Source organism: Gouania willdenowi, chromosome 13 (assembly GCF_900634775.1).
Source record: "Gouania willdenowi chromosome 13, fGouWil2.1, whole genome shotgun sequence".
NCBI lineage: Eukaryota > Metazoa > Chordata > Actinopteri > Blenniiformes > Gobiesocidae > Gouania > Gouania willdenowi.
In genome coordinates this window covers 39,874,206-39,983,671 of record NC_041056.1, presented here as the reverse complement: position 1 = coordinate 39,983,671, position 109,466 = coordinate 39,874,206, and the positions used below count along the sequence as shown (strand labels likewise).

At 39.0% G+C, this 109,466-nt stretch overlaps 4 protein-coding genes across 4 annotated transcripts; all 4 read left to right on the top strand.

The window, feature by feature from the left end:
* Positions 1 to 285: 285 nt before the first annotated feature.
* On the top strand, positions 286 to 78,705 carry LOC114474021 (long-chain-fatty-acid--CoA ligase 3-like). Its single transcript, XM_028463868.1, has 15 exons — positions 286 to 538; positions 21,921 to 22,305; positions 30,970 to 31,147; positions 37,831 to 37,940; positions 40,046 to 40,184; positions 49,134 to 49,284; positions 55,014 to 55,137; positions 56,378 to 56,449; positions 57,986 to 58,125; positions 58,206 to 58,378; positions 59,678 to 59,752; positions 60,969 to 61,160; positions 67,876 to 67,990; positions 68,172 to 68,329; positions 75,837 to 78,705. The coding sequence occupies exons 2-15, from the start codon at positions 21,931 to 21,933 to the stop codon at positions 75,992 to 75,994; spliced, it is 2,160 nt and encodes a 719-aa protein (XP_028319669.1). The 5' UTR covers positions 286 to 538; positions 21,921 to 21,930; the 3' UTR covers positions 75,995 to 78,705.
* LOC114474025 (zinc finger BED domain-containing protein 4-like) lies at positions 42,914 to 46,512 on the top strand. Its single transcript, XM_028463882.1, has 2 exons — positions 42,914 to 45,017; positions 45,232 to 46,512. The coding sequence occupies exons 1-2, from the start codon at positions 44,545 to 44,547 to the stop codon at positions 46,334 to 46,336; spliced, it is 1,578 nt and encodes a 525-aa protein (XP_028319683.1). The 5' UTR covers positions 42,914 to 44,544; the 3' UTR covers positions 46,337 to 46,512.
* A 7,493-nt stretch (positions 78,706 to 86,198) lies between the features above and the next one.
* kcne4 (potassium voltage-gated channel, Isk-related family, member 4) lies at positions 86,199 to 87,897 on the top strand. Its single transcript, XM_028463910.1, has 2 exons — positions 86,199 to 86,233; positions 87,274 to 87,897. Exon 2 carries the CDS (start codon positions 87,310 to 87,312, stop codon positions 87,796 to 87,798), a length of 489 nt encoding a protein of 162 aa, XP_028319711.1. The 5' UTR covers positions 86,199 to 86,233; positions 87,274 to 87,309; the 3' UTR covers positions 87,799 to 87,897.
* A 4,823-nt stretch (positions 87,898 to 92,720) lies between these two features.
* Positions 92,721 to 109,140, top strand: LOC114473990 (zinc finger MYM-type protein 1-like). Its single transcript, XM_028463817.1, has 2 exons — positions 92,721 to 93,312; positions 107,654 to 109,140. Exons 1-2 carry the CDS (start codon positions 92,721 to 92,723, stop codon positions 109,138 to 109,140), a joined length of 2,079 nt encoding a protein of 692 aa, XP_028319618.1.
* The last annotated feature ends 326 nt before the right edge of the window (positions 109,141 to 109,466 follow it).

Genomic DNA, 109,466 nt, shown 5'->3' with positions numbered 1-109,466 from the left:
TGTGACATTTCCAACACAATGCATTGTTTATAAGACCTGCCCTACGTAATCTCTGGAGTCCAATGATACCTTTGCAATATCTTACATTGTGTGAGTTTACTTTTACATTTTTCCATTGACTGATAGAATCCTTAGCCATTCATTATCCAGAAATGTAACCCCAAAGGTGCTGCGATTCTCAGAAGCACAAAGATTAAATGTCCACCGGGGGGCAGTTGCTCATGTCTGCTCTACATGTTTTGGTCATTTTAAAAGTTTTAAAGCAGCCGCTGAGAAAGTGAGAAAGTTTCCCTCGTGACTATAAGAAGAACCCCGTCCGTGTGGGGCCAGCCCCCTGCACGCGCCACCTCCGCGGGTCCAATCACAACGCTCACAGCACCGCGGACTGCGCGGCATTATGGGAGCGCGTGCGTGCTGCATAAAGTCCCTCACTCACTGTCTCACTGTGGGCTTAAAGCACCGGGAACCGAACCTCTTTAGGGAGGACTTTCCCTGGATTTAACGCGTCTTTCCCCGGTCACTGGTCCAGCAGCAGCCGGTAAGTTTTCCTCCTGTTTGTAGTGAATAGGTGACGGTAACACACACACACACACACACACACACGTGATTGTGTCTGAACACATTATCAATATTGATGTCAGCATTTAGAATAATGACCAACCTGAGCATTAACACAGGAAACGACAAAAGGTTTTGTGTGTATATATATATATATATATACAGTATTTTGTCCTTTGTGTATTTTTCCTCGTTATCTTTGTGCACACTTGTTGTTATTTTGTGTGTTTTTGGAATAATTTTTTATACAGCTTGTTGTTTTTTTTTGTGTATTTTTGTCGTTTCTTGTGTATCATTCTGTAATTATACTGTTTTTTTTTTTTTATTTTTGGTGTATTTTTTGTGTTTTTATGTTATTCTGAGTATATTGTATTTTTGTCATTTGTGTGTATGTTTGTTGTGGTTTTGTAGATATTGTTTTTTTTTTGTGTGTATTTTTCTGTCCTTTTTATGTCATTTTGTTGTTCTGCATGGTTTTGTTGTCATTTCTGTTTTCCTTATTGTGTATTCTTGCTGCTTTTATGCATTTTTGTTGTTCTTTGTATATTTTCCAGTCATTTTTGTGTGTATTTGTTGTCATTGTGTGTGTATTTGGAGTATTTATTTTTTTTTTGTATTTTTGCTGTTTTTGATATCTTTGTTTTATTTTTCTAATTTATTATCTCTGTGTATACTAACTGTCATTTTTCTGTACTTTTGTTGGTTTTGGTGTCTTTTTGTTTGTGTTTTTTATGTTCTGGGTATCTGTGTTATGCGTAGCTTTGTTGTTTTAAATAGTTTGTGTATATTTGTTGTTTCTTGTGTATTTTTCTGTCCTTTTTGTGTCATTTCGTAGTTTTGCATGGTTTTGGAGTCATGCTGCTTTTATGTATTTTTGTCATTCTTTGTATATTTTCAAGTTATTTTTGTGTGTTTGTGGAGTCTTTTTTTTTTAAGCAACCATCAGTAGAAGTCGGACGACTTCTTACATTTGCCTTTAGTGAAATTGAAAGTGTGCATAGGCAAAATAGTTGTGTGTGCATTGTTCACTGGAGTTTGACTGTAAACAGGTCTGGGACAAATACATTTTTGTTCTGGTTTTTAATTCATTAACGTTGTGACCAGTCAGTTCTCTTATAAAACGACCTGCCCAAGAATAGGAGGATCATTCTGTGATTTTTTTTAACCGATTTCCTTTGGTCATTTTGCTACTTCCTTTGTCCTATTTTTGTAGCATCCTTTTGCTAATAAATATCCCTTTTTTCAGATATTTTGTACATTTTGCAAGTTTTTTTTGACACTTTAATCCAGTTTTTGTCCTTTCTTTAAGTTCTTTAAGCTAACTTTTGCCATTACATTCCACCTGTTTCCTCTTTATTTGTCCATTTCTTGGCCACTCTTGACTTCTTTTGGCCCATTTTAGTCACTTTTTTATTCTTTTCTTGCCATGTTTTTGCCACTTTTGGACCATTTTTGGCCACCTTTTACCATGTCTGCCTCCACTATCTCACCGGGACGATGCCCAGTATGGCAGAGGGCCAGTCCACACCTGGCTGACAGGAGAGAGAATATTTAGGCATCGACGTAATCCTTTCATTTAGCCGATGACATCCTATAGGAAAAGTATAGACTGACCTACATTAGTCAGCTGATAAATCCTGTGTGCGTTGGGCGCTTTGTGCCCCATAAATTCCCATACATTCATTCATTCATTCATGTATTCTGTGGTGACTTGTGTAAGCTGAATTTGATAACGTATCGTAACGTAACACATTCTAATTGCTCATTTCTTGCCACACATAAAGAATGCGTATTTAACCAGCACAGGGTGCAGACCCCTGCTCTGGGAGAACCGCAGCTGAACATCTGGCCTGGTATCATAGTCCATCACTTCTAGTCCCTCCATGCTGATTCTGATGAGCGTGTACGCTCTATCGCTGAGCTCAGCACCTTCTTCCTTTACTACTGCCCTCAATGTGAGCGTGCACTGAACGGCTCCTTATGGCTGCATTTTCTGTATGGATTGTTTTCTACATGGGCCGTCAGCAGCCAATCAGTAAACCCAGTCAATTCAAAATGTTTAAAATAGGAATCAAGAGTGCAGAAGGGGGCTTATATTAAATTAAAATGTAATAATATGATTATTATTATTGTTGTATTTTTTGATGATTTATATAACACTGTTACAGAATAGGTGTTCTTACACAACACAATACAAAAGTCTTCTAAGTCTCATTAAATACTGTCCAAAAGCAACACATTGTAAAACTATGCATAATTTTTTTTTAAAGTCATGTACATGGTGAGTTTAAAGCCAAATTATTGCAATGTAGCATATTTGATTATTAGTTCTATTAGATAGTTATTAAAGTATTGTAGTTTGGTTTAAAAAGTGAGTGAAAATGACAGTATGGAACAAATAGTCAAATCAAAGTTTAACTTAGAACACAATCTAATCTCCTCATCGCTACGATTGGGTTGGCGACTCACACCAGTCACACCAGTCACACCAGTCCCACCAGTCACACCAGTCCCACAGGTGTTGTACTTCCCAACACAAACTGACTTTTGTAGGCATTAGGTTATTCAATGAGTTGGGTGGCTGCTCCTTAACCCTCTGGAGCCTAAGGCGGTTTTGCTGTTTTTTCCACTACGTTTGATTTTACCTTTTTATTTCATATAAGGAAATCCATAAACCTTGTCTTGTTTGGTATCATTTTTTTCAGACGAACCTCACAAATGTGACTCTGAAGTATTTTCTTTAATATGACATACTGTATTAACGCAGTGGAGCTAAAACCACTGTAAAAACTCAAATTTGAGTGGGATAAAGTTAGATTTTTTTACTATAAAAGTCACAAACATTTTTAACAAATCATTTTTATTGCTTGTATTGCAAATCTAAACTGTATATTTCAAAAACTTATATACATATGAATCAAACAACACAGTTATACATTTACAGTGAAATGGAAGCAATGTCTCAGGCGATTTTGTACAACTATTTGCAAAAAAAAATGAATCACAAATACAGGGAATGACAAATTATCCGTGCCTCATTGTGTTGATATAAAACCATAAATGAATATACGAGACACCACACTACACTCTAATCTCATTCACTACACCAGTGATGTTGATAGGTTTTAAATGTAGTGAGTCCCCGGAACCCACAGGTGGTGATTTGAGTGGGTCCATGGGAAATTCAATGGGTCTCTAATAAAATTTTTTTATTTCTTTCTATTTCTTATATTTTTCTATTTATTAAATTGTAGTGTTAAACTCTTTTAATGGTTGTCTGATATGGCTATAACTAGCAGATATATTCATGTATGTTCAAAATGTATCGCTCCCCTCCATCCACCTTTTTTAATAGCACTTCATACATTCACTAAACACACACATTCACTCAGGGGATAGCACCATAACAGGGTGGTGGGTAGCTTCACACATTTGGGCCTGTTGGGTGGGGGACCGGCCCCTCTGTTGATGGCTGGGCCACTGTGTAGAGATCGGGAGGGTGCGGTCAGGGGTGGCGGGGCGGTGGGTTTCTGGGGGGCGTGGAGGGATATTGCTGGGGGCTCTCTTTGCGGGGTCTCTCTGGGCGGTGCTGGCCTGGTGGGGCGTGGGGGTGCACCTTCCCTACGGTTGGGGCTTGGCGCTTGTCTTGTCTCCTGGTTGCCTTGGGGGCGCACCTCGCGGCGTGTGGGTCCGGGGCGGCCTGCGATCTGCGGACTGGGTGGGTGGGTTCTGCGCCTTTGGCTGGGGGATGCTGCTCCGCATCGGTTGTGTGCCATTGGGGTGCCTCTGTCCCACAGTGGCGGCCGCCGGTCGCTCTTGCGCCGGGGGGGGCATTGCCCCATGACTTGCGCTGTCCGGTGGGGGGCGGGGCCTTGGCTGCTGTTCTTGCGCCGTCTGGGGCTGTGCCGTCCTGCTGGGTTGTGGCCGGTTCGTGGGCTGGGGTGGGTGGTCGCCCCCCACGGGGGTTTGGCCCGGGTGCTTGCCCTTGGGGGTTCCCTGTCCTGCGGTGGTGCCCTTGGGGTCCGGTGGGCCTGGCCGTCTGGTCTTCTGGGGCGGGTGGTGCGGGCCGTGCCCTACCATGCCTGCGGATGTGGCTGGGCCATTTGGTGGGTGGGCTGTCTAGGACTCATTGCGCGGGCGGCATCAAGGAAAGGAGATCTGGCGCAAACCTGGGGTGCTCCCCTTGGTGCCCTCGGCGACTATGGGCCTGGTCGTCGTCCCTGGGGGCGCTGCTCTCGGTGCTGCTTCCGTTCCGCATCCTTCTGGTTTGGGGTCCAGTCCCTGCTGGCTCTGGGCCCGCCGGCTGCCCATTCGGCGCGGCTCTGGCCATCTGCTGGGCGTGGGCCTTGGCTCCTCTGCTAGGGTCTCGGGCGGGGGGCTGTCTGGGCCCTCCCCTCGGGGGGTCGGTTGCTTGGGTGTGGGTGGGTGGGTGGGGGGTGGGGGCGGGCAGCTGGCCCCCTTGGCCCCTGCTCTTTCTGCTGGCCTGGCTGCATCTTATATGTCATATAAAGATGTATGAGAACAGCATTAATGTCACCCAATTTCCTCTCAGGGATCAATGATTTACTGAATCTGATCAGGTTTAATGATTAGGTTTTGATCAACTTAGTTTAAATGAACCTAATTTAAATGATCCTATCTTCTGTAGCTCTGATGAGATGTTGTTCGAATGTAACATTCTAATAACGTTGTTCCAACAGACTTTTATTTTGTAAACTGGAAGTTCCCATTGAAACGTTTGTACTTGAGGTAGCTAGCTGACTCTGAATGTGTAGCTATAGACACGGACAAAAGGCTGAAATAAAAAGAACTAAAACACGGACTGAGTTATTCTTAGTTAACCAGACACAACAGTTCAAACACTGAGCAGGTGAAGATGATTAAAGTTGATCACGTTTTCACAGAGCATTGCTGCGCTACACGAAAAACGGACCGAGCTTTCAGGGGGGAGGGCGGTTCACTTCATAATGGCTAGTTGGCTAAACTAGCATGTACTCATTGGGATCATGTCTGCGCTAAGTTAATGCGTAAAGGGGTTCGCTGACGGCTACGTTTCTTTTGCTAGTTACTGTGATTTTAAACATAAGTTGTTGTTCACAATGTATCGTTTTTCATGGGAAAAATGAGGTGCGTCCCTGGGACGCATGGATAGTGGATTTACTGCGTCCTTTTAGATTGTTATGCGTCAGGGACGCAGGACGCGTACCTAGCAACATCACTGTCACCAGACTGGCTTAAGTGATTAATCCCCACCACACAATGAGGACAATACATTGTATTTCTTAAATACAGTTTGCACAACTTGGCCTTTTCTTATTCTTCAGAGGCTTTTTCACTCTTTATGTTGAGTTAATAATTGAAGTTTTTTTTAATTTTAATTTAGTAGAGTTCTGCTTCTTTGTTTTGAATCATAGTTTGTGTATTGTAAGAATTAAAACAGTATATATCCTCCTGCATTCATCAATGTTCTCATTTCATATAGCAACAGATATATTGGCTGATATCAGTTTTGTAAAAACCCTAATATTGGTATCGACATCGGCCCAAGTTCCCATATCAGTCGTGCTCTATAAATAAGCAATTTATATTTTGAAGCACATTTATACGTTATTGATTGATGTTATAACAATAGAAATTAAATTCAGTCTAAAAATCTTTATTTTATTTCAGGCAGCTTTGTCATAAATATGTAATCTTTTTGTTTAAGTCTTTACAAATCAGGTGAGTATTTCATGAATTGAACTTTTAAGTAGTTTGTTACTGGTGTGGTAATAACACGTTTCACAATGAGCACACCAAAGCCAATAAACCACAATCTGATTTGTGTAATCCACCCAAATGTACTTTCACCTACACAGTGGGCCTGGATATGTTGAGTTTTCTATTTTAGGTGATATAGAAAGTTACAATATCGCCTATATTTCTATATTTTTATTTTATAGCTTATTTCGTATCAAATACTTATTTTAGGAGTCACTGTTTTTGCTACTTCTCATGGACGACACAGTTAGATGGATTTCTGAGTTTGTCCTGACCTAGACCTTTCCCTAGACAAGCGACACTACAGAACTCACTCACACGTGCTGTCCCTAAGAGGAGAATAAGCCAAAAGTGTCCCATTGAGTATTTTTTTGTCCTATGTATTTTTCTTGTTTTTTGTGTATTTTATGGTAATTTTGGATGTTTTTCTGAGTTGTTTTGTGTCATTTTTGTTACGTATGTTTTTTTTTTTTTTTTAGTTTTTCTTTTCTTATTGTGTATTTTTTCTCCTTTTGTGTCTTTTTCATTATTTGTGTTCTTTCATGTATTTCTGTTGTCCCATTAGGGATGTAACGATTCACTCAACTCCCGATACGATTCGATTCACGATACTGGGTTCACGATACGATTCTCTCACGATTTATTTTACAAAATGGGACTGTAGACAAATTTTTTTTTTTTGGGAAAAAAACTAGAAAATACTGTAGTATTTTCCTTTTATTTTTCATTGTCAAAAGAATTCCTTGATAAACAATTCAAGACAATGCAATTTAACTAAAAATAAATCTTGAATGAAATAAATAAAGGAATAATACAAATGAAAATGAAGCCTATTAATTTAAATTCTGGTTCTATAATAAACAATGCAAAACTGCATAATAGTTCTTTTTCTTTTAAAAGTGCAACTGAAAATGTATTTTGTGCCTTAACAATTGGACTTAAAAAAAAAAAACCGTGATTACACTGATTTACATCATATTTGTTTGGACCAGCAGAGGGCGCTGTTAACACAGTGGTCGGTTGGCATGCAGATGTCTTGCAGTGAAGAAGAAAAGCTATGCTAGCAGACAGAGCTAATAGAAAAACGTGACTTTTACAGAGATTCAAGTAATATTACAGATATTATTTAGGTGCTAAAGGGGTAATGAATCATTTATTAACATATTTAAGAGTAGAAGGCAGCCAGAAAGAAAGTATTAGCAGAGTCCGCCCGCCGCCTACACTTGTGGATAGCGCCCTCTGCTGGTTAAAAAAAGTACTGCGATTCAATTTTCAGAAAATCGATATCAACCGTGATACCTATGAATCGATTTTTAACTGCCTTACGATTAATCGTTACATCTCTATGTCCCATTGTGTATTTTTCACTCTTTTTGTGTCCTTTTCTGTATTTTTGTTGTTCTTTTGTGTATTTCTCTGTTTGTGTGTACATTTTTTTGTGTATTTTTGTTGTCACAATGTGCATTTTTTCTCCTTTTGTGTATTTTGTTTTCCGATTAAGTGTATGTTCTTCTTTTTTGTATTTTTTTGTTAATTTGTGTTTTTGTGGTCATTTCCTGTATTTTTTTCTGTTGTTTTGTGCATTTACTTTTGGGGCCGTGTGTTGTCAACCCCCCCAGATCAGATAGCCCATGAATTACTGTCAACTGGAAAATGCAATGAATTTGCTGTTAATTTCAATTTAAAAATACAATCAATAAGGTCAAACATCAGAACAAACCAGCTTCAACCACTGAGGGATGAGTCAACTACAATGTTAGAGTTTATTACAGTGAACCCAAAAACAATAGAGGAGACTATTCAGCAGCTGAATCCATCAACGTGCTGCCTTGACACAATATCCTCAAACTTCTTTAAAACTGTTGTAAAGTCAATTGTCACTGATTTGTGTCAGATAATTAACTGCTCATTCCAATCAGGCACCGTACCAAAATCCCTGAAAGTAGCTGCTGTGAAACCGCTGTTAAAAAAGAGAACACTGGATGCCTCTATACTGGCTAACTATAGACCAATCAGAACCTTCCATTCATGGCCAAGATCATTGAGAAGGTGGTCTTCAACCAACTGAGTCAATTCTTAACATTCAACAAAATATTTGATACATTTCAGTCAGGTTTTGGTTCTCATCACAGCACAGAAACTGATCTGATCAAAGTGATCAATGACATAAGGTTGAACACTGATTCAGGAAAAGTATCTGTTCTCATTCTATTGGATCTAAGTGCTGCATTTCATACTGTAGATCATACAATTTTGTTACATAGATTGTAAACATGGGTTGGACTAAATGTTAAATTAATGGTTTAAGTCATACTTGGAGGAGCAAAGTTATTTTGTAAGCATTGGAAACTTTGAATCTGACAGATTACCATTGTCCTGTGGGGTTCCTCAGGGATCTGTTCTTGGACCTCTTCTGTTTAACCTTTATATGCTTCCTTTAGGACAAATTTTACAGAACTGTAAGGTTGATTACCAGAGCTACGCAGATGACTCACAACTATATCTATCACTGAACCCAGATGACTATGGTCCCATTGAGGTGTTGTGTGACTGTTTAGAAAAAGTAAACTGCTGGATGAGTGAAAACTTCCTTCATCTAAACCATGACAAGACGGAGGTGATTGTCTTTGGTAACAAGGAAAAGAGGACTGCTGTCAGCAATTATCTTGAGTCTCGATCTTTAGAAGATAAAGACCAAGTCAAAAACCTTGGTGTTCTGATTGACTCAGAACTTACATTCAGCATCAGATCAAATCTATCACAAAAACATCTTCTACCACCTAAAGAACATCTCCAGAGTGAAAGGTTTAATGACTCAGAAAGATCAGGAGAAACTGGTCTATGCTTTTATCTCCAGCAGACTGGACTATTGTAATGGTCTTCATCAAACATCTACAGCTGGTTCAGAACGCTGCAGCTCAGGTCTGAACCAGAACAAAGAGGTCAGAGCACATTACTCCAGTTTTAAAGTCTTTACACTGGCTCCCAGTCAGCCTCAGAATAGACTTTAAAGTTCTGCTGCTGGTTATAAATGTGTGAATGGGTTTGGTCCAGAATACATCAGTGACATGTTAGTCAGGTATGAACCCAGCAGGTCTCTCAGATCTATGGACACAGATCAGATAGTGGAGCCCAGAGCTCACAGTAAACATGGTGATGCTGTGTTTAGTTGTTATGCTGCAAAGAAGTGGAACAAACTGCAGCAGAGCTGAAGTCAGCATCACATGTGAACATTTTTAAATCAAAGTTAAAGGCACTTTTTTTCTCTACTGCGTATGATTGAGAGAGAGATTTTTTGGTCATGTTGTTGATGTCATGTTGATGATTTTAATTGATTTTTACTGATGATGTTAAATGTTCTTATTGATTTTAAACTATTGAATGTTTTATCATGGAAAGCACATTGAGTTGCCTTGTGTATGAAATGCGCTATACAAATTCATTTGCCTTGCCTTATGATACACGCACAAGTTTTTTTTTTTTTTATACCAAACTTTAAGCACTGTGATGTTATTTTATCCTGTGTGGTATTTTTCATCAGGATATTTAATCCAGAATTGTCTTTCTGGTAAGACTGTAGTTGAAATAAAATGATCGAGATTTATCGTATATCACCATTCTGAGAAAAAATATCGAGACATGAATTTTGGTGCCAGCCCTACTATACAATCACATAGCCACACTCAGTAATAATGCATGGTTTCATGGTTTCAGCAGACGCACACACATGCCAACCCCTGGTGTTATGGTGTGACTGCTCAGCTGAGTGAGTGTAAGCACAGTGACGTCAGCACACAAAAGACCCCATTCACACCGTCTCAGGAGGAAGAACGCTCCAGCTCACCCCACCAACATGGAACCATATTACCCAATTAATCCAGTGAATAAAAGCTGCCTGCAAAGCTGCTTTAAATCCACTCAGCAAGGATTTGATTGCACATTGCCACTGCTCTTGTTATTTGGTTGTTGAAATATTGTGTTGCTGTGATGCAATACATAATGAGTTTTCGTTCATTTGGACTTTGGTGGTAAGCGGCTAAAAAACAACTTTCATATGCAAATAGTTGAACTAAAAGTAATGTATTTTCATTTTGCGGTCTGCTTTAAAACTTACAGTATAGTGTCAAGTACTGTGGCAATCCACGCCTGGCCAATGCACGTTAGACACCTAAAGTTCAGAATATTTGGCTAGTGTGGGTCAATTGTAATGTAACATATGCAACGTGTGAGAAATGATGATTATGTAGACACAGTGAGAGAACCCCTCCACAATAAATGTTGATAGTTGTGAGTGCTGAATAATCTTAAAGAGATCCTCCACTGTTTTTACAAGTTTGGCTTAAAATCTTTGAAATGTAATTAATAGTAGATCTATGCCTAACAAAACACATTATTTTTGCACAATATTCATTTATTTGCCTTTTAAAAAGTGGGACTACTTTACAGTTTCAGAGCCTGTGTGCCTCCATCTTGAAATCACCTGACTGATGATGTCACATGGCCCCACTGCCTGTAAACATCCCATTGTTTTCTACTGGAGTGAAACATTCAGCCGGATTTTTACATTATTTAGCTGCTTTTTAGGTAATTTAGCAGCTTTTTAAGTTGAAATGACAACTTGTGCTGCTTTTGTTTGCTCTAAATAATCAGGAAAATGACACCAAAACCAGAGAATAATTTAAATAATACTAACGCCACACAAAAATGACAACAAAAACACAGAAAATAAGAGAGAAATATACTGAATAATAAAAACAACAGACAAACAACAAAATTCACAAAATGATCTTGATTAGAACATGAACTGAAAATGCAAGGAAATGATAAAAATCTATACAGGAGGGACTAAACAATGTTTCTTTCCACCTATTTACAAAGTTTGATTCTTTAAAATGTCTGTTATTTTTCATTCATTCCAATATTATGCTCTATAGTTGTTATAGTATTCTGAGCAAACTGTTGATGCTGGAAAAAGGGGTACTTGGATTCAGAAATAAGAGAAAGGGGGTACGTGAGCAGAACAAGTTTGAGAACCACTGTTATGAATTAAACAGTTTAAAAATGTCCAGAGGGGGAGGCCACCGGACCCTCGCACCAAGCGACCAGATCTCTGTATCTACTAGGAGTGTGACAATATCTTGCTACGGCGATATATCACGATATTTTTTGGACAATCAATTATAGATATGCTCGCGCTAAGTATCGATTAAAAAATAATATAACATTTTTTTTGTTTTTTTGATTTAAGATTTATTTTATTATTTTCAAAACCTTTTCTGTTTTTTCACTAAAATGTGCAGGTACGTCTTCACAAAAATGTTATCACTGTTTGTTGAAGGAACCAATAATAATATTGCACTTATCACTTATTTACAGAAATGTTCCATTAAAATAGTGTCACTGTTCATAGGACACTTCTTTTCACTTAATCTTTTTTTTTTCTTGTTATGTCAGATTATCGTAGATTGATTTCTGACCAATATATCGATAATCGCAGTATTGTCATAATAATAATAATCGTTATCGTGAGCGTTGTATCGCGTATTGCATCGTATCGTGAGGTACCCAGAGGTTCCCACCCCTAGTATCTACATACTACGGGGAGAGAACAGAAAAAAAAAAGGAATAAATGATTTATCATCAAAAACATTCTCACCGGTAAGAATATCATCTCACAATATAAAAAATAAATTCCCATGTCTGGAATTAGCGAGGGCCACAGGCCATTTGTCCCTCAATTTAGCCAAGAATGTCCCTAAAAAACCTGTTCCACGGGCCAAAACTGCCCCTGTTTTTTTATCAACAACTCATTATTCTCTGGAGCAGAACGTTGTTTACGGAAGCTCTGCCGCGAAGCCTCCACGGATTGCATTCCCACGCCCCCCTCACGCATCGCCGTCTGTGTGTGAGGTGCTTGTCACAGCGACCAGAAGCTGCCGTGCTGTGATACATCATGAACCACTACTTGGTTAAAACCAGACAATCATCCAACAAGATGACAGAGATGAACCTGTAGCAACGGTTATGAACTGGAAACTCAACTAAAGCTAACTATGCTACGCTAACACACCAACACACTGGGCTAAGAGCTAACGCTAACCACTCCATATAAGGAATATTAGACCAAGTAAAACGATTAAAAGAACACGTCTTACTGTCATAAAACCACAGAGAACCACTGATTTGTTTATGATCAGATTTAACACGTATGGAAGAATAAAAACTAAACATGTCACACGTTGTGTGAAATAAATGTTAGCATAAATACTAATGTCACTAATCATCCTTCCCAACTTGTGAAACACCATCCATCCATCCATCTTCTCCCGCTTAGCCGTTTCCGGGTCGCGGGGGCAGCATCCTCAGTAGGGAGGCCCAGACTTCCCTCTCCCCGGCCACTTCCTCCAGCTCTTCCGGGGGGACCCCGAGACGTTCCCAGGCCATTGTGAAACACAATTTTTTTAATTATATTTCACGTGTTCACAGACAAAGCTGGTCCCATTAGACTAATGTAACTATTGAGATTATTACACATAAATATACTGAATGATTAAATCATCAACTTGATCTGGTTTAATTATAGGAAATCAGAGAAATTTATCAACCATAACTTGTAATAATCTGATATAGTAATCATTAACAGATATAAAATAAACAAAATTCATCAGCAGTAAAAACACTATTGGAGTTATTTGTGCTTTTCATATGCTTTTTTTTTTAGAAAATAATTTCATTTCAAGTGTTGAAAGAAATTAATTACATACAATATAGTCCATAAAATATCAGCCCATGAGCTCTTTCAGTCAGCAGCTATTGTTGCCTTTTTTAATGTGTCTAGTGATGATGTATTCAGATTTATTTGTGTTTGTAAGGAACCTGTTGTGAAGTTGTGAATTTTTTACATTTTTATAGATTTTATTTATCGTGATTTTTATTGTTATCGTGATAATACCAGAAATTAATTAATTAATTTTTTAGTCAATATTGCCCATCCCTACTAGTTTAAAGCAGTAACAAAGTATTTGACGTACAGTAGCTGGTGTGTTGAAGTTCATTGGTCAGGTGGTCAGATCAACATCTTTTTAAATTTCTCCTTTTGCAGTTAATTTCCAGTCATGAGTTCCTACAAGCAGAAAGTGATCCTGCTCTCTCTGTCTTTACTGCTTTTTAGAATCACTTATTGCCTCAAAACTGTCACAAACTAAAGGGTGGAGTATAGGCTTTAGGGAGTTCCACACTTTAGCTGCTCGTCTGCTGTCATTTGACACTCAACCAAATAAGTAAACCCTGTTTAAAACGTGCCCACGGGCGTTTTAGGTCTGAAATGAAGTGATGGTAATAATGTCTTGAAGCAAAAAACAAATGAACAAGTAGAGCAAGGTACGTACTACATAGTCAATGGTGTCGTGCTTTCTAACTATTTCCTACAGCTCATCAGTCACACAATGCCATAACTGTCAAGTTTTGGATTTGAAAACAAGAGAAATTTTCTGACGCCCACTATGAGCCGTCCCACCCCCCCACCAAGCTCCAGTATCTCTTATATTTTAATATAGGTGTATAAGAAATGTAAAATACCCACTTGTCAACCACTTACTAAATACATAATGTGATTAGAATCTGGTAGCTCGACCTTTATTAACATTGAAATGCTGTGAAATTTCCTACTAGGGCTGGGCAATATGGACAAAAACTCATATCTGAATATATTTTCTCAAAATGATGATATATGATATAAATCTAGATAATTTTATCAAATAAAGTCTGACCAGAAAAACAATTCTGGGTTAAATATGCTGATGCTAAATGCTACACAGGGACATTTATTAACAAACAGCTGATCAATATGTGACACTCATTAATCATCTAACTGAGCTTTACATGTTGTTCTGAGGAGTAAAAGCAGCGACTCCTAAAACTAGTATCGTATATACATAATAAGCTATAATAAGTATATACTGTATATATATATTGCTATATGAATTATTATAGTTTTCTATATCGCCAAAATAGAAAACTCGATACATCTTGAATCTCGATATATCACCCAGCCCTAATTCCTAAATTATAAAACAGCCTAAATAAAAACATAAATGTGTATATGAAGCACATGTGTTTATTTAATATACTTACAGTTATATACAAGTCAACACATATTTACTGTTAATTTCACATTGTTCGTCTTTACGTTAGACATTATCATTTTATTTTTATTAGATATTTTTTTATAATTTCTCATGCTCACTCATATAGTTCTCTGATATTCACTAATGACTTAATAGACAGACTTTACATCATTTAACACAGTTTATATTTGTGGAGCTTGTGATTGGCTGATTTTTAATGGTGACTTACGTGGTGGTAGACGTTATAATATCAGTTATTAATCTAATAGAACGTGTAACTGTGTCACATCCTGATGGTCTTTAGGAAGATAAACTTTGTCTCATTTTACAACGTATTTACACCAGTTCTTTGGTTTTTCACTAGAACGTCTTCATTCATCATCTCTGTTCTGAGTTGTTTCCAGGTTTGTTGCCGCTGTCAGCACTAATCTCACGAGAACTGCCACTCAGGCCATTTCAGGTGGAAGTTCTCGCGAGGCTAGTGACGGCGTTCAGTTTAGTAAGGCATCTTTTAATTATTAATACATTAAAATACGGGATATTTACAGCAAAATACTAATGCGGGGAGATGGCGGGAAAAGGGGTTATATACGGGAGTTTCCCGGCCAAAACGGGATACTTGACAGGTTTGCACAATGCTAACAAAGAGAATACTCTCCATCTTCTAACAACATTATATTGTGGGTTGTTTGAAGTAAATGTATTACATGACCAGGATTCTTGGGCTCGAAAAGGAAATCCCACACATATAGTTTCATACACTTCAACCTACTGATTCATGGAGTGTTGTAAACGTGTATGGGTCATTCCATGTCATTTCAACAAACTTTCAGGACATCTTCAGGAATTTAAAAAAAATTAAGAACTTTTTACCAATTGTTCCTTAATAATTCTATAGGCACACTGTGAATTTTTAGCTTGAGCAGATGAACACTTTTTGAGTGAGTTCTGTAGTGTGACCCAGTGTAGGACTTGTACCAGTGACGTGTAGTCAGGGTAGGCAAGGTAGGCAGTGCCTACCCGAGGGTGAATTGATATTTAGATTATTTGTTTTAATTATAATATATTGCAGGGCGTTATCTTCTAAAAATAACCCGCAATAGGCAAAATCCATGAAGTAGTCAGCTTTATTTTTTACAATTATACATTTTAAGGCTGTAAAACCCATCACCACACACAACACAAGTTCAAACTTTTATAGATTTTAAAACATAAAACCTGTTTTCAAACATACAGCACTTCAGAGTCACTGCTAGCGATCAGTAAGAGTCTTTGTTGACGATGACATCACATCAACATGGACACTTGTCTGTTCACCCATTCAGCCATGGAGTAGAAGCTGTGTGTGACCACCTGGAGCTGTATGACACGCCCTTTATAACCAGGACTGGACTAGGAAGGATTAGTCGTGGAGGAGAATCAGCGAGGAGGTGGTAGTAGCAGGTAAAAGTTCTCTCTGTAGCACTGAGCTAGGATAGCATTAGCTGCTAATCATACCGGCTTTTTTCACTGGTGGTTTATGTTGATGAGAGGAGAAAAAGGAGCACAGCAACTCACTTCAGCAGGCAGTGAAACTCACCCAGTTGGATGTGTCGCTAGTGGGTGAACGCAGCATTAGCCAATCAGGACGCAGAATACAATGTGCGTTCATACGCTGTAAAAATGATTTGCTAAACACAGAGGCCACGAAAGGTGAACCGCGTTATAGTGAGGGACTACTGTATATCGATATAGGCGATATTGTAATTTTTTACTGTCTAATCTACAATTCTAAGTAATTTGTAGAGGTTGCACTCAGACAAAATACATTTATTGAAATATTTTATTTGACTGTTTTTCATGCTTAATGCAAATCTTAACCAATTTACACCATTCAAAGATCAAATAGTTCTGCTCCTTAGTGACAATGAAAACATCTAATTTGTAAATGCTAACTTTCTTACTTGTAATGTAATTTAAGGTTTTATGCAAATTTGGATGCTTATGCAATCCTGAGAGTTGGGATGCACCAAATATTCGGTAACCGAATATATTTGGCCGAATATTGCAAAAAAAAGCCACATTCGGCCTTTGGTGGAGTAAGTTAAAAGCAAGGCCGAATAGTAGTGTGTGACGCAATGACGCACTCAAACAACATGCAGTGGTTTTGAGTTAGAAAAGTGCGCGTTGCTGTCGAACCAGAGCAGGAGCAGCAGCAGCTCCTCCTTTTCACACATAAACACAGCCAGACTTTCTCCTTTCCGCTCTCCATCGTCCGCCATTGTTAGCGCTGTGAGCCACAAATCCGTAAACATCCCCATCGTTTCCTCCTCAGTTCACAAGCGATGTCGGGTCTCGCTGCATAGGCTGGTGTAGCGTTAGCACGGAGTGTTAACAGCTGATGTGTGTAAACAATGGGTCCATGGCTCCAAGCAGTGATTCCCAACACAATCAGCAGCAGAAAAAGTAGTGTAGTTTGGGCATCCAGTAGTGCAGTTTGCATTTACATATAAGGCAATAAAGTATAATATATATTCTATATTAAACAGCAGTGATTGTTTTAGCTGTTAGATAGTTGGAGAGGGATTCTAGGAGTTCTAGGAGGCATGTTTGGTGACGTCACCTGCCAACGTGGGCAAAATCCAACTTTGGAGCTGACTTTGTTTTTACAAAATGTGGAATAACAAGTGAGGAAGGAAACAAAACTTTTTCAACTCTGTCCCTCTGAATGAGGCTAAAGGGATGTGAATCACTGTAGCAAAACCATTATAAAGTGATTGTTGTCATCATTTTTTTTGGGAATGCATGTTTTGTTTTATTTGAAGGGCTAATATAAATGAAAAACTTTGTTGTGCTTTTTTTGAAAAGCAAAGGCTACTGGAATATTTAAAAGATGTCATAATATTCAATAAACATTTACTTTCTTTAAAAAAACATGTCTAAAAATGTTTTCTAGGCTATTTATGCACTATTAAAAAAAATGAAAAACTCACTAAACGCATTAGATATTCAGTATTCGGCCTCGTGTTTTTCTTTTATTTGGCCTCAGTCACAAATTTTCATTTTGGTGCATCCCTACCTGAGAGTGCTTGATTAGACCTACTAGACAGCTGTTGCTCATGAACTTTGAGGAAAGCTCTTATTAAAGCTTTAATTCTGCAGCTAGAGCCACAATTTATAGCTTAAAATGTTGCTACAATCTTCCTCTTTCTTATAATTATACTTGTAGTGGGAATGCTTAGCATTTACTTTTTACTTTGCTTCCACAAGTAGTACTTTTACCCTCAGACGTCTATGTGCAGCTGTAGCTCTAAATAATAATCTCTATAACTCTAAATAACTGTTAAATTCTCAATGACTGAACTGTTAGTCCTCTGTGAGTACTGCCTACAATTGTCTTAGCTTTTGGTAGTGTGTGCGAACTTTGAACTCTGTATGTGTTTATTGACAATAAACACATACAGTCAAAGGAGTGGCAATTCTTTTTCGCGTTCCCTCTTGCATTGTCGCGGCAATGCCAATTTGTCTAGTATTAGTTTTAAGGTTTCATTAACATGCTTTTATTCTTTGGAAAAGCACATGGCAGATATTTTAACTTCTACTGAACTAGTCAAATAGAGTGATTTGCCGGAGGTTGCAGTAAACAGTTTGTCAGTCTGCATATGAATACATTGTAAAGTCATTATTTAACTTTCCCCGAGGTGAGGAAAGAATGTGTCAGTGTTCTACGGTTGATCGCGTGTTTACATTCTTCTCTTCTTTTCAGCTCCTCATTGAAAATGCACCTCATTGTTAACAGCAGATGGTGATGTACCTCATGGACACCACTCCTTTGACAAACTTCTCTCAACCGTTGTAGACAGTTCACCCCCACTGATGTGTTGCTGCAATAACTGATAATTTAAGAAAAGAAAGTGTTTATTCATACGGTTACTGTACTGACAACTAGGAGTGGAAACCTCTGGGTTCCTCACGATACGTGATACAAAGCTCACGATAACGATTATCTCACGATATGACGATACTGCAATTATCGATATATTGGTCAGAAATCAATCTAAAATAATCTGACATAACAAGAAAAAAAAGATTAAGTGAAAAAATACAATTTTCAATCAATTTTACAATCTATTGAAAAATAAATTGAAAAAGTGTCCTATGACGAATAAGTCAAGTTCAAGTTCAATTTATTTGCCATTTGCAGTGAAAAGAAACCACATTGGAATATTTGTGCAAAAATACACCAGTATGGACCAGAGACAGCGACAACAAACACCAACATAAATTAACAAAGTAAAAGTTCAAATACAACAATAAAGCGATACACCGAAAAAAGTGCAAGAACAGCCTTCATAGTGCTTGGTTTAGCCTGATAACAGCTTGTGGGAAGAAGCTGTTTACGTGGCAAGATGACGATATCTTCTCCTGGAGGGAAGGAGCTGGAACATGGCTTTACCAGGGTGGCCAGGACCAGAAGAGTTGTTGATGATTTTCAGAGCTCTGCAATCATAGAGAGCCTCCAGAACAGGCAGCTCACAGCTCACACCTGTTCAGAGTTCTCCTTTCTTTGACTGTGATGTTACTGAACCACACAGTCATAGAGTAACAAGCAGACTTTCTATGGTGCAGCGATAAAAGTTAAGCAGAATCTTAGAGTTATTTATAAATTCTTTAACTTCGTTTCCTCCTCAGTTCACAAGTGATGTCGGGTCTCGCTGGTGTTTGACCTCAAATGGGCCGCAGAAGTTGGGAATCAAACAATTTGTGCTACTTTGCATTTCCATGTATAAATTAAATAAAATTGATTTTCAAAAGCTAGCATGATTTTGAATGTAGCCTCCCCGATAGCTCCTCCCTGTGCTCCATCTCACTCACATGCATGCTCACAGCTGCTGCAGAAGAGGAGCTTTGCTCATCGCTTTTAATGTTTGTTGTCTCATGTTTCATTCAAAATAAGTAAACAATAAACTTTATCATTATATATGTTAAAAAATGTGACCAAAAACTCTGTTTTAACTTTGTCAGCGGTGACTCGCTTTCAGTGTGAGCTCGTACATGCGAGGGATCGAGAACGAGCAGAAAGACAGGGAGACGTGATTGGTTTAAAAAAAAATAAAACGGTTCATTTTTTTCCATTGGCCAAAGTTATTACAGGTTTACAGCTGCTACAGATGATGGATTTTCTTTGTTCCTTTTTCAGAGAACATCAAATCTTAATTTTTGTCAGAACATTAAGACAATTTCAAACAAGAACTTAAAAAGTATATCTGGAGAAAATCGCCTACCCTAGCTTTAACCACTAATGTAATGATAACATATCATAAATAATGCAAGTACACCCTTTCAAATGCAATCAACTTGTATTTCTCATTAGTATTTTTTACCATTGTAATTGGAATATCAAGAACTTTTAAATATTTTAAACAAATAAAACAAACAATTAAAATAAAATGGACTCTTAGTCTCTGTAGGCAAAATAATTCCGTTTTTAATCCCAGATGGATTGCTTAAAGTCTAAGATTGCCTGGCGGTGGTATACTTTTTTAGAGTAATTACACTGCAGGTTCACTTAGAAATTATTGCTTCTAATTTCTGGTTTATTTCAATAACTAATTCCCATGAAAAGTTTCTGTTTTGAATATTTCCAAAGCTTATATTCCAGTGGAAATTTGCCAGATATTTTACGTATCTTTGCAACCCTATTGATATATCTACAACTAAATTATCAATTTTGACACACATGATTTAATACATGCCTGGCACAGATATGATAAAGATGTCATATACAGTATGTCATTTCTTATTGCATGAAAACTGCATGTTTTTCCACAATCTACATTTGCATTTAAATTTGGCCTTCTTTCGATGTTAAATGTTCAACCTCTTATTTTTCGTTTAAAACTTTCTTAAATTCCTTTTCAGGATTTACCAATTTCCACATCACTTTACACTTCTCTGTTTCATATTAATTTAATCTAGATGACTTTACTGCTGTTAAACTAATCACAAATGCTTGAGATGACAGGACGGTCACGTTGAAATCACATACGATTACGTGGCATTATTTTACCATGTCCATTAGCCACACTGCTAACGCTAAACCCTCAGCCACTCATTTAACAGGGAAAAAATCCCATGGAATTGTTTGATATGATCCTGAAACATTATCTGTGAAACCCTTAATTAGCGCCAGCAAATGAATCAACCCCATATTTTGCACAAAACCTCCCAGCCATGTGATTGGATGTGCTTCTGCAGTGAGGTGTCACCAGGTAAACTGATCACCACTTCAGCTAATACACCTCTCTTTGAGCCTTTTTGCATCTGAATGCAGTCATAATCAGAAGTACTGAACTGTACAACTGTAATTCAGTTGCTTTTATGGCTACTTGTACTTTTTTGAGTGTATTTCAAAATCAGGAATTTGACTTCTACTTAAGTATGTTTTAAAAGAAGTAATTTGTTACATTTCTACACCCAACTGTTACCGAATATTTTTGGTTTTTGTTTTAAAATGATCAACGAAACTACAAAAAATGAAATGACCAGATATCAATGAAATGCATCACATCACAGATTAAAAGCAATGCACTGCACTAAAAAAGCAATGAATGCTGGTTGTTTTTTCAGTTTGAGTTCATAAATGTAACTATACTTAGAGCCTGAGAATATTTTTATTTTGAATTTAATTTGATGCCTTTAAAAAAAGAAATTACGTTCCAATTGTGGTAGATTTGGTCTCTTCCTTTTTAAGTTTATACATGAGATGTTTACTGTATGTAAGGGAACCGTGGCAAGATTTATTACAAAAAATAAATGCATGGTGAAAATAACTAGTAAGTTTTACTTTGAGTACTATTTAATTCAGCTACTTTTTTCTTGCACTTGAGTATTTTATGTATTACTTTTACTTGAGTATTTTACCTTGTATTTGTACAATAACAGTACTTCTACTTGAGTAGAATTTATCAGTGCTCATTACACCTCTGTTAAAAACGCACTTTAGACGAAGCTCTGCGTTCATTTTCAGTAACAGGATAACATGATCACTAGACTAACCTCAACATGTTGCAAGAGATTTTGAACGGGAATAATGGTGTATTTGTTAGTTTGTCAAACTATTTGTTTTCCGGTGGAAAAATAGCATGTAAAATGTGTGATCTTGTCCCAAACCATGAAACGGAGATATTTCAGCGTCATGTTGGAGCCTGATTTATAAAAAGAGATGTAGGACAAAAAAACTTTTCAGAACGTGAATTCCGTTTATCCATCATTTGGAGACCTTTTAAATGTTCAGCTCAAACACTGATGTCTTTAAACAGTCATTTTGTAATGCACTACAAATGGGTTTGGTATTTTTTTTCTTCCCTGTTTTCTCTCTTTGGTATTTGTTTCCTGTTATTTTCACTGGATGCATAACTGGAGTCATAACCTGCAGGGACATGCCACATTCTTAACATCTCTTCCTGTTGCTTTGTTGCTATGAATGTTTTTCAGGTTCCTAACAATGAAGAAGAAGGAGGACCTGAACCCCGTGCTGCTTCTCCTCTTCCACCTTATGGTCTGGCTGTACACCCTCATCAGCTTCCTGCCTTCTTACCTCCTCAGCGGGGTGTCCCCACCTGATGGGGATTCCTACGGCACGGAGCAGATGCGAGCCAAGAGAGCAAAGGCTCGTTCTATCTCTGGAATGCCTGAGGGACCGTATCGTGCAGTGAGTGCTGCTCAGAGACTGAAGGCATCCCTGCACCCAGGGGTGGACACGCTGGATAAGATGTTCCAGACGGCCGTGGCGAGGTTCCGTCACAAAGACTGCCTCGGAACCAGGGAAGTGATCAGTGTGGACGACGAACGACAAAATAATGGAAAGGTGTTCAAGAAGGTATACAATGACAAACAGTGAGTGGACAAAAGTGTGTCTTAAAGGGGATTTTAATTATAAGCTCTATCTAAAGATGGTGTATAGACCCATTCAATGTCATTTCACAAATAATGACTATAAGCTGCAATAAAGGATTTTCATTATTTTATAGAGGTGAAATAAAGTAGGGGTACAAAATAGAAATTAAGAAGTTGCATTGAAAAAAAATGTTTTATATCCCAAGAAAGTGTCATCTTTATACTCTAAATTAAAGCCAAGATTTTTCTTACATTCCCACATGTAGTTACAAGCCAATGGAAATATTAAAAAAAGGATTTTTTCAGATTTCAAGAGCATGTCACCCAAGAACCAATGCATATATGCAGTGTTGGGAACGTTACTTTAAAAAGTAATTAGTTATAGTTACTACTTGTTCCAAAAAGTAACTGAGTTAGTAACTGAATTACTCTATTATAAAAATAACTCATTACCGAGAAAATTAACTACTTGTGTTACTGTTGAAAAAAAAAAGTTGCTATATCTCAAATAATTCACATTTTTTAGATGTGTGTGTCGTTGTGAGGTGCTTCATTAAATTTGAGTTGCTTACAACGGATGTGGACAAAGTCTTCACTCGTGGATATAATGAACACTTCACATGTACGTTCTTGCCTTTGACCACAATTAATATAAAGTAGTGTTTGTATCGTCACCTTAAAAATGACAACTTTTCATCAGACTGCTCCACGCTCACCATCTCTGCTGATTCATCAAATCTGTAGTGTGTGTGTGGGTGTGTGGCGCGTGTGCTGGCGCATGAGTAAAAACACTGGCTCTGATTGGCTACCATGAAACATGATGCCGCCTTAGCCAATCATAATCGCTCACCTTGTTTTTAACCCACCTCCTCACTACAGCTGAGTATGAAGCCAGAACGCCGTTATTTTAAACGCCATTATTCCAAACACTGCATATATGTGACTAATGATGTGAACAGTCTATGTTCATAGCTCAAAGTTGATCAAAATACAGGGAGCTGAGGCATATGCTAAGTTGTTTACCGAAGGCCCACACATGTTACAGCTATGTCCAGCAGATAGGATGTATAGCACATATGTTTGTATATTCTAAGAGAGTAGGCGGAGCTGTATTACTACACCAAGTTTCCTATGTGGTGTAGTTCCTGAGAAATTGGAAGCTGAAAATGGAAAACAAATAAGGACACATACCCCCCTCACTGAATTGATAATATCTCAAAACTTAATTATATTATATATATATATATTATATATTCAAACAAAAACTGTACTGTGTGCCTATTCAATAACCACGGAACAGAATTTCTTGAGACTAAAGTGCGTGGGATTTTTTTTTAAATGACATGGAATGACCCTACAGTAAATTAGGGTTATCCAGGTAAAGTTTGTCAGACGTACCTGTGGAGCAGACAAGAGAACAAGGAATCTGACCCTGGTACGTCCATGCCATCTTGCCTGGCTCGGACGTACCATCGTATAGGCTGAATGACGATTGGCTGAGCTGCAGTGCCGACGCTAACTTATCATCGTCCAGCGCTGGGTCACGTTTCTGAACAATGGCGGAGTGTGAAACTAATGGTTGTCATAACAAGATAAAACCCTGCAGAAACATTTATTTTGCGTCTATAAACCACGTAACGACACAAAGGCTGCGTTGTAAATGTCATACTAACGTACTAAGTCTGATGTCAATGAGTATGAAGGGTGTTCACATTAGATAGTATGAAGAGATTGAGTATGTGATGTGAGAAATACCTGGATGTATACTATATGGGGACATATTTTTTGTATGCACGGTGGGCACACAAGTCAAACTCAAACGTCCCATGATGCATTGCGAGCGGAACGTAAAATGGTCCTGGGATTGGCTTCAAGCTAAATAATTAAACATCCCCTTTTCAAAATAAAAGCATCTCTTCTTGTCTTCCATTAGTTTTTAACAGTTTTGTAAATAGGACTCTTGTTTTGAAGTTAACAGGAAGTTTAGTCAGTAGCACAACAATGGAAGGTCTCTGAAAATCTCTGAAATGTTACAATAAAATGTGTTTACGTGAGTTTTATGGATGAAATGAGCACATGTTGATATTCTACTTGGTCACTTTCTCACTTCAAATGTTTTCAGAACTTTCAAAGTAAAGGTGGAGAATCAACAGAGATATTTATTCTCAGTGTGCGTCAGGTTTTTGTCAATGTAGGTTCCAAATGCATCTTGGGAAACTTGGAAGTATACTTCAGTGGGAACGATCATCATCCTAATCATATTTATAGTATATAGTAGACAGTATATACTTGTTGAGTTTGTAGTTTATAGTATGAAGTGTGACATTTCCAACACAGGTTATGTCTTTATCTAATAGAAAACTATTTCATGTGTTTCTGTTGCATAAACTTAACTGTCCAAGGATGGACATTGTTTATTTATTAAGAAAAGTCTTTTTTCCACACAACGCTTATCATCCTTATCATACTTAAAGTATATAGTAGAAAGTGTATACTCATTTGGTTTTTGGTGTGTAGTACGGAGTGTGACATTCCAAACACCGCCCAAGTCAGAGTTACCCAGACGTTGGCTCCATAATATTGGTACGGGATACTCACTTAAAACGTTTCCGTTCGGACGAAATTCGGTGATATGTGAGGACCGCTTTAAGCTGAGCTGCTATGAGAGGGATCTGTGGGCTAAGCTAATGGGCTAAGCTAATGGATACAAAACCAAAGTTAAGTCGGAAATCAGAATCAGAAGATTCAAAATCAGAAGAATCAGAATCGGAAGATCATGATTCTGATTCTGATTCTGATTTTCATTGTATTTAATGATGAACTCTGTCAGGAGAACTTACCTGTCCTTACGGCACCATCAGGTCCTGGTTTTTATATCACTGAGGGAGAGTTTACAGACAGCTGCTTCTCGCTGAGAGTGCACATGGAACCATAACAACAGAAAAACTTAATTTACCACAACGCAAACAGACCTGATATGCCTCTACCTCCCACAATGCTTTAAAGGGGCAGTATTATAAACATTATATATTATATTGGTTTTGCTGCAGTGATATACATTCCTTTAGCCTCATTCAGAGGGACAAAGTTGAAAAAGTTCTGTTTCCTCTCTCCCTTGTTATTCCATTTTGTAAAAAGTCAGCTTCAAACGTTGGATTTTTGCCCCGATATTACGTCATAAGGTGGAAACTCCTCCTCCTGACAATCCTGACTCCTCCTACCCTATAACAATTTGAGAATCAGCTCCTCCCTCTCAAACTACCTCACAGGTAAAACAAACATAGCAAAGGCAGGTTGAAATTATAGTTAATATCTTTACATTCAGTGTATAGATAATCCAATATATAGATAAACCAAAAAGCACTCACAACAGTTCTATTTTTAGTAGCCGTTATACCACCTTGTATGATCTGGGATGATCTGACTTGTTTGTGACCCAATGTGATGCAGCGGTTGGACAAAACAATGGACAATCGTCTTAAATGAACTAATTCCGTGACCAGAAAAGGTGAAGAGGAGAAGAAAGCGGCGTAGCAGCTCATGTGAGTGTTTGAAACAGCTGACTCAGCTGATAGTTGAGAGTTTACTACCGTGCAGCGCAGAACATGCGGTTACAATCAGTTCCATTTTTAGTAGCCGTTATACTGCCACATATCGCTTTTATGGGATGATCTGACGGGTTTGTGACCCAATGCGACACAGCGGTTAAACAAAATAATGGACTATCGTCTTAAATGGACTATTCCTGTGGTCAGACGAGTAAGGACGCCCAGTCATTCATATGCATGAAGGCCCAAACAACAACCTGTTTTTAGGAGAGCTCTGAAAGTCACTTTTCAGAGGGCTAAAACTCCAGAAAACAGGTGAGTTTGGGAAAATAAACCTCAAATAGTATGTAGTTGGGGTTCTTAGAACAAATGGAGAGGGTGAAAAATAGTATTAAGGACCTTTAAAGCAACGGTATCAAACTCATTTTATTTCAGGGGCCGAATACAGAGCAGTTTAATCTCAGATTAGGGCTGGGCAAAAAAACGATTTAATCGATTTATCGAATTTGTATATGAAAAAATTTTTATTTTGCAAATTTGAGTTTAAAAAAAAAAAAAAAAAGACGTTTACATACATACAGTTTTGTACATTGAAAAAAATTTGAAAATTGAAACTCAAATTTTTTCAGGCAAAATTGCCCAGCCCTACTGCAGATTATTGTCAGAAAAATAATTATTGTGGCCTAGTTTGCACTGTATAATATTATTTAAAGTGTGTAAGGCATCGACAATATTCAAACAAAAAGGGGCAGATATCAGTTCCTGCAGAATAATTCCTTGATTTTGTTACAAATAGGGAATAATTTTAGGATAAATGTAGGATTTGAGATTAAAAATGACTGCCATCATGTGATACAAGCGTGGGAAAGCTGTGAGACCTGGGGAAAAATGTGCAGTTTTATTGAAATTGTGTATTTGAAGGTACTGAGATACAGTATCTACAATTGATTTTTTGATTGAAGTTTTCTAATGTCATATTTACTGCTCCTGTGGGCCGGATTTGGCCCCCGGGCCTTGAGTTTGACACGCGTGCTTTAAAGCTACAGGCCGTTCCGAATCAACGAACGTGCGTCATTTCCTGACCAAAATGCCCCAAGGTATAAAATCATTCTAAAAAGTCTTTTTAATGTGTTTTTTTTATTTTTATAAAAAGGTGCACATATTTTATTTATTGGTCATACATAAACACATTTTTTGTTATAAACATTTCCAATACAGGTACCCTTTAATGCTGGGTGCATGATTGTCCACTTAGGCTCGGTCATTGATCAGCCTGATCCGTTTAATCCAGTGTTTCTCAAATGGGGGTACGTGTACGCGATGGCACTACAGGGGGTAGCTGAGATAGAAAAATTAACAAATATGAGTTTCATAATGTTTATTTTCAGTTAAAAATGGTAACAACTATGATGATGAAAATGATATTGATTAGAACAAGAAATAAAAATACAGCAGTCAGTCTTGGTCCCACCAGGCAGGAAATGACCGCAAATGATAAAAACTATAGAAATAAATCTATTCTGGAGCCACTGAATAAGTGTTTTTCAACTTTGGGATCGTGACCCCATTTGGGGTTGTCTGGAATTTATATGGGGTCGCCTGAAATGTCTCGTAATTGATAAAAAATAAAAACTTCAAAAAAATATTATTTAATTTTAAAACAACACACAATCTTAAATGTATTCTATACTTTGACTTTCTCAAGAAAAAAAAGCACTACAAATATATCTGAGCTGCACAACTTGCCACTAATCCAGGCTGCTCCGTACTGTATTTATTACACAGTAAAACAAACATGATCAAAAACTAATTCTAAAAGAAAAAAAAATTATTTGACTTCGCCTTAAATTTATTATATCAAAATGGGGTCACGATCCAAAAAACGTAGAGAACCACTGTACTAAATACTGTTTAATTCCACTTTTACAAAATTATATTATTTAAAAATGTTATCACTATTACTGGTTTCCTGAGGAAAATGTAGTCGTACAAAGGATTCAGAAATAAGAGAAAGGGGGTACTCGAGCCAAAAGTGTTTGAAAACCACTGATCTAATCCACTGAAACCCTACTGTAGACATCATAATTCCTGCTACAGCACTGAGTTTAGCTATTGGGCCTCAAAGTAGTGGAAAGCAGTTGTGAAATCATGCAGTATCATCTACTAACCACTAGGAGCCAGTGTAGCGCCTCTGACCAAAGCACAATAATCTCTGTTATATTGACTGTTTCCTCTTTGCTTTTGACTTATTATCCTAAAATGGGGAATATAATTTAGGAGGGAAACCACATTTCAAGTTGCAATATGCTAGAACAACCCTGAAAAGAATGAGTATAACAATAACAGGTTCAATTATAGAACTGTCTAAAGGAAATAAAATGAAATAAAACAAAGCAGCAACATAAACCAGTTTAAAAAGCTTTTTAAGACATATATCATTCGTAAGAATAAGAAAAAAGAGCAAAAATGTTAACAAGGACAGCAATAATATATAATATGTATATAATAGTATAAAATATATTAAAGGGGACATATTAAGAAAAATCCACTTTTGCAGTCTTTTTGAACACAAAATGTGAAATAAATCCATCCAGTCGTTTGTTTGCGGTCTTTGTAAATATTACAACACAGAGAAAATTGCTCCGTTTTAAATGTTCCAGATTTGTGACATCACAAGGCAAATCGAGAAAGAAGTCCAGTAACTCCACCCATTGACTCCACCCCTAACCTGATAAAAACTTTTGCCGAAGTCCGTTACTGTTTTTCTCGATAGCCAAGGAGTGATGGCTATCGGTAAAACGAAATACAGAACTTTCCTGCCGGTGCCACGCCTCCACAGTGAACGTACACTGTAGTGTAAGCACTATTTGTTCATGCAGAGGTGTACTACGCTCCTGTGGTTCGGTGCATTGGAGATACTGTTTTGTCGCCTTGTATCGCTGATCTAACATGTTTGTGACACAATGCGATGCAGCGGTTGGAGAAAACAAATTATTATCACATTAAAGGCACTATTCCTGTAGTTAAGGCAGGCAGACACTGTGCAATTTTTTCAATCGTTGCACTCAGCTCCAGCTCAGACGCAGAGCCCGAATGTGCGCAGCTCACGATGCATGTTCTCACGCTATACGGACCGACACTCTGATACGATCTGACTGCTCACACTGTACGCCCATACACGACACGTTGGGGTCTTGTTTCCGGAAATGCAACGTACAAATTAGAAAAAGAAGAAGAACACTGAAGCGTCGCCATTAAAACAGATGAAGAAGAAAAACCCGGAAGTGGAGAGACACTCGCAAATCTCAGCAAATAGAGCTTTAAAAAAGAAAAGACGGCGACGTGATGGACCAAGAGCTGGATGGACAGACGTGGGCACGACAGTCCGTCAATTTTACAGCAGTCCTACGGTGTTTGCGCATGCGCAGTGTGAGCGTTTACGGTAAGCCGGTTCGTGGCACTGCTTCAACTGTGCGATACCCTCACGAGGAGTGACTGGATTGCTGATCGGGAGCTGGTTGTGAGGTGTTAATCGCTTCTCGTGACCCCATGTATACTACACGATGCACGACACAAGAACTAGCAGAGACTTGCACGATCCCACAAAATGAGCCAAAAAGAGAGAGACATGAAATGAGTGAGTGCCTATAGACACGCCCACTCATGAATATGCATAATTAGACCCCAAAACGGCCCGATTTTATAACTGCTCAGAAAGTGACTTTTCAGAGGCGAAAACTCTGGAAAACAGATGAGTTTGGGAAAATTAACCTCAAAGACTATGTTTTTGAGGTTCTTAGAACAAATGGAGATGGATGAAAAATAGCATAATATGTCCCCTTTAGTACTTAATAACTCTAATAAAAGGTATATATTGTGATAGAGAATATAAATAATTTATATATTGCTCTACTGAATTTAATTGATGAACTTTGTGTTGTGATATGAAATAGCATAATATTAATAGTGTGTACATTCATGTGTATGTATATATACAGTATATGTTTGATGTGCATGTATAAACTGTATATATAAAACTTGTGCAGAATATATATTGAATGTGTTTTGTAAAAATAGTAATATAAGTTTAATTGTTCGTGTGTGTGTGCGTGCACGCGCGTGTGTGATATTATCTAGACCAGTGGTTCTCAAACTTTTTTGTTCTGTGTACCCTATTGGGATTTTGGTAAAATCATGTGTAGCCCTTCATATCTTTAGTACCTTCTGCTTAATTTCACATACCTTCTCATTTAAAGAACAGCGGACTTTCCTAAACCCCTAAATGTGTCTCAAAGGCTTGAGCTACAAACTCAAAAGAATGAGTGGAATTCTCAGTGGATTTATTTTTTTTTTTAAATACCATACAACTTTAATGTGATTAATTATTGTCTCCTATTGTCAGAAGTGTAATAAAATGGCCTCTAGAGTGTAAAATAATCCTGTTTCAATAAATTACAAGAAAATATAGTAATTTATAGAGAAATAGTACTGTTAATAATTCCATAAAGTAAATTTTATCTTCTTTTGTGAATAATATGTATAAAAGGTTTCATTTATTCACACAAGATATCCAAATAAATTGACACAAGTGATTGAAGAGATCAAAGTAAATTTCCTGAAAAAAGTTGTATAAAACAATGAAACTGTAACATATTAATAGTACTGTTAGTTTGTGGTGAATTTGTCCAAAAAAAAAAAAACAGGCTGAAAAGGAACCAGGAAAATTTCTCAATTATTTATAGATGAATTGTTAAAAATTACCCCCTGCAATGTTCCCAAATGTTCCCAAACAGAGGTACGTGTACCCCTAGGGTACACGTACCTCTGTTTGGGAACCACTGATCTAGAGAGCCTTGTTTAGTTTGTTGTTGTGGGGCATGTACTGTATAAGCACATCCTTTCATCTGAAGAATTAGACAATTGAGTGTTTGTTCTGTTTTTGTTTTATGAAAACTGCCGAAATAAAATTAAAAAAATTCCAAAACAAATTAAAAACCTGAAAGAGAAGCAAACACACTGAGAACACATGGTTCATCATAGTTCATAGTGTCACTGAATCATTGACAATGTTTTCCCTCCTTTTTATACGTTCCATGCAGCTGATTCTAGGCGAGTACCACTGGCTCTCCTTTGAGGAGACCCTCACCGCAGCGGTCCAGCTCGGCAGTGGTTTGGCGTCATTGGGCCAGCAACCAAAAACCAACATCGCCATCTTCTGTGAAACACGGGCTGAGTGGCTCATAGCTGCCCAGGCCTGCTTCGCCCACAACTTCAGATGTAAGTGTGAGATGATCAGTTCTTTCTACATACTGTATATTAGGAAAGTCACAGCAGTGCTTTGGGTCATTATTGAGTCCAGTCCGTCATTAACCTGTAGGGGTGTTCCATCTAAGGAACCTCACGAGGAGAAGTATTACTTGATTGAAATTGTACTCCTGTACAAGCAAAGCTTAATCTGGGCCGGATCCTGCTGGAGAAAGATCCAGCACCTCCCAGATTTTGACCAGCACTTACACGTACATGTACTTCAATTCAATTCAACTTTATTTATATACGTAGCTCAAATTACAACAAAGTCATCTCAGTGTACCTAATAAAATATAAAGTCCATAGTAATAAAGAAAAAAACCCAACAAGATCCACATGAACAAGCATTTAGCGACAGTGGGAAGAAACAACTCCCTCTTTTTTATAGGAATAAATCTCTGTTAGAACCAGGTTCAGAGGTGGCAGCCTTCAGCTTGGACTGGTTGGGTTAGTGGACAGAAGGACAAAAAGAATAGGATAGAAGGATAGACCATCAGAGTGCTCTAGACTAGTTGAGCTGTGAACCATTGATCAGGAACCACCAGCATCAAGAAACTGAAACAGAAAAGAGAGAGAACGGCGAGGAGAAGGCACTGACTGCAGCAAAACATAATACACTATTAGCAGGTCTGTCTGCATGGGTTTGGGCTTTGTTTTTAGTCGTTAGGTTAACGTCAAACGTCTTGCGGCGTCTGAAATGCTACCACTACAGACGGGACTTTGTCTTGTACTGGGCGCACGTAATGATCTAAGCCAGGGGTTCTCAACTGGTCTCACCCTGGGACCCACATTTTGCCACAGTCATTAAATCGCAACCCACTTTTTTTTTTAGTAATCAACCAACCAAATTTAGTTTTTCAAAAATAGCTGTTCAAAGCACACGTATATAATCTTTTTTAAAACATAAATCTTTATATTTTCCTGTGCAACATGGATTTCACAGCATAATATCTTTCAAACCTTTCAAAATAAAAGACAAATTTTGACCAGCTGTCGACGACCCACGCAATACAGGTTCGCGACCCGCTTTTGGGTTCCAACCCACCAGTTGAGAATCACTGATCTAAGCGATCATACAGACGAGACCGTTACTTTCACCTCTGATTAACGATCTTTTCTTTTTACTCTCTCACTTTGTGGCCACTTCATACTTTTAAACATATCCATTAATTAAAGTATCATCTTTTATTTATGTCAAATCACCAAATCCAACAGGAACCTTATTACAAAAGAAAAAGATTCGCTATTTAATCTTATACAATCTGAACCAACACAAATGCTATGCTATTCAGTAAAAATAAATAAAGACTTCCAAACCAAAGCAGCATAAATCCCACAAGAAACTATTATTATTACATTTTAGTATGCACAATCAAAGCAGCTTTAAAAACACAAAACCTACAACATCAGCTCTTACAACATTTGTGGAATTTAGGGTGGAGGGATAAAAGAACAATGAATAATGAAATCATGCCTGGACATGGTAGTGTAGAGGCAAATGTGCAGCTACTCATCATCATTGTCTTCAGTCTCAGGATTGTGAACGTTGGAGTTCTGTGTTCAACTGTGTTTCCTGTGGTAGACACAGTTACAAAGTATTCTATCCTCACTTACACTTGAATATGTTCTAGGCTACAGCCGAACATATACACACATCCTTAGCACGTCATTATACTGTTTATTGTTTATTGTTCAGCAAAGATATGAAGCTTTAAAGCAGATTCCATTAAAGTCAAGCCAAGGAATCCTCATCACAAAACATTTGTCCCCCTGGTAACACAAAGAAATCAGTGCGGGAGCATAAGAGAGAGAGAGAGAGAGAAAGTAGAGGGGGAGTTAAAAAGGGTTGAAGGAAGGAGAGCGAGTACGACAAGTGTGGAGCGATGGCGTCAGTGGAGGGCGAGATAGTCTACGTGAGTATCTGATGTTGACAGAGGCATCAAGGAGTCAGCCAAAGGCCCCTCGTGAACTTAAACACTCTGTGTGTGTGTGTTTGTGTGTTTGTGTGCGTGTTTCCATCTGGTGAATAGTTTACACTTGTCATTGACTATAGAGGAAATAATGGCTGCTAAATAAAAGCCATAGAAGAGAAACTCAAGCTGTATTTGTTACATTGATGACAAGACTTGTGGGAGTCACACACACACACACAGACACACACACACACACACACTCCTAAACTCAACATTGATACAGGAAGTAGTGGCTCCATGACGCAGGACTCTGACATCACAAAGATCACAAAGCCCTGCCCCTTAAACCTTTAGAGCCACTCGTTCCATCTCTCCAAGTTTCCTCTCCCTCCGTTACACCATCATTCTCTCCTTCAGGCACTTTCTACTTCCTCTGTGAGTATTTTCACACAGACACACACAAGAGTCTTATGATGATGATCAGGGACAACCTTCTAATAGAATGCGTTTTACTAAGCCAGACATGGACAACTGTTGGCCTGGGAACCACAACACATTGCACAAAACAACATGTATTGGTTGTCCATCGCTCCGGAATGCAAAAAACATGCCAAATAACAGACAAATGCATTAGATGACAAAATGAATACACAAAATGACGTCTGAAACACACAGACACAAAAAAATATCTCCAGAAGACGTACCAAACGACAAGAAAAAACAACATAAAGACTACAAAATACAATAGAAACACACAAAATGGCTCCAAAAACAGACATAAGGACAGCAAAATGTGTAGAATGTGATGTGTATAAAAAAAATCCACTCACGTGAAATTAATTTTGTGTCAGAAATAATGAGAAAAGATGTGAACCTGTAGAATTAAAATTTAAGAAATATCTACACTTGTGTGATCTGAATGTGAAGTCACAGAAAAAATATGTGTAAACTGATATTTACACAAATAAAATGACAGCTGTAAACCTGTAATCCAACATTTACTGTTTTTTTCATTACTCGTGACAACCACAACTTCTGGTTACAACTTCTTCAATCTGATGCTACAGATGCACAAACTTCTCTTCTCACGTAAATCCGCGCTGCTTGAGTTTTGCAACACATTTTGCGAGACATCTGTTGCAAAACAGATTTGTACCTGAAGAAATGCTGCGTATGTCACAGATGACATTAGTGGTAGTAAATAAACGCGCACCATCTTAAAATGGGGGAAAATTACTCGTCTGCCTCCTGTACGTCCAATGAAAAAAAACAGCTTTTTTTAAAATATTGCAGTGATTCATATCTCTGTATTCTTATTAAATTACATACAATTATGAAGACACACTACCAGAAAAAGCCAAGGGATGATATAAGGCCAAGTTAACAGTGCTATAGATTTCTGAGTTAGAGTTTAGATTTTTGGTCCGAACCCGAGCACGACTCATTTTCCCGCTCAACTGTCGGGTCGAGCTCGGGCTAAATTATTAAATTTTTAAAAATTGTTTTAATCTCTATTAAATTAATATTATTTTTAATAACCACAAAAACACTTCTATATTGTTGTGGTATCATTTCTAAAGTGATTTCTGTTAGTAGTGGGACGGGATGTTGACGCCGTTGTGTTAAGTTTTATTGTTCAGAGTTTTATTCACTGAATGTTATTTGCTGATTTTGCTCATTCCTCACTTGCTGCTGGAGAACAGGGAACAAATACGATTGCGTGCTTCAGTCAGGTCTGCGCTCCACGCACTGGCCGCCTGATCTGGTCTGTTCTATGTTCTGGTTACGTTGTGTGTATTCAGTAATTAACTGATGCTGAGATTTCCCATGGCCATGAAGGCATCATGGTTACGTTCAGCTTTCTCTGCCAATGTGTGTCTTTGTTTACATGTGTTCTGAGTGTTGATTGGCTGGGAGGCTGGGGAAAGGGCGAGCGTAAGTGGGGAACAGACGAGTGAATAATTCTGTTCCCACGTTAGTGTGAGTGTATGACGGTGTAAGACGGTTCTTTGTGTTTGATTGTTTATTTTTGGCGTGTTACTATGACCTCCATTAAAGCCTGTAAAACTGATAACGGCTCAAGTCACGTCATTACAATACCTTTTGGGATGCGGGATGCGCGCTAATAATCAACCGGCTGCAGTATGTTCAATAAAATAATAATTTACGTCGGGTTTGTTTCGGGCTCGGGCTTCGGTTCAAATTAAGGGGTTGGGCTCAGGTCGGGTCGGGCTGGATTTTTTGGGCCCGATCTAAACTCTAATCTGAGTTTCCATACAAAGTCCCAACCATCAAAATATTCTTGCAAACTTTGCCTGATAAAGCCATATATCATGCAGTGAAATCCTTATACGCCATTAATCACCGTGTACTTTACAATGAATATAAATACAACATATTGCTATGTAGTATTAAAACTAAAGCCACCGAGATGCCCCTAAAATCCTCAATCCTCATTTCAGATCATAACTGTTTACTTACGCGTTATGAAATGTAGAGAGCACACGTAGGCATGAGAAGTTTTTGGAGACCAGTTTTTAGCTTTGTCCAATGCCCACCTTACCAGACTCCAGCATTTTTGACCGTCATATGAAGGAAAGCCAGTGTTTTATGCTAATTTTCTCTTTTGGAATTATGAAAAACTTTATGTCTGAATTATTTTGGCCATTGGACGAACAGCCAAACACACAGCAGCTCTACGGCGTCGTGAAAAGACCTTTTCTGTTTCAACAGGAGACAACATGTTGTTATACCCCAAACAAATATGGCGACTGGCCTTGCTAGGCAGAAACGTCACTACTTACCCAGATGCCCGATTTCTTAAATGTGGAGATGGGCTCGTGATCAGAAAGCTGATGCAGTGGCGAAGCAGTTAATCTACTCTCTCTGCATAATGTGACAAAGCAATTAAACAATGGACACGTATATGATGTGTCTCATAAAAATGAAGAAACACTGGAGTCGCTGCCACTGGGAATCGATCCCGCTGCATTAAACGCTCGTCCTGCATGGCAGACTCTGCTACGCACATTTACGCCAGAGTATGTTTGAGCCTTAAGCGTTAGACAACTTTGTAAAAGATTGAGAACTTTGGAACCTGTATTTAAAGTGAATTAACTTTTAACTCTAACACAATGAACTGAATAAGCATTTTCACACTCAGTTCTCACGCATGATGAGAAATTTACCTTTTCAAAATGAGAACTCACACTGTCCTTTTCACACTCTCGCTTGTCCCATCAATAATAATAACAATAATAATAATACATTTGATTTATAAGCGCTTTTCAAAAACTCAAAGACACTTTACAGTTTTTTTCAACAATTGCACACAAGTCAAAAAAGAAACTAACAATAAAGGTAAACACAGAAAAGACACAACAATCATAAGTTCAAATCTTGGGAGAAGGAGTGTGGAAGCAGAGGAGGTCTGTTGCTTCGATACTGTTTCTACCATCAGTTTTACAAAAGTGCTTGGATCAGCGGAAAGCCCCGATCTCCCGAGTCCAAATATGTGCATCATTCCCAGGTTGAGTCCAAAACGGGCCCGCTGGAAACCCAGGTAGTCTGTTTTTTTTGTGCTCCAGGGGTCACCTGTGTGGAAGCGAGAGGACTGCCCTGGCTTCCATACTGCTGCTGAGCTGCTCCCATCGGTTTTTAAAAGTGCTCGGATCGGCCGAAAGTTGCATCAGTAGAAAACCCTGGTCCATTACCGAGTCTGAATATGTGCAATATTAATAATTAGGGATGTAACGATTCACTCAACTCCCGATACGATTCGATTCATGATACTGGGTTCATGATATGATTCTCTCATGATTTATTTTACAAAATGGGACTGTAGAAAAATGATGACTGAAAAATATTCCTATAAAAAGCTATACTGTTTTCCTTTTATTTTTCATTGTCAAAATAATCCCTTGATAAACTATTCAAAACAATGCAATTTAACTAAAAATAAATCTTGAATGAACTATATAACGGAATAATACAAACGAAGAAGAAGCCTATTAATTTAAATTCTGGTTCTATAGTAAACAATGCAAAACTGCATAATAGTTCTTTTTCTTTTTAAAAGTGCAACTGAAAATGTATTTTGTGCCTTAACAATTGGACTTATTTCACTGTATTTAGGTCAGATATTTGTTTGGACCAGCAGAGGGCGCTGGTAACCCAGTGGTCGGTTGGCATGCAGATATCTTGCAGTGAAGAAGAGATGCTATGCTAGCAGACAGAGCTAATAGAAAAACGTGACTTTTACAGATATTCACTTAATATTACAGATATTTTTTGGTGCTAAAGAGGTAAGGAATCATTTATGAACATGTTTAAAAGTAGAAAGCGGCCAGAAAGAAAGTATTACCAGATTCCGCCCGCCGCCAACACTTCTGAATAAAAAAGTACTGCGGTTCAATTTTCACGGTATCGATGTGAATCGTGATACCTATGAATCGATTTTTAACTGCCTTACTGCCTTATTAATCGTTACATCCCTATTAAGAATATAAACACTATTAAAACACTAACCATCTCAATAACATTACAAACGCTGTTAGGTTGGAAATATCAACTAACCAACCGAGCTTGTTTACGTTTATATCCCTCTGACCTTTGACCCCCCCAGGTCGTGCATGCATAGTTCCAGAGTGTGAAAGAGTTTATTGGAGCTGAGGCTATGGGAAAACAGCTCAGCGATAAGCTAATTATTTAAAAAGCTTGTATGTGTGTTTGTTTTTGCAGTGGTCACACTTTACGCTACGTTGGGAGGTCCAGCTGTTGCTCATGGCCTTAATGAGACTGAGGTCACCCACATCATTACCAGCAGAGAGCTCCTGGAGACCAGACTTCAGGTGAGAAAAACTGTAACCCTTTTATATGAGATATTGTGTTATCCTCTGCGTAAATACTCACAGATCATGTATAGACAAGAAATAACATCTTATTCAAAAGACTGACGCTCGGCCCGCCTCGCTGTCGGCCAATGAGCTTCATGTGAGTTACGTTTACCATGAGGCTGATTTGCGCCGGTTTCTTACGAAATAGAGCAGCAAAGGAGAAGCCGTCCGCATATTGGGGCAAAACAAGGGTGTCGATGACATGCTTTGACACTTTGCCCGGGCGTCTTGGTACAAACAGAGACGCACAAACGGGTGCTAATTATAACTGTTTATTCTCTGAGATGTTCCTTTAGTGTCCAGGTGTGCAACAATTATTACGACGGTACTGATAAAATAAGGAAACAAGTGCAGAAAATGCTGATTGAAATGCAGCACTGCGTAGGGGCCGACATCACAGTGTAGAGGATCTAAAGCACAGCCCAACCTTTTACATGTTTTTTTTTTTTGTTTTGTTTTCTGAGCAATTTTCAAACTATTGACTGTTTGAGGCCTCCACTATGGCTGTGTTGTACATGTCATACTAACGTCTAAATGAGTATGTAGTGTGTTCACATTAGATAGTATGAAAAGATTGAGTATGTGAGAAATACCAGGATGTATACTATATGGGGACATTTTTTAAGTATGCACGGTGTGCACACTACTCATACTCAACCGTCCCATGATGCATTGCGAGCGGAATGTGAAATGGTCCTGTGACTCAGTACTCACGTAATGAGTTCACGTCGTACTGAGATTATATATGCCCATGCGCGCACATGCGTACGACTGAAAAATGAATTTTTTCTTAAAAAAAATTGATTTGTTTCAAAGTGAACGGACGTGTTTTATTTGTTTATTGGCTTATGTTAGGGTTAGGACTATAATCTCAGTACGGAGGTAAACTCAGACCGTGATACCGGCTTCAACCTAAAAATTAAACATCTCCATTTCAAAATAAAAGCATCTCTTCCTGTCTTCAATTAGTTTTTTTTTAACGTGTTTGTAAATAGGGCTCTTGTTTTTAAGTAACCTGAAGTTTTGTAAGTAGCATAATGGAGGGTCTCTGAAAATATGTGAAATGTTACAATAAAATGTGTTTACGTGAGTTTTATGGATGAAATGAGCACATGTTGATATTCTACTTGGTCACTTTCTCACTTCAAATGTTTTCAGAACTTTCAAAGGTGGAGAATCAACAGAGATATTTATCCTCAGTGTGATTCAGGTTTTTGTCAATGTAGGTTCCAAATGCATCTTGGGAAACTTGGAAGTATACGTACTTCAGTAGAACGATCATCATGCTAATCATACTCATAGTATATATAGACAGTATATACTTGTTGAGATTGTAGTTTATAGTATGAAGTGTGACATTTCCAACACAGGTTATGTCTTTATCTGATAGAAAACTATTTCATGTGTTTCTGTTGTGTAAACTTAACTGTCCAAGGATGGACATTGTTTATTTATTAAGAAAAGTCTTTTTCCACACAACATTTCTTCAAACATGATCATTTATTAGCTAGCGCTAACAGCTACAAGTTACCTAAATATGTTCTATCTGAAGTTTCCATGTCTCACTTGGTCACTTTACTAATATGATAAACTGTATGTGGGAATAATCAGAGCCTAAGTTGTAAATACAAATATTCCCTTGAATTGATCACTAAATGTCTGCATGTTTAGCGTAAAATAAATGCAATGATTAATAGTAATAAGTTTACAGGCACAAATCTATTATTAGCCAAGTCTTTATACACTTGTTATAGAATTCATCATAGTTTAAATTTAATCTTCTTATGCATGCCCTTATAGTCTTATAGTTTCATTTTTTTATAGTTATTATTTATGTAAGTTATGTGCTATATGTTTCATGTTGCACAATTGAACCGAAAAAAATTCCTAGTTGTGAACCTGTTCATAAGAATAAAACAATTCTGATTCAGATTTTGATGAGAATCGTACTTGCAGAATTCATTAATTTCCTAGACAAAGAACACTAGTTTTCACCTTGTCACATGTAAATAAATGTCAGTGTGTATGTGTTTCTGTGTTTGTGTGTGTTTGCACATTAGGCCATCTTGATTAAAGTCCCAAGGTTGCAGCATATAATTGTGGTGGACAACACACCAACAACGTGGCCGGGCTATCCACAAAACATAACCATCCATAACATGGCTACAGTCCAAAAGATGGGTGTCCTGTCAGAAAATGGTAAGCACTGTGTCACAAATGTATTTATCCTTAACATTTTTTATTTTTTATGTACACGCCACAAATAAGAGCTAAGCAGAAGTTGTTTTAAAAAGGTTCCCGGTTTTCTCCATCATATCACGTCACTCTATGAGACATTCAGATTTAGCTCTTTGATCTTTTCATGTAAACCCACAAAATAAACGTCCACCATTGTTATTCATAAAACCCAGCTCAGGGTTAATTCCAGTTAAGTGTGCGGCTCATTTAAGCTGGGTCCTAACAGGAAGGGCTGTTTCATCAAAGAGAAAACACCTTAGTTTCCATGGAAACACAATTTGTGGCGTAAACCATGCAGCAAGCTTGACTTTCTATGGAGGGACAAATCTGTTAAAATGAAATATAAATGAATAACTAAATAAATGTGAAAAATAACAAAATGGAAAATTGAAAATTAGATACAAATACATAAATACAAGTGGAAAAAATACAAAAAAAAAAAAAAACACTGTCCAAAAATTAAATATAGATTGATAAATAAAGTGAAAAAAAGAAAAGAAAATGCAAATATACTTTATTTTTATTTTATTTTTTACTGTTATTAATTTAATCATTTTTTTTTATACATTAAAAAAATATTTTTATTTTTATTTAGAGCATGATTAGGTAGGCATTTTCTGCACATTTTTTCTCCTTTCAAGACATTTTCGGCACTTATAAATGCTTTCTACCACTTTCCCCACCTAATGTCACATTATGTTGACCTATTATTGTCATTTTTAACCTCTTTTTACCATATATCATAGGCTTTACACCGATCTGATCGACTATATCGGATCGGCCGATATTTTGCGTTTTATGCAATTAATGTGATTGGCTGTAATGTCTTAATTCGCCGATCCGATCAATGACGTCATTGTCATGATGAAACTTTCTGTAGATGCCCTCATTGCATTGTTTTATCGTTGCATTTACATCCAAGACTGGTTTGCTTTACGTGACACGGCTTTATTTCACTCACATTTGTGCACAAAGGTGAAAACCTGTGAGAAAACAGCAAAAATGTCTCTCGGCTGAGCACCGGACTTCTCCCCCAGTCTACTGGCTCTGAACGCGTCTGCTGTTAGTTTCTGTGTGTGTGTGTTTGTATGTGTGTGTGTGTTTGTATGTGTGTGTACGCTTGTTTTGTTTATTTGGCCCGAGCATGTCAAAAGTGGAGCAATGAGCTCCCGTTTACTTTCGCTTTCACACCAGAGACTTTTGTCTTTTTCAGAGCGGTGGTGGACACAGTAGTGCGCGTGTGTGCGTGTTTCTGTGTGTGTGTGAGTGTGTGTGCGCCCCCAACCTCCGCTGTGCACCTGTGAATACGGACTATAAGCAACAGCAGGTTTTGCGATGACACAGTCAGTAAATATGTGTTTGCTGCACTAATGCTAATGCTAATGCTGATTGAGGCTTCACATAATTCCAGTGTGGTCTGCCTCCACAGTTTCATCTTCAACTCTCTTGTAGTTGCTTCACATCAGTCATTGAGTATGACACAGTTTAATTCAACAGCTGCTACGTTTATTTTGCTAAAAACGCCATTCGGTTTATAATCCATCTGCTCTAGACACACACGCTCCCTCACTCCGCACACTGGTCGAGCGACCAGTGCATTCATTTGCAGTTAAAGGGCCACGCTTCCACACACACACTGATAACAAATGTTATGTTCAGGTCCTGCATGGAAATGATTGATCTCCTCCACTCCCTCACAGTCACAAGGCTGCGTTTAGGTCCTGAAACATGGTAGCGTTTGGTTTTCCGTGAATCTGTATCAGGTAATACCAAAGGAATTTAGTCGATACCTAAAAAACAACCTGAATTCATATGATCGGATCTGTGATTATTTATTTATTTTTTCTTCTTCCACTTTGTCTGCACATTGTCTGATCAGTTTTATTTAAACTCGTTGATCGGCCCAGAAATCCTGAATCCTAAAGCCTAATATATCATACTTTTTCTTTTTTTTTTTTTACAATTTAACCAAATTCACGACTTGTCATGCCCATTGTATGTGTGTTTAAACTTTTGTCTGTTTATGTCCACTCTAATTTTTAACTTTTAACCAATTAAAATCCCATTTTCACCACCTTTTCCACCGTTTTTGTTCACTTTTAACCCATTTAATTTCTGATTAAAACAAGGATTTCTATCTTTAATTTGACTATAATAATAATAGTAAACATCCTGGATAACAGTAGATATTATTCAGATGAATAAATAAATGTGGTTATCACAGATTCATAGAACAATGGACCATCATTTTGCTGACTTTATGGATGGACCCCAAAAATCTCTCCCCTCTATTCCCCCTTATAGATGGTCCTGTCTCCACATGACGGTACAGTGGGGTCCTCTGTCTCTGGAATCTTTATTTTGGAGGTCACAGGCTGAAAAGGTTGAAAACCACTGGGTTATAGGAACTGTAGCATTGAGGACAATGCAACATTTATTCCAGATGTTAACATGTGGGCAGAAGCCTGCATGTGTTTGTGGAGAGAGTACAAATGAAACTGTAATATTTGACCTCCTGAACTATTGAGGAACACTCGTGCTAGAGTAAAGCTAGTGGATGACTTTCCATGGATCATGACACTCATTATGCTGAAGTGCTGGGGTACACGTTGTGTTGGTAGCAGTCTCTTGGGGTCATGTGAATGAGGAAGTGCAAACATCTGTATCAGATTAAGGTTTCTCTCTGTGAGGCTCTGCTTGAACCAAGTGACCCACAACGGGGACACCCTGGTAGTCTCATGTGCAGATAAAGAGAGAGAGGAGGAAGTGGGATTAGAAAGGGAGGATGTTTCACTGGGATATTAGGGAGTGTCATGTTTACGCACAATGTTAACCTCACATGACATAATCTGTCAATTAAAGCTTTTCCTTTTGGAGTAACAAAGCTATTTCTATTATTTCCTGACATGCAGACTAGTTTGTTTGTTTATCATAAATTATTTTACTTTGGTTTGTCCTTTAAACCAGTGGTTCTCAACTTTTTCAGCCCGCGACCCCCAAAATAAAGGTTCCAGAGAGCGGGGACCAGTGTTAATTTCGTAGACTAAGACTATGACGAAAAATGTTCGTCAACGAACCTTTTTCACGGACGATAACTAAATAAAAACTAAATAAAAGTCAGATATGAAGACGAAGACTGAGACGAAGGATAACTGACACTGTAGTCCACGAATAAAAACGAGACGAAACTCGAAGGCGTGACGAATGGAGAAGAGATCCAATCAGAACTGCTCTTTTTGCGGGACAAGTTGGGAAGAAATCCAATCAGAGCGAATCTTTTGAGGATACGTTGATCTCATTGGTTGATCTGTGCGGAGGGAGGCAGCCATTTTTAAAATACCGCGGCAAATGCCCGCCAGCAACAACAGGTAAACAAACCCGAAACAAACGCAGCAGCTAAGAGGAGAAATACGTAACACAACGGTTTAGCCTACCATGTCCGAGGGAAACTGCATGTCTCGTGCGCAATAGACATGTCAGGACTAGGGCGAAAACGAAGAATTGACATTTGGTCGCACTTCACATATGACAACAAGGACAACAAGACCGCCTGTACAGCGTGTGGAGCAAAAATTTCCGGGAAAAACACCACCAACTTGAAGCGACATTTACAGACGACTCATCAAGAAATACATGCGAAGGTAAGCTACGGTTATTTTATCATATCAACACCTGTGTGTCTGCTAAACTTGGAGTACGATAGAAGCTAAAGGAATCCACATTTGAACTGTATTGATAAAACTGAGTCTGAGGCGATTATCTCGCTGAATTAATAGGATTATAAATATTCAATATTCTCAAATTGAATGAAATATCTAGGCCTACTATAAGTAGATTGTGTGTGTGGGTGTCATTGTAGCCTAAGCAGTTATTCTCATTTCACACTGAGATGGCAGATTTGTGAAGGCAAAAGCCAGCTTAATAAACATACGTGTGTGTGTGTGTGTCTGTGTGTGTGTGTGTGTGTGTGTGTGTGTGTGTGTCTGTGTGTGTGTCTGTGTCTGTGTCTGTGTGTGTGTGTGTGTGTCAGAGAGGCTTGAGGAGATTGGGCAAGAAAGAAAAGAATCACAGCTTGCTTCCCCCCTTTTCACCCTCACAGATACAGAAGAAGTCTGATTACAAAGATGACCATGGGCCAAGTGGAAATAAAGCTAGTGCTGCTAGTGAAACCCAGCAGCAGACCATCTCTACAGCTTTCCAAAGTTCTTCAAAATACAAAACTGAATCGAAAGAACAACATACCAAGGAGCAGGCCATAGCTAGATGGATTGGACGCACAGGTTTACCAGTCACAACAATTGAAGACGAGGACTTTGTGCTAATGATGGAGATAGTAGATCGGAGACTAACAGTTCCAAAGAAAACCAAAATGAGCAATTTGATTGAAACACAGTATGAACATGAAAGACAGAGATTCAAAGAGAGACTGGCTGCTGCCCGGAGAGTATCGATTGGCCTTGACATGTGGACAAAAAAAGGACTGACAGCCTCATTCCTTGCCATAAGCGCATGCTACTTTTGTGTTGAACAAAGTAAACCTGTACACATATTGTTGGCCCTTGAACAAGTAGCTCACCCACACACTGCACTGTCTATCAAGGCATACGTGGATAAATGTATGCAGGAGTGGGCCATACCAAAGGAGAGGATCCTGACCGTAATAACGGACAATGGGAGTAACATGGTGGCAGCCTTTAAACACACAACAGCAGAAGAAACAAGCTCAGACTCAGAGGACGACTCCCCTGGGTCCACAATGGAAAGTGATTCTGAATCTGTAACGGAAGACCAGCGGTGAGCCATGATTAGTTTATTCTTTTAAATGCCAATTATCACATGAATGATTTTCCCCGACACATGAATATACACACACACACACACACACACACACACACACACACACACACACACACACACACACACACACACACACACACACACACACACACGCACCAGTCACTTTATTAGGTTAAATACTTATTTGGTAGTCCTTTCTTCCTGTTTTTAGGTACCATCATGTCGACATGGAAATGGACTGGACACCGTGTGTGGTGCATACTATACAACTTGTGGTCCACATGTTGCAGAAAGAGACGAGTGTCAAAAGAGTCCTCAACAAAGCAAGGTCGGTGGTGAAGCTCTTTCGCAAGTCCTCAGTTGCAACACAGAGGGTACTGGACCAGTGTGGTCTTATTGTTGTAAATGACTGCCCCACACGCTGGTCGAGCACATTCAGCATGGTCACACGACTCCTCACAGTCAAAGATGCAGTCTGTCAAATCGCAAGTGACATGGGATGGGACGGTTTGCTTACCAGTGAGTGGCAAAAGCTTTCATCAATCCAAGACCTACTGCTGCCTTTTGCGGAACACACTAAAACCCTCCAGAGTGACACCTCATCTATGTCCCTAGTGGTTCCTGCCCTCTTTGATCTGCTGAGTCACCTAACTGACTTTGCAGAGAGCACTCAGTACAGAGACCTCGCCACTCTTGCGGAGAAAATGAGAGCAAATCTGAACCAGCGTTTTGCTTGCTTCTTGGATTCAGCTGATGAAAAGTTCTCACCGCTTGCAGCAGCTGCCTGCTTTGTCAACCCAACTGTCTGTGAAATCCTTGTTAATGTTGATGTGGCTGATGGAAATATCCCGGAACTGCTGAAACAGGCAGAGGACTATGTGGTCAAATGCACTTTCCCACACACAAGACAGGAGGTGGACCAGTCTGAAGAAGATGCAGAAGAAGAGGTGATTGAGGAACCAGAAGCAGCACCATCCTCAAAGCAGCCTGTATTTAGGTTCCTCTCAAAATGCCGCACCACGCGGCTTAAACAGAAAACCTCCACAACCAGCATCAGGCAGCAGATCATCAAGTACAAGGAAGAACTTTCACATCCCATCACTGAGGATACAGGAACAGACTTCTGGCTGGAAAAGAGTGACAGTTTTTATCACAGTTTAAAGCCACTTGCGTTAGACTTGTTGGCTATGCCAGCTTCTCAAGCTTTTGCAGAGAGGGTATTCAGCATCACAGGTGACCTCACAAGAGGACGGCGCAACAGAGGAAGGGTCACATTGGAGCGAAGCGCTTTCCTTAAAATGAACAGAGAGAAATAGAACAGTTGTGTTCACTGCTATTTACAGCATTTCCTGTAGCTGCACAACTTGATATTGGTATTTGTTTTATTTAATATGAGAACAGAGATTTTTTGTTCCATGCAAAAATGGCATTACAGCTTAGCATGTAATTCACTTGTTTTGAGTTGAGCTTATTGATACCTCTTTTTATTTATTAACAGAAGAATTTCATTTTTTGTGCAATGACGATGCATATTTTCTTTTACATATTTATTTTTTCTTTTCAAATATCTGATTTTGCACTCAATGCATAGTAAGAGATGATGAAGATGATGTTCACAGAGTTGTGTGCTTTTTTAGTTTAATGTGATATTTACCTGTATTTTCAATGCTGAGAGACAAGGTTTTTCTTTTTTACTTGAAGACAAAGGAGTACTCTTTGGTAGTTACAGCCAATACATTTTTTATTTTAAATTTCAGAATTGCACTTGTCTGTTCTGTTTATATCTTGTTGATTTTGCACAGAGTCGCAAGACGTGAGGCATTGTAGCCCAACCAGTTATTTAACTTGGATTTTGTTCAAAATAAGCCCCTGAATTCAACACATTTTAGATCTCATGCATCAATGATGCACATAGTCCACAGAAGATCAAACTGGAGATTGATGCAATATTGAAGGAGGAGAGTTCTGTTAAGACATTAAGAATAAAATACATGTTGTATTACAACCGTTATCTGTGTCTGTATTGCATATTTTGTATTGCAAACCCTTATACCTAACCATTCCATGAAAAAAGAAACATTTAGTCGACTAAGTCCACTGTAGATGTCGTCGACTAATATCTGCTAATGTTTAGTCTACTAAAACTAGACTAAGACTAAAAGATTTCAGAAGACTAAAACTAGACTAAGACTAAATGGTGTGTTATTCAAAAGACTAAGACTAAGACTAAATCAGAATTTTCTGCCAAAATTAACACTGGCGGGGACCCCCACTGTAGCTGAAGGTGGTTGAACACAGACATGAACATTGAAGAACAGCCATGTGGAGACAGACACCATCTATAAGGGGGGATAAAGGGGAGAGATTTTTGGGGTCCATCCATAAAGTCAGTAAAATGATGGTCTATTGTTCTATGAATCTGTAATAACCACATTTATTTATTCATCTGAATAATATCCACTGTTATCCAGGAACATTTATTATTATTATTATAGTCATCTTAAAGATGTAAATCCTTGTTTGAATCAGAAATAAAATGGGTTAAAAATGACAGAAAATGGTGAAATGGGGATTTTAAAAACCACAGAAGTCGGTTAAAAGTTGCAAATTAGAGTGGCCAAAAACGGACAAATAAAAGTACAAACAATTAGTTTCAACTGGCAAATAATGGACATGACAAATTGTGAATGTCATTAAATTGTCAAAAATAAGCATGAAATATGATGAAAAGAGGTTAAAAGTGACAATAATTGGCCAACATATGTGACATTAGGTGGAAAAGTTGTGGAAAGGGTTTATAAATGCCCAAATTGTCTTGAAAGTAGAAAAAAAATGACAGAAAAGACATTTAAATTTGATGGAGAAGTGGCAGAAATGGGAGTAATGTAGCAATAATGTTTTTAAAGGGGCAAAAATATGGCGAGAAATATGATGGAAATATGGTAAGTTTGATGTAGTTGCAGAAAACGGCTAAAATAATCAAAAATATCAATAAAATATTGTTAGTTTCTTGAAGGCATCTGGTGACCCCCTCTCAGTGTCTCACGACCCCAAATACAAGGTTGAGAACCCCTGCTTTAAACAATAAAACACTTTTGTACACATGCAGAGCAGAAGCTCAGTAACGGTAGCTGTTGGGTTGCATCTATCGGAAAAGGCAAAAACAGAAAAAATGACTATTTCAATAGTAAATGTGGTCATGAACAATGAATTCATTTGAGTCATTCATCTACTGCAATATTTTTGGAACTACAATTCATTTCTGTGTCAGTTTACCTGTTTCCGTTTGTTTCCATTTCATCGTCTTTCCATGTTTAGATGACTTTAAACTTACCAAACATGTTAAATAGAGTTCATCAAGTCAACTACTGCTATTAATATTATATTTATATTAGGGCTGGGACTTTATTGCATTAATTGCGATTAATTAATAACACTCCAAACAGCGTGGAACCTTTCTCATTGCACGAGTTCTCGATATAGCATTAATACTGATACACAGACCACAACACAAGAAACAGGAGAACCAGAGGGAGAAGTCGCTTTGTGTATGATTTACAGGCACTGCCCCACACTTCAGCACAATAAGTCTGATACGGAACAATCAGTGAGTTATACAATATATACACAGCCTTTTGATTCTGTGGCTGCTTTACCTTGTGGAAAACAGCCATAATTTTGGATATTTTAACTTTTGTTTAGTCTATATGTGATTTCCATCACAATCAATCATTATACCCAAACACTTAATCTCATTTGTTTGTTGCATTTGAATCCCTTCTATGAATAAAGAAGCCTCAATATCTGCTCATAAATTTAGTTTTACCAATATTTAAGGACAACCTGTTATTATCAAAACATTTGTTAAACTTCCTAATTTTTTTCTCTACAACTTCTAAGACATGTTCTATACCTTTTCCAGAGTAAAATAAAATAGGAACATCTGCAATAATTAATGAATAATGAATGACCCAGTTTTGTTCCTGCTGCACGTCTTTTATATTTGGAAAAGACCACCTTTGTGTGTATTAAACAGTATTTTCTATTGTTCCTGTGTATCATGGTGGTCAGGCATGTGGATCATAGTGTTTTTTTTCTCTGATCACGTCCCAGCATCACGTGAGCGTGAGCAGCCTCAGTCCTCAGACATCGCAGTCATCATGTACACCAGTGGATCCACGGGCCACCCAAAGGGCGTCATGATCTCCCACAGCAACATCATCGCTGGCATCACTGGAATGGCCGACAGGCTTCCCAACCTGTGGTAAATGGCACCCACCCACTCTGTATTTTACCAACAAACAGTATTATGAAAAAATCATTTTACAATGGTTTTTCTACAGTGATATACATTCCTTTTTTAGGGCCAAAGTTAAAAAAGTTGTTTCCTCCCTCCCTTGTTATTCCACATTTTGTAAAAAGTCAGATTTAAACAGGACAGTTGGGTTTTTGCCCCACTATTACGTCATAAGGGAGAAACTCCTCCTCCTGACAATCCTGGCTCCTCCTACCCTATAAGAATGTGAGCTCCTCCTTCTCAAACTACCTCACAGCTAAAACAAACACTGTAGTTTAATATAGAATATATATTATACTTTATTGTCATATATGTAAAGCTACATACACAAAATGTGTTCTCTGATTTAACCCCTCCCTGAGGAGCAGTGAGCAGTCACAGTGTAGCACCCAGGGAGCAGTTATGGTTAATATAAGGGACTGATCAACATCCCACAGTGATGGACCAGGGAGATCAGAACCAGTGATGCTACGATTAAAAGCCTGTTCTCTTAACCACTAGTCCCTTTGTACACAGATAATATATTTACATGCTGTATATAGATTATTCAGTATATAGATCATCCAAAGCGCAGTGTGTGCGTACACAATCAGTTCCATTTTTAGTAGCCGTTATATCGCCTTATATTGCCTTTGACATGATCTGACGTGTTTGTCAGTCAGTAAGTAATTTATTTATATAGCACTTTTCGCAGATAAAATCACATAGTGCTGTACAGAGCAGTGGAGAAATGAATAGTGCAACATCATAATAGAATAATAAAACATGGGTACATATACATCATAACAGCAGCATCATAAAAGGAGACCCTGGCCTGAAGACCAAAGGCTGCGCCCCGAAATGCGACGCAGCGGCTGGACAAAACAAATTATTATCATTTTAAATGGACTATTCCTGTGGTTAGGAGAGGAGAGGAGGAGAATAATGTGACCGAGAAGCTTAACACTCCGGTGCAAAACAGCCTGTTTTTAGAAGCGTCATTAAATTGACTTTTCAGAGGATAAAACTCTGGAAAACAGGCAAGTTTGGTAAAATGAACCTCAAATACTATGTTGTTGGGGTTCTTAGAACAAATGGAGATGGGTGAAAAATAGCATCATACTGGACCTTTAATTAATCACACCAAGTAATATCATTTAAATCACAAAAAATAAATAAGTTGGTTGTAAAAATGATGCAATGCTGATGTGTCAAACATTACTGGAATACAAATAGTTAATACAAAAATTGCACTGATATTGAAATATTTAACAATTCAAATAAAAGAAACACTGGGAACCGGTTTTCAATTCCCATTCTCGTCACAAATTAGTCACGGAACAAAGGGTCGTCGGTGGAAAGTTTTCGTTGATCAAAGTCACACTGCGCTGTGAATTCAAAACAAAGCAACATCTGCTGATTGTTGCACACATGCACTGCAAGGAAAAAATTCTGGTAAATGCAGGAAATGCACTTATCCAGCTAATATTATTCCTCACGCTACTGCTACTCAGCTGCTTCCATGATGAGCAAAGCTGGCTGTACTCTGGGGAACGTTACATGGGAGGAAGGAAATACACCAGGGAGAGCTCAGTGCAAATCTGGGAGGATGGAAACTTGAGTTCATTAGACGAGGTTAGAGGACTATGACAACATTTCTTCCTTCATGTGATTATTAACAATGTAACAGCACTTTTAATCTGATAGAATCACATGATTATATACATACAGTAAGTATTGAAACAGATTCTCAGCACAAAGAGAAACATAACACGCTTTCACAGAGGCCAGCAAAATTTTCCTTGATCTACCGTCATTTCCGGACTACAAGCCACTACTTTTTTCTTACGCTTTGAACCAAGCGACTTAAACAACGACGCGGCTAAATTGCGTATTTTTCCTGGGTTTAAAACCTTCATGCCATCACAAAATTGAGCTCCATCACATTAGACCAGGTGGAACAATGAAATTAACATTAAATCGTTCTTGCTCGCACTGAATCATTCTGATCATTCATTTTGTCATGATGCACACTGCCTCGTCATAGCAACGATGCGGAGAAATGTTGTCAGAGAGAGAGAGAGAGCTCGCCCGCTGCAGCAGCAGCAACTTGGATGAAGTAAAAGTCAAGCAGTTTGTAATAGTAGCATAACAGCATGAAGTTGTTAAATCACAGCGTTAGGTTTGTTCAGGATTGATCGGTGCTCTGGACTCTCAGGCTAATGGAGACGCTTCCGTAAGAAGGACGGGCAGACGAAGCGGAGATCATCCTGGATACAGGCTGTATCCAGAATGATCTGATCTCCACTCCGTCTACAGTAAAAGTCAGCCAGTTTGTAATATTAGCATAACAGCATGAAGTTACCTAATCATCACGTTAGATTTGTTCAGAAGCGATCACGTCCGTATTCTGACTCACTGTGATCGCTCCATAGATGAAGCGGTGCATCAGTCTGGTTCCAGTAAACAGTGACCATAAACAACTGTAAATGGACTGATATGTAGACGTGGAGCAGTGAGGAGGAAACTTCATGTCGTAAAGGAAACTTATCAGTTGACACATGTACATTTTCGTGAAACCTAACTTGAGTACAACAGCCCGCCTACCTGCCTGTTCTGATTGGCCGAGTTGTTTGAAGGCACCCTCATCAGCCAATAGAGTGTGGCCTAAGTTAGGCTGCGGCATTTGTATGGATTTTTCTTTGAAAATTGCTTAGTTATTGTAATGCGGCCAATGAAATGAATGAAATTACGGTACTAACATGTTTTGACTGCTAACTGTCAGTCTTCCTCAGAGGCATCTACTGATTGCTTTGATGTGTCCTTATGAGTAATTTCTGGGTGTGGCCATTGTCTTATATACTTTAGAAATACTATTATATGTCTAAGTGCAAACTAGGGCAAGTTAATAATAAAACTGCAAATTTTACTGCCTATGATCTACAGCCTGCATGAGATTAAACTGGTCCATATTTGGCCCCTGAATTAAAATGAGTTTGACACTCCTGCTCTAAAACATCAGAAAACTCTCCAATAACAGTCGCTCGATTTGTTGATAGTCGCTCTTTAGAAAAAAGTCGCTATGAGGTGTTAGCGACCATGTCACTGCAAACAGCTTCTCAGTCATGCACATTCACAAGGATGCTGGTCGATTCGGAACATAATTCTACATACTGTAGCTTTAAAGGTCTAGTATTATGCTATTTGTTGTAAGAACCCCAACTACATAGTATTTGAGGTTTATTTTCCCAAACTCGCCTGTTTTAAAAACTAGCTGTTTTTTGGGCCTTCATCCATATGCATGACTAGCAGGAGAGTAAATCATTATCTCCTCCTTCTAACCACAGGATTAGTCCATTTAAGACAATAGCCAATTGTTTTGTCCTACAGCTGCATCGTATTGGGACACAAACATGTCAGATCATCCCATAAAGGCGCTTCAGATTATCTTTAAACTGATTATTATAAAAAAAAAACAAAAAAAAAAAAAAACTCTTCCTCACCCTCCGCGGGCGGTCTCTCTTTTTTCCTCCAAGCTCGGGTCCTCTACCGAGGCCTGGGAGCTTGAGGGTTCTGCGCAGTATCTTTGCTGTTCCTAGAACTTCACTTTTCTGGACTGAGATGTCTGATGTATTTCCTGGGATCTGCTGGAGCCACTCCTCCAGTCTGGGGGTCACTGCCCCGAGTGCCCCAATGACCACGGGCACCACTGATGCCTTCACCCTCCAGGTTTTCTCCAACTCTTCTCTGAGCCCCTGGTATTTCTCTAGTTTCTCGTGTTCCTTTTTCCTGATGTTGAAGTCGCTTGGTATTGCTATGTCGACCACAACGACTTTCCTCTGCTCTTTGTCCACCACCACAATGTCCGGTTGGTTCTCCATTACCATTCTGTCCATCTGTATCTGGAAGTCCCACAGGATCTTGGCTCGGTCATTCTCTACCACCTTTGGAGGTGTTTCCCACTTTGACTTTGGGGTTTCCAGCCCACACTCTGCACAGATGTTTCTGTACACTATACCAGTCACTTGGTTATGGCGCTCCATGTAAGCTTTCCCTGCCAGCATCTTACACCCTGCAGTTATGTGCTGGATTGTCTCATTGGCCTCTTTGCACAGTCTACACCTGGGGTCTTGTCTGGTGTGGTAGATCTGGGCCTCTATTGCTCTGGTGCTCAAGGCCTGCTCCTGTGCAGCCATGATGAGTGCCTCTGTGCTGTCCTTTAGTCCGGCTCTGTCTAGCCATTGGTAGGATTTCTTGATATCCACCACTTCAGTTATGTTTCGGTGGTACATCCCGTGTAGGGGCTTGTCCTCCCATGATGGAACCTCCAGCACCTCATCTTCTGTTCCCCATTGTCTGAGACATTCACTGAGCACGTCATCTGTCGGAGTCTTGTCCTTGATGTACTTATGGATCTTGGATGTTTCATCCTGGATAGTGTCTCTCACGCTTACTAGTCCTCGGCCTCCTTCCTTCCGGCTAGCGTACAGTCTCAGGGTGCTGGATTTGGGGTGGAACCCTCCGTGCATGGTTAGGAGTTTTCGTGTCTTAACATCTGTGGGGTGTATCTCAACCTTTGGCCAGCTTATTATTCCTGCAGGGTATCTGATTACTGGCAGGGCGTAGCTGTTTATTGCCCGGGACTTGTTCTTGCCATTGAGCTGGCTTTGTAGGGCATGCCTTACTCGTTGGAGGTATTTGGCCGTAGCCGCTTTCCTTGTCACCTCTTCGACACCTCTTATATATATATATATATATATATATATATATATATATATATATATTAACTGTGATGTCAACCTGCCTTCACTATGTTTATTTGACCTGTGATTTAGTTTGAGAGGTAGGAGCTCACATTCTTGCATTCTTATGTAGGGTAGGAGGAGCCAGGATTGTCAGGAGGAGGAGTTTCCGCCTTATGACTCAAGGTGAGAAAACTCCAACTCGTCCGTTTGGAGCTGACTTTTTACAAAATGTGGAATAACAGAACTTTTCCAACTTTGGCCCTCTGAATGAGGCTAAAGGGTATTTCACTGTAGCAAAACAATATAAAGGGATTTTTTTCATAATACTGACCCTTTAAGGAGAATTTACTTTGTTAAAGCTGCTCGTGACAATCATTTTTTTTTAGCAGATGAGGACATGGTAAAGGCCTAATACATCAATACATAAACCATGTTTATTTGCCAAAGTGACTCTCTAACACATTTCTGGTGTTTTTACTGAATGTTGCAGCAGAACAATGACAGATGTTTATTTTGGGGCTCGCACGGAAAGAACCGACCAAAATTAAATGTCTGTTGGCGTGAGATGTTTTTATTACCATTGTGTATATACTGTATTTTTCTCTCGTTTTATGTGCACTTTTTTATATATTTTTTTTATTATCATCTTTATTTTCTTTGAGTTATTTTGCATGTTTTTGTCGCTTTGTACATTTTTGTTTGTTGTGTTTTGTGGTTTTTTTGCAGTCATTTCTATTATTTTTCTTGTCATTTTGTCTAATTATTGTAATTACATGTACTTTTGTAGTTGCAAGTAATTTCCTGCTTATTTACTGGCAAAGTGTGTTTTTTATTTTTTATTTTTTCCTGGTTTGTGTATATTTCTGGCTTTTTCTGCATTTATGTTGACGGCCGCACACAATTAGACGATTTTTGCATCACACTCTTGCTTTGGTAGCATTGGCTTCATTCCTGTCGTTGCTGTGCTTGCAGTGAGGAGGATACTTACATCGGCTACCTGCCCCTGGCACATGTCCTGGAGCTGAGCGCAGAACTCGTATGTATCTCCCACGGCTGCAGGATCGGCTATTCATCACCTCATACCCTCGTGGATCAGGTAACGCTTCACAAACGTCACAGATGTGGTGATGTCATCTTGTGACTGAAAACGAATGCAGGGCTTCATCTGAAGTGTGTTTTTAATGTGTTACTTCAGATTATTATGACTGCATTTAAATGTGAAAAGGCTTTGCTATGAAGACAGGTTTAGCTGATGGTGTATCAGCTGAACTGGAGATCAGTTTACCTGGTGAGGGATTTCTTGCAAAACGTCAGAAGGGTTCATTGGTTGGTGGTAATTAAAGGTTTACAGATAATATTTTGGGACCATAACACATTTCCATGAGATTTTTCTGTTGAACGTGTGGCTGAGGGTTAAAGGTTTTATGAAAGGATATTGTAAATCTCTTGCCCCCTGAAGCATATAAATGTTAAATTAATAATAGTAATTGACTATTAACACTAACAGGGAAAGATGATGGAACAAAATGGAAATAGATTTAATGACGTGGACGTGACGCAGAAATGGTTATATGGGTACATACAGTATAAACAGCAACTTTTCACAACATTTAACAGCAAACCGTGTTTAAAAATGTGAATTTTTTAAGTTTTCAATGAGCTTTTATTTTGGTACTTCCGGTGAATTTGCATATTTGCTAAATATTTAGATTTAACATTTAGATTTAGTATTTAGATTTAACGTGTCACATTTATATTTAATATTTAGCATTTAGATATAACATGTATATTTAAATGTAAGATTTAGATTTAACATGTAATATTTATATTTACCGTTCAGCATTTAGATTTAGATATAACATGTATATTTAAATGTAAGATTTAGATTTAACATGTAATATTTCTTTTTACCGTTCAGCATTTAGATTTAGATATAACATGTATATTTAAATGTAAGATTTAGATTTAACATGTAATATTTCTTTTTACCGTTCAGCATTTAGATTTAGATATAACATGTATATTTAAATGTAAGATTTAGATTTAACATTTCGATTTAACAAGTAATATTTATATTTAACATTTAGCATTTATATGTAGATATATCATGTATATTTAAATGTAAGCTTTAAATAATTCTAAAATCTGAGGTCCTAAATTTAGTTTTCTAACAAATACAATGACCTTTTGAGGATGAAAAAAACATTGTCATAAATATGTTTAGAACAGTGGGAAAAAAAAAAAGAGCATTATGGATAATCAAACAAACCTTTACATTGGATTCATGTAAAAACCAAGAGAATCAGTGTTTCCACACTTTCCTTCTGTTTCCACAGTCGACCAAAATCAAGAAAGGAAGTAAGGGCGACATCAGCATCCTGCAGCCCACAATGATGGCAGCGGTGCCGGTACGTAGTATACCCAACGCGCACCATCTCTCCACACTAATAGTAATGAACGGAAGCCTTGATCTTCTTCATATTAAACTCTTCATCATCCAGCACGGATGTTCCCCATGGAGACAAACCACTGTGATAACGTTTCAATGACAAAGCTGCTTCTTTATCCTGCTAAAACTGTCTAGGAACAGGTATTCATAGTTTCATAGTTAGGAACTGGAAGAGCACATGACTAAGTAAGTTGAAAAGCCATTATTTTTTAACAGTTAAGATACATCAACTTATTGTTTGATTAATAAATACATAAGATAAAATAAAATGACCTATAATAGTTAAATGAAACGTTGATATATCTTATTCTTTAAAAATAAATAGAAAATAACAGCTTTCAATTTCCTATTGTATCCAAAGCAGCATATTGATGACGTCATGTGTATTTCCGGTTTCTTCAAAATAAAACGCCATGTCATGTTTTACAAACTGAGGCCTGATGACTTTTATTTTGAAGCCTGAGGGCGTTTCATTTGACGGAGGTTTTGCTGAGTCGTGAGTCTGTTTGGTTTTCCTGATGCCTCACTCTGACACCTGAGGATGTCCTAAAATGTACAGCGTACAAAAGCGACCAAAGGCTTTAAAAGTCAAGCCTTGAACTTTCATTTGTAGCTCTATTAAAATAATGGGCTGATCACAGTGAGGCATCAACATTATATCAACTGGGCAACAAGTAGATATTGTCCAAATATACTTCTTATAATGTTGGTTTTATACTTTCCTGTTATTGCTTCCTTTTTTACCACCACAGATGTTTTATTGGTGAACTGTTTAACCTTCTGAACAAAACCAAACTCTTTTTAAAATATAAATAAATGGTGTCACTAAAGCTGAGAGAACTTTCACATTTATATCTCCCTCTCCGTCTGCACCAGGGTTGGGGTCAATTACACATGAAATCGTAATTGGAAAATTCTGTTTCTGTTGTGATTGTAATTGAGTTCAGATAATTGACTTTGTAATTGTAATAATTTACAATTTAATTAAACACAAAACTGGGGAACCATGTTACAGTTCTATGGCTTACACATATGTAGTTAACAATGATTAAAATATTATAATTCATATCAAGTTTACCTATCAGTTCTCATAAGGATAATTTTACCATTAAAAATAAATATTAATAATTAAATCGAGGGGTTTATTGACACAAAAAGGAGATGATAGATGATATTTTTTAATGTATTCTACAGCTGACTTCTATCATAAAAGATGCTAACAGAAAGCTAACACATAAGGAATGTTTAGTTATATGGGCTTATTTATTAAAGTAATTGTGATTAATTGTAATTTAACTTTTGTAATTGAGAACATAATTGCAATTGACTTTCTGGGGCAAAACAATAGTTGTAATTGGAAAAAATGCCTGTCAACGTAATCGTAATTGAGTTGTAATTGAATATGGATAATTTAAGACATCATTGTAATTTAAAAATGTAATTGACCCCAACCCTGGTCTTCACTAACATATGTTCTACATCAACTGGAATGCAGGAGATCATGGATCGCATTTATAAGAACGTGATGATGAAAGTGGAGGAGATGAGCTGTCTGCAGCGCACACTCTTCATCCTAGCGTACAATTACAAGCTGGAGCAGCTGGCTAAAGGACACAGCACACCTCTGTGTGACAGGTGTGTGTGTGTCAGTTAGTGTTTTTAACTAAGAAAAGGTGAATAAATAAATGTGTGTATGACTTCCTCTGTCCATCCAGGCTGATATTTAGTAAAATTCGTAACCTGTTGGGAGGCCGGACACGCCTCCTGTTATCAGGGGGAGCTCCTCTCTCTGCAGCCACGCAGCGCTTCATGAACGTGTGTCTGTGCTGTCCTGTGGGTCAAGGATACGGACTGACTGAGACCTGTGGGGCGGGAACCATTAGTGAACGTAAGAATGACCGTCTGTCTCTAACACATGCACACGCACACACACACACACACAAAAGTGTTCATTTTGACACTCCATTTTGATGTAGGGGTTATCCAATGTCATTTCAACAAATTCCCACCTGCAGTTATGGTGAGCAGACTTTTAAAACTCAAAACCGGGACCGTTATTTAACCAAAGAAGACGACAGATTTTCAAAAGTAACTATTTACATATGCTTTTAGTTGTAATGGCCATCAATCAATTAAAAAAAACGTTTCACATAAATAGTTTTGAACAATGAAAAAAACTTGTTCGCTTCCATAAGAGGAAGCGAACAAGTGATATTGTCAATGCCAACGTGTGGAAGACTCTTGAGCTTTTTAATTGGTTCATATGGCAAGTGTTACTACGGCAACTGTTGTTATTGACAACTCAGACCACAGAGATTTTGTTTTTAAGCTAAATGCGCTGCTGCGTTGAGGCCATTTCTTAATAAACGGGACAAATAGGACTGAGCTTGTGAAAAACCGGGACAATCAATGGTTTGGGGGAAATTGACAGGGACATGGGACGTAACTCTGAAAACTGTCCTGGGTCAATCAGGACATCTGGTCAAGTTATGGGCCAATGAAAATAGTAAAAAAAAAAGGTATTTATTCTGATTTTAAAAGCGTGTCACCCAAGAACTACTGCATATATATGACTAATCATTAATGATGTGAACAGTCTATGTTCATAGTTCTAGAGCTGAGGCATACGCTAAGGTGTTTACTGAAGGCCCAAACATGGTCCAGACCCAAAAAAACTTTTTTCCAATTTTGAGGAGTTGGCATGTCAACCAGATAGGATGTATAGCAGATCTTTTTGTATTTTCAGAGAGAGTAGATGGAGCTGTATTATTGTACCAAATTTCAGCTTCCTATGTGATGTAGTTCCTGACATATTGGAAGCTGAAAATGGAAGAATAATAAGGATGCTCAAAAATCAGGCACATACCAACCTCACTAAACTGTCCATATCTCGAAAAGTATTGATCCGATCAAATAAAAAATATACAGTGTGCCTATTGAATAGTTATGGGACACTTGGAAAAAAAGTGCGCGAAACATTTGTTGAAATGACATGGAATGACCCAGTGGCAATTTCAACCTTTCATATTTTTTTTTACAACAAATGATCTTTTATTTATTGATCTATGAGGCCTACTCTACATTATTGTTTCCAGCATCTTTAAATGGGGTTACTATGCTAATGTTTGGCTTGTTCACTGTGTGTGTGTGCGTGTGCGTGCATACACGTTGTGTGTGTCTGTTACAGATTGGGACTACAGCACTGGGAGAGTGGGAGGACCACTAGTTTGTTGTGAGATCAAACTCAAAAACTGGGCTGATGGTGAGTAAGAACCACTCAATGACACTTTTTTCAGCCTGATGAGCCGTAACCGTCACACTGCAGGAAATCAGCTGCATCATATCCTTTAAATCAGTGGTCTCCAACCTTTTCAAGACCAAGATCCCTGACCTCCACCCAATGAAGTGTAAAAAAATAAATAAATATTTGGATTTTACTTCCACTTGCACACTTTTTATTCAGGCTAACTTTATTTAAAATACATGAAATGCTTTGGTTCAACATTCAAAAATAATGAACCCAAAATGCTATCTGTATCTAGCATATTAAACTGGCCACATCATTTGATCCTATTGGTCAATTTAATGTGCCTGTTACGCTGAAAAAATACAAGGACTGGATCATGCGATTATTATACATCTCCTATGTTTCATTTGGGCAGCTATTTTTTTTACATCGTTGTGTTCGGCCGCTAAGGGGTCCGGACCACAGAATGTACGGGCGATAATTTTCTCTGTCACTCTGGATTTCCACTGGATGCGTAACTGCTGCGAAACAGCAAAGCAGCAGAAAGGTTTCCATTAAAGTCAATGTGTCAATTTCCACCGCGTGCACCATCTGCTCCAGCACAGCACCATAACTGCTGAGTCATGCTACTGCCCTCTGCAACAATTACCCTGCACTTCTATTTTTGCTGGAAGCTGGAGCTGTGCTGCAGCAAGTTAACGAAAATAAGCCTGTGCAGAACAGAGATAACCTGAGTTCTTACTGTAACAGATGCTCAGCAAACACAGGAGGTGGTAATTACTGGACTGCTGATTGCACTGAAGTCACGCAGCGGAGCAGTTTCGGTGCAGATACGTATCCGGTGGAAATCCAGGGTCACACCACACAAATGTTCGGCGCTCATGAGGAAAATACCATCTGATCACATGGTTTATCCCTTACATCAGTGAATTGATGAACAGTTGATCACTGTTGTCATGCTGTAGGTGTGTGCTCTCTGACCGGAGCAACTGTGTGGATGAGGTGACCCAGCAATCACACTTTCATACACAGGAGAAGTCATCTCCAGGGAATGTTTCAAAGATTGACCAGTCGATCGCAATCAACGGGTTGGAGACCACTGGTCTAAAGGAAAACAAACCTCCTGCTTTTTCATGCAATGGTTTAAAACTCATTGTTTTGCTCAATATGTAAACAAGACAGATTTAGTTTTCATATAAACATTATTTAAGAATTTCTATTCTGCCTTTAGGTAATTACTATAGCACAGACCACCCTCATGCAAGAGGGGAAATTCTGATTGGTGGGCCCAATGTAACCATGGGATACTACAAGAACCAGGACAAAAACCAAGATGACTTTATCGTGGATGAAAACGGCCAGCGATGGTTCTGCACCGGAGACATCGGGGAGTTTCAGGAAGACGGCTGCCTCAAGATCATTGGTGAGCCACAACAATTGGCGCATGTTTTCCATTTTAATGTTTCCCAAATTTCCTTTTAGACTTTACTACTTTCCGTTTCATGTCACATTTCCATCGTTCCGTGTTTACAGGACTTTACTGGTTATTAATAATAATAATAATAATGCATCAATTTTATATAGCGCTTTATCATAGATACTCAAAGTCACTTTACAGAATTAAGGCATTATTCTTTCACTCCACAATTAGTGGTGGCAAACTACTGTTGTAGCCACAGCTGCCCTGGGGCAGACTGACGGAAGCGAGGCTGCCATAGTGCGCCATCGGACCCTCCGACCACCACCAACAATCACTCACACACTACGTTCATACTAGGCAATGTAGGTGAAGTGCCTTGCCCAAGGACACAATGACAAATACCACTGCAGCGACTGCCACCCCACTGTGGCACCTGGAATTCTCAGTGGTCTCCCATCCAACTACTAACCAGGCCCAGACCTGCTTAGCTTCATAGATCTAACGGGATCGGGCAATGACAGGCTGGTATTAAACTTCCTGGAATCGTGTCAAACATGCTGAATAGGGTTAATAGAGTCAACTACTAAAATTTAAAAGCTTAAGACAATCTATGATAATGGGACATTACGCTGAAATCATGCAAGTTTACGTCGCGAGAGCTTTAGCATGTCCGATTGTGACACTTTCAACTCACATGGAAATGTGTTATATGGTCCTAAAACATTGTCTAATTACTGATATGTAATTACAGAACTCTCTCCTGGTCAGTTCTGGTCAGATTTCCCTAAGCAGGCCAGATACCATCAGACACTGGCCACGTTTACATGAGAGCTTTAATTCCTCTTTAAAGCAGAATAGAAATTAATTCCTCTGTAAACTGACGTAACACTTCATTCCTAATGCTAATTTAATTCCGAATTAAACTTAAATCCGATTTAGGTGGCTGGTTTATTCCGATTTTAATTCTGAATTACACACGACCATAATTCCCCTTTAAGTTAATTTCGGTCGATTTGCGCATGTGCAATGAAGCGCTGGTAACGACATGGCGATGCCCACCTGGACTCGAGCTGAGACTATTTATTTAAGAGCCTTAGAAGATATGGATATAATGAAAATAGTGGACGAACGTGTAGCATTTACGTCATAATACAGTATGTGGTGTTAGTTTAATTACAGTAGTAATATTTTAGACGTTAGTAGTATTGGACTAGGGTTTCAGAAGATAGATTCGACTCAAGGAGGGAATGGACAATAAATAAGGCAATATTGGGCAGTGTTTTAGTTAATACCATATATTGACAATATTTACACACCCAGAAAAACCAACAGTTACGCACAATATTTACAGTTGCAGTATTTCGAGTGCACTCAGGTTTACTATGACTATGGTGCCGTTGTGGTTCCACTTCCAAAGCTTGGAAATTTCCATGAGTTCATCAAAGTGGCCGGTGGTGTTTCACCACCAGATGAGAGTTTCTCAGGTCACAAAGTAGTCCATAAAAGCAGCAGCTTTTAATACGCTCCTAATACGCTTCCACACGTCTGAAAGCAGCAAGAATGAAGGGGACGAACAAGGCTGCAACAGCCTCCTCCCAGATTTCTCACCATCAGTTGGTACCCATAGCAAGGAAACCTGGCCTGTATAATTAAAACATATAAATAATATATTCACTAACTAGTTCATTCTTCTGTGTACACAATAATCAATAAATCTGAATTAATTCCATCATTAAATGTCATTCTCATATAGCAATGATACAATGATTGAATATATCAGAGAAAGACATTTTCATAATAATAATAATCACTCAAACAACACAATTCAATACTTAAACAGTGTTAACAATTATACTGGGTCAACACGACACTCAACATAATGGTACCTAATACAACATTAGCCACCTAACATAGTCGAATGGCATTACGTTAGCATTCAATTAGCATAGCATGCTCCTGAGCAACAAACATTCAAACTCACCAATTCATATTCAAACATCAAGCGCAGCAGGATTAAATGGCTTCTATCCCTGAGGTGGGTGAAGTCTGAAGGTGTACAAAGTTTATAATGTTAAAAACCAAAAATAGATGCTAAAGAACTGTTGGAGCAGCTCCGTGTGCATCCCCTCACTCTCACAGGGAACAAACATGGCTGCTTGCAAAAAGTAAAATACGTAAGTACTTTACATAACTTATTCATTATTATTGTTAGTAATTATAATTCTGTACAAGTATAACTAACACTGTCAATCCTATATGTTAATCAATATATAATAATATTTTAGATGTTATTCCCATATATATATATTTATCAGAGCTACAAACAAAAGCATCAACATGCAGACTTTGACACTGACACACACAGACTTATTAAACACACATGGACCTCTATCCTTGGTAAACGGAGCAGGCTTCACCGGACAGCTGGCACTGGGGGGGGGGGTTCAGTGGGTGACTTGGGGTGTGTTCATGTGGATGGTGGCAGAGGGAAAGAAGCTGTTTTTGTGTCTGGAGGTTCTGGTCCTGATGGACCGAAACCTCCTTCCAGAAGAGAGAGATTGAAACAGTTTATGACCGGGGTGGGAGGGGTCGGCCACAATCTTTCCTGCATGCCTCAGATTCCTGGAGGCGTACAGGTCCTGGAGGGAGGGCAGATTGCAGCCGATGACCTTCTCTGCAGAGTGGATGATACGCTGCAGTCTGGCCTTGTCCTTGGCCGTAGCTGCAGCGTACCAGATGGTGATGGAGGAGCAGAGGATGGACTGGATGATGGAGCTGTAGAAGTTCACCATCATCTTTGTTGGCAGACTGAACTTCTTTAGCTGCCGCAAGAAGTACATCCTCTGCTGAGCTTTTTTGATAAGGGAGCTGATGTTCAGCTCCCACTTGAGGTCCTGAGTGATGATGGTCCCCAGGAAGCAGAATTACTCCACAGAGCTCACTGTAGAGTCTCCCAGGGTGAGGGGGGTGAGGGGGGCTGGGTTCTTCCTGAAGTCTGCTATCATCTCCACTGTCTTTAAAGCATTGAGCTCCAGGTTGTTCTGGCTGCACCAGGACACCAGCCGGTCTGTCTCCCACCTGTAGTCAGACTCGTCTCCATCAGAGATGAGACCGATGATGGTCGTGTCATCTGCAAACTTCAGGAGTTTGACCGACTGGTGAGAGGAGGTGCAGCTGTTGGTGTACAGGGAGAAGAGCAGAGGAGAAAGAACACAGCCCTGAGGAGATCCAGTGCTGATGGTCCGGGGAGCAGAGATGGTTTTTCCCAGCTTCACGTGCTGCTTCCTGTCAGACAGGAAGTCTGTGATCCACTTGCAGGTGGAGTCTGGCACGTTCAGCTGGGAAAGCTTGTCCTGAAGGAGAGCTGGGATTATAGTGTTGAAAGCAGAGCTGAAGTCCACAAACAGGATCCTGGCGTAGGAGCCTGGGGAGTCCAGGTGCTGGAGGATGAAGTGGAGAGCCAGGTTTACAGCATCGTCTACAGACCTGTTGGATCTATAGGCGAACTGCAGGGGGTCCAGGTGGGGGTCGGTGATGTCCCTGATGTGGGAGAGTATGAGGCGTTCAAAGGACTTCATGACCACAGATATCAGAGCGACGGGTCTGTAGTCATTAAGTCCTGTGATCCTCAGCTTTTTAGGGACAGGAACGATGGTGGAGGCCTTAAAACAGGCTGGTACGGTGCATGTCTCCAGTGAGGTGTTAAAAATGTCTGTGAACACTGAAGACAGCTGATCAGCACAGTGCCAATAGCTACTTGACTTGTGGACTAAATTTACTCATTTGAGTATTGTTTATTTGTTTATTGTGGACTAATTTAGGTATTGTTTATTCTTAGCGGTGAATAATTAAGATTTATATTAATAAACCTGATATTTACTTTAATAAACCAGGTTGTATTCTTTTCTCTACTCATATATATATATATATATTTGGATAGAACTTATATCCATAGATGACTGTGGTTCACACTCCAACAAAATAGGTGGCAGCAATGCAGCAATAAGCCTTCACACTCTGCTCAGATCCCACATGATCACAACAACAACGTATGCGCGGCGCTACTGGGAGAAGGAGAAGTGATGTCGGCCGTGTAGGAGTATTTTACCATAAACTCAAACAAAGACGTTGCAGCTGAGTGCAACACTTGTCATGCACAAGTTTCCCGTGGTGGCACAGAACCCACAAAGTTTAATATGACCAACCTCATCGTGCATTTGAAACAGCATGATTTTCGCAAGACCACCGAGGCGAAGAAACAACAAATCTTTGGCTCCTTCACTCAACCAACGCTGGCCGAAGCTTTTGCAATGCGTGACAAACTCCCACGGTACGGCAAAAAGGCAGTGGCTATGACAGAAAAGATAGCCCAGTTTATTGTGCTCGATGACCAGCCCCTGTTGGTGGTGAGTAATGTTGGGTTTAAAGTTTAAACGCTTAATTGAGCACCTCGAGCCTCATTACATTATTCCTAGCCGCCACTACCTTGTTGACAAAACGATAGCCCAGATGCATAAATAAGTTAAAAAGTGTATGGCCGCACATGTGGAGAAAGCTAAAGTTGTTAGCTTCACCACCGACGTCTGTAGCTTAGACCATCGACCGCTGTCCTTATTGAGCCTGACTGTGCACTGGGTAGATGCTGACTTGTGTTACATGCACATGAGATCAGAGGTTCACACACTGCTGATGCAATCACGAATGCTATGGAGGAGATGCTGCGTGACAGGAAGTTTGACAAAAATAAGGGCCATGTCGTTTTAAGAGACAATGCTGCTAATATGAGAAAGGCTATAGATTAGCTGGGTGTGCCTAGCTTAGGATGTTTTGCACACAGTCTTCAGCTTGTAGTCCATGAAGGTGTTTGTCACAGCGAGCTGTAAACAGTGTTTGGAATAACAGCGTTTAAAACAGCATTTTTGTTTTTCAGTAACGGGATAATCTAACTAATTACTTTTTACGCCATTACAACGCCGTTAACGTTACTGAACGTTAAATGTGGTGCGTTACATGCATTGATTGAATAAAATGTTATCTGAAAACATCCCTGGCTTCATACTCAGCTGTAGTGAGGAGGTGGGTTAAAAACAAGGTGAGAGATTATGATTGGCTAAGGTGGCGTCATGTCTCATGGTAGCCAATCAGAGCCAGTGTTTTTACACAAGTGCCAGCACACACACACACACTACAGATTTGATGAGAGATGGTGAGCGTGGATGAAAAGTTGTCATTTTTAAGGTGACGATACAAACACTACTTTATATTAATTATGGTCAAAGACAAGAACGTACATGTGAAGTGTTCATTATATCCAGGAGTGAAGACTTTGTCCACATCTGTTGTAAACAACTCATATTTAATGAAGCACCTCACAACGACACACACATCTAAAAAATTATTGACATAGAGCAATTTTTTTTTTTTTAACAGTAACGCAAATAGTTACTTTCCTTGGTAATGAGTTACTTTCATTATAGAGTAATTCAATTACTAACTCAGTTACTTTTTGGAACAAGTAGTGAGTAACTATAACTAATTACTTTTTTAAAGTTACATTCCCAACACTGGCTGTAAGTGATGCACTAGCCAACGGGAGAAAAATAGTGGACCACTTTAAGCATTCCCCCAAGGCTTATTGGATTTATTTAGGTTATTTTTCAGGGTCTTATAATTTATTTTTTATTTATTTTATTAAATTGTAGAATACTGCAGATATTTTATGATTAAGGTTAACATTGATGAATAATAAATGGGTCAGTTTTTCTCATACCGACTGTTGCTGACTTTTGTTCTCTGTTTGAGTGACATCACTTGATCAAGCCTTTGCTAACATTTCGTACTACAAAACAAGTCATTATTATTTTATTTTATTAAAGAAAAAAAAAGTATGTATGATTCATGCTAATATCGGATCAATATCGGTATCGGCAGATATGCAAGGCTGCAATATCGGAATCATATCGGAAATGAAAAAGTTGTATCGGGACATCGCTGGTTTTTTATGTTTCACTGTATTCACGTGTAGCCCTCGGTCAACACAGACACACAGCAGCCTGACGCACGGCTGAGCATCAGCAGCAGAATCTGGTTTCAGTTTGTCAGCACACGTTTCACGATGATGCTCTTCACTACATCACGACTGAATTTGGTCCGTGTTTGAGTAAGACAAAAAAAAAATAAAATAAAAATACTACGAAACAAATTCATATCTGTATTTAGATAATCAGAATAAATATTATATAGATCATGATGATGAGTAAAGTTGTTTGGTTCATCTGTGTCTGATTGGTGACGTGTTTCCGCTTTGGGGCGCACCAGTCTATACCCATTGTCTCTCGTTAAAAGTTGTACGTGCGCAGTAACAACTCAATGGACGCTGTCTGGAGGCAGCTTACCTGCACCAGAGACCGTCTGCGGCTGTGCAGAGTTGAATCCAGCCGCTCAGTTAAACACCACCACCCTCCCGCCATGGGAGGTGCTGAGGTCACAGTCGTCCGTCATAAAGTGTCTGATTGACAGGTGAAGCCGTGGGACAATAGAAGGAGAGAAGCAAAATTTCGAGAAATTAAATACAGTAATTCTGCTTCCCCTCAGTCAGGATCAGACCCAAAATGGATCACTAAAAATGGACAGAAAAAAATCTATCAAGAATGCTAAGTCTACACGTGCGTTGTGCATGCATACATGTGTTTTTACAGTGTGCACTGTGTGTTTTCAGATCGTAAGAAGGATCTGGTGAAGCTGCAGGCAGGAGAGTACGTGTCTCTGGGTAAGGTGGAGGCCATACTGAAGAACTGCCCTCTGATAGACAACATCTGTGCCTACGCTAACAGGTGAGCACGGACAGGACTAATCACAGCTGCAGGACTAAGTGGGTGAACCCTTTACAATTACCTGGAGTTCTGCACCTAAATAGGAATTGATTTTTCATCTACGTCCAGGCTCTAAATTAAGGAGATGCCTGATCCAGTCTCTCTTTTTGTGTTTTATAAAAGTCTGTCTTCTATTCCACAGTGATGAGAACTATGTGATCGCTTTCATGGTCCCAAACCAGAAGCAGCTGCAGCTTCTGGCTCACCAGCACGGTATGGAAGGATCGTGGGAGGACCTGTGCAGCAGTAAGGCTGTGGAGGAGCTGGTTCTAAATGCCCTCAATGAGGCAGCATTGGCAGGTACGAGGAGGATATTCCATGTTTATATTACACATAGAAATCTATACTCTAAATCCAAGTCGTACTACTAGGGATGGGTACCTTTCACAGTTGAACCGATACTTGAGTACCGATACCGATTCACAGGTCCTAACAGTACCAATTTTCAGTACTTTTGTGTGGTAATAAATGGTAAATAATAAAAACTCAAAATGTCCCAATTTACCACATTTAGCAACAATTGTTTCACACATTTTTTCATCATGAAAACCCTTTTTTAATAATGCACAAATTAAAAAAAACAGTTCTATGTGACAGGGCTCTATCTTGTACTGTAAGTATTTCACTTGCATTTGTGCACACAGGTAAAAACCTATGTGCAAACAGCAAAATTGAATTTATTTATAGCTCGGCCAAAGCAAGATGGCTGTGTCCGGTCTGTTTCCTCGGTCTACGGCTCTGAAAGCTGAGTTAGCGTCTCACCGTTACAGTGATAGAGCTTATTTGGTTATAATCCTCTTTATCCTAAAGGTGCGTTCACACTGAACGTGACTGAAGTGACTCTGGCGACTAGATTACAATCAAAATCAATGTAAATGACGTCAAGCGACCTGCCTTCAAGTGATGCAACTTGTGTGATTCCAGCGACTAGATCACACAATTGAGTCACACAAAGTTAAAAAATTTGAACTTTTCAAGCAACTTCAAGCAACAACTCCCCCCACTAGAGCTATGTGTAGATGGTGGACTGTGTTTGAATATATTGCTGGTGTTCTACTATATAATCTTAGTTTTTAGTTCCTAATTTTCTAGGTTTGGGCGCTTTAGTAAATAAGTAGATTTTGAGTTTAGCCTTAAAGGTGGAGAGAGTAGCAGCCTCCCGTACTAAAACTTGGAGCTGATTCCAAAGGTGAGGAGCCTGGTAGCTAAACATTCTGCCTCCTGTTCTACTTCTAGATACTTTAGGAACTTCCAGAAGACCAGCAAATTGAGAACGAGAGTTCTGCCTGGACGACAGGTCTCTAAGATACACAGGAGCTTGATCATGTAGAGCTTTGTATGCTAACAGGAGGATTTTAAACTCTATTCTAGATTTTACAGGAAGCCAATGAAGGGAAGCCAAAACTGGAGAAATATGCTCTCTACTGTTAGTACCTGTTAGTATTCTAGCTGCAGCATTCTGAATTAACTGGAGACTTTATAGTGAGTTACTAGGACATCCTGACAGTAGGGCTGCAACTAAACACTCAGTGTCATTGACGAGAACACTTGTGAATTGCGTTTTATCACGGAGATGACTAAAATGATGACTCATCAATATCTAAGCTCTAGTGTGATGTAGTGACCAACTGGTGCCCTGAAGGTGGCAGCAGCGCAGCTTTAGATGCGAGATTAGCCACTGATGAGCAGAGCTCAGAGGAAGAGGAAAGGAGTTCACAACAGAAAATGGCGCTACCAGAGTTGATGCTGAAGTTCCCAGCAGTTCACGGCATCGCACACTCGGCCAGAGCATGTGTGGAACTAAGTGGACTATTGAGAGTGTGGCGATGGTGAGAGATAATGATCTAAAAAACAAGGCAAGTGCTGACACTTGGCATGTCCGGGAGGAGGAGGAAGTTGTGTGTGTGGAAACTAACGGGGAGAGACATGGAGGAACGTCAAAATACAGTAGGAAATCAATTCTGACCTAGATAGTAAAATAATAATAATGTTGCCATCAAAAGCCCAGTCTTAGTGTTGTTTTTGCAGTCTTATTGAAGGAAACCAATGTTGAGGTGTCCCTAAAGCAAAAAAAAAAAAAAAATGCTTCAAAGTCACTGATAGATTTTTTTCAGAAAAAGCCATTTTTCTCAGCTTTTCATCACAAACTGGCGATTTGTGTGAAACTTGCCTCCATTCAACCGCTGATTACAGAAGAACGAAACAAGCTAGAAACAAAATATTTTTTCTGATGAAATTAGAGACTTTAATCTTTCAGAATCTGGTGTCAGAATTCAGATTGTCATAGTTATAGTTGCACGATACCCACGGTACCCAGCGGTGCCAAATTGTAACGTTTCCTACTATACTAGAAATTCTACACAACGATTCTACCGTGGATTACGATACTACCGGTGCTAGTTTCTGTTACATAGTGGCTGCCTCTACTCTCCTCCCAGCTTCTCACTGCACGCTATTCACTTGAAAACAAACCAACATGGCAACCACACTCTCCAGCTGCTGAATGATTGGCTGTTTGCCTGTTACTGGTGCTGGGTCCACCCGTCTGTTAGCTAGCTGGCTGTTCGTGTGTTTCCACACCGGCAAGAACGAACCCCATAAAGACAGCTTTGCTTCAACAGAAACTCCCTTCAAAACAAACAACAAGCTAAAGTTCTGTCTCACCTGGACGCGTGCATTGCTTACAGTCACAAACACGAGATACATGGCGCCTGAGCGGTGAGTCTGCCGCCGCGGCGTCGTCGTCAGTGGCATCACTAATTTTGCTCAAAAAACCAAACTCCAAAAGTCCCATTTGGAACTCTTTTGGCTTTAAACGAGGCAGAGACGGTAAAACAATAGGAGATCCACTGTGCAGGCGCTGTCACCAGCTATAGGAGGGAACACTTTTTTTTGTTTTTTTCCACACGGACTCAGAGCGATCTTTTTTATATTATTTATTTATTTTATTTTTTTATTTACAATGTACAAACAATATTTACAAATGATATACATACAAAGGAGGGATCACATCCAATCTCATAAAACTCCAGTGACGACACCCAGAAAATATATACAATTATAGTTTTCTCAGGGAATCAGTTCCTGTTTATTGTATTTTATCCTCTATGGTTTATTATGTTGGAGAACAAGCATTATTATCATTTTTTTTCTTTTAAAGACAGTGGATTTGTTATCCTAAGTTGATTATTTATATTAGTTGTGCAAAGGAAACTGAATGATTACTTTTTTAATTTCAACCATATAAATTCTAACTTCATTTATTTGTTTTTTTTATTGCTTATATGCTTTTGTTCATGTACTCTTCATGCACCAAACAACACTACAAGTAATTAATAAGTATTTCTAACTTGTACAAATACATTGCAGTTCATGAAAATAATAATAATAAAAAAAAGGCTTCAGTATCGCGATATTATCCAGAACTGTGATACTTTGTCTAGTATAGTATCGTGGTTCCTTATTTTGGTATCGTGACAACTCTAGTCATAGTACAAAATATTCTGTAGGTCTTTAAAAATTAGTCAAAATGCTCTAAAACGAATGGCACTGAATGAGTTAATATACTGAGAGCATTACTAATGGGATGTTATGGTTCACAAGTCTGGACGGATAAACAATAGTTTATTTCACACAACGTGTGACATGTAAAAGTGTTAAATCTGATCATTAATAAATCTGTGGTTTAATCAGAATCAGAATCAGAATCAACTTTATTGGCCAGGGGTGAATGAATACACACGAGGTACTAGTCTCTTCCTTTCATTAAGTGGTTAGCATTAGCTCTTAGCCCAGTCTTACGTGTCGGTGGGTTAGCTTAGCTTAGTTAGCTTTAGTCCTCTTTGTGTTGCTGCAGGTTCCTCTCTGTCACTGTGATTGTGGGAACTCTGGGTTGATCTGACGGAAGAACTTAGACTGGTTCACTTTGTTCTGTGGGTGTCTGGTCTTAACTAAGCAGCGGTGCGTGATGTATCACTGCTCGTCACAGCTTCAGATAGACTGTGACGTGCAGAGCTACAGCGCTGAGCTACCGGTAACAACAACATATTCTTACCAGTGGGAAGTTTTTGATGATATATCTCCCTCTAATCACGTCCGTAACGTGGATACAGCTTTGAGCACTGATAAAAAAAACAATGTCTAGCTCCATCGGAAGCTTGAAGACGACGGTGATGACGTAACCAACAATCGTTGACAAATACATTTGTCAGTGACTAATTCTGTTAAAGGTTTTTGTCGACTAATCGTTGCACCCTGTTATGGAAATCTTCGAGCAGACACTATACATCTGATGAAATAAACTCAAAATAGACCAAACTATATTTTGTGGATTTTATTCCAGAGCTCTGGCATGGAAAATGAGTACAGATGAAAAGGTCTTGTGGGGGAAAATGAAAAAGTTGGAACATACAGTAATAGCAAATATTTCTTATAGGCTTTAAAAGACAAAATGATCAGAAAAGCAGCCATTGGCTAATCACACTGAATAGGGGAAGGGAATAGGTTTTTCCAGCTCAGGACACATTTTGTTATGAGATTATCTGTGTGCTGACACTGAGAGGGAATCTTTGTGGGAACAAGACATGTTTTGTGAACTTGTCTGAGAGAGAGACATAACACTAGGGAAACAGAGGGAGAAATATAGATATATAAGTATCTATACTGACATCTTATCAGCTCAGAATTATAATGTGCATATACTTCTACCATTACAATCCTTATCTGACAGTAGAGAGTTACAATAATCTAGTCTAGATGTAACAAATGCATGCAGCTCATCCAGGATGTGATGTCTTTAAGACAAGCCTGGAGTTTTAATAACTGATGAGTTTCATCTGATTTCATTTAGAGATAAAACTGTGTATCATCTGCATAGCAATGGAAATTTATATCATGTTCTCTGATAATGTTACCTAGTGGAAGCATAAATAATGTAAAGAGTACTGGTCCTAAAACTGAACCTTGTGGAACTCCATGATTAACTCTAGCGTGCGCTGAGGAGAGATTATTAACATGAACAAAGTGGGTTCTGTCTGATCGGTAGGATTTAAACCAACCCAGCGCTGTTTCTTTAATCCTAAAAACACTTTCCAGTCTCTGCAGCAGTAGATGATGATCCACTGTATCAAAGGCTGCACTGAGATCTAAGAGAACCAGAACTGAGACCAACCCTCTGTCTGAGGCTAAGAGGAGATCATTGGTTACTTTTACTAAGGCAGTCTCTGTGATGTGATTGGCTCTAAAGCCAGACTGAAAGCTCTCTATAAATTGTTCATATGTAGGTGATCACATAGTTGACCTGTGATGACTTTTTCAATAATTTTGGAAACAAAAGGGAGATTAAATATTGGTCGATAATTGGACAAGTCACTTGGATCAAGGGTTGGTTTTTAAGGAGAGTTACAATATATATTGTTAGAATTGTAGCCTGGCTACAGTGTTGAATAGAAACCGAGGATTATTTTTGTTTTCCTCTATTAAAGTTGAGTAATCGGAAGTTTGAGCTTTGCAGAGAGCTTTTTTAGAAGCTAGCAAACTCTTTCTCCAGGCAATATAAACTTCTACCATGTTTGAAGCCACTTCCTTTACAATTTTCACGATGCCTGTTTTAAAAGACGTAATTCAGAATTATACTAGGGAGCTAACTTTTTATGAAATATCATTTTCTTTTTAAGTGGAGGAACAGCATCCAGAGCTGTGTGCAGTGACGACATTGATAGCTACTCTCTGTTGAGATATCATATGGATCAGAGGAACTGTAAGCAGTGATGGAACTAAATCTTTAAATCAAGCTACAGCTTTTTCAGACAGTGATCTACTATACTGTACTTTTTTCTCAGAGTTTGAGCAAACTGATATTCTGAATTCAAAGGACAACAAAAATGATTTGAAAGAATAGGATTTTGAGGATAAATTGTCCGGTGATTAATATCTAATCTATATGTTAGAACAAGGTCCAGTACATGATTAAGATAATGAGTTGGTTTGTTTACATTTTCTTTAAAGGGGACATGTCATGGTTTTAAATCCTTCCTTTTTAGCTATAAATCATACAGTTCTGGTCTATATAAAGCAGAATGGCAATGCTTGGGTCTGAATTCCTCATTATTATAGCTCCACCCCTTTTCTACCCCTTTTCTGATGCGCTTCTAAGAGCGACTCGTTTTGGTGTTGTCTCTTTAAATGCAAATGAGACATTTCATACCCCGCCCTCTCTCCAGGTTGCAGAGGTGACTCTCGGTTTAACTCCACCCTGTTCGGCCATTTTTGTAGTTTGATAGAAGAGATACGGCTATGTAGCGGCGCATAAACTTTTTATTCAGAGGTTATTTACAAAATGTCAACAACGTTAGACTTGTCCATCCAGCCTTACATGTTCCAGCCAGAGTCTGACCCAGTGGAGCGAGATGAAAATGAAGATGATGAACCTGCAGAACGCTAACAAGTGAGCTAACACAAGCACCGAGCTAACGCTAGCGCCAAGCTAACGTCACGAATTGCATTTTAATACAGTCTTTTCGGAGACAAAAATGGCAAAATGAAATGACTAATGAAAACTTTAGACTTAAATTAAATCACGTAGGCCATATCATCAAGGATCTAAAACGAGCACACAGCGCTAACATATGAAGACGGTGCAACTGCTAATGCTAACAAAACAATGACAGAGACGTCTTATCATCACACTTTTTAGCGTTATTTACAGCTTACCGAAGTGCTCTGTTCATCGTCTCCAAAGATAGAAGGAATTGAACCCTCAATCAGACAAAGTCTTTCAGCAAATCCTTCTTTATACTGGCGGAGGTTGCAGAAGCAGTCATCATTGAAGTGCTTCACACACACATAAATGACCTTATCCACAGATGTGGGTACATTTCTGTAAAAAATAAAACTCAACCAGACACTTTGAAAAGGTTCTGATGCTGGGAGACGGTGTAATGAAGCGTGTGGGTTACTACATCCAACAACCCAACATTTTGACTTATCCTCTCGTAACTTCGACATCCTTGAGCTTAGACTACAAAATAAAAGTGAGAAATAAAAATGGCGGATTGCTCGAAGTGTTGGGCCTGGAGTCGATGTACTAATTTGGCCGCTGCAAATACTGTGACGTTATTGTTCAAAAAACATAATAGAGAATAGAAAAATCAAAACAGATTGAAAAATATGAGCAAAACAGAATATAAAGATATCTACGGAGCACCTGAAGAGATTAATTTGAACTTTTCTGTACTTCTAAACACTCTAAATATACAACAAAATGCATTTAAGGGCTAAAAAAGTGGATTTAGCATGATATGTCCCCTTTAAATAAAATTCCATATTTCTGAGATAAATATTTTATATTAAAATACATGTTTTTGGAGTTGCTGCTTTTGTTACTTCTCAGAACAGCATGAAAAGCATAGTTAGATGGATTTATAAATGCGTCCTAACCCAGACGTTCCCCTTAACAAACCACACTACAGAACTCACTCAAACATGCTGTCCCTTACAGGAGAAAAAGAAAAAAGTGGCACATATTGTGCAGCTGTTTGTTAATAAATGAACCTGTGTGGCATTTTTCATCAGCAAATTTAACCCAGAATTGTCTTTCTGGTCAGACTTTATTGAAGGAAAAAAAAAAAAAATACATATATCACCTTTTTTATTGGACGGTACCTAAAAAAGTGCAGAATTTGCTACCCATCCCTACGTACAAATGCGCTTTGTTCCTAAACGTTTCACACGTTTCTCCGTCTATTTGGCGAGTGGGTCATAATAGGACGGTTGTTTGCTGAACTTTTGTGTTTTTATCTGGTTTCAGCCCAGCTGGAGCGCTTTGAGATCCCCCGAAAGATCTGCCTGAGCCCAGAGCCGTGGATGCCCGAGATGGGCTTGGTGACGGACGCGTTCAAGCTCAAACGTGAACAGCTGAAAACATATTACCACGACGACATCAAGAGGATGTACGCCGGGAAGTAATGGCAGAGTCCGGCCGTTTATTCTCTGACATCGACCAAACTGATGCAATAAAATATAAAAACTCACAGAATGACCAGTTAATGATTCTGTGGCCAATGTTCCACCACAGTTGTAGATTTGACTTGAATACAACAGACTGTCATTCCATTTCTCTGCTTATCTACTCATTCTGGCGTGTGAATCTTAGTGGACGTCATTAAAGCTGTGAGACGTGAAACAGAATAAGCAGAAGAAATGTGTAGCTTTGACATGTGTGTCATCAACTAAATATCAACACCTGGTGTTTGCTCTTCCTGCAGGTCAGGAGGCACTTCTGTCTTTTTATTTGACTTAGCTTCTGTTAGCTGTTATCAGACAGTGACTCCCACCCACACTGGGGATAAAGCATGTCTTCATTAATGGAAGAAGGGCTTCTGATTTTACAAGGTCGCAGAAAATGCAAAGAAAAAACTGAATTCAGGTTCTGAAACGGAAAAATTAATCTGACTCATTTTCTTTTTTCCTCTCTTTTTTAAAAATCAGGCCTCAACATGAGACAGAAATGCCTCACAGGCATGTTCTGGGACAAGATCACACATTTACACCCTTTTTTTCACTGGAAATCTGATGACTGACTGTCTCGAAAGTGAGACAAATGTGTCCAATTGTGTCCATAATACCATTTAAATGCTATCGCTACGTGTTCAGGTTCATCTGGTGTTATCCTATGACCAAAAATGCTTAATTTGAAGTGTGTTTTTAAAGAGATCCTCCACTGTTTTAAAATGTGGCCTAAAATATTTGAAATGTACTTATGAGTAGATATATGCCTAATAAAACACATTATTTTGCACTCTATTCAATTTATTAACTTTTTAAAACTGAAACTACTTTACAGTTTTAGAGCCTGTGTTCTTCCATCTCAAAATCACATGATGGATGATGTCACACAACCCCACTGTCTGTAAACATCCCATTGTTTTCTACTGGAAAGACGCGTTCAGCCTGTTTTTTAGACCATTTAGCAGCTTTTTTGGTCAAAATGCCAACTTCTGCTGCTTCAGTTTGCTCCATATAATCAGGAAAAGTTAAAGATGCCAATGTAAACCTCTTTTTTTACTAAAAGAGGATAAAAACAGTTGGAACCAGGGAAAATCTGTGAGTGCAGGGGGCGACAGTTGAAGTTAAAGGTCCCTTAGGAGAGCTCTTCTTCTCTGCTTTATTGTCTACTACCAAACTACAGAGTTGGAAATGTCGCCCCCCTGCGGTCACAGATTTTCTCTGGTCAAAGCTATTTTTTGTCTCTTTAACATTTACTGAATATTAAGAGCAACCAAAAGCAGCACAAGGTGTAATTCTGAAAAAGATACTAAATTGCCTAAAAATCAGGCTGAATGTTTCACTCCAAAAGAAAAGAATGGGATGTTTACAGGCAGTGGGGCCGTGTGACATCATCAATCACATGATTTCAAGATGGAGGACCACAGGCTCTAAAACTGTAAAGTAGTCCCATTTTTAAAAGGTAATTAAATGAATTTGGTGCATAATAAAGTCTTTTGTTAGTCAAAGATCTACTAATAAGTACATTTCAAAAAGTTTAGGCCAAACTTGGAGGACCCCTTTAATGTGATTATTATGATTGCTATAAAATATGGATAGGTTTACCTGATGGTGTATTAGCTGAACAGGTGATCAGTTTACCTGATGACACGTCACTGCAGAAGTCTCTATAAACCCACGGCTGCGCCTCATTTCGTGCAAAACATGAGGGTGATTCTCCTAAAAAGGTTTCACAAATAACGTTCTGGGACCACATCACACATTTCCATGAGATTTTTTTTGTCTGTATTTTTTCTGGTGGCTGAGAGTGCAACATTGTGGCTGATGATTTCACCATCCAGTTTTTATAAATCATCTGGAGCAAATAAGGGTTAAATTATTAACAGTAGTTGACTAGATTAACCCTATTTAGCATGTTCGGTATGATTTCATGACGTTTAAAAGCCAGTAAAGTCATCTAAACAGGGAAAGATCATGAAACGGAAAAGTGGAAAGCGACGCAGGAATGGTTAAACCCTGAAACAGAATTTGGGAAATTTTGAAATGGAAAATCAGAGGCCCTGTGGAAGCTCACAGAATCATCGGCTGAACGTCGAGGAGATGACAAATGGCTTTTAAAAAGTAATAGGAACCAAACTGTGCTCATCTTTAAAGAGTGTAAAGAACCTCATCTGTTTTACAGATTACAATAATGTGTAATCAATGTCATGTTTGATAGATCAGTCATCTGAAAATGTGTTACTTTTTACCATTTAAGGCCATTAGACAGAACAGCCATGTAATGTCCTCTGAGACTGTGTGTGTGTGTAATAGTTGTTTATTTTTCATTGTTTATATGTGCTGTGATTTCCCTTTGCACTAACTGTATAATTTCCCATAATGCATCTCATGATTCCCCCTTTGTGAAAAGCTAATAATATTTGTGAAACCAAACTTTTCTCTGACTTGAACGATTCTGCCTCCAAATCTTCATCGTTGTGCAAATGACAGTGACGTTTGTGTTAATAGAATGAATGATGGGAAACTAATCAATGGTATTAAATTTAACACCATTTACACGTGTCAGCTTTAAACACTGATGACTATGGATCACATGAGACATTTTGTAGAGCAATAAAGTGGTTAAATAAACATGTATGAACAGGTCAATAAATCAGTCTGTGAATCTTTAATGGAATGGAGTCTGTTGAACATTACATTACACTCATTGTTAAACCATTCTAACAAGTAAAAAGTCATCTACATAAAAGTATTTTTTTCATGTAATTTAAACAGTAGGAACAATTAGTTTAAACTGACATATAATGGACATGATCAATTGTGAACGTGGTGAAATTGGCAAAAATAGGCATGAAATATGGTGAAAAGAGGTTGAAAGTGACAAAAATTAGTCAACATATGGAACAGTAGGTGGAAAAGTGGTGGAAAGGATGTCAAAAATATCTTTAAAGTGAAAAAAGTCATTGAAATTTAATGGAGAAAAAATGGGAGTAATGTCACAAATCATGCATTAAAAGGAGCAAAATATGGCAAAAAAAAAGTGATGAACATAGACTCAAATATGGCAAGTTTGGTGTAGTTGCAGAAAAAGTGTGAGAACAATGGGTTAAAATTGTTTGTTGCAGCCATCTGACGAACTTCGCCCAGTTTCTCGTGACCCCTCAAGGCCAGGGGTTAAAGCAAAAAAAATGTAAAAATACTGGATATAAATGTGTAATGATGTTATTCTATCATAACAAGTCCACTTTATACTGTAGGTCTGTTTTTAAGGAAAAAATGTCAGTGCAAAAGGAGGAAATATAATTGGACATGTGACGTGAGGTTTTTTTCCCACACATTTAAGTAGAAGCTTTAAAAAAAAAATGGTGTATTTTGTTGTGGCTTATTTACACTGGAATGACAAATAATTACATCTTCTTGTGAACTTTTTATTGAACAAGTTTATATAATTACGTAAACAAACAAAAGTCCCATGTGTTGTGCATTAAAGGCACCGTGTGTAGATTTGCACTATTACTGGTTTAATAAAATCTTTACAATTACAACTTTTGTTGGCAGAATCTTACCTGCCTGTGACACATATATTATTATATTATATCATTTAAACAAATGTGTGGTGCTATTTTTTGTTTGTGAATTTTGTAATTTAAAAAAGAAAAAAAAAAAAGATAGGGCCCAAACAGGCTGGATTTCACCTAAGAAACTGGCAACCCAAATGAAAGACTCATTCTGCTCTCTGATTGGATAATCTGCTTGAGAAATATAAACACAAATAATGTGGGGTCCGCTGAGCCCCCTGCCTGTCTGTGCCATCTACCCTCTCCGTGGCCCGCCATGTGGATGAGCCGGGCTCGCACCAGACAGGCCTCCTAAAATGAACACCTCACTTCACTCCCAGCCGGTCTGGCTCACTCACTTGGTGCACCACACACCCAAACCCAACCCTTGGGGGGCTGGATGGTGGGGCTGAGGGTGGAGGGTGCCGCCGCCTCTGCTACTGAGTAGTGGCGTGGGGGCGGCGTTCCAACCTCAAATTGTCCTACCAATCCCTCCAATTTTAATCGCATCCCAACACACCACCCCCTGGAGGGTGCGACTACCACTCTACCCTCCGGATCTATTTGCACCGCATACACATATATTGCACCTCATACATTCACTAAACACACACATTCACACAGGGGATAGGGAGGTGCCTCTCCATTGGGGAATAACAGGAAGGTGGGTAGGATCACATATTTGGGCCTGTCGGGTGGGGGCCTGATCCCTCTGTTGATGGCTGGGCCACCGTGTAGAATGCAAATACATCAGGATGGTGCTGTCGGGCATGGTGGAGCGGTGGGTCTCGGGGGGCGTGGGGGGTGCTGCTGGGGGCTCTCTTCGCGGGGTCTCTCCGGGCGGTGTCGGCCCGGCGTGGAGTGGGGGTGCCTCTTCCCTATGGGTGTGGCTTGGTCCTTGTCTCGTCTCCTGGTCGCCTTGGGGGCTGTCCTCGGTGTCTGCGGGCCCGGGGCGGCCCGCCTCGCCGGTGTGGGGGTGGGCGCGCTGGGGGGTGCTGCCGTTTGTAGCGGGGTTGCTTGGCGCTTCGAGATTATGCTGTTTGCTGGGGGGCGGCGCTAGCTGTTCCGGAGGTTGCGGTTGCCGTCGGCTGCCTGGTAGTTCTGTCCTGCTATCTGCGGATCGGTGAGTGGGTCCGGGGCGCCCTTAGTTGGGGACTGCTGTCCGGTGGGCGGCGGGGCCTGGGCTCCTGTCCTTGCGCTGTCTGGGGCTGTGCGGTCCTGTTTGACTGTGGTTGGTTCGTGGGCTGGGTTGGGGTGCTCCCTGGGGGGCTTCGCCCAGGGTCTTGCCCTTTGGCGTTCCCGGTCCCGGGGGGTGCTCTTGGAGACCGGCGGGCTTGGCCGGCTGGCTTGGCCGGTCCTGGCGGGGTGGTGCGGGCCCCGCTCCTGCATATCAGTGGGTGTGGAGTGGGGTGGCCCCTGCTTGGGCGGTACTCTGGTTTGCGTGCACCGCATGCCGGTGTGGCGGTCTGGCTGGGCCCTTGGAGGTGGGTGGGGCGGCGGGGGGACTTTAGCAATAACTGAGGCACATCGCGCTGGCGGTGTCAAAAAAGGGTGACCTGGGGCGCTTTGGGGGGCTGGGTCGGTGCACCTGGGGGCTGGCGGTGCGGTGTGCGGCGTCCCCTCGTTGCCCAGGGCGGCCGGGGGTGTTGATTTAATGATTAATGAGAGTGAAGGCGCATGCGCTGCCGCTTTTACTGATTAAACAGCCAATAGAAACCAATGCTGAGACCAACAGGACGTGACATCATCTGTTACTGAGCAGGGAAAATAAAATTGAAGACGTTTCTGTGGTTTGAACAATTAATATTGTAGGAAAGGGTTAAATATGGTGTTATTTAGCCTGTGATCACACACTGATCATGTGAGTTTGATAAGTTGTTAACACCTGTCAGCGTTTAATAAAAGACAATGCTGTAACTCACAATTAAATATTATGTGTTTTGATGAATAGATTATTGGAATTCAGCACTAAACATTAAATTCATATGAACGGAGGGGGCAGCTCAGCTGTGTGCACCGCTGGATGTCACATCCAACACATCAGCATGCACGGGAGATGTGCGCACTGATTACCTCTGAAAAGCGATACTGTTCATGGAGTTTGCCGTCGGGGAGCCTGACCCTGGACTTCCACTGGATGCGTATCTGCACCAAAACTGCTCCACTGCGTGACTTCAGCGCAATCTGCTGTCCAGCAATCCCTTGTGCCTCTGTTTGCTGCACATCTGTTGCAGCAAGGACTCAGGAGATCTCGCTAATTCATGTGTAATCATGCGATACATATGTGTGATTCAACCATGGATAAATGCAATATTTATATGTGAAATACAATTTTAAAGTGCTCGGATCGGCCCAACCATGGTGTCAACGGAAAGGTCTGGTCCCCCCGAGTCAAATGTGTGCTTGGTTTTTGGTGGAGTCCTACGGTGGCTGGGAAGTGTCAGGTGAATGCATTTACAGAAACGAACACAAATGCAAAAAGGTCACAACACGAATGCAAACCGGCCACAACGGAAGTGTTTCCGACGGACCGGTATTACAGACGGACACGTTTCTGGTAGATGTTTTTAACCCACCAGAACAGCTAAGAACAAGAAGAAGACATCGAAACGCTTATAAAAGTAAGTGAAAGTTGATTAGGATACTCTTATATTTTTCATATCAGGCTATCATATCATAATACCCGTCCGTCTGTAATACCGGTCCGTCTGAAACACTTCCGTTGTGGCCGGTTTGCATTTGTGTTGTGACCTGTTTGCATTTGTGTTCATTTCTGTAAATGCATTCACCTGACACTTCCCAGCCACCGTAGAGTCCGAATTGCATCCGCTACAGCTGAAACGCACAAGTTTATTGCGGAAAAAAGTCTTCATTTTTTTCAAAAATGTGGTATCAGCGGGCAGGTTTTATTTCCCTGAGTCTAAATATGTGTTTGGTTTTCGGATAGAGTCAGAAATGGGCCCGTTGGAGGTCCCGAAATGTCGGTGTTTTTTCCATGAAACACGTAGTATTTTATTATGAAAATAATCCAGGTATTTTATTCTGTGTCTATGTACTACTTCCTGTCCCGCTTGTTTTTGTTAACTTGCTGCAGCACAGCTCCAGCGTCCAGCAAAAATAGAAGTGCTGCATATTTGCTGCAGCAGCATGACTCAGCAGTTACGATGCTGTGCTGGAACAGATTCGCATGCGGTGGAAAATGACACATTGACTTTAATGGAAACCTATCAGCTGCGTTGATGGAACGCAGCACTTACGGTGCAGTTACGCATCCACTGGAAATCCAGGGTAAGTGGTCTACCCTGTGACTGTCCCTAAACAGCCCCTCCCTCTCTGTATATTTTGAGCTTTCGCATTATTAATCTCTGGATCTTCAAAGAATGTAGACATTTATTCCGTGTGGCATTACGCACGTATCCCTGTAGGCATATTATTATTACTGATGGTTTAAACACATGAAGACTGATTCAAATTTAACTATTAAAAATATGGTACAGATTAAACACGTAATAAGACTAGAATTCTGTTGTCATTTGTATCAATGTAAAATCTTAATTGACCATTTGTCATGATATTCTGTTTCTTTCCTTTTAAAATACCGTATTTTTAAAGTCTAATAGAATTCTTTTTGACTTCTTTTTCCTTTTGTAGATCTTTGTTGAGTGTTTTGAAGAATCACTAAATGACTTCTTTAATAATGATGAGGTGGTTTCATGAGAGTGCGTCTGCAGCTTAAACCAAGTCTGCTGCTAAACCTGGTCGGGAGCAGGTTTGCGCCATGGACTGTGTTACTACGGTAACCAAGGTGTTTTCTCGTTGATGAAACCGCCGTTCCAGTTAGAACCGGCTTAACAGAGCCAGACTCTCAGGTTAAACCTGGACTTAACCCTGAGCTGGGTTTGATGAAATACCCCTCATGTCTATTGTATTTTTAATTAAGAATAAATCTCTACTTATTTTTTTACTCCATTATCAACACTTGCCACTTGTGCCCCTTCTTCCAAAAACAGCCATGCTGACATGCTCGGTTAGCTTGAATAAAATGTTTATTAAAATTAGAGCCGCTCCACTTCTGATTATCTTTGGTAACAAGGAAAAGAGGACTGTTATCAGCAAGTTTCTGAGTCTGGATCTTTAAAAGTTAAAGACCAAGTCAAAAACCTTGGTGTTCAGCAGTCAGATCAAATCTATCACAAAAACATCTTCTACCACCTACAGAACATCTCCAGAGTGAAAGGTTTAATGGCTCAGAAAGATCAGGAGAAACTGGTCCATGCTTTTATCTCCAGCAGACTGGACCATTGTAATGGTCTTCATCAAACATCTACAGCTGGTTCAGCTCAGGTCTGAACCAGAACAAAGAGGTCAGAACACATTAGTCCAGTTTTAAAGTCTTTACACTGGCTCCCAGTCAGCCTCAGAATAGACTTTAAAGTTCTGCTCCTGGTGTATAAATGTGTGAATGGGTTTGGTCCAGAATACATCAGTGAGATGTTAGTCAGGTATGAACCCAGCAGGTCTCTCAGATCTATGGACACAGGTCAGATAGTGGAGCCCAGAGCTCACAGTAACCATGGTGATGCTGCTTTTAGTTGTTATGCTGCAAAGAAGTGGAACAAACTGCAGCAGAGCTGAAGTCAGCATCCAATGTGAACATTTTTAAATCAAAGTTAAAGTCACTTTTTTTCTCTACTGCATATGATTGAGAGAGATTTTTAGTCATGTTGTTGATGTAATGTGTTTGTTGATGATTTTAATTGATTTTACTGATGATTTTAAATATTCTTATTGATTTTAAACAATTGAATGTTTTATCATGTAAAGCACATTGAGCTGCCTAGTGTATGAAATGCGCTATACAAATACATTTGCCTTGCCTTCAGACTGTTACCTGCCGAAAATGAGCATGTGGATGCCTGATAAGTACGGTTTGGTCCTGAACAAGGCATCACAGAGTTATTACCTTCAACGTTTTAATGGCCAAATTAGCCTGATAAAAAATGTGCTTTGTTTAGTGTTAAATAGCATACCTTTAGTCCACCAGCTTGTTCCCGGCTGCTCCTTTCACTCCTTCCTCAGTCTTTATTTTCCCATCATCATCTTCAAAAGCTCCATGGCACCCACTATATAGTCCTCTGTCTTAGCGTATTTCACCAAATTTGCCCGATCTTTTCTCTGTGCGGGAGCGCAAAACAATTATGTAATTAGCACATGGAAATGGCGCCTGTTGCTTCACTAATTAACTAATCCAGTAACCTGTGTGCAAGACAGCAGCTGTTAGCGTTTAAAGGCAGATTTCAAAGTAGATACACAAAATGACACATATATAGACAAGGACAATACAAATGCATACAATGCCTCAGTGAAATACATGAAAAGGACATCAAAAATACACATAATTAACTCTAAAAACACACAGAATACAACAAAAATGCACAAAACAAAAAAATATATACATCAAAAACAGACAATCAATCCAGATCAGATACGATCATAGGTTTGTGGCCTTTGCTGTGTTAAAGTTGTCCATCTTTGCCGTGGAATTAGAAGTAGGTAAAAGTAAAACCTTGATGACCAACAAGTGTTGAAGCCAAATGTGATTTAAAGGTAAGGATGACAAAATGTTACATGTTATGTGTTTTATTCTGTATATATGCCAAAGCAGAATGAAGGAGTCCATCGCTGGGAGTTCTCTGGTAAGACACTGGCTGTATTATAACAATATTTATTGATTACAGTAAATAGCCTATAATCAGTGGGATAAATGTTGTTAAAAATATGGGGCGGCGATTGTAAAGTTGCGCATGCTAAAATAAACAAACGTTTTACAACATTTAGCAATAAAGCACGTTTAAAAAACGTATGTGAAGTTTTTGTTTTTTTGCCAGGTTTACAGCAATATTTGTGAAATTTGTGACATTTCCTTTTCTCTTAAAAATGTAACGTCAATGTTAAATCGAAATCAAAAAGTTACATCGAAATGTTAAATATTAAATCTAAAAGTAAATGATACATTTAAATCTAAATGTAAATGTTAAATCAAAATTGAAATGTTTAATCTAAATGTCACAAGTGAAACCAAATATTTAGCAAATAATAAAAGCTCATTGATGCAAATGATTTAGATTTAACACTTGGATTTAATACTGACATATTTTTATGAGGAAAAATAAATATCACAAATTTCACAAAAAGTGCTGAAAATCTGGTCAAAAGTAACATACATTTTTTTAAACGTGTTTTTTTGTTAAATGTTGCAAAAAAATTCTGTTTATTTTAGGATGCACAGCTTTATTTATTTATTTATTGAGCACGATTATGATGCCTGCATAGGCATATCACATACATTATATGTGTACATATAATTAAACACATACAAGTACATATACAAATATATCTACACTATCCTAGACATGCTTAATGGGAGGAGAACAATAACAACCTTATCTAATCCCTCCCATTCTCACTCAGAACTCTCCAAATAATGAAGAAAGAAAAAAGTGGTTTATTGTCACGTCCCACGGATCAAATGACACGTCCAACACACGCCTCCTGATGACACAGCAGCATAAATTCTGCCAAACTCTGAACAAGCTGTGAGAGTCTGAGCGGATGTTCCCAGGACTTTGGGTTCCTTTGATTGGTGAGTAGACACAGATGAATCTTTACATATGAGTTCACACGTAAAAGAACTCATAGCAGTATTTCCAGAGGTGTATTCTAGTGTTTTATTTCCCTCTGTCATTCATGAACTTTATCTTTCCAGGGAGCTGATGTTTTTTCCCTCTTTGGTTGTTTTACACTCTTATTGTTATTACTGGTGTTGGTAATGCCTGAAACCGGAACAAAAATCTTGGTGGTACCATCATTTTTAGTGTTTCCACTCTGCTAAGTATTCCATCTATTTAAGCCCTGTTGTATTTTGTTTTACTTTACACCATAATTATTACTATACAGCTCTTCTAAATTATAGGGTTACAGGTAGGAAAAGAAATGCATAATATGGCTCTTTATGTAGATGACATCATTGTTTATTGTTTCTTACTTCACCAGAAGATTCTATACATTAATTAATGAAAACAAATGATGAATAAAGTATAGTTTCAGTGTATACATTTAATCTAAATAAGTGTAAATCATTAGTAATAGGAAAACAAATTAGTCAAGATCTTAAAGATAAATATAAGCTTCGGTGGGACACAGAAAAAAAATATTTGGGCATTAGCAACATTTAGTAACAAACTACATTTAAGAAATGTATGTGAATTTATTTATTTTTTGTTACTTTTGACCCATTAACTGCAATATTTGTGAAATTTGTGATATTTACTTCTCTTGTAAAAAATATAGTGTCATTGTTAAATGTAAATGTTAAATATAAATGTCAAATATAAATCTAAATGCTAAATGTTGGATCTAAATATTAAATTTGTTAAATAATAAATCTAAATGTTAAAACTAAATCTAAATGTTGAATGTTAAATCTAAATATAAATTATACAGTTAAATATAAATAATATAGTAAGAATTTAGAAGAGTTGTATAATAATAATTATGGTGTGTTGGAAAACCAAAAACACCACTCTTATTGAGAGAAAAAAGTTCAATTCCAAAATAATCTTGTGCGTAACGAATGCGTAAAAGCGTGCGTAAAAGTGACGCATCTTCTGCGTTGTTTTTCAGCACAAACCTGCGGTTCCTCTGAAGCCTGTGCTGAACATGGAGCAGCCGGAAAACTGCACAACGTGCGCCCCGGACCCCCACCTGTACGTGCACGCGCAGAGTGGAGATGAAAGCGGCGGCACGGCGTACCTGTACATCCTGATCGTGATGTCCTTCTACGGAGTCTTCCTCTGTGGGATCATGCTGGGATACGTCCAGTCCAAGAGGCGGGAGAAAAGACGGATTAACGTGTTCACGCGCCTCGTGCACGAGGAACAGCAGCGTGAGTGGGGCGCGCTCCCCAAGAAGCACAGTCTCACCTTTCCGCCACCGACGTGTGCGCTCCCCTCCGTGCACGTGGCCCTGCCTTTCTGCGGGAACCACAGCCGTGCCCTCGGACACATGTACTACGAGAGCGCGCTGGCGTGCACGCTGTGCACGGAGGAAAACAGCAGCACCTCCCTGTGCTCCTCCGCGGACACGCGCATCACCATCGAGGAGGAGTCGGAGGAGCGCGTGAGGGAAGGATCCGATGATTCCGGATGATCAAAGAGATCAAAGGCCACTAATAACCTGATTTAATAGGTTTAATAAGTTCAGAATGGCACCAGAACTGTAGTTTGACACCAGCTTCATTACCCAACATTCACTCATTAAATACAGTGTTCACCATTAAGAAGAAACACTGCACTTTTGTTTCTTTCATTGGGATATTCTTTCTTTTCTGTGTATCTTTTTTTTCTCCTTTGCGATATGCTTTCTTTTTACTTTCTTTCAATATTCCTTCTTTCTTTTCTTTACGATATGCTTACTTTTTTCTTTATTTTCTTTCTTTGCATTATTCTTTCTTTTCTTTGTATCTTTTTTTTCTTTTAATATTCTACCTTTTCTATTTCTTTTTTCTTTCTTTTCTTTGTGATATTATTTGGTTTCTTTCTCTGTGATATGCTTCATTACCTAAAAGGAGTCATCTTGACACACCTTCAGCCTTTATTAAAAACACTCTCCTAAAACGTTCTCTGAAGCCAAATGTTAAAGATTGATTTTGTTTATTTATTCTTTTTTTTGTCTGAGGTCCATATCTTTTGAAATATAAATCAGCAAATATTTCACATGCTTTTGAACAATTTTTCATCTGTTTCATATAAGCATTACATTTATTTCACTTTTGTTTACATTAAGTTTAAAGCTTGAAGCTTCAGAAAATGATCCATGTGTATTTGATGCATTTTGAATTAGTAATTATTTTTTTTAACAATCGGTACTGTATCATCAGCCATGTGAGTGTTAACATCTGGACTGTTGCAGATGTTTAAGAACAAAAGCTGCACTGCGATTAAGAATAAGAAACAAGATACAGGACATCGTTAATGTACCAAATACTGGAAATACGGAATATTTACAAACTTTAAGATACAATATAACTACGCTATTTATATTAGAATTATCTCCAAAACCTAAAAATTGCAAGGCTTACGAAAATAAAGAAATGTTCAATAGAATCAAAAAGCCTTGTAAAATCAAACAATAGGAATAGTGCATTAAAATTCATATAATCCATTCAATCAAAATGTGTCAAACTCAAGGCCCGGGGGCCAGATTCGGCCCCTAAGAGCATCCCACTTGGCCCGCAAGAGAAACTGAAAAACCAAAAACATGAATAATTTTGTGTAAATGACTGATTTCTGTCACCTTTTGCTTGGTTATTATCAGTGCCTCACATACTGTATTTATCGTTAATATGTGGACGTGATAACTCGGGCACATTAATCTTGAAATCGATCGTTTTCCAACCAAAACTGATCCGTATTTGGCCCCTGAACTAAAGTGAGTTTGACGGCCCTGCGACATGGCAGTGAGCTGTTCATAAAGGCTGAAATTATTCAGGGTTTTCTAACAGTGATCTAACTCGTAACCTGGTCACTTAGAGCAGGGGTTCTCAACCTTGGGATCAGGGCTCCATTTGGGGTCACCAGATGCCTTCACAAAAATAAGAATATCGGGGGGTTCAATTTGAGCCCTTTTTTGTTTTTTATTACCATTTTTCTGCAACTACACCAAACTTTGTAATTATTTTCATTATTACCAGATTTTTAACCTGATTTCATCACTTTTTCTTGAAATATTTTTGCTCCTTTTAATGCGCTTTTGCTACATTACTCCCATTTCTGCCACTTCATTAAATTTCAATGCCTTTTCTGCACATTTTTTCCACTTTCAAGACATTTCCAGCACTTATAAACCCTTTTCACCACTTTTCCACTTAATGTCACATATGTTGACCCATTATTGACACTTTTAACCTCTTTTCACCATATTTTATGCTTATTTTTGCCAATTTAACCACATTTCCAATTTGTCATTCAGATTATTTTCCATTTTAAAGCAATTGTTTTGCCTTTTTTAACTACATTACCCTAACCCCCAATTTTTGCCACTTTGATGCCAATATTGACATTTTCAACCCGTTTCTGACCAGTTTTACCCACTCTAATTTGCAACTTTTAACCCATTTTTGTGGTTTTTAAAATCCCATGTCACCAACTTTTACACCATTTTGTTCACTTTTAACTCATTTTATTTATGATTAAAACAAGGATTTACATCTTTAAGATGATCATACACTGTTCCAATTAATACTAAACTTCCTGGATAACAGTGGATATTATTCAGATGAATAAATAAATGTGGTTATCACAGATTCATAGAACAATGGACCATCATTTTGCTGACTTTATGGATGGACCCCAAAAATCTCTCCCCTTTAATCCCCCTTATGTTCTTCAATGTTCACGTCTGTGTTCAAACACCTTCAGCTACAGTGGGGTCCCCGGTCTCTGGGACCTTTATTGTGGGGGTCACAGGCTGAAAAGGTTGAGAACAACTGCCTTAGAGCATTTGATTGTGTCTTATTTTGGGGTCTCTTTGTTGCGTCTCTGTCTTTCCTGACCAACAGTGTCGCGCTGCGCTGAGCTGATGATGACCCACCCTGAAGAGGAATGAGGCAAAAGCTTGGGATTTTTTTTGGGGATAAAACTGAACTTGACCTGCTCATGTCTCCTCAACTCTGAAAATGGAATCCTACCTGGAACCCACTTGAAACATTGTCAGAATGTCTTTGTTGTAGTTAAATGATGAATGGACACGCTTGATGATCAAACATTTGTTTACTTGATAAAATCACTGTAGATAATGTGTTTTTCCCCACTGCAGAACAGCAGTATATCAAGAAAAAAATAAATACATTTACATTCAACCATTTTTTTTACACTTCACTGATAGTATTGAACATATTTCCAGCATATATTTCCCCCTAAACCACATGTGTCAAACTCAAGGCCCGGGGGCCAAATCCGGCCATTTAGCCCATTCAATTTGGCCTGCAGAAAAAGGGTAAAAATGACAGAAAAAACATAAATCATTGTGTAAATGAAACTCAACAATATTTGCAGGTGCTCACAGTTTTTCCTGTGGTGCATATATCGTACGATTGCAGTTCTTTTTTATGTTAAACTGCTGAAAAAAGTTATAAAATCCTTTAATTTTCCTCACATTGTTACACAATATTTACATTAATTTATTAAAAATTGGTCACTCTAGGAACTTCAAAGCGAAAATCCTGTTGGAATTGATATCTGTCACTTATTGCAATACATATTTTGTATTTTATGTATACGTAGAAGTGCAAAGTAGGGCACAATGTTGAGATCATTCATTTTCCAGCATAAAATCTGTGTCCCACTTGAGATCAAACTGCTCCGTATTTGGCCCCTGAACTAAAATGTGTTTGACACCCCTGTTCTAAACCTTCCTCAGACAGGAGAATAAAAGACTCTCCCTGAAATAAAACTGTAGGTTTTAAGTTTGTATTAAAACATCTGCCTGCTAAATAAACCACAGTTAGTGCTGAGGGTGAGAAAGAAAAGCACAGAATGTCTCCTGCTCCATGAAGCAGGATGTTTGTCATCAGTTTCCTCCTGTGGGAGTCTGCGCCTCAAAAAGCCAGGACGTTAGTTTGTCTGGAAATGAGGCAAAAACTAAATACATTCGTTCTTCATTCCTCACTTCTGTCATGTTCTTAAACTTTAGATCAAATCCATAACTGCATCAATGTACCATTTAATTATTTATTATTATTATTATTATTATTAATAATAATAATAATAATAATAATAATAATAATAATAATAATAATAATAATAATAATAATAATAATAATTAATTTTTATTTATAAGCACTTTTTTAAAAAAAACTCAGACACTTTATAGTTACAACATATCGTCCTGGTGGGTTGTTGGCCCTAGTGGGCTGGTCTGTTTTTTGGGGGGGTTTTATAAGAGCGAGTGAAGGCTGACATGTTAACAGGGGGCCAAAAATAGTCCAAAAGTAGGAAAAAATAGCAATAAAAGAGAGTAAAGTGAATAAAATGGCTCAAAAGCAGTCACGAGTGGCCAAAAAAGGGGCAATGAAGGAACTAGGTTGGAAAAAGTGTAGTTTAAATTCAGAAAACGTGGCAAACAATAGCAAAAAAGAAAAGGGCAAAAATGTGGAACAAAAAGAGGCCAAATGTAGGAAAAAAAGGAAACAAGTGATATTTATTGGGCAAAAGTTAGGTTATTGAGATAAAAAAAAGTGTCCCAAAAAATTTAAGACAGGACAAAAATTTGATTAAAGTGTCAAAATGAACTTGCAAAGATGGACAAAAAAAGGAAAAAGGGTTATTTATTGGCTAAAAGGAGCTAAAGTCTGAAAAAAGTGGACAAAGGAAGTAAAAACGGGTTAAAAAGTATATAAATTAATATTGTTAAATTTTAAAAATAAGCATAAGATGAAAAAGTGACAATAATGCGTCAACATATGTGACATTAGGTGGAAAAGTGGTTAAAGGGTTTATAAGTGCTGAACATGTGTTGAGAGTTAGAAAAATGTGCAGAAAAGAGATTGAAATTCGATGGAGAAGTGGCAGAAATTGGGAGAAATGTAGAAAAAATGCATTAAAAGGAGAAAAAATATTGTTTCTTGTTATTTTGCTGTAAGATAGATATGTAACTGTATTTTACTCTGAACATTTCTGTACTTTCGTGTATATATTTTGTCAATAAAGACATAAAAAAAAACCTGGATTCCATCGGAGGATGACGTCATGCCTTCGTTGCGTCACAGTCGTTCGATTCCGCTTCAAAGCGCCACAGGAAAAAGAACATTTAACAGAGTTCATTAGTAACGTGAATAGCATCGTCTCCATTGTGTGTTTAAACCAACTCAGATGGATTCATGCTCCACTGCGTCCTCCAGTGGCTATAGGAGGGATTACAATGAGAAGATTTTTCATGTTGAACACAGATCTGATGATTCACCTACAAGGAAAATTGAAGTAAAAAAAGAGAGACAGAATGGAAGATTACAGCAGAAGCAAGATAAACTGCCTTTTGGCAGAAAGAAGCCAAAATCAGGGTACAACTTTGAAATGAAGAGGCTGAAACTCGAGATCAGGAAGTTCAAGGAACTTATTCGGTCGGATTCTACAGAAACTCTCATCTCATCATCACAGAGTACATGCGAAGAGGGAAGCAACTCTTCTTCATGTCAGGAGGAACAGAAACATTACGAACGGAACTTGCTATTGCGAGAGAGAGAAAAAAGTCAGGAGTTTGAAAGTAAGAAGCAAAAGGTCGACTATGACGAGCAAATTGCACAATCTCAGCGCAGGTCTCCAAGTCTTCTGGACGACCCAAGAAAAGATGAGCTGCTACAAGAGGTGTTGCAGCTGCTAAATCATCACAACGAATCCAAATTTGCTGAAATTGATGAAGTGCTTGTTAGGTTGAATACAGAGCTGAGCAATGATCGGATTGTTCAAGCTGAAATAAAACAGTCTGAGGAGGAGCGCAAAGGAGAGATTGAAGGTATCAAGATGACTCTTGCAGTTATCCTGCAGAAGATTGACGGTTTAAAAAGCCAACCTCCACCAACACCTGAGGGTCAACGTTGGGATTCTCGGACCAATGACGATGAAAACAAAGACGTACAAGCTCAGAGTTCCTCAGATGTTCCCTCAGGTGAACCAGTGGAGCCTCGGACTGGAACCAACACTAGATTATCTGTTTTAACACAGACAGGACGGTTTTTGTTCCGCTGTGGACGACCATTATTTCTAGGTCTTAAAGCAGTGACTTATGTAGTTGGAGCAGTAGTTGGCTTCATTACACTGCTAAATCAAGTTGAATATCACAAACCTGGTTCCGTCCCAGTTTAAAACATGTCATTCAATCTTCAAAGTTAAAAGTCATGTCTGACTCCAAACACAAACTCTCGTTTCCTTGTCACATTTTGTGTATTGTTCAAATTTTTTATTATTATATTTCCTTTTGCAACTGGTTGCACCATTATCCAGATGAGTGAAATAAATGAATGATGTGAAGTGTTTTTTTGTGTGCTGACAAAGTGACTCTAAAAATGGATGCGGGGGCGGAACTATAGGGGGGCGGCATGCCCAGTGCCGGGGTCCGGATAGGAGGTAGGAGAAGGCGGGCCCTCCATGACTTGTGCCCAGAGGCTCACAGAGTATAGGCAGTCATACAGGGTTTATATAGACCCATTTCATGTGACGTATGTATACTAAATTAGGTGCATGCGCGCACAGGCTCGGTGCAAAACAACCAGAGGACTGCTGAGGTGATGGTGGGGGAGCAGACAGAGCGCTATCTCAGTCTGGATCCAGTAAAAATTGACCATAAAAATCTGTAAATGGACTGATATGCAGACATGGGACAGTGAGGAGGAGACTTAATGTAAAGATGGAAACTTATCCGTTGAAACTGATCAGAATTCACGAAAACCTTTGTTAACAGTAGTACAGCAGCCTGCCTACCTGCCCGTTCATAACAGTTATAAACATCTAGAGACTTACAGTAAGCTTTTAGGTTTTCTTTTGTTTCTATCAGATATGTATAAATGTCTGGCCAGTGAACATGGGGCCAGGAGCGAACATCTGATGACCACTTGTTTTCAGGGACGCTGCATGGGTCCCTCAGTCATTCCCCTGTACTTAAAGTGATGGTTTGAAGTTGTGTTTGTGACCATCCTAATGTTTTTGTTGTTCTTTTGTGTTTTATATAATTCATGTCCGTTTGATGAACTTCAAAATGACACAGTCACTCACTGAAGCTTGTAAGTCCCACTGTTGCAGGCATGTGTATGTTGTAAAATGATGTTATCATGAGCTTTATTATTTGGGTTTAAAGGGCCCCTGATTTGTTCCGCTACTGAATGATGGATGGATGGATGGATGGATGGATGGATGGAGCACTGGGTTGTGAATGGGTGTTTGTGCTTGTTACCGTGATGCAGCTCTAGGTACAATATAAAACCCTGGGTTCTCTCCGGGTACTCCGGCTTCTTCCTACATTATATTTAGAGAAGTGGTTCCCCTTCAGACATTTAACCTGAAGCCATGTACCCCCTATTCCTGCACACTTAAAGAACATAATACAACAATGTTATACATATTGAAGCCCGACAGTGAAATTTCTCTCTGAATTTTACCTATTCTATTGAGGAATAATTTATAATAAAAAAATTAAAAATCTTTTTCAGAATTATTGCTTTATTTAATTCATTAGCCTACTGGCATTTTTACTGATAAACTAATCTTTTTTTCCTTCAGAAAGCAGTAAAACAACATATTCATCACAATGAAAAGGTGAAATATAACTCGCTTTAACTTTAATGAGAACGATGAGGTTGTGAGAATAAACAGAACTCTGCAATGTTTGGCTGTGCTTTTTTGAGTATATTTCTAAATCAGTAATTTTACTTGTACTTAAGTATGTTTTAAATGAAGTAAAGTAATTCGCTACATCTCATTACCCAACCATTACTGAGTAACTATTTTGTTTTCAAAATGATCATCGGACATTGTGAAACTACAATACAGATACAGCATTGAATCATGGTTATTTTCTCAGCTTTTTATTAAATGTATGCTATACCTGTGAATTTTATTTATTTTAAATTTAATTAAATGGTATTTTTGTTGAAAAAAACAATTGTACATTTTGACAAACCAGAAAATTAATTAAGTTCCAATTGTGGTAGATTTGGTCTCTTCCTATTTAAGTTCATGCGTGAGATATTTACTGTATGCAAGGGAATCATGGCAAGATTTATTACAAAAAATAAATGGGCAGGGTGAAAATAACTACTTTGAGTACTATTACTACTCTTTACTTGTACTTGAGTGTTTTTTGTATTACTTACTTGTATTTGAGTACAATTTAAATCAAGTAACAGTACTTACACTTGAGTAGGATATATCTAGGGTGACCAGATTTTTAAAACTCAAAACCGGGACAGTAATTTAACCAAAGAAGACAACAGATTTTCCAAAAAATTCATTTGTAATGAAAAAAGGAAACATAAATGACATTTCTTATTTCTTTCTTTTAGATTAAATGTAATATTGCAACGGCTGAACCAAATTAAAATTGTCCATCAATCAAAAAAAACCCCTACATTTTAAGTTAACAGAAAATTGTTTTGAATAATCAAAAAACTTGTTTGTTGAAGGAGAAAGCGTGAGAGGAAGCAAACGAGAAATATTGTCAATGCCATCGACCAATCAGCATCGAGTTGCAAACACGTGGAAGACTTTTGAGCTTTTTAATTGGTTCATACTCAACGTTTTTGAAGACAAAATACGCAAATTTGACGTCATTTGGAACCAGTCTGCACAGTAGGGTCGGGCGGGAGAAGCACTGGTAACACGCCCCGCCCATTTAGCGTAATGTACTGATGACTTACGTTGCCCAGCAACCCCAAGAACATAAATATCTTTCCAGCTGAAAATTCTACCAACTAACCATCATAGAGGTTAGTACAAAACCACGATAGATTTCAACTCAAATATCTAAATGTACTCTATATATTTAAAAATGAAGAAAATCACACGTCTCATCTTTCCTTCACGATGTAACTGCTATTCACAAAGAGAACTACGCAAGATCCGCGGCTGTCAATCATTGTCATATATGATGCAAAATCCTGTTTTTCAACCTCAAATAACTTATTTAAAACAAAGTTCACAGAACAATGAGCACTTGAACTCAATGTAGGGTGATAATATCTAATGATCACAGCAGAGTTTAGGTTTGGAAAAACATTATGTGACGAGTGTTTTAACTTTACAGTTTGATGCACATCCCATCTGTTATCATTGAGGAGGCGGGGTTTATGACCTATATTGCAGCCAGTCAGCAGCGAGAGCTCTAAAAATAAAGCTTCACTCCACTGGGGAGCTTGTCCTGTCCATTCTTTTACGGCCATTTGTGGCAATGCATATATATTATATTTTAATTTCCAATGTTGTCATACTGTCCTTTATTTTTAGGCACATGCCCCTCATGACAATTTCAATACCCCACTTTGGAAACCTAGCACATAGAGCAGGGGTTCTCAACTGGTCTCACCCTGGGACCCAAATTTTGCCACGGTTGTTAAATCACGACCCACTTTTTTTTTTTTTACAATCCAACAAACCAAATTTAGTTTTTTCAAAAATAGCTGTTGAAAACACACTTGTAGAATATTTTTAAAAACATAAATGTATATATTTTCCTGTGCAACATGCATTTCACAGAATACCTGTCAAAAGTAACATTTATTTTAAAATAAAAGACAAGTCCAACATGAGAGACATTAAGTATTTATCTATTTTTGACCAGCTGTCCGCAACCCACCCAGTACAGGTCTGTGACCCAACCCACCAGTTGAGAGTCGCTGACATAGTGTATCTATATACATATAATATTGATGCTTTGTTGTTATTAACAGCAGTTGACAGGCACACATGTAAACATGTAATTGACTTCTTGCTTCTTTTCTTTTTTGAAGTTTGAGACAAATAAAGAAAGAAAGATGTACTACGTTTCAACTTACACTTACCTTTGAAACATTTCATCCTTCATATTTTAGTGATGAGGCTCGTACTAATATAAACTACTCCCACAGTGCCACGCCCAATCACCGTGGTGTCGAAGCGCGAATACTCTGAGTGCGTGCACGATACCCATTCACATGCATGAACCTCATTTAGAAACAGGTGAGAAACAACCAAACCCTGTATGGCTCCTGTCCGGCCCCTAATTACATGGTAATAATTACCCATCACCACTAGCTTGTAGGAGACAGAATCACCATCAAGGTGCACAAAAGTGACAACTCATTAAGAGTTAGAGTCCAATTAGTCGAGATGTCCATCGTCATAGTCAGGAAATGTACCAGTTCATTCAGGTAAATCAATATCGAACAAAAAGTTTGGCGCTCATAATCCAAACGATCTTCACTGCTCATCTGCTTCCTGCAGAAGACAGACCTTCATAATCGGACGATTCAAAATGCTCGATTTAGTCCATTTCTGTCCGAAACAGTATCCAAAACTCTTCCTGTAATTCATGAATTATGCGGTGCCATTTCGTCCACAAGCAACATGAAATCTCCAGGTTCTATTCCATTTCTGCTGTTCTTGTAATCCTGGAGGCTAAATGGTAAATGGACTTGATTTTATATAGCGCTTTATCACCACACTGAAACAGTCTGGGAGCAACTTAGGGTTCAGTGTCTTGCCCAAGGATACTTCGACACGTAGTCAGGTACTGGGATCAAACCCCCAACCTCTCGATCAGAAGACGACCCACTACCACCTGAGCCACGGTCCTTCACCAGCGCTTCCAAAACAGATTAGACATGTACTGCACTTCTTTCCAGTGACGACGAGCGTAGATGTCAGCCTTCTTGAACAATCCAGGTGGTAACGACGGCTGAGATATGAGTAGCAATAAAAAGTTGAGAGTTAATGCCTCCAAATCATTGCGATCTGTTGATGCCTTTGTTATTGGTCGGCTGTTAATATTTGCTTTGGCTTCACAGAACACTGATACCAAGCCTTCTTCGTCCAATGATTGAGTTTTGAGAACTGAGTTCAGGACCTTGCGGACTGACCGGATCAACCTCTCCCATGCACCTCCATAGTGAGATGCAGCTGTTCTATTGAACATCTATTTTACTCCCTTTTGAAGGAGCATTCCATTTATGAGGTAGTATGAGGTTCGACTGGCATTGCTGCTCTATTTAGCCTTTCTCCAACCCTTATCAAACCATCATCAAGGATTGGGTTCAGCTTATAGAGATGACCACACATTCTCCTTTCTCCAAACTTGCCATTTCTTCAGGAAATCTTGTTCTTTGACAAAACCCTATCACAGCTTTCTCAGCAGCAACTAAATCTTCCACTGCGAGTGACAGACAGAGGTCACAAAGTGCTCATTCACACTCACATTCACACACCAATGGGACAGAGCCGCCATGCAAGGCGCTAGTCAACCACTGGGAGCAACTTGGGGAGCAGTGTCTTGCCCAAGTACACTTCAACACATAGACCGGTATAGACCGGGGTTGAACCGCCAACCTCTCGATCAGAGGACGACCCGCCTACCACCTGAGACACCAGACAGTTGTCGACATAAAAATGCTGCAGCAGGGTGTCGACTGCTTCCAGACTGAAGGAGTTATGATTGTCCTCAGCACACTTTCAAAGGGCAAAACAGGCACAGCTTGGACTAGACGTAGCGCCAAACAGCTGTGACACCATTCTGTACTCAACTAGCTTTTCTTCAAACTTTCCAGGCCACCACAGGAATCTTAACAGGTCACAATCTTCAAGTGGCACCTTGACCTGATAAAACATGGCCTCGACATCTGCCATGAGCACCAGTGGTTCTTCGTGAAATCTGGTCAGGACACCAACGAGCTGGCTTGTTAGATAAGGTCCTTGAAGAAGCTGGGAGTTTAAGGAAGTCCCTTGGAATGTGGCCCCACAGTCAAAAACCACCCACAGTTTATTCTTGGTAGGGTGGTACACCCATTGGTAAAGAATGTACAACACCCTTCTGTCACAGCGTATCAACTGCTTGGTTGGACCTCTCTTTGCATATCCATTCTTCAGCATCTCAGACATGAATGTGAATCTGAGCATAAGGACTGATCTTTCGACAGGCGTTTCTTGAGACTTAATGCACGTTGTTCGGCAACCGCCTTATTATTTGGCATTTTGAGGTATCTCTGTTTTATTGGCAAACCAATGCTGTAGTGCCCATTGATCAGCTTGACTGAATTTGACTCTGACTCCATGAATCGCTTCTTCTTCTACTGTTTTACCGTGTTTGGCACGGCATCCCGCAAAAATATGTAGCGCCACTGTAAACAGGAAGTACACTGCAGCGAGCAAAGTAACGGACAAATGCACCATTTTGACTCGGTCTTGTCTCGGACTCGGGATTTTCCGTCAAGACCGTTCGAGACCAGCACTAATTCCTTAACTTTTTTATAATGTGATAATAACACGGAGAAGAACGTGATAAAACAAAATTTTATTCATTATTTATTCCACCCTGTATAATGACCACAACCTTCCTTAATGTGACTGAGTGATGTGTGTGACACACTCATACGTGTGTGGCTACGGTGTCAGTTTGGACCGCGGAGCGCAAGGGAGAAATGAACTAATCACCGGTAAAAATCCCAGTAAAACTCCAGAAAACAATCACCAGTAATAAATATTATCTCCCTGGTAAAGACAGTAGCTCTAACAACTGGTAAAATAATAAACTGATGATATTACAGCCTGTGAAGGCTGGATAGGGGACGCACTTACTCTGCTTCTGGGTCCTAATGCCAGCCGAGCGGTGAAGCCTGTTCCGTTTACCGTGTGTACTGAGGTCTGTGTGTGTTTAATAAGTCTGTGTGTGTTTAATAAGTCTGTGTGTGTCCGTGTGAAAGTCTGCATGTTTATGCCTCTGTCCATCCACTCCTTTCATTATATCCATGTCTTTTAAGGCTTTATTACATAATGTCGGCTGTAGTCCGGGCCGCCGCCATCTTGGATTATGTCGTCACCAGCGTGTCATCGCCGCAGAGTTGCACTAGCACAGAATGACTCAAATAACTGTAAAGAGGTCTTATATTAGTCTATTTTCTTTTTAAAGTGGTTTTTTTTTTGTGGCTTCAGACTCCAATTACATTTATGTATAAAATATGTTCCCCACAATATAAACAGGTTCACAATATAATTATTTTTTATAGTTTCTGTTTCTACTGTATCAGAATAATAATAATTCTCAACAAGAACTATTGATTAATTTGTCACATGACTGTTCCAGGGTTTGAGTTTGTTTTATTTAGTTTCACATCTACCTGTAGATTTATGTTTTTTAGACTGCTGACAACTTGTTTGTAGTTTTATTTCAGAAAGTTTCACTTTTACAGTTACAGTTGGAAACCTTTGTTAATTGAATATCCTAGTTATATTACAGTAACCAAATTAAACTATATCAACTAAGTGAATTAATAAAAAATAACCTGTGTAAAGGCTTTTTCAAACTAAAAGATTATCTTGTGAAATCTTTGACCTGTTGACCTGCACAACTCAAAGAATCAGAATCAAGAATTATTATTTCTTGGCAGAAATGCTTTTAAACACTTGCTGTACATTCAGCTGACATAAAAATCTTGTTTTCAAATATGTAGAATAATTGTGAATTTATCAGTAGCAGTAGTAGTTTTAATATTTTAGTTCATTTTTTGCAGGCACCTTTTTTGTCCGTCAAATGTATTTAAAATAAACTAAAATTAAAGAGAGAATTTTATTTAACTGTTGAACCTTGTCATAATTTTATTTATTTATAGATTTTTTTAAATTGAAAAAAATAATGTTTATGGTCTTGGTCTTGGTCTTGGTCTCGGTCTCGGCTTGTCTCGGTCTCGGCTCCCGAAAGTCTTGGTCTCGGTGGATTCTGGTCTCGGGCATGTCTTGGTCTCGGATAGTGCGGTCTTGAACACAACACTATGTAACGGTAACGGCGTTATTTCTTTAAAAAAATATTGCATTACAGTACTAGTTACTGTCAAAAGTGACGATGGGGCGGAAACACGTTACTTGTAACGCGTTAACGCCCCAACGCTGTATGGGACCTTTAATCCTGTAACGTCAATTGGAACTTAAAGGTCCAGTATTATGCTATTTTTCACTGATCTCCATTTGTTCTAAGAACCCCAACAACATAGTATTTGAGGTTTATTTTCCCAAACTCTTCTGTTTTACAGAGTTTTCGCCCTCTGAAGTCAGTTTAATATGTCAGGGCAAAATTGTTAGTTATGTTTATTAACATATTTACTCATAGACCTTATTCTTTTTAAGGCTTTACGTTGAGACTTTTCATTTCTGTTGTCTCATGTTTTCTGCTCTCTTCTTGAGGTCAGCTTCACAAAACACATCTTATCCCTCAGACACAGAGGCATGACACACTCACATGCCTACACACACTCACATAGTCACACATACACACCCAATACACATCCATTCATACACACAAACACCATACACGCACACACCTCCAACACTCACGACAATCAGGAGATACCAGAGAACTGGTTGTTTTGACCTAAAGAAGAAACTGTCTCTTTTCACCCTCTTCTATCACCTCCACCCTGTCCTCTTTATCTCCTGGGGGGAGGAGAGAGGGGGACTGAGGGGGAATATACGTGATGAGTTAGAACTGTGCCACTCTGTCATCGGACGTCCGCCCGGGGCGGTCACTAATTTTGTCCATCTTTGTACTCCTTTTTATTTAGTTTTATAATAAACCTTTTTTATAAAATCGTCAATGCCTCGCCTGGACTCCATCATTCAACCAGAGCAATAAATCATGTCTCCAAATGAGGTCAACCGCAAATTTGCCGTGACAAATGACACCTCTAAAAACAGGCTGTTTTGGGGCCTTCATGCATACGCATAAGTGGGCGTGTCTGTAGACACAGAATTCACACAACAGCTGATAACTATGGTTATTTTCTTTTGCTAGTATCCACACACTCTTGTTATAGCTTTCAGCCAAAAAACTGCACATTAAAGTAAAACACATGGCTATTTAAGCGGCTATTGTGATAGTGAGTCAGACAAACGCTGCTCCACGGTGTGTGTTTATCACATCAGCAGCGGAGTCAGTCAGCTGTTTCAAACACTCACCAGAGCTGCTACGTCGCTTTCTTGTCATCTTCACTACTAATGATTACAGGAATAGTCCATTCAAAGTGTCCTACCGCTGCATCACATTGTGTCACATACACGTCAGATCATATGAAAGGTGATACGAGGCGGTATAACGGGTACTAAAAGTGGAACAAATTGTAACTACTTCCTGGGTGCTACACCGTGGCTGCCCACTGCTCCTCAGGGAGGGGTTAAATGCAGAGAACACATTTCGTGTATGTTACTTTACATATATGACAATAAGGTATAATGTATATTCTATATTGAACCGCACTTTGTTTTACCTGTGAGCTAGTTTGAGAGGGAAGAGGTCACATTCTATAGGGTAGGAAGAGCCAGGATTTTCAAGAGCAAGAATTTCTGTCATGTGACGTCACAATGCGAGAAAAATTCAACTCGCTCGTTTGGACCTGACTTTTTACAAAATATGGAATATTAAAGGAGGGAGGAAACAGAACTTCTTAACTTTGGCCTTCTGAATGAGGCTAAAAGAATGTATATCACTGTAGCAAAACCATTATAAAGTGATATTTTCATAATACTGCCCCTTTAATTAGGGCATTTGTATATAAAAAAAAAGGTTTGTTTAAAATGTACAATTCATTTTTCTAATAAAATAACACAATCAAATTCAATTCAAAGTAAAAAAAATAAAAAATTCTCAGGTCTAAGTAGCTACATTTATGAATTCTAAAACAGTACCATGCCAAATGTGCCATGTGGGTAAAACCACAATAGGGAGAAACCACAACCTGAACCCAAGGTAGCGGTAAAAGACACAGCATTCAATGCTGTTCTGGCTCTGTGCTTTACGTTTAATCTGATTAGTCAACGATGATATGATGCATTCTATTGTTGTCTGGTCATTTCTTTTTTTGTCGTTTCACAATGTCCGTTGATCATTTTCCAACAAAATTTCATTGTCGTGTGCTGTGTAGTCCTTAGTTTGTTGTCTCCACGTGTGCCTGTGTGTATTTGTCACCTTTTAGGTGTGTATTGTCTTGGAATCCCCCACTTTGAACCATTGTTCCCACGCTGCTAAGCCTCAGCACTGGTCAATGTTGTTAATTTACTTTTGTTTTATAAAGACTGTTTTTAAAATATATTTTTGTAATAAACATGTTCAACTGGGAACAAAGCTCCTTTAATTAACGGGCCTGAGTGCCTTGGGTGATACATTTATTGTTTAGTTTGTAAATCATTAAGTACTCTATTTTCTTTTAAATATTACTATTTCCTTGGGTGACACTCCCAAGGTGGCGTTGTCACCACTAACAATTCCCCATCACACACACTTTGGTGTGTGGATATTAAAGATATGATGAGAAATTTCTATTTTAGATTAAAGATGAGTAAACATTACAGGGAGCTGGCATGTCCACCAGATAGGATGTATAGCAGATCTTTTGGATATTCTGAGAGTAGGTGGAGCTGTATTACTATACCACATTTCAGTTTCCTCTATGGTGTAGTTCCTGAGATGTTGGAAGCTGAAAATGTAAGAGGAAAAAGACGCACACAAATCGACACATAGCCCCCTCACTAAATTGTCCATATCTCAGAAAGTATTGATCTGATCAAACTAAAAATTCAGTGTGACTATTGGATAATCATGGAACAATTGGTAAAAAAAATTAATTTTTCTAGACCGAAGTGCGTGTGTCATTTTTTAAATCACATAGACTGACTCTTTGTTAATAAATCTCTGCATAAACTTTCAATCCATTGGGTGTCATTGCAGGACTCAGCAGTTCACCTGAACCCTGAGTAAACAGGACATTCTTTGTAGGACAATGTAAAAGATTTTTGTGAAAAAACCATCACATGTGGCCCCCACTGTGATAAATGAGCCTATCTCTGTCCTACCTGTTGCTTGTCAGCTACTTGTAGGTGACCCACAGGAAGTGCTGCAGCATCAACACATGTGCACAGCATGGGCAGGCTCGCAGTCTACCTCATTTTCATAGAATACATTTTTGAACCCAGATTCCACCTCCAAGAAGGACACGATTACGTCCCACCACCATATTTAGTGTGTATGTCTAAGGTTTTGATGAGGATGGGAGTTTTCTGGATCACAGAACATTTTGGAATCACTACAACCCAAAATGTTGCCCTAATATACACAGCAAAATCTGTGATGCCAATCCTCCATTGGAGCATCTCATGAGGAACACCACAGACTCATAACATTATGACTAGTCATTTTGTGTATTGTCAATTATTGTTTTTCTTTGATTTCTAAGTGTTTTGGTTGTAGTTTTTTTTTGTTTGCATTTTTGGAGTCATTGTGTATTTTTGATGTTATTTTGTGTGTTATGTGTCATTTTGCATATATTTGTTACATTTTTGTTCATTTTCTGTTATTCATATGTATACTTTGGTAGTCATTCTGAATATTTTGGTGTATCTTTGCTGTGTCTGCAAATTTGCGGTTGTCCTCCTTTGAAAACATGATTTGTGCTCTGGTTGAATGATGAAGTCCAGTCAAAGCATGATGATTTTATAAAAAGGATTTAAATGAAAAAGAGTACAAAAAAAGGTCTTCCATCCTGCAGAAGGGAAAGGCGGCCAGCAACTAACTGGAAAGTTCCACAGCTTAAACTTTTCACAGATAGAGAAAAGTCCCACCCTGAGGAGAGGAAAGCAGGGGGTCAGATGCTCCCAACAGTGGAGACGTTGGAGCAATAGTATCTGTTTTGATAATATGTGTGTGTGTGATATGAATGTGAGTGAGTGTATGTGTGTGTAAGTCTGCCTTTGGCGTTGACGGTCAGATGCATCTTATCTGTGTGCGTTGGTGAAAGAATGTGAGTCGGCCAATTAAACCCTCTCCAAAGGAAGAAGTGAAAGGCATAAAACAAGAATCACATCTTATTATACGTCGGCACTGTTACAGAACTGTTTTTCAGAGCTTTGGTATGAGACCTTCAGCAGAGACTGTTTGTTGCTGGCACTGTGAATACAACACAATTTGTCTGTACAGCAGGTTATCTAAGCTAACATGACTCAGCAAAGGAGCAACGTCTCTGTTCAAAAGTACAATATAATGCAGTCATTGTGTATAAACCAGTGGCGGCTGCTGGTCTTTCATGCAGGGGAAGCTCATTTTCTGCCTACTTCAGAAAATGTATCTGTTTATTTAAATGTGAATTCTAGTAGAATTCACATTTTGTTGTCAACAACTATTTGTAGATTATCGCACATGCACACACGCGCGTAGCTGCTGCGCGCTGGAGTGTGAGTGTTTGGTCAAAAGTCTCACAACACAAGCAGTAACAGTCTCCACAAACACCAAAAGACACTAGGTTTGTCAGAAGTTGATTCGCTATGAGAGGATCAGCAAAGTCTCCGTGTCAACACAGAGCAACGGACTGAAATATCCAGCCCACTGCTCCATAGACCTCCTGTGAAGCCCGGCATCCGATGGGCGGGACTAAGTGCGTCATAACCGAGCATTTATCCAATGAGCGTCTAGTTTGACTGCAGTGGATCAACCACTAAATCCTCTCCCATTGAAGTCAATTGAAGCTGAACTTCACCACTGTTTATTAACACTGTGACGCTGCGGTAATGAATGAAGAACGTCACGCTGTCACTGTCAGTTTCCTGTTATAAGAAGCTGATTCTGAACTAAACATACATGTGTTCTGTCATATATTTAGTCAATGAAATGTACACACAACACTACATATTTGACCACTGATTTTAGGGGAAGCTGAGGTTCCCTTGTAGTCTTAAAGCATCCGCCACTGGTATAAACACATGACAAATTGTACACATGAACACACATTTGATGATATGATGATTAATATAATAATTGCCATAACAGCTGTCATTTTATGTACGTCATAGTCAGTGGCAGATGCTTTAAGACTACAAGGGAACCTCAGCTTCCCCTAAAATCAGTGGTCAAATATGTAGTGTTGTGTGTACATTTCATTGACTAAATATATGACAGAACACATGTATGTTTAGTTCAGAATCAGCTTCTTATAACAGGAAACTGACAGTGACAGCGTGACGTTCTTCATTCATTACCGCAGCGTCACAGTGTTAATAAACAGTGGTGAAGTTCAGCTTCAATAGAAGTCAATGGGAGAGGATTTAGTGGTTGATCCACTGCAGTCAAACTAGACGCTCATTGGATAAATGCTCGGTTATGACGCACTTAGTCCCGCCCATCGGACGCCGGGCTTCACAGGCGGTCTATGGAGCAGTGGGCTGGATCTGTCTGTTCCGGACGCTGGAATAATGGATGATGATTGGATGATCTGTCTCAGGCTCATTCAATTTTGATTGACAGCGAAATGAGCCAATCAGAGAGTATGACGTTGTAAGCACACAGACGGGTTTTTCAAATATTTCAGTCCGTTGCTCTGTGTTGACACGGAGACTTTTCTGATCCTCTCATAGCGAATCAACTTCTGACAAACCTAGTGTCTTTTTTTGGTGTTTGTGGAGACTGTTACTGCTTGTGTTGTGAGTGCTGCGCGCGTGCGTGCGTGTGCGCGCGCGTGTGTGTGATTATCTACAAATAGTTGTTGTTTTTTTATGTAAATGTGCACAAATTTATTTATTTATTATAAATAAAGGTCCCTATTTTTGTTTTTTTTTTGTTCCACCATAGAAAATATGAATGTCAATGTTGTCGACCGGATTTTGGCCAAGCCATTTGATAATCTTCCTTATGAAGAGAAACTTTGTGTTAAACAGCAGGGCAGAGCAACTCCTCACATTGATTTGGTGCAAAAGGTGGGGAAAAGTAACAGGTCTTTTCAGTTGTCCTGGTATAATAAAGTGGGCTGGCTGACTGGAAGTGCTGTCACAAATAAAATGTACTGTTGGCCATGCCTCTTGATGAAACCATCTCAGGGATGTGTTGTCTGGTCAAAGGTGGGTTTTGGGGATCTGACGAACTTTGGCAGGGCATACAAAAGGCATGAAAAAAGCAATGAACACTTGAGTGCATGTGCAAGGTTAAGTTGCCTGGGCAGAGTCAGGGTTGAACATGCAATCAATGAAGGCGCTCGCATTCAGGTGGAAAAACATAATGAAACTGTCAAACAAAACAGGGCTTTCCTAAACCGCCTTATTGATGTTACTTCCTTGCTTGGCCGTCAGGAGCTGTCATTTAGGGGCCATGATGAGAGAAGTGAATCATCCAACAAGGGGAATTACAGGGAGTTTACAGAAACATTAGCAAAATATGACTCTGCCCTTGCCACACAATTCCAGTCATCAGCGGTGTTTTCTGGTATGTCCAATCCAAAATGACTTGATCTCTGCTCTTTCAGCCACTGTTTCTAATGAGATCAAAGATGAAATTAAGGCTGCTCCATTTTTTGCATGGCAGGTGGATGAAACAACTGACATTGCTTGCCATGCCCAACTGCCTGTTATTATTCGCTATGTGGATAGTGCAGGTAAAATCCAGGAGCGCTTCATTGGATTTTTTGATGTTTCTGGGGGAAGAGATGCTCAGTCTGTTTTTGGAGTCTTGAATGAGAACATGCAGGGCTACAACTTCAGGGAGAAACTTGTGGCACAAACCTATGATGGGGCTGCAGTCATGGCTTCAGCTCTCAATGGTTTGCAGGCCAAAGTTAAAGCAATAGCCCCCAGTGCAATGTTTGTGCATTGCTATGCACACAGACTGAATCTGGTGCTCTCTCAGGGGGCCAAATGCTTTTTTGAATGCAGAATTTTTTTTGCATCACTCTCTGGATTTGCAACATTTTTCTCCAAGTCCACAAAGAGGTCCTCTTTTCTGGAGTCTGCAGGCTGCTCAAGGTTGCCCAGAAATGCTCCTACTCGATGGAATTTCACATCACGGATAGTGAGCACTGTGGCAAACAATTATGATGCCCTCCTGCAGACTTTTGAGAATATCATTGCAGATAAGACAATGGATGATGACACATTAGATTGTGCCAAAGGCTTTCTAATGAAACTGGAGGATTTTGAGTTTGTGTTCATGTTGTACACATTTGAACAAATCTTCTCGGAAACTGATGTGGTGTATGACATTGTCCAGCAGAGGGCTATGGATGTTCTGTACTGCAAGAAAATAATTGAGTCTCTTCTTGCTTATGTCAAAGAGAAGAGGTCAGAGGGGTCTTTCCAAACTGTTTATGCCAAAGCAGCACATCTCACATCAGACCCGCAAACTGAGCGCCTGAGAAAGCGTCGGCTGTCACAACTGCACGATCCCAAGGAGCGCTACCGAAATCTGTACATGGCCATCCTAGACAATCTCTCAGAGCAGATACCTCGGCGTTTTGCAAATTTGGAAAGCATGCGCTTCTTAGAATTAGTGAATCCAGGGAAATTTGATGAGATGAGACAAATATTTCCAGAAGAGGCATTTCAAAGTGTCCTGAAAACCTATGGCCAATTTTTTGATTCAGGGAGACTGAGGTCTGAACTTCAAGTCCTTTATTCAAACCAGGACTTGCAGGGCAACAGAGGAAAACTGTGTGATTTCTTGCTGTTTATGAAAGACATGGAGTTGGACAGTACAATGCCTCAGCTGTACAAACTCTTGTCATTAGTGGGAACGATTGGAGCTACATCTGCAGGTGTAGAGAGGAGCTTCTCCTGTCTAAAGCGGCTCAAGTCTTACACCCGCAACACAATGGGCCAAGGCCGTTTAAGCAGCCTGGCTCTGCTGGCCATTGAAAGAACACTGGTCAAGTCCCTGGAAAAGACTCCTGGTTGGTACGACAGGGTCACAGATCATTTTCTTTTAAAGGAACGTAGGGTAGAATTCACATTTAAATAAACAGATAAATTTTCTGAAATAGGCAGAAAATGAGCTTCCCCTGCATGAAAGACCAGCAGCCGCCACTGGTCATAGTAGTTTTGTATGTTTTGGAGTTATTTTGTGTATATATTTTCTGGATAATTCTGTGCTTTTACTTTGAGGGGCAAGGGGCACACAAAGTCAGTATGTGGGCCACCAGTTGCCCATGTCTGCTATAGTGGATGTGTAAGTATATTTTGTGCATGTGTGTGTTACAAATAACGCTGGTAAAAAGATTGAAGAGTGACATGTGGTGATGTGGTGACATTATCACACAAAAGACAATTTTTCGTTATGTTCACCTA

What these genes read in the sequence shown, in the direction of transcription:
- LOC114474021 (XM_028463868.1), top strand. Translation starts at nt 21,931, where the DNA reads ATGAAGAAGAAGGAGGACCTGAACCCCGTGCTGCTTCTCCTCTTCCAC. An exon ending in ACTCAAAAACTGGGCTGATG is followed by an intron (nt 59,753 to 60,968) that starts GTGAGTAAGAAC and finishes TTCTGCCTTTAG; the next exon opens with GTAATTACTATAGCACAGAC. An exon ending in ATCTGTGCCTACGCTAACAG is followed by an intron (nt 67,991 to 68,171) that starts GTGAGCACGGAC and finishes TCTATTCCACAG; the next exon opens with TGATGAGAACTATGTGATCG.
- LOC114474025 (XM_028463882.1), top strand. Translation starts at nt 44,545, where the DNA reads ATGATGGAGATAGTAGATCGGAGACTAACAGTTCCAAAGAAAACCAAA. An exon ending in TCTGTAACGGAAGACCAGCG is followed by an intron (nt 45,018 to 45,231) that starts GTGAGCCATGAT and finishes TCCTGTTTTTAG; the next exon opens with GTACCATCATGTCGACATGG.
- kcne4 (XM_028463910.1), top strand. Translation starts at nt 87,310, where the DNA reads ATGGAGCAGCCGGAAAACTGCACAACGTGCGCCCCGGACCCCCACCTG.
- LOC114473990 (XM_028463817.1), top strand. Translation starts at nt 92,721, where the DNA reads ATGAAGAGGCTGAAACTCGAGATCAGGAAGTTCAAGGAACTTATTCGG. An exon ending in TTCCTCAGATGTTCCCTCAG is followed by an intron (nt 93,313 to 107,653) that starts GTGAACCAGTGG and finishes CTGCTCTTTCAG; the next exon opens with CCACTGTTTCTAATGAGATC.